Source organism: Taudactylus pleione, unplaced genomic scaffold (assembly GCF_031769625.1).
Source record: "Taudactylus pleione unplaced genomic scaffold, aTauple2 ptg001719l, whole genome shotgun sequence".
NCBI lineage: Eukaryota > Metazoa > Chordata > Amphibia > Anura > Myobatrachidae > Taudactylus > Taudactylus pleione.
This window is the reverse complement of record NW_028286116.1, coordinates 37,238-167,815: the sequence shown is the minus strand read 5'-3', so window position 1 is coordinate 167,815 and position 130,578 is coordinate 37,238. Positions and strand designations below refer to the sequence as shown.

The 130,578-nt window shown below is 44.8% G+C and overlaps 1 long non-coding RNA gene across 1 annotated transcript; it reads right to left on the bottom strand.

Annotated features, from left to right (window-relative positions):
- Positions 1-27,416: 27,416 nt before the first annotated feature.
- LOC148439543 (uncharacterized) lies at positions 27,417-109,482 on the bottom strand. The gene is made up of 3 exons (XR_015876201.1): positions 109,444-109,482; positions 27,612-27,714; positions 27,417-27,509 (listed from the first exon to the last, which is right to left on the bottom strand). It is a non-coding gene; the product is annotated as an uncharacterized LOC148439543 (long non-coding RNA).
- Positions 109,483-130,578: the final 21,096 nt, after the last annotated feature.

Genomic DNA, 130,578 nt, shown 5'->3' with positions numbered 1-130,578 from the left:
TCCCTCCCTCCTCTCTCACTCCTCCTTCACTCCTCCACTCCTCCCTCTCTCACTCCTCCTTCACTCCTCCCTCCTCCTTCACTCCTCCCTCTCTCCTCCTTCACTCCTCCCTCCCTCCCTCCTCACTCACTCCTTCACTCCTCCCTCCCTCCTCCTTCACTTCTCCCTCCTCTCTCACTCCTCCCTCCCTCCTCCTCCTTCCCTCCTCCACTCCTCCCTCACTCCCTCCTCTCTCTCATCCTTCACTCCTCAACTCCTCCCTCACTCCTCCCTCCCTCCTCCCTCCTTCACTCCTCCCTCACTCCTCCCTCCTCTCTCACTCCTCCTTCACTCCTCCCTCACTCTTCCCTCCCCTCTCAGTCCTCCCTCACTCCTCCCTCACTCCTCCCTCCTTCACTCCTCCCCCACTCCTCTCTCTCCTAGCTCCTTCCTCCCTCCTCTCACTCCTCCCTCCCTCCTCCTTCACTTTTCCCTCCTCTCTCACTCCTCCCTCCCTCCTCCTTCTTCCCTCCTCTCTCACTCATCCTTCACTCCTCAACTCCTCCCTCACTCCTCCCTCCCTCACTCCTCCCTCCCTCCTCCTTCACTCCTCCCTCCCTCCTCCCTCACTCCTTCACTCCTCCCCCCTCCTCCCTCCTCTCTCACTCCTCCCTCACTCACTCTTCCCTCCCTCCTTTCTCACTCCTCCACTCCTCCCTCTCTCCTCCTTCACTTCTCCCTCCTCTCTCACTCCTCCCTCCCTCCTCCTCCTTCCCTCCTCTCTCTCCTCCACTCCTCCCTCACTCCCCCCTCTCTCACTCATCCTTCACTCCTCAAATCCTCCCTCACTCCTCCCTCCTCCCTCACTCCTCCCTCCTCCTTCACTCCTCCCTCCCTCACTCCTCCCTCACTCCTCCCTCACTCCTCCCTCACTCCTCCCTCTCTCACTCCTCCTTCACTCCTCCCTCCTCCTTCACTCCTCCCTCTCTCCTCCTTCACTCCTCCCTCCCTCCCTCCTCACTCACTCCTTCACTCCTCCCTCCCTCCGTGCTCCTCTCCCTCCTCTCTCACTCCTCCCTCCCCTCACTCCTCACTCCTTCACTCCCTCCTCTGTCACTCCTCCTTCCCTCCCTCCTCTGTCACTCCTACCTTCCTCTCTCACTCCTCCTTCACTCCTCCACTCCTCCCTCACTCCTCCCTCACTCCTCCCTCTCTCACTCCTCCTTCACTCCTCCCTCCCTCCTCCTTCACTCCTCCCTCCCCCTTCACTCCTTCACTCCTCCCTCCCTCCTCAATCCTACCTCCTTCACTCCTCCCTTCCCTCACTCCTCCCTCCCTCCCTCACTCCTCCCTCCTCCCTCCTTCACTCCTCCCTCCCCTCACTCCTCACTCCTTCACTCCCTCCTCTGTCACTCCTCCTTCCCTCCCTCCTCTGTCACTCCTACCTCCCTCTCTCACTCCTCCTTCACTCCTCCACTCCTCCCTCACTCCTCCCTCACTCCTCCCTCTCTCACTCCTCCTTCACTCCTCCCTCCCTCCTCCTTCACTCCTCCCTCCCCCTTCACTCCTTCACTCCTCCCTCCCTCCTCAATCCTACCTCCTTCACTCCTCCCTTCCCTCACTCCTCCCTCCCTCCTCCCTCCCTCACTCCTCCCTCCTCCCTCCTTCACTCCTCCCTCCCCTCACTCCTCACTCCTTCACTCCCTCCTCTGTCACTCCTCCTTCCCTCCCTCCCTCCTCTGTCACTCCTACCTCCCTCTCTCACTTCTCTCTCACTCCTCTTGCCTTAGCTGTGATCTCTTCCAATCTCCATCATGAGCAGGGCCCTCCCTACTGTTTTTTGTATGTCTGCATTTATTTAGTCTACCTCATATGTCCCTGTTTTATGTTCTTTATGTCCTGTCCTCCTCACTGTCTGGTGGTGCAGAATTTTGACAGCACCCATATAATATTTCCATCACATGTGATACAGAAGCACTAAGACGTAACAATGTAACTGATCTGGGGCTTATTCTGGCGCAGATAGATAGACCTCTTTGTATGTTGCGGTACAATGGATTTACACTGAGCACTAAATAAGCCCCTTAGTGTAAAAGAATCTGTCCATAGTACTCCATGAATGGGAGAGGATGTAGGATTATTACCAGTATCTGAGATGAGTCTTCATCAGTGGTCAGAGTGAGTCCCAGCGACATATTATTATTATCCTCATCCTCAGATCCTGCAATACAAACACATATAAGATACACACATACACGGGTACACACATGTGATATTATGTCATGTGAGAACAAAACATGTGATGGTATCCGGTCACATGGTTGACAGTTGTACCATGTCAACAGCCTCAGAATGCTGCCAGTCAGGGTTGGGGTTCTCCAGGAGGATTAGGGAAAGGCGGTAGGGGGAGGTTAGGGTTCGACTGCATTGGGGAGGGGAAGGGGGGGTTAGGCATCAGGGGGAGGGTTAGGGGTAGAGGTAGGGATTAGTAATACGGGGAGAATACTCAACCGGAATACCACTTGTCAGAAATACGCACTGGAACTACACATTACATGACTGTCAGGACCCGGAAGATGACACTGAATACGTTACTGCTGCGCCGCCAGGGATGTTATGTTGACAATCTATCATGTCCCACATACACATCCACACTGGCCCCCACAGAATGCAATATATTATACATTGGCCCCTACCTGTCCATCACAGAGAAAGGAGCTCCCTTAGCCGCGGAAGTGGGTGCAGTCACAGTAAGCACTGCGTGGGCAAGACGGTGATGCGATGTGCGTGACGTATTATGTCACACGCCACATCTCTATTGGTCATGGCCCAGGTAGCAGCTGAGCCGCCCATTGAACCCAGAGCTTACCCGTCCCGGGAGTTAGGAGCTTCACTGCAGGCATCTCTGGTAGCACACCGGTTGAAACACCAGTTGAAAATTGCTGAATTGTAGCTGATGATAAGCATGTCAACATCAGAACTTTCAATCTAACATACCACACTCCATTTGTACAACACCCCATTTGAATATAAATGTATACACAAATATCTGTGGTGATAGATACTGCTGCTTCTAGAGACTGCTGCTAAACAAAGAGACACTGCTGAAGCCCACTGTACTGCCACCCAGAGAAGCGTTCTCCCTCCATGCTGAGGGCCACTGTACTGTGTGATAGAAGCACTGGAGAAGTCGGGGATGGCATATATGTGTGTCCCAGATTCCTATCATATGTGTTTTAAAAACCCCAGGAAACGTCTTTTATGCCAAACAGACCACAAGTGTCGGCTTTTGGTAAAAGCCGGATAATGGGTCCTAGGGGTGTGGATGTGAGAAGAGAAGGGAGGGCTCCATCCACAGGCCATTCCAGGTGTTGGGCCTTTCAGTTTGAGAGCAGGCTGATTAGTAGTTGCACCTGGAAGTGGCTCAGATAAGCTACGTTAGGTTTTGGTTGAGAGTCTCACATACCCTGGGGAGAACAGACACTGAGGTTTGTTCAGAGACACTGTGACATTTGAAAGTGCTGTGTTTGTGTTTGTGGTAAGGCAGTAGGCCCTGCCACTTATAGATAGGGAATAACCTATCTAGTTAGTGCCCAGATGGGCTAGGACTTATTTTTATGTTTTGTTTATTATGTTGTTTATATTGCACAATAAAAGTGGTTCCAACTAGCTCGCATGGAAATCCTGGACTGGTGTGCTGTTTCCTGGCTGCTGTGTGTAAGGAGGTGTCCACCTACCCCAGGAGAGGGAACCCCAACCCCGAATATATCACAACTGCCACTCAGAGAAGCATTCTCCCACCATACTGAGGTCCGCTGTACCACCACACTGAGAAGCACTCTCCCTCCATGCTAAGGGCCGCTGAACCACAACACATTGAAGCACTCTCCCTCCATGCTGAGGGCCACTATACTGCCAAACAGAGAAGCACTCTCTCTCCATGCTGAGGGCTGCTGTACCACCTCACTGAGAAGCACTTACCTCCGTGCCAAGGGAAGCTGTACCAGCACACTGAGAATCACTCTCCCGCCATGCTGAGAGCCACTGTACCACCACATTGAGAAGCACTCTCCCTCCATGCTGAGGGCTTCATACTACCACACTGAGAAGCACTCTCCCTCTATGCTGAGGGCCACTGTACCACCACACTGAGACGCTCTCTCCCTCCATGCTGAGGGCTTCATACTACCACACTGAGAAGCGCTCTCCCTCTATGCTGAGGGCCACTGTACCACCACATTGAGAAGCACTCTCCCTCCATGCTGAGGGCTTCATACTACCACACTGAGAAGCACTCTCCCTCTATGCTGAGGGCCACTGTAACACCACATTGAGAAGCACTCTCCCTCCATGCTGAGGGCTTCATACTACCACACTGAGAAGCACTCTCCCTCTATGCTGAGGGCCACTGTACCACCACACTGAGACGCTCTCTCCCTCCATGCTGAGGGCTTCATACTACCACACTGAGAAGCACTCTCCCTCTATGCTGAGGGCCACTGTACCACCACACTGAGACGCTCTCTCCCTCCATGCTGAGGGCTTCATACTACCACACTGAGAAGCGCTCTCCCTCTATGCTGAGGGCAACTGTACCACCACATTGAGAAGCACTCTCCCTCCATGCTGAGGGCTTCATACTACCACACTGAGAAGCGCTCTCCCTCTATGCTGAGGGCCACTGTACCACCACACTGAGAAGCACTCTCCCTCCATGCTGAGGGCCACTGTACCACCACATTGAGAAGCACTCTCCCTCCATGCTGAGGGCTTCATACTACCCCACTGAGAAGCGCTCTCCCTCCATGCTGAATGCTGCTGTACCACCACACTGAAAAGCACTCTCCCTCCATGCTGAGGGCCACTGTACCACCACACTGAGAAGCGCTCTCCCTCCATGCTGAGGGCCACTGTACCACCACACTGAGAAGTGCTCTCCCTCCATGCTGAGGCCACTGTACCACCACACTGAGAAGCGCTCTCCCTCCATGCTGAGGTTGATCAGGTGCAGTCACACATGTAGATATGTCAGTGTTAGTTCCATCATACTGTGGATGGCTTGAAGTGGCATTTGGCACATTGCATGTACAATCTTATTGTGCTTTGTAACGCACCATTACTAATGTACTGAGTGGCTGTGAATCACATGTGACTTTTGATGCTATTATTAAGTCAATACAACATTGTTCTACACACAGGACTTATCTGATGAACTGAATGAACCTCTATCACCAGGATAATCCCGGACTAAGGTTGGTACATACGTAAAGATTTTCTGTCCAACCATCCAACTAGTTGATTGGTTGGAATGAAAATCAGGTAACGTATGGGAGTAACTGATGATCAGCAATTTGCTCCTAAATGCCAGAAAACAGAAGAAAATGGCGTCAGATAAGTTTGTTAAATGTTTGATCTAAACAATTTGTTCAAACAGTTTTTGTCCATTTTCCTGCGTTTGGTAGCAAATTGCTGATTGTCATTTGCTTCCATACGTTACCAGATTTTCATTCCAACCAATCAACTAGTTGGATGGTTCCACAGAAAGTCTTTATGTGTGTATCCAGATTTAGGGTTACCTTCCAGGCATAGAGCACCTACAGTATGGTCTTATTTCCATTTGGAATGATATGGGCCTCTACTAACAAGTTTTATCACCAAAATGAGTGATACATGTCACTGTGTATGATAAATGGTGCTCCAGCCAATCAGCTCCCAACTGTCACTGTGTATGATAAATGGTGCTCCAGCCAATCAGCTCCCAACTGTCACTGTGTATGATAAATGGTGCTCCAGCCAATCAGCTCCCAACTGTCACTGTGTATGATAAATGGTGCTCTAGCCAATCAGCTCCCAACTGTCACTGCGTATGATAAATGGTGCTCTAGCCAATCAGCTCCCAACTGTCACTGCGTATGATAAATGGTGCTCCAGCCAATCAGCTCCTAACTGTCACTGCGTATGATAAATGGTGCTCTAGCCAATCAGCTCCCAACTGTCACTGCGTATGATAAATGGTGCTCCAGCCAATCAGCTCCTAACTGTCACTGCGTATGATAATGGTGCTCCAGCCAATCAGCTGCCAACTGTCACTGCGTATGATAAATGGTGCTCCAGCCAATCAGCTCCCAACTGTCACTGTGTATGATAAATGGTGCTCCAGCCAATCAGCTCCCAACTGTCACTGTGTATGATAAATGGTGCTCCAGCCAATCAGCTCCCAACTGTCACTGTGTATGATAAATGGTGCTCCAGCCAATCAGCTCCCAACTGTCACTGTGTATGATAAATGGTGCTCCAGCCAATCAGCTCCCAACTGTCACTGTGTATGATACATGGTGCTCCAGCCAATCAGCTCCCAACTGTCACTGTGTATGATAAATGGTGCTCCAGCCAATCAGCTCCCAACTGTCACTGTGTATGATAAATGGTGCTCCAGCCAATCAATTAGCCATTAACCACAGCTGCTCTTTCCAAACCTTCCTCACCTGTGTCACCCTCTAAGTCAGAAGATCTGTTATCATCATCCTTACTGACCAGAGGACTCGCCTCCGTGTTTGTGTCATTATTACCCCCATCCTGTGTTGCAAACCTTCCTAAAATAAACTTCCTTTCTGTGCACATTAGTAACATTATTTAACTGTATATAATCACACTGAGCATTACTATTAATAACTAACTGTATATAACCACACTGAGCATTACTATTAATAACTGTATATAACCACACTGAGCATTACTATTAATAACTGTATATAACCACACTGAGCATTACTATTAATAACTGTATATAACCACACTGAGCATTACTATTAATAACTGTATATAACCACACGGAGCATTACTATTAATAACTGTATATAATCACACTGAGCATTACTATTAATAACTAACTGTATATAATCACACTGAGCATTACTATTAATAACTGTATATAACCACACTGAGCATTAATATTAATAACTGTATATAACCACACTGAGCATTACTATTAATAACTGTATATAACCACACTGAGCATTACTATTAATAACTGTATATAACCACACTGAGCATTACTATTAATAACTGTATATAACCACACTGTGCATTACTATTAATAACTGTATATAACCACACTGAGCATTACTATTAATAACTGTATATAACCACACTGAGCATTACTATTAATAACTGTATATAACCACACGGAGCATTACTATTAATAACTGTATATAATCACACTGAGCATTACTATTAATAACTAACTGTATATAATCACACTGAGCATTACTATTAATAACTGTATATAACCACACTGAGCATTACTATTAATAACTGTATATAACCACACTGAGCATTACTATTAATAACTGTATATAACCACACTGAGCATTACTATTAATAACTGTATATAACCACACTGAGCATTACTATTAATAACTGTATATAACCACACTGAGCATTACTATTAATAACTGTATATAACCACACTGTGCATTACTATTAATAACTGTATATAACCACACGGAGCATTACTATTAATAACTGTATATAATCACACTGAGCATTACTATTAATAACTGTATATAACCACACTGAGCATTACTATTAATAACTGTATATAACCACACTGAGCATTACTATTAATAACTGTATATAACCACACTGAGCATTACTATTAATAACTGTATATAACCACACTGTGCATTACTATTAATAACTGTATATAACCACACGGAGCATTACTATTAATAACTGTATATAATCACACTGAGCATTACTATTAATAACTGTATATAACCACACTGAGCATTACTATTAATAACTGTATATAACCACACTGAGCATTACTATTAATAACTGTATATAACCACACTGAGCATGACTATTAATAACTGTATATAACCACACTGAGCATTACTATTAATAACTGTATATAACCACACTGAGCATTACTATTAATAACTAACTGTATATAATAACACTGAGCACTATTAATAACTAACTGCATATAACCACACTGAGCATTACTATTTATAACTAACTGTATATAACCACGCTGAGCATTACTATTAATAACTAACTGTATATAACCACACTGAGCATTACTATTAATAACTGTATATAACCACACTGAGCATTACTATTAATAACTAACTGTATATAACCACACTGAGCATTACTATTAATAACTAACTGTATATTACCACACTGAGCTTTGCTATCATTATCTAACTGTATATAACCACACTGTGCATTGCCACCATTAGGTCACTGTATATAACCACACTGAGCATTGTCACCATTAGGAAACTGTATATAACCACACTGAGCATTGCCACCATTAGCTAACTCTATATAACCACACTGAGCATTGCCACCATTAGGTAACTGTATATAACCACACTGAGCATTGTCACCATTAGGAAACTCTATATAACCACACTGAGCATTGCCACCATTAGTTAACTGTATATCACCACACAGAGCATTGCCACCATTAGGTCACTGTATACAACCACACTGAGCATTGCCACCATTAGGAAACTGTATATAACCACTCTGAGCATTGCTACCATTATCTTACTGTATATAACCACACTGAGCATTGCCACAATCGGTAACTGTATATAACTACACTGAACATTGCTACCATTAGGTAACTGTATATAAAAACACTGAGCATTGCCACCATTAGGTAACTGTATATAACCACACTGAGCATTGCCACCATTAGGTAACTGTATATAACCACACTGAGCATTGCCACCATTAGGTAACTGTATATAACCACACTGAGCATTGCCACCATTAGGTAACTGTATATAACCACACTGAGCATTGCCACCATTAGGTAACTGTATATAACCACACTGAGCATTGCCACCATTAGGTAACTGTATATAACCACACTGAGCATTGCCACCATTAGGTAACTGTATATAACCACACTGAGCATTTCCACCATCAGGTAACTGTATATAAAAACACTGATCATTGCCACCATTAGGTAACTGTATATAACCACTTTGAGCATTGCTACCATTATCTTACTGTATATAACCACACTGAGCAATGCCACCATTAGGTAACTGTATATAACCACACTGAGCAATGCCACCACTAGGTAACTGTATATAACCACACTGAGCAATGCCACCATTAGGTAACTGTATATAACCACACTGAGCATTGCCACTATTAGGTAACTGTATATAGTCACACTGTGCATTGCCACCTTTAGGTAACTGTATATAATCACACTGAGCATTGCCACCATTAGGTAACTGTATATAGTCACACTGTGCATTGCCACCTTTAGGTAACTGTATATAATCACACTGTGCATTGCCACCTTTAGGTAACTGTATATAATCACACTGAGCATTGCTACCATTAGGTAACTGTATATATTAGAGATGAGCGGGTCTGGTTCTCTGAGAATTAGACCCTCCCGAATTTCAGGGATCCGCGGCGATCCGAGCGCAACTCGGATCTCCCTGCCTGACCCATATCACTGACCTGAGGCAAAACCTCGCGACCCCTCTGTCGAGTTGCGAGGTTTTGTTTTGAACGGGCTTAATGCTGATTGGCTGAGAGTGCCGTCTGTCACGGCTCTCAGCCAAACAGCGTTAAGCCCAGTGAAAACATTACAAAGGAAGAAAAAATGATGGCGCACGCCATCCCCCAGTGTCTGACACCGCCGGCATCCCCCGCTTCTGACACCGCCGGCATCCCCACTGGCAGCACCCCCCACTGCCGACACCACCGCTGCCGACACTCCTGCACTGCTGCCCACCATTAGGTAACTGTATACAACCACACAGAGCATTGCCACCATTATCTTACTGTATATAACGACACTGAGCATTGCCAACATTAGGTAGCACTACGGTATATAAGAGCATTGCCAACATTAGGTAAATGTATATAACCACACTGAGCATTGCCACCATTATATAACTGTATATATCCACACTGAGCATTGCCAACATTATATAACTGTATATATCCACACTGAGCATTGCCAACATTAGTTAACTGTATATAGCCACACTGAGCATTGCCACCATTAGGTAACTGTATTTAACCACACTGAGCATTGCCAAATTTATCTTACTCTATATAACCACACTGTGCATTGCTACAATTATCTTACTGTATATAACCACACTGAGCATTGCCACCATTAACTTACTGTATATAACCACACTGAGCATTGCCAACATTAGGTAAGTGTTTATAACAACACTGAGCATTGCCACCATTAGGTAACTGTATATAACCACACTGAGCAATGCTACCATTATCTTCCTGTATATAACCACACTGAGCATTGCCACCATTAGGTAACTGTATATAACCACACTGAGCATTGCTACTCTTATCTCACTGTAAATAACCACACTTAGCATTGCCACCATTAGGTAACTGTATATAACCACACTGAAAATTGCCACCTTTAGGTAACTGTATATAACCACATTGAGCATTGCAACCATTAGGTAACTGTATATAACCACACTGAGCACTGCCACCATTAGGTAACTGTACTTAACCACACTGAGCATTGCCACCACTATCTTACTGTATATAACCATACTAAGCATTCCCACCAATAGGTAACTGTATATAACAATGCTGAGAATTGCCACCATTAGGTAACTGTGTTTAACCACTCTGAGCATTGCCACTATTAGGCAACTTTATTTAATCACACTGAGCATTGCTACAATTAGGTAATTGTATATTACCACACTGAGCATTGCCACAATTAGGTATCTGTATATAACCACACTGAGCATTGCCACAATTAAGTAACTGTATATAACCACACTGAGCATTGCCACCATTAGGTAACTGTTTATAACCAAACTGAGCATTGTTAGCATTATCTTACTGTATATAACCACACTGAGCATTAGCAACATTAGGTAACTGTATATTACCACACTGAGCATTGCCACCATTAGGTAATTGTGTATAACCACACTGAGCATTGCCACCACTAGGTACAGTAACTGTATATACCCACACTGAGCATTGCTGCCATTATATGACTGTATATAACCACATTGAGCATTGCCACCTTTAGGTAACTGTATATAACCACACTGAGCATTGCTTCCATTATCTAACTGCATATAACCACACTGAGCATTACAACCATTAGTTAACTGTATATAATCAAACTGAGCATTGCCACCATTAGGTAACTGTATATAACCACCCTGAGTATTGCCACCATTATCTTACTGTATATAACCACACTGATCATTGCCACCATTAGGTAACTGTATATAACCACACTGAGCATAGTCACCGTTAGGTAACTGTATATAACCACACTGAGCTTTGCCACCATTAGGTAACTGTATATAGCCACACTTAGCATTACTGTCACTAGGTAACTGTATATAACTACACTGAGCATTGCCAACGTTAGGTAACTGTAAATAACCACACTGAGCATTGCTACCCTTATCTTACTGTATATAACCACATTGAGCATAGCCACCATTAGGTAACTGTATATAACCACATTGAGCTTTGCCACAATTTAAGTGTATATAACCACATTGAGTATTGCCACCATTAGGTAACTGTATATAACCACACTGAGCATTGCCACCATTATCTAACTGTATATAACCACACTGAGCATTGCCAACATTAGTTAACTGTATATAACCACATTGAGCATTGCCACCATTAGTTAACTGTATATAACCACACTGTGCATTGCCACCATTAGGTAACTGTATATAACCACAATGAGCATTGCCACCATTAGGTAACTGTATATTTTGCCACACTAAGCATTGTCACCACTATCTTACTGTATATAACCACACTGAGCATTGCCACCATTATCTAACTGTATATAACCACACTGAGCATTGCCAACATTAGTTAACTGTATATAACCACATTGAGCATTGCTACCATAAGGTAACTGTATATAACCACGCTGAGCATTGCCACCATTAAGTAACTGTATATAACCACACTGAGCATTGCCACCATTAGGTAACTGTATGTAACCACACTGAGCATTGCTACCATTATCTTACTGTATATAAGCATTGCCAACATTGGTTAACTGTATATAACCACACTGAGCATTGCCACCATTAGGTAACTGTATATAACCACACTGAGCATTGCTATCATTATCTTACAGTATATAACCACACTGAGCATTGAAACCATTGGGTAACTGTATATAACCACACTGAGCATTGCCACCATTACGTAACTGTATATAACCACACTGAGCATTGCCACCATTAGGTAACTGTATATAACCACACTGAGCATTGCCACCATTAGGTAACTGTATATAACCACACTGATCATTGCCACCATTAGGAATCTGTATATAACCACACTGAGCATTGCCACCATTAGGTAACTGTATATTACCACACTGAGCAATGCTACCATTATCTTACTGTATATAACCACACTGATCATTGCCACCATTAGGTAACTGTATATAACCACACTGAGCATAGTCACCGTTAGGTAACTGTATATAACCACACTGAGCATTGCCACCATTAGGTAACTGTATATAGCCACACTTAGCATTACTGTCACTAGGTAACTGTATATAACTACACTGAGCATTGCTACCCTTATCTTACTGTATATAACCACACTGAGCATTGCCACCATTAGGTAACTGTATATAACCACATTGAGCTTTGCCACAATTTAAGTGTATATAACCACATTGAGCATTGCCACCATTAGGTAACTGTATGTAACCACATTGAGCATTGCCACCATTAGGTAACTGTATATAACCACACTGAGCACTGCCACCATTATGTAACTGTATAAAACCACATTGAGCATTGCCACCATTGGTTAACTGTATATAACCACACTGAGCATTGCCACAATTAAGTAACTTAATATAACCACACTGAGCATTGCCACCATTAGGTAACTGTATATTACCACACTGAGCATTGCCACCATTAGTTAACTGTATATAGCCACACTTAGCATTACTGTCACTAGGTAACTGTATATAACTACACTGAGCATTGCTACCATTATCTAACTGCATATAACCACACTGAGCATTACAACCATTAGTTAACTGTATATAATCAAACTGAGCATTGCCACAATTAGGTAACTGTATATAACCACCCTGAGTATTGCCACCATTATCTTACTGTATATAACCACACTGATCATTGCCACCATTAGGTAACTGTATATAACTACACTGAGCATTGCCAACGTTAGGTAACTGTAAATAACCACACTGAGCATTGCTACACTTATCTTTCTGTATATAACCACACTGAGCATTGCCACCATTAGGTAACTGTATATAACCACATTGAGCTTTGCCACAATTTAAGTGTATATAACCACATTGAGCATTGCCACCATTAGGTAACTGTATGTAACCACATTGAGCATTGCAACCATTAGGTAACTGTATATAACCACACTGAGCACTGCCACCATTAGGTAACTGTACTTAACCACACTGAGCATTGCCACCACTATCTTACTGTATATAACCATACTAAGCATTCCCACCAATAGGTAACTGTATATAACAATGCTGAGAATTGCCACCATTAGGTAACTGTGTTTAACCACTCTGAGCATTGCCACTATTAGGCAACTTTATTTAATCACACTGAGCATTGCTACAATTAGGTAATTGTATATTACCACACTGAGCATTGCCACAATTAGGTATCTGTATATAACCACACTGAGCATTGCCACAATTAAGTAACTGTATATAACCACACTGAGCATTGCCACCATTAGGTAACTGTTTATAACCAAACTGAGCATTGTTAGCATTATCTTACTGTATATAACCACACTGAGCATTAGCACCATTAGGTAACTGTATATTACCACACTGAGCATTGCCACCATTAGGTAATTGTGTATAACCACACTGAGCATTGCCACCACTAGGTACAGTAACTGTATATACCCACACTGAGCATTGCTGCCATTATATGACTGTATATAACCACATTGAGCATTGCCACCTTTAGGTAACTGTATATAACCACACTGAGCATTGCTTCCATTATCTAACTGCATATAACCACACTGAGCATTACAACCATTAGTTAACTGTATATAATCAAACTGAGCATTGCCACCATTAGGTAACTGTATATAACCACCCTGAGTATTGCCACCATTATCTTACTGTATATAACCACACTGATCATTGCCACCATTAGGTAACTGTATATAACCACACTGAGCATAGTCACCGTTAGGTAACTGTATATAACCACACTGAGCTTTGCCACCATTAGGTAACTGTATATAGCCACACTTAGCATTACTGTCACTAGGTAACTGTATATAACTACACTGAGCATTGCCAACGTTAGGTAACTGTAAATAACCACACTGAGCATTGCTATCCTTATCTTACTGTATATAACCACATTGAGCATAGCCACCATTAGGTAACTGTATATAACCACATTGAGCTTTGCCACAATTTAAGTGTATATAACCACATTGAGTATTGCCACCATTAGGTAACTGTATATAACCACACTGAGCATTGCCACCATTATCTAACTGTATATAACCACACTGAGCATTGCCAACATTAGTTAACTGTATATAACCACATTGAGCATTGCCACCATTAGTTAACTGTATATAACCACACTGTGCATTGCCACCATTAGGTAACTGTATATAACCACACTGAGCATTGCCACCATTAGGTAACTGTATATAACCACACTGAGCATTGCTATCATTATCTTACTGTATATAACCACACTGAGCATTGAAACCATTCGATAACTGTATATAACCACACTGAGCATTGCCACCATTACGTAACTGTATATAACCACACTGAGCATTGCCACCATTAGGTAACTGTATATAACCACACTGAGCATTGCCACCATTAGGTAACTGTATAAAACCACACTGATCATTGCCACCATTAGGAATCTGTATATAACCACACTGAGCATTGCCCCATTAGTTAACTGTATATCACCACACTGAGCATTGCCTCCAATAGGTAACTGTATATAACAATGCTGAGCATTGCTACCATAAGGTAACTGTATATAACCACACTGAGCATTGCCACCATTAAGTAACTGTATATAACCACACTGAGTATTGCCACTATTAGGTAACTGTATATAACCACACTGAGCATTGCCACCATTAGGTAACTGTATATAACCACACTGAGCATTGCCACAATTACGTAACTGTATATAACCGCACTGAGAATTGCCACCATTATATAATTGTATATAGCTACATTGGTCATTGCCACCATTATCTTACTGTATATAACCACACTGAGGATTGCCACCATTAGGTAACTGTATATAACCACACTGAGCATTGCCAACATGGGGTAACTGTATATAACCACACTGAGCATTGCTATCATTATCTTACTGTATATAACCACACTGAGCATTGAAACCATTGGGTAACTGTATATAACTACTCTGAGCATTGCCACCATTAGGTAACTGTATATAACCACACTGAGCATTGCCACCATTAGTTAACTGTATATAACCACACTGAGCATTGCCACCATTAGGTAACTGTATATAACCACACTGAGCATTGCTACCATTATCTTACTGTATATAAGCATTGCCAAAATTGGGTAACTGTATATAACCACACTGAGCATTGCCAACATGGGGTAACTGTATATAACCACACTGAGCATTGCTATCATTATCTTATTGTATATTACCACACTGAGCATTGCTACCATTATCTTACTGTATATAACCACACTGAGCATTGCCACCATTAGTTAACTGTATATAACCACACTGAGCATTGCCACCATTAGGTAACTGTATATAACCACACTGAGCATTGCTACCATTATCTTACTGTATATAAGCATTGCCAAAATTGGGTAACTGTATATAACCACACTGAGCATTGCCAACATGGGGTAACTGTATATAACCACACTGAGCATTGCTATCATTATCTTACTGTATATTACCACACTGAGCATTGCTACCATTATCTTACTGTATATAACCACACTGAGCATTGCCACCATTAGGTACCTGTATATAACCAAACTGAGCATTGCCACTATTAGGTAACTGTATATAACCACACTGAGCATTGCCACCATTATCTAACTGTATATAACCACACTGAGCATTGCCAACATTAGTTAACTGTATATAACCACATTGAGCATTGCCACCATTAGTTAACTGTATATAACCACACTGTGCATTGCCACCATTAGGTAACTGTATATAACCACAATGAGCATTGCCACCATTAGGTAACTGTATATTTTGCCACACTAAGCATTGTCACCACTATCTTACTGTATATAACCACACTGAGCATTGCCACCATTATCTAACTGTATATAACCACACTGAGCATTGCCAACATTAGTTAACTGTATATAACCACATTGAGCATTGCTACCATAAGGTAACTGTATATAACCACGCTGAGCATTGCCACCATTAAGTAACTGTATATAACCACACTGAGCATTGCCACCATTAGGTAACTGTATGTAACCACACTGAGCATTGCTACCATTATCTTACTGTATATAAGCATTGCCAACATTGGTTAACTGTATATAACCACACTGAGCATTGCCACCATTAGGTAACTGTATATAACCACACTGAGCATTGCTATCATTATCTTACAGTATATAACCACACTGAGCATTGAAACCATTGGGTAACTGTATATAACCACACTGAGCATTGCCACCATTACGTAACTGTATATAACCACACTGAGCATTGCCACCATTAGGTAACTGTATATAACCACACTGAGCATTGCCACCATTAGGTAACTGTATATAACCACACTGATCATTGCCACCATTAGGAATCTGTATATAACCACACTGAGCATTGCCACCATTAGTTAACTGTATATCACCACACTGAGCATTGCCTCCAATAGGTAACTGTATATAACAATGCTGAGCATTGCTACCATAAGGTAACTGTATATAACCACACTGAGCATTGCCACCATTAAGTAACTGTATATAACCACACTGAGTATTGCCACTATTAGGTAACTGTATATAACCACACTGAGCATTGCCACCAATAGGTAACTGTATATAACCACACTGAGCATTGCCACAATTACGTAACTGTATATAACCGCACTGAGAATTGCCACCATTATATAATTGTATATAGCTACATTGGTCATTGCCACCATTATCTTACTGTATATAACCACACTGAGGATTGCCACCATTAGGTAACTGTATATAACCACACTGAGCATTGCCAACATGGGGTAACTGTATATAACCACACTGAGCATTGCTATCATTATCTTACTGTATATAACCACACTGAGCATTGAAACCATTGGGTAACTGTATATAACTACTCTGAGCATTGCCACCATTAGGTAACTGTATATAACCACACTGAGCATTGCCACCATTAGTTAACTGTATATAACCACACTGAGCATTGCCACCATTAGGTAACTGTATATAACCACACTGAGCATTGCTACCATTATCTTACTGTATATAAGCATTGCCAAAATTGGGTAACTGTATATAACCACACTGAGCATTGCCAACATGGGGTAACTGTATATAACCACACTGAGCATTGCTATCATTATCTTACTGTATATTACCACACTGAGCATTGCTACCATTATCTTACTGTATATAACCACACTGAGCATTGCCACCATTAGTTAACTGTATATAACCACACTGAGCATTGCCACCATTAGGTAACTGTATATAACCACACTGAGCATTGCTACCATTATCTTACTGTATATAAGCATTGCCAAAATTGGGTAACTGTATATAACCACACTGAGCATTGCCAACATGGGGTAACTGTATATAACCACACTGAGCATTGCTATCATTATCTTACTGTATATTACCACACTGAGCATTGCTACCATTATCTTACTGTATATAACCACACTGAGCATTGCCACCATTAGGTAACTGTATATAACCAAACTGAGCATTGCCACTATTAGGTAACTGTATATAACCACACTGAGCATTGCCACCATTATCTAACTGTATATAACCACACTGAGCATTGCCAACATTAGTTAACTGTATATAACCACATTGAGCATTGCCACCATTAGTTAACTGTATATAACCACACTGTGCATTGCCACCATTAGGTAACTGTATATAACCACAATGAGCATTGCCACCATTAGGTAACTGTATATTTTGCCACACTAAGCATTGTCACCACTATCTTACTGTATATAACCACACTGAGCATTGCCACCATTATCTAACTGTATATAACCACACTGAGCATTGCCAACATTAGTTAACTGTATATAACCACATTGAGCATTGCTACCATAAGGTAACTGTATATAACCACGCTGAGCATTGCCACCATTAAGTAACTGTATATAACCACACTGAGCATTGCCACCATTAGGTAACTGTATGTAAACACACTGAGCATTGCTACCATTATCTTACTGTATATAAGCATTGCCAACATTGGTTAACTGTATATAACCACACTGAGCATTGCCACCATTAGGTAACTGTATATAACCACACTGAGCATTGCTATCATTATCTTACTGTATATAACCACACTGAGCATTGAAACCATTGGGTAACTGTATATAACCACACTGAGCATTGCCACCATTGGGTAACTGTATATAACCACACTGAGCATTGCCACCATTAGGTAACTGTATATAACCACACTGAGCATTGCCACCATTAGGTAACTGTATATAACCACACTGATCATTGCCACCATTAGGAATCTGTATATAACCACACTGAGCATTGCCACCATTAGTTAACTGTATATCACCACACTGAGCATTGCCTCCAATAGGTAACTGTATATAACAATGCTGAGCATTGCTACCATAAGGTAACTATATATAACCACACTGAGCATTGCCACCATTAAGTAACTGTATATAACCACACTGAGTATTGCCACTATTAGGTAACTGTATATAACCACACTGAGCATTGCCACCATAAGTTAACTGTATATAACCACACTGAGCATTGCCACAATTACGTAACTGTATATAACCGCACTGAGAATTGCCACCATTATATAATTGTATATAGCTACATTGGTCATTGCCACCATTATCTTACTGTATATAACCACACTGAGGATTGCCACCATTAGGTAACTGTATATAACCACACTGAGCATTGCCAACATGGGGTAACTGTATATAACCACACTGAGCATTGCTATTATTATCTTACTGTATATAACCACACTGAGCATTGAAACCATTGGCTAACTGTATATAACTACTCTGAGCATTGCCACCATTAGGTAACTGTATATAACCACACTGAGCATTGCCACCATTAGTTAACTGTATATAACCACACTGAGCATTGCCACCATTAGGTAACTGTATATAACCACACTGAGCATTGCTACCATTATCTTACTGTATATAAGCATTGCCAAAATTGGGTAACTGTATATAACCACACTGAGCATTGCCAACATGGGGTAACTGTATATAACCACACTGAGCATTGCTATCATTATCTTACTGTATATTACCACACTGAGCATTGCTACCATTATCTTACTGTATATAACCACACTGAGGATTGCCACCATTATCTTACTGTATATAACCACACTGAGCATTGCTACCATTATCTTACTGTATATAACCACACTGAGCATTGTCACCATTAGGTAACTGTATATAACCACACTGAGCATTGCCACCATTAGGTAACTGTATATAACCACACTGAGCATTGCCACAATTACGTAACTGTATATAACCGCACTGAGAATTGCCACCATTATATAATTGTATATAACCACACTGAGCATTGCCACCATTAGGTAACTGTATATAACCACACTGAGCATTGCTACCATTAGTTAACTGTATATAACCACACTGGGCATTGCTATCATTGTCTTACTGTATATAACCACATTGAGCATTGCCACCATTAGGTAACTGTATATAACCACACTGAGCATTGCCACCATTATCTTACTGTATATAACCACACTGAGCATTGCCACCATTATCTTACTGTATATAACCACACTGAGCATTGCCAAGTTGTTCACATTGGGGATGGGCAGGAATGTTGGCTCCTGCTGGCTTCGCCCCTGGACTGGTGCCATCCGTCCCTGCATTGCGGGCCCTATATCAGCGCTTCTTGTGCCTCTGGTCATTAAAGCTTTTGTATTTTTGAATGGGCCACTTCTTGATTGCAGCCATTCGTGGGTGAGTCCTGCTGGCCCCTGTACCTTAGGACAGATTGGTGTATGAGAATGCCCGCAATGGTTGATGGTATCTTCTTCTGGGGGGCATATTGGGGGTAGCGGGCAAAGATTGCTCTGCAAACTATTTATGATGTCCTCTTCCTGTATGCCCTCCATGTGCCAGCCCCCGTTGCATACTTCCGGGTTGCTGAGCGAGGCTTTTATAGTATTGCATGCCACAATAAAAACCCATGGTCCCTCCGGTTCTTGCTTGGAGTACAAGGAGCGTCTTGTAGGCCCATTTGCTTTGGTCTTCCTGCCATGCCCCTTTAGATGTGTGCCCTTGAGCCTGTTAGTAATATGTCTTTGGGCTGAATGCCCTGGATGTCGAAGAGAGATAAGAGGGCTTTCACTCCTCTGGCTGCCCCTCCTAACCCCTGATACCTACCCCCATCCTGAACCCAGCCCGCTGCTTTTCACTGGCCAGCCAGACTAGTAAGGTGTGAAGAGGGGGGCAGGTTTACCTGCTCGTCCTGCCCAAATTTGCAGCAATGGCCAATGGGCTTCCTGGTGCCTTCCTTGTACGGCCATTCCCTGGCACCTTCGCCCAAAGACAGAGCCGTAACTAGATTTATCGGTGCCCTGTGCCAGAGAGATCACTGCATGTTTTCCAGGTCTCCTCACAGAATCGCAAGTTAAATAATTAGCTCCACCTGTGGATCTTTTCAAATGTGTTAGTGAGTAATGATTACACCTATGTACCTGCTGGGTGACCTGGGAAATGTGTTAGTGAGTAATGAGTACACCTGTGCTCCTGCTGGGTGACCTGGGAAATGTGTTAGTGAGTAATGAGTACACCTGTGCACCTGCAGGGTGACCTGGGAAATGTGTCATTGAGTAATGAGTACACCTGTGCACCTGCTGGGTGACCTGGGAAATGTGTCAGTGAGTAATGAATACACCTGTGCACCTGCTGGGTGACCTGGGAAGTGTGTCAGTGAGTAATGATTACACCTATGTACCTGCTGGGTAACCTGGGAAATGTGTCAGTGAGTAATGACTACACCTGTGCACCTGCTGGGTGACCAGGGAAATGTGTTAGTGAGTAATGAATACACCTGTGCACCTGCTGGGTGATCTGGGAAATGTGTCAGTGAGTAATGACTACACCTGTGCACCTGCTGGGTGATCTGGGAAATGTGTCAGTGAGTAATGACTACATCTGTGCACCTGCTGGGTGATCTGGGAAATGTGTCAGTGAGTAATGATTACACCTGTGCACCTGCTGGGTGACCTGGGAAATGTGTCAGTGAGTAATGAATACACCTGTGCACCTGCTGGGTGACCTGGGAAATGTGTCAGTGAGTAATGATTACACCTGTGTACCTGCTGGGTAACCTGGGAAATGTGTCAGTGAGTAATGACTACCCCTGTGCACCTGCTGGGTGACCTGGGAAATGTGTCAGTGAGTAATGATTACACCTGTGCACCTGCTGGGTGACCTGGGAAATGTGTCAGTGAGTAATGAATACACCTGTGCACCTGCTGGGTGACCTGGGAAATGTGTCAGTGAGTAATGAGTACACCTGTGCACCTGCTGGGTGACCTGGGAAATGTGTCAGTGAGTAATGATTACACCTGCTGGGTGACCTGGGAAATGTGTCAGTGAGTAATGAATACACCTGTGCACCTGCTGGGTGACCTGGGAAATGTGTCAGTGAGTAATGACTACACCTGTGCACCTGCTGGGTAACCTGGGAAATGTGTCAGTGAGTAATGACTACACCTGTGCACCTGCTGGGTGATCTGGGAAATGTGTCAGTGAGTAATGACTACATCTGTGCACCTGCTGGGTGATCTGGGAAATGTGTCAGTGAGTAATGAATACACCTGTGCACCTGCTGGGTGACCTGGGAAATGTGTCAGTGAGTAATGAGTACACATGTGCACCTGCTGGGTGACCTGGGAAATGTGTCAGTGAGTAATGATTACACCTGTGCACCTGCTGGGTGACCTGGGAAATGTGTCAGTGAGTAATGAATACACCTGTGCACCTGCTGGGTGACCTGGGAAATGTGTCAGTGAGTAATGATTACACCTATGTACCTGCTGGGTAACCTGGGAAATGTGTCAGTGAGTAATGACTACACCTGTGCACCTGCTGGGTGACCTGGGAAATGTGTTAGTGAGTAATGATTACACCTGTGCACCTGCTGGGTGACCTGGGAAATGTGTCAGTGAGTAATGAATACACCTGTGCACCTGCTGGGTGACCTGGGAAATGTGTCAGTGAGTAATGAGTACACCTGTGCACCTGCTGGGTGACTTGGGAAATGTGTCAGTGAGTAATGACTACACCTGTGCACCTGCTGGGTGATCTGGGAAATGTGTCAGTGAGTAATGACTACATCTGTGCACCTGCTGGGTGATCTGGGAAATGTGTCAGTGAGTAATTATTACACCTGTGCACCTGCTGGGTGACCTGGGAAATGTGTCAGTGAGTAATTATTACACCTGTGCACCTGCTGGGTGACCTGGGAAATGTGTCAGTGAGTAATGATTACACCTGTGTACCTGCTGGGTAACCTGGGAAATGTGTCAGTGAGTAATGACTACCCCTGTGCACCTGCTGGGTGACCTGGGAAATGTGTCAGTGAGTAATGATTACACCTGTGCACCTGCTGGGTGACCTGGGAAATGTGTCAGTGAGTAATGAATACACCTGTGCACCTGCTGGGTGACCTGGGAAATGTGTCAGTGAGTAATGAGTACACCTGTGCACCTGCTGGGTGACCTGGGAAATGTGTCAGTGAGTAATGATTACACCTGCTGGGTGACCTGGGAAATGTGTCAGTGAGTAATGAATACACCTGTGCACCTGCTGGGTGACCTGGGAAATGTGTCAGTGAGTAATGACTACACCTGTGCACCTGCTGGGTGACCTGGGAAATGTGTTAGTGAGTAATGATTACACCTGTGCACCTGCTGGGTGACCTGGGAAATGTGTCAGTGAGTAATGAATACACCTGTGCACCTGCTGGGTGACCTGGGAAATGTGTCAGTGAGTAATGAGTACACCTGTGCACCTGCTGGGTGACTTGGGAAATGTGTCAGTGAGTAATGACTACACCTGTGCACCTGCTGGGTGATCTGGGAAATGTGTCAGTGAGTAATGACTACATCTGTGCACCTGCTGGGTGATCTGGGAAATGTGTCAGTGAGTAATTATTACACCTGTGCACCTGCTGGGTGACCTGGGAAATGTGTCAGTGAGTAATTATTACACCTGTGCACCTGCTGGGTGACCTGGGAAATGTGTCAGTGAGTAATGATTACACCTGTGTACCTGCTGGGTAACCTGGGAAATGTGTCAGTGAGTAATGACTACCCCTGTGCACCTGCTGGGTGACCTGGGAAATGTGTCAGTGAGTAATGATTACACCTGTGCACCTGCTGGGTGACCTGGGAAATGTGTCAGTGAGTAATGAATACACCTGTGCACCTGCTGGGTGACCTGGGAAATGTGTCAGTGAGTAATGAGTACACCTGTGCACCTGCTGGGTGACCTGGGAAATGTGTCAGTGAGTAATGATTACACCTGCTGGGTGACCTGGGAAATGTGTCAGTGAGTAATGAATACACCTGTGCACCTGCTGGGTGACCTGGGAAATGTGTCAGTGAGTAATGACTACACCTGTGCACCTGCTGGGTAACCTGGGAAATGTGTCAGTGAGTAATGACTACACCTGTGCACCTGCTGGGTGATCTGGGAAATGTGTCAGTGAGTAATGACTACATCTGTGCACCTGCTGGGTGATCTGGGAAATGTGTCAGTGAGTAATGAATACACCTGTGCACCTGCTGGGTGACCTGGGAAATGTGTCAGTGAGTAATGAGTACACATGTGCACCTGCTGGGTGACCTGGGAAATGTGTCAGTGAGTAATGATTACACCTGTGCACCTGCTGGGTGACCTGGGAAATGTGTCAGTGAGTAATGAATACACCTGTGCACCTGCTGGGTGACCTGGGAAATGTGTCAGTGAGTAATGATTACACCTATGTACCTGCTGGGTAACCTGGGAAATGTGTCAGTGAGTAATGACTACACCTGTGCACCTGCTGGGTGACCTGGGAAATGTGTTAGTGAGTAATGATTACACCTGTGCACCTGCTGGGTGACCTGGGAAATGTGTCAGTGAGTAATGAATACACCTGTGCACCTGCTGGGTGACCTGGGAAATGTGTCAGTGAGTAATGAGTACACCTGTGCACCTGCTGGGTGACTTGGGAAATGTGTCAGTGAGTAATGACTACACCTGTGCACCTGCTGGGTGATCTGGGAAATGTGTCAGTGAGTAATGACTACATCTGTGCACCTGCTGGGTGATCTGGGAAATGTGTCAGTGAGTAATTATTACACCTGTGCACCTGCTGGGTGACCTGGGAAATGTGTCAGTGAGTAATTATTACACCTGTGCACCTGCTGGGTGACCTGGGAAATGTGTCAGTGAGTAATGAGTACACCTGTGCACCTGCTGGGTGACCTGGGAATTGTGTCTATGAGTAATGAATACACATGTGCACCTGCTGGGTGACCTGGGAAATGTGTAAGTGAGTAATGAGTACACCTGTGCACCTGCTGGGTGACCTGGGAAATGTGTAAGTGAGTAATGAGTACACCTGTGCTCCTGCTGGGTGACCTGGAAAACGTGAACTGGGTGTGGGTCCTGAGGACCGAATTTGAGAACCACTGATCTTATAAATATATTTACTACAGTGCGGGTTTTTAGACAGTGTAGTTGTTGCCCATAGCAACCAATCAGATTCTACTTAACCTTTATCTAGCACCCTTTAGAAGATAATAGCTGGAATCTAATTGGTTGCTATGGGCAATATCTCCACTTCTAAAAACTGGACATTAGTAAATATGGGGTCTATTTACTAAGCCTTGGGTGGAGATAAAGTAGATGGATATAAAGTACCAGCCAATCAGCTCCTAACTGTCATTTTCCAAACACAGCCTGTGACATGGCAGATAGCAGCTGATTGGCTGGTACTTTATCTCCATTCAAGGCTTAGTAAATAGACCCCTATATCCCTCTTCCCTGAGCTATGCCTTCCCAAAAATACCTCAAAAAAGCTCAAAACTGACACTTGTGTCACAAAGGAAGTGGAGGAAAAACACTGACATTTCAGCTTTAGATTATCCCAAATGTCTCCATTGTTGTTGTTGTTGTTGCCCTGAGATCTGGCATGCAGCACCGGGCGGCGGTTTTACGTGTCCACGCCACATTTCTGCTCAGTACTTCCAATAACTTTTGACGTATAGTCCCTCAAACACCATTACCCCCCCTCACAAAATGATGATGACAAAATGCTATTTATTTGATTCAGCCTTAACCAGAGCCGTATTAAAAGAGGAGGGGGCCCGTGTTCACTCCCCGTCCAGGGCCCCCTCCTCTTTCCCTGGGTGAAGTCAGAAAACTGTGCCTGGAGTGCGCAGTTCACCGGGAAAAAGGTGCGGCAGCCATTATCCCCGTGATTACCTACTGCGCATGTGCAAATCACCGCAAAATTGCCACGGCGGCTTTTTTCAAGGCATTTTCTGTAGCGCTACTCCTTGGGACATCGGAGAGGTAAGTAAGAGGAAAAAAAGCATGGGTGCAGGGTGTGCAGTGCGCCCTCACCTGGACCCAGGGCCCGTGTGCATTGCCCACCCTGCACCCATTATTAATACGCCCCTGGCCTTAACATATGGGCACAGCTTTGCCCTTATAACAAGATGGTGCCAAATATATACTAAGCCCTGAGAGAGGGAGGGGGCGAGATCAGCCGGAGGACCAGTATAGCCCAGGCCGTTCACTCTCATCCCTCTCCATCCTAAGAGGGGTATTCAATTTGAAACGTAAACTTCACCGTCTATGCGTGTCGAAGTTTTCGCCGCACATTGGAGCTTTTGCCGGTGAAAAAGAATCGCGTGTGCCCCCGCTTATACCCGTATTAAATTTGAAATCGCCCCCAAAATGATAGTGCTTTTTTTGGGGTCTTCAGTGGTATTTTTTTACATTTTTTTGACACAGTTTACATTTGGGGGACTGTCTGAAGGTTGCAGGGTGGTTTCCGAAATGTTGCACCCCAAAACCCCAATTCTGCACTTTTTTTCAACACCCATTCCTTGGTGATACTTTTTTGCAGGGTCGAATGCAATATACTTTTCGCACCGGCGAAAAGTTTTCAAATTGAATACGGTATAAAAGTAAAAGCGGCGAAAATGACATCATCCGAGCGAAAACATCGCAGAAACGGAGTTTTCGCTCCATATTGAATACCCCTATAAATGTGCACAATGGAGATTATTATCCTCGCTGTGGAGAAACGGAGCTGATCTCCTGAAACTTCGCTGGGAGGCATTTTATTTTTGGGATCCCCACTTTCCAAGGATTGCCAGCCCTGGGATGACCAGTTGGGGGCTGGAGAATGCTTTGGCAGGGAGACCCCACACTGTGACTCTCCCTCCTGTGCTATTATCACCCCGGCTGGCTCAGCCTGGTGCTGGTTATAGGAAAATAATGGGATCCACATATTAATTTTCCTAACCAGAACCGGTTCAGAGGTCCAGGACTGGTTGTGCTCTTTTTAGGAAGGTGGGGTGGGGGGTTGGAACCCCACATCATTTTCTTTCTGATTTTTTAACACTGTTTTTTACCTATAACACAGATCGCACTGACCTGTGCAGTGATTCTGCTGAACACGCTACTGAGGAGATGGTCTATTTAAAACTTCCCCAGTTTTCTCCATGTATGATCGTGTTGGTAAATCCCTGTGTTCTATTCCTGTCTATAGAAAGTACTTGCAAGGTAATTAGTGTAGTGATTTTAGTAAATCTCCATGTTTGAAAATCAGGGGAAACTCTCACAGGAATGCAATCTTTGGCAGACATGATTCTTAGTAAATACACCCATAAAAGATGATCCAATCACATTTACACCATTGTACAATGAGTGGAAAAGAGTTTGCTGCCACCTAGTGGTCTCAGAGCTAACAGCAGAATATATGAATAAATGGAGGACGATAACCTTATATACTGTATAGTCTGATGGTTTACAAGGATCTGAATGGTTCAAAAAAATACCACAAGAAAACATGTAGATTATTACCGGTGATTGTGATTGGAGTACAGTCATTGGTCCCAGGATCACAGCGATATAACTGTCCTGTTTTATTAGTCGCCACTTGATGGAGGGGAGCGCTGACAATCACCCTGTAATGAAACACAAATACTAGAGGTCTGCGTCTTAGTGCTGAGGACATTCAGCATGCATAATCCACCCTATAGGAGAGGGGAACGGTCATAACCTCTCACCATTTATCCAGCTGTGCAACCTGGTATCCAAAGCTACGATCACTGTTCTGGAAGATGATCGGCTTCTCAGTGTCCACAAAGAAGGCGCCAGCATAGGACAGGACTGTAACAAAGAAACCAAATCCAGATTACTATTCAAAGTGTCTACCCTGACCTCACTCATACTCAGCCAGTCATCCCCTGTGCTCATCTATTGTCCTTCTAATGTATCATATCATCATCCCATATGTTACCTCAGATCTTCTCCCCAGCTTACACTCTCTCTAATGTAATGTTCTCTAACCCTGCTGTATCTGTGACCTCACTCATACTCAGCCAGTCATCCCCTGTGCTCCTCTATTGTCCTTCTAATGTATCATATCATCATCCCATATGTTACCTCAGATCTTCTCCCCAGCTTACACTCTCTCTAATGTAATGTCCTCTAACCCTCCTGTATCTGTGACCTCACTCATACTCAGCCAGTCTTCCCCTGTGCTCCTCTATTCTCCTCTAATGTATCATATCATCCCATATGTTACCTCAGATCTTTTACCCAACTTACACTCTCTCTAATGTAATGTCCTCTAACCCTCCTGTATCTTTGACCTCACTCATACTCAGCCAGTCATCTCCTGTGCTCCTCTATTGTCCTTCTAATGTATCATATCATCATCCCATATGTTACCTCAGACCTTCTCCCCAGCTTACACTCTCTCTAATGTAATGTCCTCTAACCCTCCTGTATCTGTGACCTCACTCATACTCAGCCAGTCATCCCCTGTGCTCCTATATTGTCCTTCTAATGTATCATATCATCATCCCATATGTTACCTCAGATCTTCTCCCCAGCTTACACTCTCTAATGTAATGTCCTCTAACCCTCCTATATCTGTGACCTCACTCATACTCAGACAGTCATCTCCTGTGCTCCTCTATTGTCCTCTAATGTATCATATCATCATCCCATATGTTACCTCAGATCTTCTCCCCAGCTTACACTCTCTCTAATGTAATGTCCTCTAACCCTCCTGTATCTGTGACCTCACTCATACTCTGCCAGTCATCCCCTGTGCTTCTGTCCTCCTGTCCTTCTAATGTATCATATCATCATCTCATGTTCCCTCAGATCTTCTCCCCAGCTTACACTCTCTCTAATGTAATGTCCTCTAACCCTCCTGTACCTGTGACCTCACTCATACTCAGACATTCATACCCTGTGCTCCTCTATTGTCCTTCTAATGTATCCTATCATCATCCCATATGTTACCTCAGATCTTCTCCCCAGCTTACACTCTCTCTAATGTAATGTCCTCTAACCCTCCTGTATCTGTGACCTCACTCACACTCAGCCAGTCATCCCCTGTGCTCCTCTATTGTCCTTCTAATGTATCCTATCATCATCCCATATGTTATCTCAGATCTTCTCCCCAGCTTACACTCTCTCTAATGTAATGTCCTCTAACCCTCCTGTATCTGTGACCTCACTCACACTCAGCCAGTCATCCCCTGTGCTCCTCTATTGTCCTTCTAATGTATCATATCATCATCCCATATGTTACCTCAGATCTTCTCCCCAGCTTACACTCTCTAATGTAATGTACTCTAACCCTCCTGTATCTGTGACCTCACTCATACTCAGCCATCTTACCCTGTGCTCCTCTATTGTCCTTCTAATGTATCATATCCTCATCCCATATGTTACCTCAGATTTCTCCCCAGCTTACACTCTCTCTAATGTAATGTCCTCTAACCCTCCTGTATCTGTGACCTCACTCATACTCAGCCAGTCATCCCCTGTGCTCATCTACTGTCCTTCTAATGTATCATATCATCAACTCATGTTACCTCAGATCTTCTCCCCAGCTTACACTCTCTCTAATGTAATGTCCTCTAACCCTCCTGTATTTGTGACCTCACTCATGCTCAGCCAGTCATCCCCTGTGCTCCTCTATTGTCCTTCTAATGTATCCTATCATCATCCCATATGTTACCTCAGATCTTCTACCCAGCTTACACTCTCTAATGTAATGTCCTCTAACCCTCCTGTATCTGTGACCTCACTCATACTCAGCCAGACATCCCCTGTGCTCCTCTATTGTCCTCTAATGTATCATATCATCATCCCATATGTTACCTCAGATCTTCTCCCCAGCTTACACTCTCTCTAATGTAATGTCCTCTAACCCTCCTGTATCTGTGACCTCACTCATACTCAGCCAGTCATCCCCTGTGCTCCTCTATTGTCCTTCTAATGTATCATATCATCATCCCTTATGTTACCTCAGATCTTCTCCCCAGCTTACACTGTCTAATGTAATGTCCTCTAACCCTCCTGTATCTGTGACCTCACTCATACTCAGGCAGTCATCTCCTGTGCTCCTCTATTGTCCTTCTAATGTATCATATCATCATCCCATATGTTACCACAGATCTTCTCCCCAGCTTACACTCTCTCTAATGTAATGTCCTCTAACCCTCCTGTATCTGTGACCTCACTCATACTCAGCAAGTCATCCCCTGTGCTCACCTATTGTCCTCTAATGTATCCTATCATCATCCCATATGTTACCTCAGATCTTCTCCCCAGCTTACTCTCTCTCTAATGTAATGTCCTCTAACCCTCCTGTACCTGTGACCTCACTCATACTCAGACAGTCATCCCCTGTGCTCCTCCATTGTCCTTCTAATGTATCATATCATCATCCCATATGTTACCTCAGATCTTCTCCCCAGCTTACACTCTCTCTAATGTAATGTCCTCTAACCCTCCTGTATCTGTGACCTCACTCATACTCAGCCAGTCATCCCCTGTGCTCCTCTACTGTCCTTCTAATGTATCATATCATCATCCCATACGTTACCTCAGAGCTTCTCCTCAGCTTACACTCTCTCTAATGTAATGTCCTCTAACCCTCCTGTATCTGTGACCTCACTCATACTCAGCCATCTTTCCCTGTGCTCCTCTATTGTCCTTCTAATGTATCATATCCTCATCCCATATGTTACCTCAGATCTTCTCCCCAGCTTACACTCTCTCTAATGTAATGTCCTCTAACCCTCCTGTATCTGTGACCTCACTCATACTCAGCCAATCATCCCCTGTGCTCATCTACTGTCCTTCTAATGTATCATATCATCAACTCATGTTACCTCAGATCTTCTCACCAGCTTACACTCTCGCTAATGTAATGTCCTCTAACCCTCCTGTATCTGTGACCTCACTCATACTCAACCAGTCATCTCCTGTGCTCCTCTATTGTCCTTCCAATGTATCATATCATCATCCCATATGTTACCTCAGATCTTCTCCCCAGCTTACACTATCTCTAATGTAATGTCCTCTAACCCTCCTGTATCTGTGACCTGACTCCTACTCAGCCAGTCATCCCCTGTCCTCATCTACTGTCCTTCTAATGTATCATATCATCCCATATGTTACCTCAGATCTTCTCCCCAGCTTACACTCTCTCTAATGTATTGTCCTCTAACCATCCTGTATCTGTGACCTCACTCATACTCAGCCAGACATCCCCTGTGCTCCTTTACTGTCCTTCTAATGTATCATATCATCATCCAATATGTTACCTCAGAGCTTCTCCCCAGCTTACACTCTCTCTAATGTAATGTCCTCTAACCCTCCTGTATCTGTGACCTCACTCATACTCAGCCATCTTCCCCTGTGCTCCTCTATTGTCCTTCTAATGTATCATATCCTCATCCCATATGTTACCTCAGATCTTCTCCCCAGCTTACACTCTCTCTAATGTAATGTCCTCTAACCCTCCTGTATCTGTGACCTCACTCATACTCAGCCAGTCATCCCCTGTGCTCATCTACTGTCCTTCTAATGTATCATATCATCATCTCATGTTACCTCAGATCTTCTCCCCAGCTTACACTCTCTCTAATGTAATGTCCTCTAACCCTCCTGTATCTGTGACCTCACTCATACTCAGCCAGTCATCCCCTGTGCTCCTCTATTGTCCTTCTAATGTATCATATCATCATCCCATATGTTACCTCAGATCTTCTCCCCAGCTTACACTCTCTCTAATGTAATGTCCTCTAACCCTCCATTATCTGTGACCTCACTCATACTCAGCCAGTCATCCCCTGTGCTCCTCTATTCTCCTCTAATGTATCATATCATCCCATATGTTACCTCAGATCTTCTCCCCAACTTACACTCTCTCTAATGTAATGTCCTCTAACCCTCCTGTATCTGTGACCTCACTCATACTCAGCCAGTCATCTCCTGTGCTCCTCTATTGTCCTTCTAATGTATCATATCATCATCCCATGTGTTACCTCAGATCTTCTCCCCAGCTTACACTCTCTCTAATGTAATGTCCTCTAACCCTCCTGTATCTGTGACCTCACTCATACTCAGCCAGTCTTCCCCTGTGCTCCTCTATTGTCATTCTAATGTATCATATCATCATCCCATATGTTACCTCAGATCTTCTCCCCAGCTTACACTCTCTAATGTAATGTCCTCTAACCCTCCTGTATCTGTGACCTCACTCATACTCAGACAGTCATCTCCTGTGCTCCTCTATTGTCCTCTAATGTATCAGATCATCATCCCATAAGTTACCTCAGATCTTCTCCCCAGCTTACACTCTCTCTAATGTAATGTCCTCTAACCCTCCTGTATCTGTGACCTCACTCATACTCAGCCAGTCATCCCCTGTGCTCCTCTACTGTCCTTCTAATGTATCGTATCATCATCTCATGTTCCCTCAGATCTTCTCCCCAGCTTACACTCTCTCTAATGTAATGTCCTCTAACCCTCCTGTACCTGTGACCTCACTCATACTCAGCCATTCATACCCTGTGCTCCTCTATTGTCCTTCTAATGTATCCTATCATCATCCCATATGTTACTTCAGATCTTCTCCCCAGCTTACACTCTCTCTAATGTAATGTCCTCTAACCCTCCTGTATCTGTGACCTCACTCACACTCAGCCAGTCATCCCCTGTGCTCCTCTATTGTCCTTCTAATGTATCCTATCATCATCCCATATTTTACCTCAGATCTTCTCTACAGCTTACACTCTCGCTAATGTAATGTCCTCTAACCCTCCTGTATCTGTGACCTCATTCATACTCAGCCAGTTATCCCCTGTGCTCCTCTATTGTCCTTCTAATGTATCATATCATCCTCCCATATGTTACCTCAGATCTTCTCCTCAGCTTACACTCTCTCTAATGTAATGTCCTCTAACCCTCCTGTGTCTGTGACCTCACTCATTCTCATCCATCTTCCCCTGTGCTCCTCTATTGTCCTTCTAATGTATCATATCCTCATCCCATATGTTACCTCAGATCTTCTCCCCAGCTTACACTCTCTCTAATGTAATGTCCTCTAACCCTCCTGTATCTGTGACCTCACTCATACTCAGCCAATCATCCCCTGTGCTCATCTGCTGTCCTTCTAATGTATCATGTCATCATCTCATGTTACCTCAGATCTTCTCCCCAGCTTACACTCTCTCTAATGTAATGTCCTCTAACCCTCCTGTATCTGTGACCTCACTCATACTCAGCCAGTCATCTCCTGTGCTCCTCTATTGTCCTTCTAATGTATCCTATCATCATCCCATATGTTACCTCAGATCTTCTTCCCAGCTTACACTCTCTAATGTAATGTCCTCTAACCCTCCTGTATCTTTGACCTCACTCATACTCAGCCAGTCATCTCCTCTGCTCCTCTATTGTCCTTCTAATGTATCCTATCATCATCCCATATGTTACCTCAGATCTTCTCCCCAGCTTACACTCTCTCTAATGTAATGTCCTCTAACCCTCCTGTATCTGTGACCTCACTCATACTCAGCCAGTCATCCCCTGTGCTCCTCTATTGTCCTTCTAATGTATCATATCCTCATCCCATATGTTACCTCAAATCTTCTACCCAGCTTACACTCTCTCTAATGTAATGTCCTCTAATCCTCCTGTGTCTGTGACCTCACTCATACTCAGCCAGTCATCCCCTGTGCTCCTCTATTGTCCTTCTAATGTATCCTATCATCATCCCATATGTTACCTCAGATCTTCTCCCCAGCTTACGCTATCTCTAATGTAATGTCCTCTAACCCTCCTGTTCCTGTGACCTCACTCATACTCAGCCATCTTCCCCAGTGCTCCTCTATTGTCCTTCTAATGTATCATATCCTCATCCCATATGTTACCTCAGATCTTCTACCCAGCTTACACTCTCTAATGTAGTGTCGTCTAACCCTACTGTATCTGTGACCTCACTCATACTCAGCCATTCATACCCTGTGCTCCTCTATTGTCCTTCTAATGTATCATATCATCATCCCATATGTTACCTCAGATCTTCTCCCCAGCTTACACTATCTCTAATGTAATGTCCTCTAACCCTCCTGTATCTCTGACCTCACTCCTACTCAGCCAGTCATCCCCTGTGCTCATCTACTGTCCTTCTAATATATCATATCATCCCATATGTTACCTCAGATCTTCTCCCCAGCTTACTCTCTCTCTAATGTATTGTCCTCTAACCATCCTGTATCTGTGACCTCACTCATACTCAGCCAGACATCCCCTGTGCTCCTCTACTGTCCTTCTAATGTATCATATCATCATCCCATATGTTACCTCAGAGCTTCTCCCCAGCTTACACTCTCTGTAATGTAATGTCCTCTAACCCTCCTGTATCTGTGACCTCACTCATACTCAGCCATCTTCCCCTGTGCTCCTCTATTGTCCTTCTAATGTATCATGTCCTCATCCCATATGTTACCTCAGATCTTCTCCCCAGCTTACACTCTCTCTAATGTAATGTCCTCTAACCCTCCTGTATATGTGACCTCACTCATACTCAGCCAGTCATCCCCTGTGCTCATTTACTGTCCTTCTAATGTATCATATCATCATCTCATGTAACCTCAGATCTTCTCCCCAGCTTACACTCTCTCTAATGTAATGTCCTCTAACCCTCCTGTATCTGTGACCTCACTCATACTCAGCCAGTCATCCCCTGTGCTCCTCTATTGTCCTTCTAATGTATCATATCATCATCCCATATGTTACCTCAGATCTTCTCCCCAGCTTACACTCTCTCTAATGTAATGTCCTCTAACCCTCCAGTATCTGTGACCTCACTCATACTCAGTCAGTCATCCCCTGTGCTCCTCTATTGTCCTTCTAATGTATCCTATCATCATCCCATATTTTACCTCAGATCTTCTCTACAGCTTACACTCTCGCTAATGTAATGTCCTCTAACCCTCCTGTATCTGTGACCTCATTCATACTCAGCCAGTTATCCCCTGTGCTCCTCTAATGTCCTTCTAATGTATCATATCATCCTCCCATATGTTACCTCAAATCTTCTCCCCAGCTTACACTCTCTCTAATGTAATGTCCTCTAACCCTCCTGTGTCTGTGACCTCACTCATTCTCAGCCATCTTCCCCTGTGCTCCTCTATTGTCCTTCTAATGTATCATATCCTCATCCCATATGTTACCTCAGATCTTCTCCCCAGCTTACACTCTCTCTAATGTAATGTCCTCTAACCCTACTGTATCTGTGACCTCACTCATACTCAGCCAATCATCCCCTGTGCTCATCTGCTGTCCTTCTAATGTATCATGTCATCATCTCATGTTACCTCAGATCTTCTCCCCAGCTTACACTCTCTCTAATGTAATGTCCTCTAACCCTCCTGTATCTGTGACCTCACTCATACTCAGCCAGTCATCTCCTGTGCTCCTCTATTGTCCTTCTAATGTATCCTATCATCATCCCATATGTTACCTCAGATCTTCTTCCCAGCTTACACTCTCTAATGTAATGTCCTCTAACCCTCCTGTATCTTTGACCTCACTCATACTCAGCCTATCATCTCCTGTGCTCCTCTATTGTCCTTCTAATGTATCCTATCATCATCCCATATGTTACCTCAGATCTTCTCCCCAGCTTACACTCTCTCTAATGTAATGTCCTCTAACCCTCCTGTATCTGTGACCTCACTCATACTCAGCCAATCATCCCCTGTGCTCCTCTATTGTCCTTCTAATGTATCATATCCTCATCCCATATGTTACCTCAGATCTTCTACCCAGCTTACACTCTCTCTAATGTAATGTCCTCTAATCCTCCTGTATCTGTGACCTCACTCATACTCAGCCAGTCATCCCCTGTGCTCCTCTATTGTCCTTCTAATGTATCATATCCTCATCCCATATGTTACCTCATATCTTCTACCCAGCTTACACTCTCTCTAATGTAATGTCCTCTAACCCTCCTGTTCCTGTGACCTCACTCATACTCAGCCATCTTCCCCAGTGCTCCTCTATTGTCCTTCTAATGTATCATATCCTCATCCCATATGTTACCTCAGATCTTCTACCCAGCTTACACTCTCTAATGTAGTGTCGTCTAACCCTACTGTATCTGTGACCTCACTCATACTCAGCCATTCATACCCTGTGCTCCTCTATTGTCCTTCTAATGTATCATATCATCATCCCATATGTTACCTCAGATCTTCTCCCCAGCTTACACTATCTCTAATGTAATGTCCTCTAACCCTCCTGTATCTCTGACCTCACTCCTACTCAGTCAGTCATCCCCTGTGCTCATCTACTGTCCTTCTAATATATCATATCATCCCATATGTTACCTCAGATCTTCTCCCCAGCTTACTCTCTCTCTAATGTATTGTCCTCTAACCATCCTGTATCTGTGACCTCACTCATACTCAGCCATCTTCCCCTGTGCTCCTCTATTGTCCTTCTAATGTATCATATCCTCATCCCATATGTTACCTCAGATCTTCTCCCCAGCTTACACTCTCTCTAATGTAATGTCCTCTAACCCTCCTGTATATGTGACCTCACTCATACTCAGCCAGTCATCCCCTGTGCTCATCTACTGTCCTTCTAATGTATCATATCATCATCTCATGTTACCTCAGATCTTCTCCCCAGCTTACACTCTCTCTATTGTAATGTCCTCTAACCCTCCTGTATCTGTGACCTCACTCATACTCAGCCAGTCATCCCCTGTGCTCCTCTATTGTAATTCTAATGTATCATATCATCATCCCATATGTTACCTCAGATCTTCTCCCCAGCTTACACTCTCTCTAATGTAATGTCCTCTAACCCTCCAGTATCTGTGACCTCACTCATACTCAGCCAGTCATCCCCTGTGCTCCTCTATTGTCCTTCTAATGTATCCTATCATCATCCCATATTTTACCTCAGATCTTCTCCACAGCTTACACTCTCGCTAATGTAATGTCCTCTAACCCTCCTGTATCTGTGACCTCATTCATACTCAGCCAGTCATCCACTGTGCTCCTCTATTGTCATTCTAATGTATCATATCATCCTCCCATATGTTACCTCAGATCTTCTCCCCAGCTTACACTCTCTCCAATGTAATGTCCTCTAACCCTCCTGTGTCTGTGACCTCACTCATTCTCAGCCATCTTCCCCTGTGCTCCTCTATTGTCCTTCTAATGTATCATATCCTCATCCCATATGTTACCTCAGATCTTCTCCCCAGCTTACACTCTCTCTAATGTAATGTCCTCTAACCCTACTGTATCTGTGACCTCACTCATACTCAGCCAATCATCCCCTGTGCTCATCTGCTGTCCTTCTAATGTATCATGTCATCATCTCATGTTACCTCAGATCTTCTCCCCAGCTTACACTCTCTCTAATGTAATGTCCTCTAACCCTCCTGTATCTGTGACCTCACTCATACTCAGCCAGTCATCTCCTGTGCTCCTCTATTGTCCTTCTAATGTATCCTATCATCATCCCATATGTTACCTCAGATCTTCTTCCCAGCTTACACTCTCTAATGTAATGTCCTCTAACCCTCCTGTATCTTTGACCTCACTCATACTCAGCCTATCATCTCCTGTGCTCCTCTATTGTCCTTCTAATGTATCCTATCATCATCCCATATGTTACCTCAGATCTTCTCCCCAGCTTACACTCTCTCTAATGTAATGTCCTCTAACCCTCCTGTATCTGTGACCTCACTCATACTCAGCCAGTCATCCCCTGTGCTCCTCTATTGTCCTTCTAATGTATCATATCCTCATCCCATATGTTACCTCAGATCTTCTACCCAGCTTACACTCTCTCTAATGTAATGTCCTCTAATCCTCCTGTATCTGTGACCTCACTCATACTCAGCCAGTCATCCCCTGTGCTCATCTACTGTCCTTCTAATATATCATATCATCCCATATGTTACCTCAGATCTTCTCCCCAGCTTACTCTCTCTCTAATGTATTGTCCTCTAACCATCCTGTATCTGTGACCTCACTCATACTCAGCCAGACATCCCCTGTGCTCCTCTACTGTCCTTCTAATGTATCATATCATCATCCCATATGTTACCTCAGAGCTTCTCCCCAGCTTACACTCTCTCTAATGTAATGTCCTCTAACCCTCCTGTATCTGTGACCTCATTCATACTCAGCCATCTTCCCCTGTGCTCCTCTATTGTCCTTCTAATGTATCATATCCTCATCCCATATGTTACCTCAGATCTTCTCCCCAGCTTACACTCTCTCTAATGTAATGTCCTCTAACCCTCCTGTATATGTGACCTCACTCATACTCAGCCAGTCATCCTCTGTGCTCATCTACTGTCCTTCTAATGTATCATATCATCATCTCATGTTACCTCAGATCTTCTCCCCAGCTTACACTCTCTCTAATGCAATGTCCTCTAACCCTCCTGTATCTGTGACCTCACTCATACTCAGCCAGTCATCCCCTGTGCTCCTCTATTGTAATTCTAATGTATCATATCATCATCCCATATGTTACCTCAGATCTTCTCCCTTAGCTTACACTCTCTCTAATGTAATGTCCTCTAACCCTCCAGTATCTGTGACCTCACTCATACTCAGCCAGTCATCCCCTGTGCTCCTCTATTGTCCTTCTAATGTATCCTATCATCATCCCATATTTTACCTCAGATCTTCTCCACAGCTTACACTCTCGCTAATGTAATGTCCTCTAACCCTCCTGTATCTGTGACCTCATTCATACTCAGCCAGTCATCCACTGTGCTCCTCTATTGTCCTTCTAATGTATCATATCATCCTCCCATATGTTACCTCAGATCTTCTCCCCAGCTTACACTCTCTCTAATGTAATGTCCTCTAACCCTCCTGTGTCTGTGACCTCATTCATTCTCAGCCATCTTCCCCTGTGCTCCTCTATTGTCCTTCTAATGTATCATATCCTCATCCCATATGTTACCTCAGATCTTCTCCCCAGCTTACACTCTCTCTAATGTAATGTCCTCTAACCCTACTGTATCTGTGACCTCACTCATACTCAGCCAATCATCCCCTGTGCTCATCTGCTGTCCTTCTAATGTATCATGTCATCATCTCATGTTACCTCAGATCTTCTCCCCAGCTTACACTCTCTCTAATGTAATGTCCTCTAACCCTCCTGTATCTGTGACCTCACTCATACTCAGCCAGTCATCTCCTGTGCTCCTCTATTGTCCTTCTAATGTATCCTATCATCATCCCATATGTTACCTCAGATCTTCTTCCCAGCTTACACTCTCTAATGTAATGTCCTCTAACCCTCCTGTATCTTTGACCTCACTCATACTCAGCCTATCATCTCCTGTGCTCCTCTATTGTCCTTCTAATGTATCCTATCATCATCCCATATGTTACCTCAGATCTTCTCCCCAGCTTACACTCTCTCTAATGTAATGTCCTCTAACCCTCCTGTATCTGTGACCTCACTCATACTCAGCCAGTCATCCCCTGTGCTCCTCTATTGTCCTTCTAATGTATCATATCCTCATCCCATATGTTACCTCAGATCTTCTACCCAGCTTACACTCTCTCTAATGTAATGTCCTCTAATCCTCCTGTATCTGTGACCTCACTCATACTCAGCCAGTCATCCCCTGTGCTCATCTACTGTCCTTCTAATATATCATATCATCCCATATGTTACCTCAGATCTTCTCCCCAGCTTACTCTCTCTCTAATGTATTGTCCTCTAACCATCCTGTATCTGTGACCTCACTCATACTCAGCCAGACATCCCCTGTGCTCCTCTACTGTCCTTCTAATGTATCATATCATCATCCCATATGTTACCTCAGAGCTTCTCCCCAGCTTACACTCTCTCTAATGTAATGTCCTCTAACCCTCCTGTATCTGTGACCTCACTCATACTCAGCCATCTTCCCCTGTGCTCCTCTATTGTCCTTCTAATGTATCATATCCTCATCCCATATGTTACCTCAGATCTTCTCCCCAGCTTACACTCTCTCTAATGTAATGTCCTCTAACCCTCCTGTATATGTGACCTCACTCATACTCAGCCAGTCATCCCCTGTGCTCATCTACTGTCCTTCTAATGTATCATATCATCATCTCATGTTACCTCAGATCTTCTCCCCAGCTTACACTCTCTCTAATGTAATGTCCTCTAACCCTCCTGTATCTGTGACCTCACTCATACTCAGCCAGTCATCCCCTGTGCTCCTCTATTGTAATTCTAATGTATCATATCATCATCCCATATGTTACCTCAGAGCTTCTCCCCAGCTTACACTCTCTCTAATGTAATGTCCTCTAACCCTCCAGTATCTGTGACCTCACTCATACTCAGCCAGTCATCCCCTGTGCTCCTCTATTGTCCTTCTAATGTATCCTATCATCATCCCATATTTTACCTCAGATCTTCTCCACAGCTTACACTCTCGCTAATGTAATGTCCTCTAATCCTCCTGTATCTGTGACCTCATTCATACTCAGCCAGTCATCCACTGTGCTCCTCTATTGTCCTTCTAATGTATCATATCATCCTCCCATATGTTACCTCAGATCTTCTCCCCAGCTTACACTCTCTCTAATGTAATGTCCTCTAACCCTCCTGTATCTGTGACCTCACTCATTCTCAGCCATCTTCCCCTGTGCTCCTCTACTGTCCTTCAAATGTATCATATCCTCATCTCATGTTACCTCAGATCTTCTCCCCAGCTTACACTCTCTCTAATGTAATGTCCTCTAACCCTCCTGTATCTGTGACATCACTCATACTCAGCCAGTCATCTCCTGTGCTCCTCTATTGTCCTTCTAATGTATCCTATCATCATCCCATATGTTACCTCAGATCTTCTCCCCAGCTTACACTCTCTAATGTAATGTCCTCTAACCCCCCTGTATCTTTGACCTCACTCATACTCAGCCAGTCATCTCCTGTGCTCCTCTATTGTCCTTCTAATGTATCCTATCATCATCCCATATGTTACTGCAGATCTTCACCCCAACTTACACTCTCTAATGTAATGTCCTCTAACCCTCCTGTATCTGTGACCTCACTCATAATCAGCCAGTCATCCCCTGTGCTCCTCTATTGTACTTCTAATGTACCTTATCCTCATCCCATATGTTACCTCTGATCTTCTCCCCAGCTTACACTCTCTAATGTAATGTCCTCTAACCCTCCTATATCTGTGACCTCACTCATACTCAGACAGTCATCTCCTGTGCTCGTTTATTGTCCTCTAATGTATCATATCATCATCCCATATGTTACCTCAGATCTTCTCCCCAGCTTACACTCTCTCTAATGTAATGTCCTCTAACCCTACTGTATCTGTGACCTCACTCATACTCAGCCAGTCATCCCCTGTGCTCCTCTACTGTCCTTCTAATGTATCGTATCATCATCTCATGTTCCCTCAGATCTTCTCCCCAGCTTACACTCTCTCTAATGTAATGTCCTCTAACCCTCCTGTACCTGTGACCTCACTCATACTCAGCCATTCATACCCTGTGCTCCTCTATTGTCCTTCTAATGTATCCTATCATCATCCCATATGTTACCTCAGATCTTCTCCCCAGCTTACACTCTCTCTAATGTAATGTCCTCTAACCCTCCTGTATCTGTGACCTCACTCACACTCAGCCAGTCATCCCCTGTGCTCCTCTATTGTCCTTCTAATGTATCCTATCATCATCCCATATTTTACCTCAGATCTTCTCCACAGCTTACACTCTCGCTAATGTAATGTCCTCTATCCCTCCTGTATCTGTGACCTCATTCATACTCAGCCAGTCATCCCCTGTGCTCCTCTATTGTCCTTCTAATGTATCATATCATCATCCCATATGTTACCTCAGATCTTCTCCCCAGCTTACACTCTCTAATGTAATGTCCTCTAACCCTCCTGTACCTGTGACCTCTCTCATACTCAGCCATCTTCCCCTGTGCTCCTCTATTGTCCTTCTAATGTATCATATCCTCCTCCCATATGTTACCTCAGATCTTCTCCCCAGCTTACACTCTCTCTAATGTAATGTCCTCTAACCCTCCTGTATCTGTGACCTCACTCAGACTCAGCCAGTCATCCCCTGTGCTCCTCTATTGTCCTTCTAATGTATCCTATCATCATCCCATATGTTACCTCAGATCTTCTACCCAACTTACACTCTCTAATGTAATGTCCTCTAACCCTCCTGTATCTGTGACCTCACTCATACTCAGCCAGACATCATCTGTGCTCCTCTATTGTCCTTCTAATGTATCATATCATCATCCCATATGTTACCTCAGATCTTCTCCCCAGCTTACACTCTCTCTAATGTAATGTCCTCTCACCCTCCTGTATCTGTGACCTCACTCATACTCAGCCAATCATCCCCTGTGCTCATCTGCTGTCCTTCTAATGTATCATGTCATCATCTCATGTTACCTCAGATCTTCTCCCCAGCTTACACTCTCTCTAATGTAATGTCCTCTAACCCTCCTGTATCTGTGACCTCACTCATACTCAGCCAGTCATCTCCTGTGCTCCTCTATTGTCCTTCTAATGTATCCTATCATCATCCCATATGTTACCTCAGATCTTCTTCCCAGCTTACACTCTCTAATGTAATGTCCTCTAACCCTCCTGTATCTTTGACCTCACTCATACTCAGCCTATCATCTCCTGTGCTCCTCTATTGTCCTTCTAATGTATCCTATCATCATCCCATATGTTACCTCAGATCTTCTCCCCAGCTTACACTCTCTCTAATGTAATGTCCTCTCACCCTCCTGTATCTGTGACCTCACTCATACTCAGCCAGTCATCCCCTGTGCTCCTCTATTGTCCTTCTAATGTATCATATCCTCATCCCATATGTTACCTCAGATCTTCTACCCAGCTTACACTCTCTCTAATGTAATGTCCTCTAATCCTCCTGTATCTGTGACCTCACTCATACTCAGCCAGTCATCCCCTGTGCTCATCTACTGTCCTTCTAATGTATCATATCATCATCCCATATGTTACCTCAGAGCTTCTCCCCAGCTTACACTCTCTCTAATGTAATGTCCTCTAACCCTCCTGTATCTGTGACCTCACTCATACTCAGCCATCTTCCCCTGTGCTCCTCTATTGTCCTTCTAATGTATCATATCCTCATCCCATATGTTACCTCAGATCTTCTCCCCAGCTTACACTCTCTCTAATGTAATGTCCTCTAACCCTCCTGTATATGTGACCTCACTCATACTCAGCCAGTCATCCCCTGTGCTCATCTACTGTCCTTCTAATGTATCATATCATCATCTCATGTTACCTCAGATCTTCTCCCCAGCTTACACTCTCTCTAATGTAATGTCCTCTAACCCTCCTGTATCTGTGACCTCACTCATACTCAGCCAGTCATCCCCTGTGCTCCTCTATTGTAATTCTAATGTATCATATCATCATCCCATATGTTACCTCAGATCTTCTCCCCAGCTTACACTCTCTCTAATGTAATGTCCTCTAACCCTCCAGTATCTGTGACCTCACTCATACTCAGCCAGTCATCCCCTGTGCTCCTCTATTGTCCTTCTAATGTATCCTATCATCATCCCATATTTTACCTCAGATCTTCTCCACAGCTTACACTCTCGCTAATGTAATGTCCTCTAATCCTCCTGTATCTGTGACCTCATTCATACTCAGCCAGTCATCCACTGTGCTCCTCTATTGTCCTTCTAATGTATCATATCATCCTCCCATATGTTACCTCAGATCTTCTCCCCAGCTTACACTCTCTCTAATGTAATGTCCTCTAACCCTCCTGTATCTGTGACCTCACTCATTCTCAGCCATCTTCCCCTGTGCTCCTCTACTGTCCTTCAAATGTATCATATCCTCATCTCATGTTACCTCAGATCTTCTCCCCAGCTTACACTCTCTCTAATGTAATGTCCTCTAACCCTCCTGTATCTGTGACATCACTCATACTCAGCCAGTCATCTCCTGTGCTCCTCTATTGTCCTTCTAATGTATCCTATCATCATCCCATATGTTACCTCAGATCTTCTCCCCAGCTTACACTCTCTAATGTAATGTCCTCTAACCCCCCTGTATCTTTGACCTCACTCATACTCAGCCAGTCATCTCCTGTGCTCCTCTATTGTCCTTCTAATGTATCCTATCATCATCCCATATGTTACTGCAGATCTTCACCCCAACTTACACTCTCTAATGTAATGTCCTCTAACCCTCCTGTATCTGTGACCTCACTCATACTCAGCCAGTCATCCCCTGTGCTCCTCTATTGTACTTCTAATGTACCTTATCCTCATCCCATATGTTACCTCTGATCTTCTCCCCAGCTTACACTCTCTAATGTAATGTCCTCTAACCCTCCTGTATCTGTGACCTCACTCATACTCAGACAGTCATCTCCTGTGCTCGTTTATTGTCCTCTAATGTATCATATCATCATCCCATATGTTACCTCAGATCTTCTCCCCAGCTTACACTCTCTCTAATGTAATGTCCTCTAACCCTACTGTATCTGTGACCTCACTCATACTCAGCCAGTCATCCCCTGTGCTCCTCTACTGTCCTTCTAATGTATCGTATCATCATCTCATGTTCCCTCAGATCTTCTCCCCAGCTTACACTCTCTCTAATGTAATGTCCTCTAACCCTCCTGTACCTGTGACCTCACTCATACTCAGCCATTCATACCCTGTGCTCCTCTATTGTCCTTCTAATGTATCCTATCATCATCCCATATGTTACCTCAGATCTTCTCCCCAGCTTACACTCTCTCTAATGTAATGTCCTCTAACCCTCCTGTATCTGTGACCTCACTCACACTCAGCCAGTCATCCCCTGTGCTCCTCTATTGTCCTTCTAATGTATCCTATCATCATCCCATATTTTACCTCAGATCTTCTCCACAGCTTACACTCTCGCTAATGTAATGTCCTCTATCCCTCCTGTATCTGTGACCTCATTCATACTCAGCCAGTCATCCCCTGTGCTCCTCTATTGTCCTTCTAATGTATCATATCATCATCCCATATGTTACCTCAGATCTTCTCCCCAGCTTACACTCTCTAATGTAATGTCCTCTAACCCTCCTGTACCTGTGACCTCTCTCATACTCAGCCATCTTCCCCTGTGCTCCTCTATTGTCCTTCTAATGTATCATATCCTCCTCCCATATGTTACCTCAGATCTTCTCCCCAGCTTACACTCTCTCTAATGTAATGTCCTCTAACCCTCCTGTATCTGTGACCTCACTCAGACTCAGCCAGTCATCCCCTGTGCTCCTCTATTGTCCTTCTAATGTATCCTATCATCATCCCATATGTTACCTCAGATCTTCTACCCAACTTACACTCTCTAATGTAATGTCCTCTAACCCTCCTGTATCTGTGACCTCACTCATACTCAGCCAGACATCATCTGTGCTCCTCTATTGTCCTTCTAATGTATCATATCATCATCCCATATGTTACCTCAGATCTTCTCCCCAGCTTACACTCTCTCTAATGTAATGTCCTCTCACCCTCCTGTATCTGTGACCTCACTCATACTCAGCCAGTCATCCCCTGTGCTCCTCTATTGTCCTTCTAATGTATCATATCATCATCCCTTATGTTACCTCAGATCTTCTCCCCAGCTTACACTCTCTATAATGTAATGTCCTCTAACCCTCCTGTATCTGTGACCTCACTCATACTCAGCCAGTCATCTCCTGTGCTCCTCTATTGTCCTTCTAATGTATCATATCATCATCCCATATGTTACCCCAGATCTTCTCCCCAGCTTACACTCTCTCTAATGTAATGTCCTCTAACCCTCCTGTATCTGTGACCTCACTCATACACAGCCAGTCATCCCCTGTGCTCACCTATTGTCCTCTAATGTATCCTATCATCATCCCAAATATTACCTCAGATCTTCTCCCCAGCTCACTCTCTGTCTAATGTAATGTCCTCTAACCCTCCTGTAACTGTGACCTCACTCATACTCAGCCAGTCATCCCCTGTGCTCCTCTATTATCCTTCTAATGTATATTATCATCCTCCCATATGTTACCTCAGATCTCCCCAGCTTACTCTCTCTCTAATGTAATGTCCTCTAACACTCCTGTATCTGTGACCTCACTCATACTCAGTCATCATCCCCTGTGCTCCTCCATTGTCCTTCTAATGTAACATATCATCATCCCATATGTTACCTCAGATCTTCTCCCCAGCTTACACTCTCTCTAATGTAATGTCCTCTAACCCTCCTGTATCTGTGACCTCACTCATACTCAGCCAGTCATCCCCTGTGCTCCACTATTGTCCTTCTAATGTATCATATCCTCATCCCATATGTTACCTCAGATCTTCTCCCCAGCTTACACTCTCTCTAATGTAATGTCCTCTAACCCTCCTGTATCTGTGACCTCACTCATACTCAGCAAGTCATCCCCTGTGCTCCTCTACTGTCCATCTAATGTATCATATCATCATCCCATACGTTACCTCAGAGCTTCTCACCAGCTTACACTCTCTCTAATGTAATGTCCTCTAACCCTCCTGTATCTGTGACCTCACTCATACTCAGCCATCTTCCCCTGTGCTCCTCTATTGTCCTTCTAATGTATCATATCATCATCTCATGTTACCTCAGATCTTCTCCCCAGCTTACACTCTCTCTAATGTAATGTCCTCTAACCCTCCTGTATCTGTGACCTCACTCATACTCAGCCAGTCATCTCCTGTGCTCCTCTATTGTCCTTCTAATGTTTCCTATCATCATCCCATATGTTACCTCAGATCTTCTCCTCAGCTTACACTCTCTAATGTAATGTCCTCTAACCCTCCTGTATCTGTGACCTCACTCATACTCATCCAGTCATCTCCTGTGCTCCTCTATTGTCCTTCTAATGTATCCTATCATCATCCCATATGTTACCTCGGATCTTCTCCCCAGCTTACACTCTCTAATGTAATGTCCTCTAACCCTCCTGTATCTGTGACCTCACTCATACTCAGCCAATCATCCCCTGTGCTCATCTGCTGTCCTTCTAATGTATCATGTCATCATCTCATGTTACCTCAGATCTTCTCCCCAGCTTACACTCTCTCTAATGTAATGTCCTCTAACCCTCCTGTATCTGTGACCTCACTCATACTCAGCCAGTCATCTCCTGTGCTCCTCTATTGTCCTTCTAATGTATCCTATCATCATCCCATATGTTACCTCAGATCTTCTTCCCAGCTTACACTCTCTAATGTAATGTCCTCTAACCCTCCTGTATCTTTGACCTCACTCATACTCAGCCTATCATCTCCTGTGCTCCTCTATTGTCCTTCTAATGTATCCTATCATCATCCCATATGTTACCTCAGATCTTCTCCCCAGCTTACACTCTCTCTAATGTAATGTCCTCTAACCCTCCTGTATCTGTGACCTCACTCATACTCAGCCAGTCATCCCCTGTGCTCCTCTATTGTCCTTCTAATGTATCATATCCTCATCCCATATATTACCTCAGATCTTCTACCCAGCTTACACTCTCTCTAATGTAATGTCCTCTAATCCTCCTGTATCTGTGACCTCACTCATACTCAGCCAGTCATCCCCTGTGCTCCTCTATTGTCCTTCTAATGTATCATATCCTCATCCCATATGTTACCTCATATCTTCTACCCAGCTTACACTCTCTCTAATGTAATGTCCTCTAACCCTCCTGTTCCTGTGACCTCACTCATACTCAGCCATCTTCCCCAGTGCTCCTCTATTGTCCTTCTAATGTATCATATCCTCATCCCATATGTTACCTCAGATCTTCTACCCAGCTTACACTCTCTAATGTAGTGTCGTCTAACCCTACTGTATCTGTGACCTCACTCATACTCAGCCATTCATACCCTGTGCTCCTCTATTGTCCTTCTAATGTATCATATCATCATCCCATATGTTACCTCAGATCTTCTCCCCAGCTTACACTATCTCTAATGTAATGTCCTCTAACCCTCCTGTATCTCTGACCTCACTCCTACTCAGCCAGTCATCCCCTGTGCTCATCTACTGTCCTTCTAATATATCATATCATCCCATATGTTACCTCAGATCTTCTCCCCAGCTTACTCTCTCTCTAATGTATTGTCCTCTAACCATCCTGTATCTGTGACCTCACTCATACTCAGCCAGACATCCCCTGTGCTCCTCTACTGTCCTTCTAATGTATGATATCATCATCCCATATGTTACCTCAGAGCTTCTCCCCAGCTTACACTCTCTCTAATGTAATGTCCTCTAACCCTCCTGTATCTGTGACCTCACTCATACTCAGCCATCTTCCCCTGTGCTCCTCTATTGTACTTCTAATGTATCATATCCTCATCCCATATGTTACCTCAGATCTTCTTCCCAGCTTACACTCTCTCTAATGTAATGTCCTCTAACCCTCCTGTATATGTGACCTCACTCATACTCAGCCAGTCATCCCCTGTGCTCATCTACTGTCCTTCTAATGTATCATATCATCATCTCATGTTACCTCAGATCTTCTCCCCAGCTTACACTCTCTCTAATGTAATGTCCTCTAACCCTCCTGTATCTGTGACCTCACTCATACTCAGCCAGTCATCCCCTGTGCTCCTCTATTGTAATTCTAATGTATCATATCATCATCCCATATGTTACCTCAGAGCTTCTCCCCAGCTTACACTCTCTCTAATGTAATGTCCTCTAACACTCCAGTATCTGTGACCTCACTCATACTCAGCCAGTCATCCCCTGTGCTCCTCTATTGTCCTTCTAATGTATCCTATCATCATCCCATATTTTACCTCAGATCTTCTCCACAGCTTACACTCTCGCTAATGTAATGTCCTCTAACCCTCCTGTATCTGTGACCTCATTCATACTCAGCCAGTCATCCCCTGTGATCCTCTATTGTCCTTCTAATGTATCATATCATCCTCCCATATGTTACCTCAGATCTTCTCCCCAGCTTACACTCTCTCTAATGTAATGTCCTCTAACCCTCCTGTATCTGTGACCTCACTCATTCTCAGCCATCTTCCCCTGTGCTCCTCTACTGTCCTTCTAATGTATCATATCCTCATCCCATATGTTACCTCAGATCTTCTCCCCAGGTTACACTCTCTCTAATGTAATGTCCTCTAACCCTCCTGTATCTGTGACCTCAATCATACTCAGCCAATCATCCCCTGTGCTCATCTACTGTCCTTCAAATGTATCATATCCTCATCTCATGTTACCTCAGATCTTCTCCCCAGCTTACACTCTCTCTAATGTAATGTCCTCTAACCCTCCTGTATCTGTGACATCACTCATACTCAGCCAGTCATCTCCTGTGCTCCTCTATTGTCCTTCTAATGTATCCTATCATCATCCCATATGTTACCTCAGATCTTCTCCCCAGCTTACACTCTCTAATGTAATGTCCTCTAACCCCCCTGTATCTTTGACCTCACTCATACTCAGCCAGTCATCTCCTGTGCTCCTCTATTGTCCTTCTAATGTATCCTATCATCATCCCATATGTTACTGCAGATCTTCACCCCAACTTACACTCTCTAATGTAATGTCCTCTAACCCTCCTGTATCTGTGACCTCACTCATACTCAGCCAGTCATCCCCTGTGCTCCTCTATTGTCCTTCTAATGTACCTTATCCTCATCCCATATGTTACCTCAGATCTTCTCCCCAGCTTACACTTTCTACTGTAATGTCCTCTAACCCTCCTGTATCTGTGACCTCACTCATACTCAGACAGTCATCTCCTGTGCTCGTTTATTGTCCTCTAATGTATCATATCATCATCCCATATGTTACCTCAGATCTTCTCCCCAGCTTACACTCTCTCTAATGTAATGTCCTCTAACCCTACTGTATCTGTGACCTCACTCATACTCAGCCTGTCATCCCCTGTGCTCCTCTACTGTCCTTCTAATGTATCGTATCATCATCTCATGTTCCCTCAGATCTTCTCCCCAGCTTACACTCTCTCTAATGTAATGTCCTCTAACCCTCCTGTACCTGTGACCTCACTCATACTCAGCCATTCATACCCTGTGCTCCTCTATTGTCCTTCTAATGTATCCTATCATCATCCCATATGTTACCTCAGATCTTCTCCCCAGCTTACACTCTCTCTAATGTAATGTCTTCTAACCCTCCTGTATCTGTGACCTCACTCACACTCAGCCAGTCATCCCCTGTGCTCCTCTATTGTCCTTCTAATGTATCCTATCATCATCCCATATTTTACCTCAGATCTTCTCCACAGCTTACACTCTCGCTAATGTAATGTCCTCTATCCCTCCTGTATCTGTGACCTCATTCATACTCAGCCAGTCATCCCCTGTGCTCCTCTATTGTCCTTCTAATGTATCATATCATCATCCCATATGTTACCTCAGATCTTCTCCCCAGCTTACACTCTCTCTAATGTAAGGTCCTCTAACCCTCCTGTATCTGTGACCTCACTCATACTCAGCCAGTCATCCCCTGTGCTCCTCTATTGTCCTTCTAATGTATCCTATCATCATCCCATATGTTACCTCAGATCTTCTACCCAACTTACACTCTCTAATGTAATGTCCTCTAACCCTCCTGTATCTGTGACCTCACTCATACTCAGCCAGACATCATCTGTGCTCCTCTATTGTCCTTCTAATGTATCATATCATCATCCCATATGTTACCTCAGATCTTCTCCCCAGCCTACACTCTCTCTAATGTAATGTCCTCTAACCCTCCTGTATCTGTGACCTCACTCATACTCAGCCAGTCATCCCCTGTGCTCCTCTATTGTCCTTCTAATGTATCATATCATCATCCCTTATGTTACCTCAGATCTTCTCCCCAGCTTACACTCTCTATAATGTAATGTCCTCTAACCCTCCTGTATCTGTGACCTCACTCATACTCAGCCAGTCATCTCCTGTGCTCCTCTATTGTCCTTCTAATGTATCATATCATCATCCCATATGTTACCCCAGATCTTCTCCCCAGCTTACACTCTCTCTAATGTAATGTCCTCTAACCCTCCTGTATCTGTGACCTCACTCATACACAGCCAGTCATCCCCTGTGCTCACCTATTGTCCTCTAATGTATCCTATCATCATCCCAAATATTACCTCAGATCTTCTCCCCAGCTCACTCTCTGTCTAATGTAATGTCCTCTAACCCTCCTGTAACTGTGACCTCACTCATACTCAGCCAGTCATCCCCTGTGCTCCTCTATTATCCTTCTAATGTATATTATCATCCTCCCATATGTTACCTCAGATCTCCCCAGCTTACTCTCTCTCTAATGTAATGTCCTCTAACACTCCTGTATCTGTGACCTCACTCATACTCAGTCATCATCCCCTGTGCTCCTCCATTGTCCTTCTAATGTAACATATCATCATCCCATATGTTACCTCAGATCTTCTCCCCAGCTTACACTCTCTCTAATGTAATGTCCTCTAACCCTCCTGTATCTGTGACCTCACTCATACTCAGCCAGTCATCCCCTGTGCTCCACTATTGTCCTTCTAATGTATCATATCCTCATCCCATATGTTACCTCAGATCTTCTCCCCAGCTTACACTCTCTCTAATGTAATGTCCTCTAACCCTCCTGTATCTGTGACCTCACTCATACTCAGCAAGTCATCCCCTGTGCTCCTCTACTGTCCATCTAATGTATCATATCATCATCCCATACGTTACCTCAGAGCTTCTCACCAGCTTACACTCTCTCTAATGTAATGTCCTCTAACCCTCCTGTATCTGTGACCTCACAGATACTCAGCCATCTTCCCCTGTGCTCCTCTATTGTCCTTCTAATGTATCATATCATCATCTCATGTTACCTCAGATCTTCTCCCCAGCTTAAACCCTCTCTAATGTAATGTCCTCTAACCCTCCTGTATCTGTGACCTCACTCATACTCAGCCAGTCATCTCCTGTGCTCCTCTATTGTCCTTCTAATGTTTCCTATCATCATCCCATATGTTACCTCAGATCTTCTCCTCAGCTTACACTCTCTAATGTAATGTCCTCTAACCCTCCTGTATCTGTGACCTCACTCATACTCATCCAGTCATCTCCTGTGCTCCTCTATTGTCCTTCTAATGTATCCTATCATCATCCCATATGTTACCTCCGATCTTCTCCCCAGCTTACACTCTCTAATGTAATGTCCTCTAACCCTCCTGTATCTGTGACCTCACTCATACTCAGCCAGTCATCCCCTGTGCTCCTCTATTGTCCTTCTAATGTATCATATCCTCATCTCATATGTTACCTCAGATCTTCTACCCAGCTTACACTCTCTCTAATGTAATGTCCTCTAACCCTCCTGTATCTGTGAGCTCACTCATACTCAGCCAGTCATCTCCTGTGCTCCTCTATTGTCCTTCTAATGTATCCTATCATCATCCCATATGTTACCTCTGATCTTCTCCCCAGCTTACACTATCTCTATTGTAATGTCCTCTAACCCTCCTGTACCTGTGACCTCACTCATACTCAGCCATCTTCCCCAGTGCTCCTCTATTGTCCTTCTAATGTATCATATCCTCATCCCATATGTTACCTCAGATCTTCTACCCAGCTTACACTCTCTAATGTAGTGTCGTCTAACCCTACTGTATCTGTGACCTCACTCATACTCAGCCATTCATACCCTGTGCTCCTCTATTGTCCTTCTAATGTATCATATCATCATCCCATATGTTACCTCAGATCTTCTCCCCAGCTTACACTATCTCTAATGTAATGTCCTCTAACCCTCCTGTATCTGTGACCTCACTCCTACTCAGCCAGTCATCCCCTGTGCTCATCTACTGTCCTTCTAATGTATCATATCATCCCATATGTTACCTCAGATCTTCTCCCCAGCTTACACTCTCTCTAATGTATTGTCCTCTAACCATCCTGTATCTGTGACCTCACTCATACTCAGCCAGTCATCCCCTGTGCTCACCTATTGTCCTCTAATGTATCCTATCATCATCCCATATATTACCTCAGATCTTCTCCCCAGCTCACTCTCTGTCTAATGTAATGTCCTCTAACCCTCCTGTACCTGTGACCTCACTCATACTCAGCCAGTCATCCCCTGTGCTCCTCTATTATCCATCTAATGTATATTATCATCCTCCCATATGTTACCTCAGATCTCCCCAGCTTACTCTCTCTCTAATGTAATGTCCTCTAACCCTCCTGTATCTGTGACCTCACTCATACTCAGTCATCATCCCCTGTGCTCCTCCATTGTCCTTCTAATGTAACATATCATCATCCCATATGTTACCTCAGATCTTCTCCCCAGCTTACACTCTCTCTAATGTAATGTCCTCTAACCCTCCTGTATCTGTGACCTCACTCATACTCAGCCAGTCATCCCCTGTGCTCCACTATTGTCCTTCTAATGTATCATATCCTCATCCCATATGTTACCTCAGATCTTCTCCCCAGCTTACACTCTATCTAATGTAATGTCCTCTAACCCTCCTGTATCTGTGACCTCACTCTTACTCAGCAAGTCATCCCCTGTGCTCCTCTACTGTCCTTCTAATGTATCATATCATCATCTCATACGTTACCTCAGAGCTTCTCCCCAGCTTACACTCTCTCTAAGGTAATGTCCTCTAACCCTCCTGTATTTGTGACCTCACTCATACTCAGCCATCTTCCCCTGTGCTCCTCTATTGTCCTTCTAATGTATCATATCCTCATCCCATATGTTACCTCAGATATTCTCCCCAGCTTACACTCTCTCTAATGTAATGTCCTCTAACCCTCCTGTATCTGTGACCTCACTCATACTCAGCCAATCATCCCCTGTGCTCATCTACTGTCCTTCTAATGTATCATATCATCATCTCATGTTACCTCAGATCTTCTCCCCAGCTTACACTCTCTCTAATGTAATTTCCTCTAACCCTCCTGTATCTGTGACCTCACTCATACTCAGCCAGTCATCTCCTGTGCTCCTCTATTGTCCTTCTTATGTTTACTATCATCATCCCATATGTTACCTCAGATCTTCTCCTCAGCTTACACTCTCTAATGTAATGTCCTCTAACCCTCCTGTATCTGTGACCTCACTCATACTCAGCCAGTCATCCCCTGTGCTCCTCTATTGTCCTTCTAATGTATCATATCCTCATCCCATATGTTACCTCAGATCTTCTACCCAGCTTACACTCTCTCTAATGTAATGTCCTCTAACCCTCCTGTATCTGTGAGCTCACTCATACTCAGCCAGTCATCTCCTGTGCTCCTCTATTGTCCTTCTAATGTATCCTATCATCATCCCATATGTTACCTCAGATCTTCTCCCCAGCTTACACTATCTCTATTGTAATGTCCTCTAACCCTCCTGTACCTGTGACCTCACTCATACTCAGCCATCTTCCCCAGTGCTCCTCTATTGTCCTTCTAATGTATCATATCCTCATCCTTTATGTTACCTCAGATCTTCTCCACAGCTTACACTCTCTAATGTAGTGTCGTCTAACCCTACTGTATCTGTGACCTCACTCATACTCAGCCATTCATACCCTGTGCTCCTCTATTGTCCTTCTAATGTATCATATCATCATCCCATATCTTACCTCAGATCTTCTCCCCAGCTTACACTCTCTAATGTAATGTCCTCTAACCCTCCTGTATCTGTGACCTCACTCATACTCAGCCAGTCATCCCCTGTGCTCCTCTATTGTCCTTCTAATGTATCATATCCTCATCCCATATGTTACCTCAGATCTTCTACCCAGCTTACACTCTCTCTAATGTAATGTCCTCTAACCCTCCTGTATCTGTGAGCTCACTCATACTCAGCCAATCATCTCCTGTGCTCCTCTATTGTCCTTCTAAGGTATCCTATCATCATCCCATATGTTACCTCAGATCTTCTCCCCAGCTTACACTCTCTCCAATGTAATGTCCTCTAACCCTCCTGCATCTGTGACCTCACTCGTACTCAGCCAGTCATCCCCTGTGCTCCTCTACTGTCCTTCTAATGTATCATATCATCATCCCATATGTTACCTCAGAGCTTCTCCCCAGCTTACACTCTCTCTAATGTAATGTCCTCTAACCCTCCTGTATCTGTGACCTCACTCATACTCAGCCATCTTCCCCTGTGCTCCTCTATTGTCCTTCTAATGTATCATATCCTCATCCCATATGTTACCTCAGATCTTCTCCCCAGCTTACACTCTCTCTAATGTAATGTCCTCTAACCCTCCTGTTTCTGTGACCTCACTCATACTCAGCCAATCATCCCCTGTGCTCATCTACTGTCCTTCTAATGTATCCTATCATCATCTCATATGTTACCTCAGATCTTCTACCCAGCTTACACTCTCTCCAATGTAATGTCCTCTAACCCTCCTGCATCTGTGACCTCACTCATACTCAGCCAGTCATCCCCTGTGCTCCTCTACTGTCCTTCTAATGTATCATATCATCATCTCATGTTACCTCAGATCTTCTCCCCAGCTTACACTCTCTCTAATGTAATGTCCTCTAACCCTCCTGTATCTGTGACCTCACTCATACTCAACCAGTCATCTCCTGTGCTCCTCTATTGTCCTTCTAATGTATCCTATCATCCTCCCATATGTTACCTCCGATCTTCTCCCCAGCTTACACTCTCTAATGTAATGTCCTCTAACCCTCCTGTATCTGTGACCTCACTCATACTCAGCCAGTCATCCCCTGTGCTCCTCTATTGTCCTTCTAATGTATCATATCCATATCCCATATGTTACCTCAGATCTTCTACCCAGCTTACACTCTCTCTAATATAATGTCCTCTAACGCTCCTGTATCTGTGAGCTCAATCATACTCAGCCAATCATCTCCTGTGCTCCTCTATTGTACTTCTAATGTATCCTATCATCATCCCATATGTTACCTCAGATCTTCTCCCCAGCTTACACTATCTCTATTGTAATGTCCTCTAACCCTCCTGTACCTGTGACCTCACTCATACTCAGCCATCTTCCCCAGTGCTCCTCTATTGTCCTTCTAATGTATCATATCCTCATCCAATATGTTACCTCAGATCTTCTACCCAGCTTACACTCTCTCTAATGTATTGTCCTCTAACCATCCTGTATCTGTGACCTCACTCATACTCAGCCAGACATCCCCTGTCCTCCTCTATTGTCCTTCTAATGTATCCTATTATCATCTCATATGTTACCTCTGATCTTCTACCCAGCTTACACTCTCTCCAATGTAATGTCCTCTAACCCTCCTGCATCTGTTATCTCACTCATACTCAGCCAGTCATCCCCTGTGCTCCTCTACTGTCCTTCTAATATATCATATCATCATCCCATATGTTACCTCAGAGCTTCTCCCCAGCTTACACTCTCTCTAATGTAATGTCCTCTAACCCTCCTGTATCTGTGACCTTACTCATACTCAGCCGTCTTCCCCTGTGCTCCTCTATTGTCCTTCTAATGTATCATATAATCATCCCATATGTTACCTCAGATCTTCTCCCCAGCTTACACTATCTCTAATGTAATGTCCTCTAACCCTCCTGTATCTGTGACCTCACTCCTACTCAGCCAGTCATCCCCTGTGCTCATCTACTGTCCTTCTAATGTATCATATCATCCCATATGTTACCTCAGATCTTCTCCACAGCTTACACTCTCTCTAATGTATTGTCCTCTAACCATCCTGTATCTGTGACCTCACTCATACTCAGCCAGACATCCCCTGTGCTCCTCTATTGTCCTTCTAATGTAACCTATCATCATCTCATATGTTACCTCAGATCTTCTACCCAGCTTACACTCTCTCCAATGTAATGTCCTCTAACCCTCCTGCATCTGTGACCTCACTCATACTCAGCCAGTCATCCCCTGTGCTCCTCTACTGTCCTTCTAATGTATCATATCATCATCCCATATGTTACCCCAGATCTTCTCCCCAGCTTACACTCTCTCTAATGTAATGTCCTCTAACCCTCCTGTATCTGTGACCTCACTCATACTCAGCCAGTCATCCCCTGTGCTCACCTATTGTCCTCTAATGTATCCTATCATCATCCCATATATTACCTCAGATCTTCTCCCCAGCTCACTCTCTGTCTAATGTAATGTCCTCTAACCCTCCTGTACCTGTGACCTCACTCATACTCAGCCAGTCATCCCCTGTGCTCCTCTATTATCCTTCTAATGTATATTATCATCCTCCCATATGTTACCTCAGATCTCCCCAGCTTACTCTCTCTCTAATGTAATGTCCTCTAACCCTCCTGTATCTGTGACCTCACTCATACTCAGTCATCATCCCCTGTGCTCCTCCATTGTCCTTCTAATGTAACATATCATCATCCCATATGTTACCTCAGATCTTCTCCCCAGCTTACACTCTCTCTAATGTAATGTCCTCTAACCCTCCTGTATCTGTGACCTCACTCATACTCAGCCAGTCATCCCCTGTGCTCCACTATTGTCCTTCTAATGTATCATATCCTCATCCCATATGTTACCTCAGATCTTCTCCCCAGCTTACACTCTCTCTAATGTAATGTCCTCTAACCCTCCTGTATCTGTGACCTCACTCATACTCAGCAAGTCATCCCCTGTGCTCCTCTACTGTCCTTCTAATGTATCATATCATCATCCCATACGTTACCTCAGAGCTTCTCCCCAGCTTACACTCTCTCTAATGTAATGTCCTCTAACCCTCCTGTATTTGTGACCTCACTCATACTCAGCCATCTTCCCCTGTGCTCCTCTATTGTCCTTCTAATGTATCATATCCTCATCCCATATGTTACCTGAGATATTCTCCCCAGCTTACACTCTCTCTAATGTAATGTCCTCTAACCCTCCTGTATCTGTGACCTCACTCATACTCAGCCAATCATCCCCTGTACTCATCTATTGTCCTTCTAATGTATCATATCATCTCATGTTACCTCAGATCTTCTCCCCAGCTTACACTCTCTCTAATGTAATGTCCTCTAACCCTCCTGTATCTGTGACCTCACTCATACTCAGCCAGTCATCTCCTGTGCTCCTCTATTGTCCTTCTTATGTTTCCTATCATCATCCCATATGTTACCTCAGATCTTCTCCTCAGCTTACACTCTCTAATGTAATGTCCTCTAACCCTCCTGTATCTGTGACCTCACTCATACTCAGCCAGTCATCCCCTGTGCTCCTCTATTGTCCTTCTAATGTATCATATCCTCATCCCATATGTTACCTCAGATCTTCTACCCAGCTTACACTCTCTCTAATGTAATGTCCTCTAACCCTCCTGTATCTGTGAGCTCACTCATACTCAGCCAGTCATCTCCAGTGCTCCTCTATTGTCCTTCTAATGTATCCTATCATCATCCCATATGTTACCTCAGATCTTCTCCCCAGCTTACACTATCTCTATTGTAATGTCCTCTAACCCTCCTGTACCTGTGACCTCACTCATACTCAGCCATCTTCCCCAGTGCTCCTCTATTGTCCTTCTAATGTATCATATCCTCATCCCATATGTTACCTCAGATCTTCTCCACAGCTTACACTCTCTAATGTAGTGTCGTCTAACCCTACTGTATCTGTGACCTCACTCATACTCAGCCATTCATACCCTGTGCTCCTCTATTGTCCTTCTAATGTATCATATCATCATCCCATATCTTACCTCAGATCTTCTCCCCAGCTTACACTCTCTAATGTAATGTCCTCTAACCCTCCTGTATCTGTGACCTCACTCATACTCAGCCAGTCATCCCCTGTGCTCCTCTATTGTCCTTCTAATGTATCATATCCTCATCCCATATGTTACCTCAGATTTTCTACCCAGCTTAAACTCTCTCTAATATAATGTCCTCTAACCCTCCTGTATCTGTGAGCTCACTCATACTCAGCCAATCATCTCCTGTGCTCCTCTATTGTCCTTCTAATGTATCCTATCATCATCCCATATGTTACCTCAGATCTTCTCCCCAGCTTACACTCTCTCCAATGTAATGTCCTCTAACCCTCCTGCATCTGTGACCTCACTCGTACTCAGCCAGTCATCCCCTGTGCTCCTCTACTGTCCTTCTATTGTATCATATCATCATCCCATATGTTACCTCAGAGCTTCTCCCCAGCTTACACTCTCTCTAATGTAATGTCCTCTAACCCTCCTGTATCTGTGACCTCACTCATACTCAGCCATCTTCCCCTGTGCTCCTCTATTGTCCTTCTAATGTATCATATCCTCATCCCATATGTTACCTCAGATCTTCTCCCCAGCTTACACTCTCTCTAATGTAATGTCCTCTAACCCTCCTGTATCTGTGACCTCACTCATACTCAGCCAGTCATCCACTGTGCTCATCTACTGTCCTTCTAATGTATCATATCATCATCTCATGTTACCTCAGATCTTCTCCCCAGCTTACACTCTCTCTAATGTAAAGTCCTCTAACCCTCCTGTATCTGTGACCTCACTCATACTCAACCAGTCATCTCCTGTGCTCCTCTATTGTCCTTCTAATGTATCCTATCATCATCCCATATGTTACCTCCGATCTTCTCCCCAGCTAACACTCTCTAATGTAATGTCCTCTAACCCTCCTGTATCTGTAACCTCACTCATACTCAGACAGACATCCCCTGTGTTCCTCTATTGTCCTTCTAATGTATCCTTTCATCATCTCATATGTTACCTCAGATCTTCTACCCAGCTTACACTCTCTCCAATGTAATGTCCTCTAACCCTCCTGCATCTGTGACCTCACTCATACTCAGCCAGTCATCCCCTGTGCTCCTCTACTGTCCTTCTAATGTATCATATCATCATCTCATGTTACCTCAGATCTTCTCCCCAGCTTACACTCTCTCTAATGTAATGTCTTCTAACCCTCCTGTATCTGTGACCTCACTCATACTCAACCAGTCATCTCCTGTGCTCCTCTATTGTCCTTCTAATGTATCCTATCATCATCCCATATGTTACCTCCGATCTTCTCCCCAGCTTACACTCTCTAATGTAATGTCCTCTAACCCTCCTGTATCTGTGACCTCACTCATACTCAGCCAGTCATCCCCTGTGCTCCTCTATTGTCCTTCTAATGTATCATATCCTCATCCCATATGTTACCTCAGATCTTCTACCCAGCTTACACTCTCTCTAATATAATGTCCTCTAACCCTCCTGTATCTGTGAGCTCACTCATACTCAGCCAATCATCTCCTGTGCTCCTCTATTGTCCTTCTAATGTATCCTATCATCATCCCATATGTTACCTCAGATCTTCTCCCCAGCTTACACTATCTCTATTGTAATGTCCTCTAACCCTCCTGTACCTGTGACCTCACTCATACTCAGCCATCTTCCAAAGTGATTCTCTATTGTCCTTCTAATGTATCATATCCTCATCCCATATGTTACCTCAGATCTTCTACCCAGCTTACACTCTCTAATGTAGTGTCGTCTAACCCTACTGTATCTGTGACCTCACTCATACTCAGCCATTCATACCCTGTGCTCCTCTATTGTCCTTCTAATGTATCATATCATCATCCCATATCTTACCTCAGATCTTCTCCCCAGCTTACACTATCTCTAATGTAATGTCCTCTAACCCTCCTGTATCTGTGACCTCACTCCTTCTCAGCCAGTCATCCCCTGTGCTCATCTACTGTCCTTCTAATGTATCATATCATCCCATATGTTACCTCAGATCTTCTCCCCAGCTTACACTCTCTCTAATGTATTGTCCTCTAACCATCCTGTATCTGTGACCTCACTCATACTCAGCCAGACATCCCCTGTGCTCCTCTATTGTCCTTCTAATGTATCCTATTATCATCTCATATGTTACCTCAAATCTTCTACCCAGCTTACACTCTCTCCAATGTAATGTCCTCTAACCCTCCTGCATCTGTTACCTCACTCATACTCAGCCAGTCATCCCCTGTGCTCCTCTACTGTCCTTCTAATGTATCATATCATCATCCCATATGTTACCTCAGAGCTTCTCCCCAGCTTACACTCTCTCTAATGTAATGTCCTCTAACCCTCCTGTATCTGTGACCTTACTCATACTCAGCCGTCTTCCCCTGTGCTCCTCTATTGTCCTTCTAATGTATCATATAATCATCCCATATGTTACCTCAGATCTTCTCCCCAGCTTACACTATCTCTAATGTAATGTCCTCTAACCCTCCTGTATCTGTGACCTCACTCCTACTCAGCCAGTCATCCCCTGTGCTCATCTACTGTCCTTCTAATGTATCATATCATCCCATATGTTACCTCAGATCTTCTCCACAGCTTACACTCTCTCTAATGTATTGTCCTCTAACCATCCTGTATCTGTGACCTCACTCATACTCAGCCAGACATCCCCTGTGCTCCTCTATTGTCCTTCTAATGTAACCTATCATCATCTCATATGTTACCTCAGATCTTCTACCCAGCTTACACTCTCTCCAATGTAATGTCCTCTAACCCTCCTGCATCTGTGACCTCACTCATACTCAGCCAGTCATCCCCTGTGCTCCTCTACTGTCCTTCTAATGTATCATATCATCATCCCATATGTTACCCCAGATCTTCTCCCCAGCTTACACTCTCTCTAATGTAATGTCCTCTAACCCTCCTGTATCTGTGACCTCACTCATACTCAGCCAGTCATCCCCTGTGCTCACCTATTGTCCTCTAATGTATCCTATCATCATCCCATATATTACCTCAGATCTTCTCCCCAGCTCACTCTCTGTCTAATGTAATGTCCTCTAACCCTCCTGTACCTGTGACCTCACTCATACTCAGCCAGTCATCCCCTGTGCTCCTCTATTATCCTTCTAATGTATATTATCATCCTCCCATATGTTACCTCAGATCTCCCCAGCTTACTCTCTCTCTAATGTAATGTCCTCTAACCCTCCTGTATCTGTGACCTCACTCATACTCAGTCATCATCCCCTGTGCTCCTCCATTGTCCTTCTAATGTAACATATCATCATCCCATATGTTACCTCAGATCTTCTCCCCAGCTTACACTCTCTCTAATGTAATGTCCTCTAACCCTCCTGTATCTGTGACCTCACTCATACTCAGCCAGTCATCCCCTGTGCTCCACTATTGTCCTTCTAATGTATCATATCCTCATCCCATATGTTACCTCAGATCTTCTCCCCAGCTTACACTCTCTCTAATGTAATGTCCTCTAACCCTCCTGTATCTGTGACCTCACTCATACTCAGCAAGTCATCCCCTGTGCTCCTCTACTGTCCTTCTAATGTATCATATCATCATCCCATACGTTACCTCAGAGCTTCTCCCCAGCTTACACTCTCTCTAATGTAATGTCCTCTAACCCTCCTGTATTTGTGACCTCACTCATACTCAGCCATCTTCCCCTGTGCTCCTCTATTGTCCTTCTAATGTATCATATCCTCATCCCATATGTTACCTGAGATATTCTCCCCAGCTTACACTCTCTCTAATGTAATGTCCTCTAACCCTCCTGTATCTGTGACCTCACTCATACTCAGCCAATCATCCCCTGTACTCATCTATTGTCCTTCTAATGTATCATATCATCATCTCATGTTACCTCAGATCTTCTCCCCAGCTTACACTCTCTCTAATGTAATGTCCTCTAACCCTCCTGTATCTGTGACCTCACTCATACTCAGCCAGTCATCTCCTGTGCTCCTCTATTGTCCTTCTTATGTTTCCTATCATCATCCCATATGTTACCTCAGATCTTCTCCTCAGCTTACACTCTCTAATGTAATGTCCTCTAACCCTCCTGTATCTGTGACCTCACTCATACTCAGCCAGTCATCCCCTGTGCTCCTCTATTGTCCTTCTAATGTATCATATCCTCATCCCATATGTTACCTCAGATCTTCTACCCAGCTTACACTCTCTCTAATGTAATGTCCTCTAACCCTCCTGTATCTGTGAGCTCACTCATACTCAGCCAGTCATCTCCAGTGCTCCTCTATTGTCCTTCTAATGTATCCTATCATCATCCCATATGTTACCTCAGATCTTCTCCCCAGCTTACACTATCTCTATTGTAATGTCCTCTAACCCTCCTGTACCTGTGACCTCACTCATACTCAGCCATCTTCCCCAGTGCTCCTCTATTGTCCTTCTAATGTATCATATCCTCATCCCATATGTTACCTCAGATCTTCTCCACAGCTTACACTCTCTAATGTAGTGTCGTCTAACCCTACTGTATCTGTGACCTCACTCATACTCAGCCATTCATACCCTGTGCTCCTCTATTGTCCTTCTAATGTATCATATCATCATCCCATATCTTACCTCAGATCTTCTCCCCAGCTTACACTCTCTAATGTAATGTCCTCTAACCCTCCTGTATCTGTGACCTCACTCATACTCAGCCAGTCATCCCCTGTGCTCCTCTATTGTCCTTCTAATGTATCATATCCTCATCCCATATGTTACCTCAGATTTTCTACCCAGCTTAAACTCTCTCTAATATAATGTCCTCTAACCCTCCTGTATCTGTGAGCTCACTCATACTCAGCCAATCATCTCCTGTGCTCCTCTATTGTCCTTCTAATGTATCCTATCATCATCCCATATGTTACCTCAGATCTTCTCCCCAGCTTACACTCTCTCCAATGTAATGTCCTCTAACCCTCCTGCATCTGTGACCTCACTCGTACTCAGCCAGTCATCCCCTGTGCTCCTCTACTGTCCTTCTATTGTATCATATCATCATCCCATATGTTACCTCAGAGCTTCTCCCCAGCTTACACTCTCTCTAATGTAATGTCCTCTAACCCTCCTGTATCTGTGACCTCACTCATACTCAGCCATCTTCCCCTGTGCTCCTCTATTGTCCTTCTAATGTATCATATCCTCATCCCATATGTTACCTCAGATCTTCTCCCCAGCTTACACTCTCTCTAATGTAATGTCCTCTAACCCTCCTGTATCTGTGACCTCACTCATACTCAGCCAGTCATCCACTGTGCTCATCTACTGTCCTTCTAATGTATCATATCATCATCTCATGTTACCTCAGATCTTCTCCCCAGCTTACACTCTCTCTAATGTAAAGTCCTCTAACCCTCCTGTATCTGTGACCTCACTCATACTCAACCAGTCATCTCCTGTGCTCCTCTATTGTCCTTCTAATGTATCCTATCATCATCCCATATGTTACCTCCGATCTTCTCCCCAGCTAACACTCTCTAATGTAATGTCCTCTAACCCTCCTGTATCTGTAACCTCACTCATACTCAGACAGACATCCCCTGTGTTCCTCTATTGTCCTTCTAATGTATCCTTTCATCATCTCATATGTTACCTCAGATCTTCTACCCAGCTTACACTCTCTCCAATGTAATGTCCTCTAACCCTCCTGCATCTGTGACCTCACTCATACTCAGCCAGTCATCCCCTGTGCTCCTCTACTGTCCTTCTAATGTATCATATCATCATCTCATGTTACCTCAGATCTTCTCCCCAGCTTACACTCTCTCTAATGTAATGTCTTCTAACCCTCCTGTATCTGTGACCTCACTCATACTCAACCAGTCATCTCCTGTGCTCCTCTATTGTCCTTCTAATGTATCCTATCATCATCCCATATGTTACCTCCGATCTTCTCCCCAGCTTACACTCTCTAATGTAATGTCCTCTAACCCTCCTGTATCTGTGACCTCACTCATACTCAGCCAGTCATCCCCTGTGCTCCTCTATTGTCCTTCTAATGTATCATATCCTCATCCCATATGTTACCTCAGATCTTCTACCCAGCTTACACTCTCTCTAATATAATGTCCTCTAACCCTCCTGTATCTGTGAGCTCACTCATACTCAGCCAATCATCTCCTGTGCTCCTCTATTGTCCTTCTAATGTATCCTATCATCATCCCATATGTTACCTCAGATCTTCTCCCCAGCTTACACTATCTCTATTGTAATGTCCTCTAACCCTCCTTTACCTGTGACCTCACTCATACTCAGCCATCTTCCAAAGTGATTCTCTATTGTCCTTCTAATGTATCATATCCTCATCCCATATGTTACCTCAGATCTTCTACCCAGCTTACACTCTCTAATGTAGTGTCGTCTAACCCTACTGTATCTGTGACCTCACTCATACTCAGCCATTCATACCCTGTGCTCCTCTATTGTCCTTCTAATGTATCATATCATCATCCCATATCTTACCTCAGATCTTCTCCCCAGCTTACACTATCTCTAATGTAATGTCCTCTAACCCTCCTGTATCTGTGACCTCACTCCTTCTCAGCCAGTCATCCCCTGTGCTCATCTACTGTCCTTCTAATGTATCATATCATCCCATATGTTACCTCAGATCTTCTCCCCAGCTTACACTCTCTCTAATGTAAAGTCCTCTAACCATCCTGTATCTGTGACCTCACTCATACTCAGCCAGACATCCCCTGTGCTCCTCTATTGTCCTTCTAATGTATCCTATTATCATCTCATATGTTACCTCAGATCTTCTACCCAGCTTACACTCTCTCCAATGTAATGTCCTCTAACCCTCCTGCATCTGTTACCTCACTCATACTCAGCCAGTCATCCCCTGTGCTCCTCTACTGTCCTTCTAATGTATCATATCATCATCCCATATGTTACCTCAGAGCTTCTCCCCAGCTTACACTCTCTCTAATGTAATGTCCTCTAACCCTCCTGTATCTGTGACCTCACTCATACTCAGCCATCTTCCCCTGTGCTCCTCTATTGTCCTTCTAATGTATCATATCATCATCCCATATGTTACCTCAGATCTTCTCCCCAGCTTACACTATCTCTAATGTAATGTCCTCTAACCCTCCTGTATCTGTGACCTCACTCCTACTCAGCCAGTCATCCCCTGTGCTCATCTACTGTCCTTCTAATGTATCATATCATCCCATATGTTACCTCAGATCTTCTCCCCAGCTTACACTCTCTCTAATGTAATGTCCTCTAACCCTCCTGTATCTGTGACCTCACTCATACTCAGCCAGTCATCCCCTGTGCTCCACTATTGTCCTTCTAATGTATCATATCCTCATCCCATATGTTACCTCAGATCTTCTCCCCAGCTTACACGCTCTCTAATGTAATGTCCTCTAACCCTCCTGTATCTGTGACCTCACTCATACTCAGCAAGTCATCCCCTGTGCTCCTCTACTGTCCTTCTAATGTATCATATCATCATCCCATACGTTACCTCAGAGCTTCTCCCCAGCTTACACTCTCTCTAATGTAATGTCCTCTAACCCTCCTGTATTTGTGACCTCACTCATACTCAGCCAATCATCCCCTGTACTCATCTATTGTCCTTCTAATGTATCATATCATCATCTCATGTTACCTCAGATCTTCTCCCCAGCTTACACTCTCTCTAATGTAATGTCCTCTAACCCTCCTGTATCTGTGACCTCACTCATACTCAGCCAGTCATCTCCTGTGCTCCTCTATTGTCCTTCTTATGTTTCCTATCATCATCCCATATGTTACCTCAGATCTTCTCCTCAGCTTACACTCTCTAATGTAATGTCCTCTAACCCTCCTGTATCTGTGACCTCACTCATACTCAGCCAGTCATCCCCTGTGCTCCTCTATTGTCCTTCTAATGTATCATATCCTCATCCCATATGTTACCTCAGATCTTCTACCCAGCTTACACTCTCTCTAATGTAATGTCCTCTAAACCTCCTGTATCTGTGAGCTCACTCATAATCAGCCAGTCATCTCCTGTGCTCCTCTATTGTCCTTCTAATGTATCCTATCATCATCCCATATGTTACCTCAGATCTTTTCCCCAGCTTACACTATCTCTATTGTAATGTCCTCTAACCCTCCTGTACCTTTGACCTCACTCATACTCAGCCATCTTCCCCAGTGCTCCTCTATTGTCCTTCTAATGTATCATATCCTCATCCCATATGTTACCTCAGATCTTCTCCACAGCTTACACTCTCTAATGTAGTGTCGTCTAACCCTACTGTATCTGTGACCTCACTCATACTCAGCCATTCATACCCTGTGCTCCTCTATTGTCCTTCTAATGTATCATATCATCATCCCATATCTTACCTCAGATCTTCTCCCCAGCTTACACTCTCTAATGTAATGTCCTCTAACCCTCCTGTATCTGTGACCTCACTCATACTCAGCCAGACATCCCCTGTGCTCCTCTATTGTCCTTCTAATGTATCCTATTATCATCTCATATGTTACCTCAGATCTTCTACCCAGCTTACACTCTCTCCAATGTAATGTCCTCTAACCCTCCTGCATCTGTTATCTCACTCATACTCAGCCAGTCATCCCCTGTGCTCCTCTACTGTCCTTCTAATGTATCATATCATCATCCCATATGTTACCTCAGAGCTTCTCCCCAGCTTACACTCTCTCTAATGTAATGTCCTCTAACCCTCCTGTATCTGTGACCTTACTCATACTCAGCCGTCTTCCCCTGTGCTCCTCTATTGTCCTTCTAATGTATCATATAATCATCCCATATGTTACCTCAGATCTTCTCCCCAGCTTACACTATCTCTAATGTAATGTCCTCTAACCCTCCTGTATCTGTGACCTCACTCCTACTCAGCCAGTCATCCCCTGTGCTCATCTACTGTCCTTCTAATGTATCATATCATCCCATATGTTACCTCAGATCTTCTCCACAGCTTACACTCTCTCTAATGTATTGTCCTCTAACCATCCTGTATCTGTGACCTCACTCATACTCAGCCAGACATCCCCTGTGCTCCTCTATTGTCCTTCTAATGTAACCTATCATCATCTCATATGTTACCTCAGATCTTCTACCCAGCTTACACTCTCTCCAATGTAATGTCCTCTAACCCTCCTGCATCTGTGACCTCACTCATACTCAGCCAGTCATCCCCTGTGCTCCTCTACTGTCCTTCTAATGTATCATATCATCATCCCATATGTTACCCCAGATCTTCTCCCCAGCTTACACTCTCTCTAATGTAATGTCCTCTAACCCTCCTGTATCTGTGACCTCACTCATACTCAGCCAGTCATCCCCTGTGCTCACCTATTGTCCTCTAATGTATCCTATCATCATCCCATATATTACCTCAGATCTTCTCCCCAGCTCACTCTCTGTCTAATGTAATGTCCTCTAACCCTCCTGTACCTGTGACCTCACTCATACTCAGCCAGTCATCCCCTGTGCTCCTCTATTATCCTTCTAATGTATATTATCATCCTCCCATATGTTACCTCAGATCTCCCCAGCTTACTCTCTCTCTAATGTAATGTCCTCTAACCCTCCTGTATCTGTGACCTCACTCATACTCAGTCATCATCCCCTGTGCTCCTCCATTGTCCTTCTAATGTAACATATCATCATCCCATATGTTACCTCAGATCTTCTCCCCAGCTTACACTCTCTCTAATGTAATGTCCTCTAACCCTCCTGTATCTGTGACCTCACTCATACTCAGCCAGTCATCCCCTGTGCTCCACTATTGTCCTTCTAATGTATCATATCCTCATCCCATATGTTACCTCAGATCTTCTCCCCAGCTTACACTCTCTCTAATGTAATGTCCTCTAACCCTCCTGTATCTGTGACCTCACTCATACTCAGCAAGTCATCCCCTGTGCTCCTCTACTGTCCTTCTAATGTATCATATCATCATCCCATACGTTACCTCAGAGCTTCTCCCCAGCTTACACTCTCTCTAATGTAATGTCCTCTAACCCTCCTGTATTTGTGACCTCACTCATACTCAGCCATCTTCCCCTGTGCTCCTCTATTGTCCTTCTAATGTATCATATCCTCATCCCATATGTTACCTGAGATATTCTCCCCAGCTTACACTCTCTCTAATGTAATGTCCTCTAACCCTCCTGTATCTGTGACCTCACTCATACTCAGCCAATCATCCCCTGTACTCATCTATTGTCCTTCTAATGTATCATATCATCTCATGTTACCTCAGATCTTCTCCCCAGCTTACACTCTCTCTAATGTAATGTCCTCTAACCCTCCTGTATCTGTGACCTCACTCATACTCAGCCAGTCATCTCCTGTGCTCCTCTATTGTCCTTCTTATGTTTCCTATCATCATCCCATATGTTACCTCAGATCTTCTCCTCAGCTTACACTCTCTAATGTAATGTCCTCTAACCCTCCTGTATCTGTGACCTCACTCATACTCAGCCAGTCATCCCCTGTGCTCCTCTATTGTCCTTCTAATGTATCATATCCTCATCCCATATGTTACCTCAGATCTTCTACCCAGCTTACACTCTCTCTAATGTAATGTCCTCTAACCCTCCTGTATCTGTGAGCTCACTCATACTCAGCCAGTCATCTCCAGTGCTCCTCTATTGTCCTTCTAATGTATCCTATCATCATCCCATATGTTACCTCAGATCTTCTCCCCAGCTTACACTATCTCTATTGTAATGTCCTCTAACCCTCCTGTACCTGTGACCTCACTCATACTCAGCCATCTTCCCCAGTGCTCCTCTATTGTCCTTCTAATGTATCATATCCTCATCCCATATGTTACCTCAGATCTTCTCCACAGCTTACACTCTCTAATGTAGTGTCGTCTAACCCTACTGTATCTGTGACCTCACTCATACTCAGCCATTCATACCCTGTGCTCCTCTATTGTCCTTCTAATGTATCATATCATCATCCCATATCTTACCTCAGATCTTCTCCCCAGCTTACACTCTCTAATGTAATGTCCTCTAACCCTCCTGTATCTGTGACCTCACTCATACTCAGCCAGTCATCCCCTGTGCTCCTCTATTGTCCTTCTAATGTATCATATCCTCATCCCATATGTTACCTCAGATTTTCTACCCAGCTTAAACTCTCTCTAATATAATGTCCTCTAACCCTCCTGTATCTGTGAGCTCACTCATACTCAGCCAATCATCTCCTGTGCTCCTCTATTGTCCTTCTAATGTATCCTATCATCATCCCATATGTTACCTCAGATCTTCTCCCCAGCTTACACTCTCTCCAATGTAATGTCCTCTAACCCTCCTGCATCTGTGACCTCACTCGTACTCAGCCAGTCATCCCCTGTGCTCCTCTACTGTCCTTCTATTGTATCATATCATCAGCCCATATGTTACCTCAGAGCTTCTCCCCAGCTTACACTCTCTCTAATGTAATGTCCTCTAACCCTCCTGTATCTGTGACCTCACTCATACTCAGCCATCTTCCCCTGTGCTCCTCTATTGTCCTTCTAATGTATCATATCCTCATCCCATATGTTACCTCAGATCTTCTCCCCAGCTTACACTCTCTCTAATGTAATGTCCTCTAACCCTCCTGTATCTGTGACCTCACTCATACTCAGCCAGTCATCCACTGTGCTCATCTACTGTCCTTCTAATGTATCATATCATCATCTCATGTTACCTCAGATCTTCTCCCCAGCTTACACTCTCTCTAATGTAAAGTCCTCTAACCCTCCTGTATCTGTGACCTCACTCATACTCAACCAGTCATCTCCTGTGCTCCTCTATTGTCCTTCTAATGTATCCTATCATCATCCCATATGTTACCTCCGATCTTCTCCCCAGCTAACACTCTCTAATGTAATGTCCTCTAACCCTCCTGTATCTGTAACCTCACTCATACTCAGACAGACATCCCCTGTGTTCCTCTATTGTCCTTCTAATGTATCCTTTCATCATCTCATATGTTACCTCAGATCTTCTACCCAGCTTACACTCTCTCCAATGTAATGTCCTCTAACCCTCCTGCATCTGTGACCTCACTCATACTCAGCCAGTCATCCCCTGTGCTCCTCTACTGTCCTTCTAATGTATCATATCATCATCTCATGTTACCTCAGATCTTCTCTCCAGCTTACACTCTCTCTAATGTAATGTCTTCTAACCCTCCTGTATCTGTGACCTCACTCATACTCAACCAGTCATCTCCTGTGCTCCTCTATTGTCCTTCTAATGTATCCTATCATCATCCCATATGTTACCTCCGATCTTCTCCCCAGCTTACACTCTCTAATGTAATGTCCTCTAACCCTCCTGTATCTGTGACCTCACTCATACTCAGCCAGTCATCCCCTGTGCTCCTCTATTGTCCTTCTAATGTATCATATCCTCATCCCATATGTTACCTCAGATCTTCTACCCAGCTTACACTCTCTCTAATATAATGTCCTCTAACCCTCCTGTATCTGTGAGCTCACTCATACTCAGCCAATCATCTCCTGTGCTCCTCTATTGTCCTTCTAATGTATCCTATCATCATCCCATATGTTACCTCAGATCTTCTCCCCAGCTTACACTATCTCTATTGTAATGTCCTCTAACCCTCCTGTACCTGTGACCTCACTCATACTCAGCCATCTTCCAAAGTGATTCTCTATTGTCCTTCTAATGTATCATATCCTCATCCCATATGTTACCTCAGATCTTCTACCCAGCTTACACTCTCTAATGTAGTGTCGTCTAACCCTACTGTATCTGTGACCTCACTCATACTCAGCCATTCATACCCTGTGCTCCTCTATTGTCCTTCTAATGTATCATATCATCATCCCATATCTTACCTCAGATCTTCTCCCCAGCTTACACTATCTCTAATGTAATGTCCTCTAACCCTCCTGTATCTGTGACCTCACTCCTTCTCAGCCAGTCATCCCCTGTGCTCATCTACTGTCCTTCTAATGTATCATATCATCCCATATGTTACCTCAGATCTTCTCCCCAGCTTACACTCTCTCTAATGTATTGTCCTCTAACCATCCTGTATCTGTGACCTCACTCATACTCAGCCAGACATCCCCTGTGCTCCTCTATTGTCCTTCTAATGTATCCTATTATCATCTCATATGTTACCTCAAATCTTCTACCCAGCTTACACTCTCTCCAATGTAATGTCCTCTAACCCTCCTGCATCTGTTACCTCACTCATACTCAGCCAGTCATCCCCTGTGCTCCTCTACTGTCCTTCTAATGTATCATATCATCATCCCATATGTTACCTCAGAGCTTCTCCCCAGCTTACACTCTCTCTAATGTAATGTCCTCTAACCCTCCTGTATCTGTGACCTTACTCATACTCAGCCGTCTTCCCCTGTGCTCCTCTATTGTCCTTCTAATGTATCATATAATCATCCCATATGTTACCTCAGATCTTCTCCCCAGCTTACACTATCTCTAATGTAATGTCCTCTAACCCTCCTGTATCTGTGACCTCACTCCTACTCAGCCAGTCATCCCCTGTGCTCATCTACTGTCCTTCTAATGTATCATATCATCCCATATGTTACCTCAAATCTTCTCCACAGCTTACACTCTCTCTAATGTATTGTCCTCTAACCATCCTGTATCTGTGACCTCACTCATACTCAGCCAGACATCCCCTGTGCTCCTCTATTGTCCTTCTAATGTAACCTATCATCATCTCATATGTTACCTCAGATCTTCTACCCAGCTTACACTCTCTCCAATGTAATGTCCTCTAACCCTCCTGCATCTGTGACCTCACTCATACTCAGCCAGTCATCCCCTGTGCTCCTCTACTGTCCTTCTAATGTATCATATCATCATCCCATATGTTACCCCAGATCTTCTCCCCAGCTTACACTCTCTCTAATGTAATGTCCTCTAACCCTCCTGTATCTGTGACCTCACTCATACTCAGCCAGTCATCCCCTGTGCTCACCTATTGTCCTCTAATGTATCCTATCATCATCCCATATATTACCTCAGATCTTCTCCCCAGCTCACTCTCTGTCTAATGTAATGTCCTCTAACCCTCCTGTACCTGTGACCTCACTCATACTCAGCCAGTCATCCCCTGTGCTCCTCTATTATCCTTCTAATGTATATTATCATCCTCCCATATGTTACCTCAGATCTCCCCAGCTTACTCTCTCTCTAATGTAATGTCCTCTAACCCTCCTGTATCTGTGACCTCACTCATACTCAGTCATCATCCCCTGTGCTCCTCCATTGTCCTTCTAATGTAACATATCATCATCCCATATGTTACCTCAGATCTTCTCCCCAGCTTACACTCTCTCTAATGTAATGTCCTCTAACCCTCCTGTATCTGTGACCTCACTCATACTCAGCCAGTCATCCCCTGTGCTCCACTATTGTCCTTCTAATGTATCATATCCTCATCCCATATGTTACCTCAGATCTTCTCCCCAGCTTACACTCTCTCTAATGTAATGTCCTCTAACCCTCCTGTATCTGTGACCTCACTCATACTCAGCAAGTCATCCCCTGTGCTCCTCTACTGTCCTTCTAATGTATCATATCATCATCCCATACGTTACCTCAGAGCTTCTCCCCAGCTTACACTCTCTCTAATGTAATGTCCTCTAACCCTCCTGTATTTGTGACCTCACTCATACTCAGCCATCTTCCCCTGTGCTCCTCTATTGTCCTTCTAATGTATCATATCCTCATCCCATATGTTACCTGAGATATTCTCCCCAGCTTACACTCTCTCTAATGTAATGTCCTCTAACCCTCCTGTATCTGTGACCTCACTCATACTCAGCCAATCATCCCCTGTACTCATCTATTGTCCTTCTAATGTATCATATCATCATCTCATGTTACCTCAGATCTTCTCCCCAGCTTACACTCTCTCTAATGTAATGTCCTCTAACCCTCCTGTATCTGTGACCTCACTCATACTCAGCCAGTCATCTCCTGTGCTCCTCTATTGTCCTTCTTATGTTTCCTATCATCATCCCATATGTTACCTCAGATCTTCTCCTCAGCTTACACTCTCTAATGTAATGTCCTCTAACCCTCCTGTATCTGTGACCTCACTCATACTCAGCCAGTCATCCCCTGTGCTCCTCTATTGTCCTTCTAATGTATCATATCCTCATCCCATATGTTACCTCAGATCTTCTACCCAGCTTACACTCTCTCTAATGTAATGTCCTCTAACCCTCCTGTATCTGTGAGCTCACTCATACTCAGCCAGTCATCTCCAGTGCTCCTCTATTGTCCTTCTAATGTATCCTATCATCATCCCATATGTTACCTCAGATCTTCTCCCCAGCTTACACTATCTCTATTGTAATGTCCTCTAACCCTCCTGTACCTGTGACCTCACTCATACTCAGCCATCTTCCCCAGTGCTCCTCTATTGTCCTTCTAATGTATCATATCCTCATCCCATATGTTACCTCAGATCTTCTCCACAGCTTACACTCTCTAATGTAGTGTCGTCTAACCCTACTGTATCTGTGACCTCACTCATACTCAGCCATTCATACCCTGTGCTCCTCTATTGTCCTTCTAATGTATCATATCATCATCCCATATCTTACCTCAGATCTTCTCCCCAGCTTACACTCTCTAATGTAATGTCCTCTAACCCTCCTGTATCTGTGACCTCACTCATACTCAGCCAGTCATCCCCTGTGCTCCTCTATTGTCCTTCTAATGTATCATATCCTCATCCCATATGTTACCTCAGATTTTCTACCCAGCTTAAACTCTCTCTAATATAATGTCCTCTAACCCTCCTGTATCTGTGAGCTCACTCATACTCAGCCAATCATCTCCTGTGCTCCTCTATTGTCCTTCTAATGTATCCTATCATCATCCCATATGTTACCTCAGATCTTCTCCCCAGCTTACACTCTCTCCAATGTAATGTCCTCTAACCCTCCTGCATCTGTGACCTCACTCGTACTCAGCCAGTCATCCCCTGTGCTCCTCTACTGTCCTTCTATTGTATCATATCATCATCCCATATGTTACCTCAGAGCTTCTCCCCAGCTTACACTCTCTCTAATGTAATGTCCTCTAACCCTCCTGTATCTGTGACCTCACTCATACTCAGCCATCTTCCCCTGTGCTCCTCTATTGTCCTTCTAATGTATCATATCCTCATCCCATATGTTACCTCAGATCTTCTCCCCAGCTTACACTCTCTCTAATGTAATGTCCTCTAACCCTCCTGTATCTGTGACCTCACTCATACTCAGCCAGTCATCCACTGTGCTCATCTACTGTCCTTCTAATGTATCATATCATCATCTCATGTTACCTCAGATCTTCTCCCCAGCTTACACTCTCTCTAATGTAAAGTCCTCTAACCCTCCTGTATCTGTGACCTCACTCATACTCAACCAGTCATCTCCTGTGCTCCTCTATTGTCCTTCTAATGTATCCTATCATCATCCCATATGTTACCTCCGATCTTCTCCCCAGCTAACACTCTCTAATGTAATGTCCTCTAACCCTCCTGTATCTGTAACCTCACTCATACTCAGACAGACATCCCCTGTGTTCCTCTATTGTCCTTCTAATGTATCCTTTCATCATCTCATATGTTACCTCAGATCTTCTACCCAGCTTACACTCTCTCCAATGTAATGTCCTCTAACCCTCCTGCATCTGTGACCTCACTCATACTCAGCCAGTCATCCCCTGTGCTCCTCTACTGTCCTTCTAATGTATCATATCATCATCTCATGTTACCTCAGATCTTCTCCCCAGCTTACACTCTCTCTAATGTAATGTCTTCTAACCCTCCTGTATCTGTGACCTCACTCATACTCAACCAGTCATCTCCTGTGCTCCTCTATTGTCCTTCTAATGTATCCTATCATCATCCCATATGTTACCTCCGATCTTCTCCCCAGCTTACACTCTCTAATGTAATGTCCTCTAACCCTCCTGTATCTGTGACCTCACTCATACTCAGCCAGTCATCCCCTGTGCTCCTCTATTGTCCTTCTAATGTATCATATCCTCATCCCATATGTTACCTCAGATCTTCTACCCAGCTTACACTCTCTCTAATATAATGTCCTCTAACCCTCCTGTATCTGTGAGCTCACTCATACTCAGCCAATCATCTCCTGTGCTCCTCTATTGTCCTTCTAATGTATCCTATCATCATCCCATATGTTACCTCAGATCTTCTCCCCAGCTTACACTATCTCTATTGTAATGTCCTCTAACCCTCCTGTACCTGTGACCTCACTCATACTCAGCCATCTTCCAAAGTGATTCTCTATTGTCCTTCTAATGTATCATATCCTCATCCCATATGTTACCTCAGATCTTCTACCCAGCTTACACTCTCTAATGTAGTGTCGTCTAACCCTACTGTATCTGTGACCTCACTCATACTCAGCCATTCATACCCTGTGCTCCTCTATTGTCCTTCTAATGTATCATATCATCATCCCATATCTTACCTCAGATCTTCTCCCCAGCTTACAGTATCTCTAATGTAATGTCCTCTAACCCTCCTGTATCTGTGACCTCACTCCTTCTCAGCCAGTCATCCCCTGTGCTCATCTACTGTCCTTCTAATGTATCATATCATCCCATATGTTACCTCAGATCTTCTCCCCAGCTTACACTCTCTCTAATGTAAAGTCCTCTAACCATCCTGTATCTGTGACCTCACTCATACTCAGCCAGACATCCCCTGTGCTCCTCTATTGTCCTTCTAATGTATCCTATTATCATCTCATATGTTACCTCAGATCTTCTACCCAGCTTACACTCTCTCCAATGTAATGTCCTCTAACCCTCCTGCATCTGTTACCTCACTCATACTCAGCCAGTCATCCCCTGTGCTCCTCTACTGTCCTTCTAATGTATCATATCATCATCCCATATGTTACCTCAGAGCTTCTCCCCAGCTTACACTCTCTCTAATGTAATGTCCTCTAACCCTCCTGTATCTGTGACCTCACTCATACTCAGCCATCTTCCCCTGTGCTCCTCTATTGTCCTTCTAATGTATCATATCATCATCCCATATGTTACCTCAGATCTTCTCCCCAGCTTACACTATCTCTAATGTAATGTCCTCTAACCCTCCTGTATCTGTGACCTCACTCCTACTCAGCCAGTCATCCCCTGTGCTCATCTACTGTCCTTCTAATGTATCATATCATCCCATATGTTACCTCAGATCTTCTCCCCAGCTTACACTCTCTCTAATGTAATGTCCTCTAACCCTCCTGTATCTGTGACCTCACTCATACTCAGCCAGTCATCCCCTGTGCTCCACTATTGTCCTTCTAATGTATCATATCCTCATCCCATATGTTACCTCAGATCTTCTCCCCAGCTTACACGCTCTCTAATGTAATGTCCTCTAACCCTCCTGTATCTGTGACCTCACTCATACTCAGCAAGTCATCCCCTGTGCTCCTCTACTGTCCTTCTAATGTATCATATCATCATCCCATACGTTACCTCAGAGCTTCTCCCCAGCTTACACTCTCTCTAATGTAATGTCCTCTAACCCTCCTGTATTTGTGACCTCACTCATACTCAGCCATCTTCCCCTGTGCTCCTCTATTGTCCTTCTAATGTATCATATCCTCATCCCATATGTTACCTCAGATATTCTCCCCAGCTTACACTCTCTCTAATGTAATGTCCTCTAACCCTCCTGTATCTGTGACCTCACTCATACTCAGCCAATCATCCCCTGTACTCATCTATTGTCCTTCTAATGTATCATATCATCATCTCATGTTACCTCAGATCTTCTCCCCAGCTTACACTCTCTCTAATGTAATGTCCTCTAACCCTCCTGTATCTGTGACCTCACTCATACTCAGCCAGTCATCTCCTGTGCTCCTCTATTGTCCTTCTTATGTTTCCTATCATCATCCCATATGTTACCTCAGATCTTCTCCTCAGCTTACACTCTCTAATGTAATGTCCTCTAACCCTCCTGTATCTGTGACCTCACTCATACTCAGCCAGTCATCCCCTGTGCTCCTCTATTGTCCTTCTAATGTATCATATCCTCATCCCATATGTTACCTCAGATCTTCTACCCAGCTTACACTCTCTCTAATGTAATGTCCTCTAAACCTCCTGTATCTGTGAGCTCACTCATAATCAGCCAGTCATCTCCTGTGCTCCTCTATTGTCCTTCTAATGTATCCTATCATCATCCCATATGTTACCTCAGATCTTTTCCCCAGCTTACACTATCTCTATTGTAATGTCCTCTAACCCTCCTGTACCTTTGACCTCACTCATACTCAGCCATCTTCCCCAGTGCTCCTCTATTGTCCTTCTAATGTATCATATCCTCATCCCATATGTTACCTCAGATCTTCTCCACAGCTTACACTCTCTAATGTAGTGTCGTCTAACCCTACTGTATCTGTGACCTCACTCATACTCAGCCATTCATACCCTGTGCTCCTCTATTGTCCTTCTAATGTATCATATCATCATCCCATATCTTACCTCAGATCTTCTCCCCAGCTTACACTCTCTAATGTAATGTCCTCTAACCCTCCTGTATCTGTGACCTCACTCATACTCAGCCAGTCATCCCCTGTGCTCCTCTATTGTCCTTCTAATGTATCATATCCTCATCCCATATGTTACCTCAGATCTTCTACCCAGCTTACACTCTCTCTAATATAATGTCCTCTAACCCTCCTGTATCTGTGAGCTCACTCATACTCAGCCAATCATCTCCTGTGCTCCTCTATTGTCCTTCTAATGTATCCTATCATCATCCCATATGTTACCTCAGATCTTCTCCCCAGCTTACACTCTCTCCAATGTAATGTCCTCTAACCCTCCTGCATCTGTGACCTCACTCGTACTCAGCCAGTCATCCCCTGTGCTCCTCTACTGTCCTTCTAATGTATCATATCATCATCCCATATGTTACCTCAGAGCTTCTCCCCAGCTTACACTCTCTCTAATGTAATGTCCTCTAACCCTCCTGTATCTGTGACCTCACTCATTCTCAGCCATCTTCCCCTGTGCTCCTCTATTGTCCTTCTAATGTATCATATCCTCATCCCATATGTTACCTCAGATCTTCTCCCCAGCTTACACTCTCTCTAATGTAATGTCCTCTAACCCTCCTGTATCTGTGACCTCACTCATACTCAGCCAGTCATCCCCTGTGCTCATCTACTGTCCTTCTAATGTATCATATCATCATCTCATGTTACCTCAGATCTTCTCCCCAGCATACACTCTCTCTAATGTAAAGTCCTCTAACCCTCCTGTATCTGTGACCTCACTCATACTCAGACAGACATCCCCTGTGCTCCTCTATTGTCCTTCTAATGTATCCTATCACCATCTCATATGTTACCTCAGATCTTCTACCCAGCTTACACTCTCTCCAATGTAATGTCCTCTAACCCTCCTGCATCTGTGACCTCACTCATACTCAGCCAGTCATCCCCTGTGCTCCTCTACTGTCCTTCTAATGTATCATATCATCATCTCATGTTACCTCAGATCTTCTCCCCAGCTTACACTCTCTCTAATGTAATGTCCTCTAACCCTCCTGTATCTGTGACCTCACTCATACTCAACCAGTCATCTCCTGTGCTCCTCTATTGTCCTTCTAATGTATCCTATCATCATCCCATATGTTACCTCCGATCTTCTCCCCAGCTTACACTCTCTAATGTAATGTCCTCTAACCCTCCTGTATCTGTGACCTCACTCATACTCAGCCAGTCATCCCCTGTGCTCCTCTATTGTCCTTCTAATGTATCATATCCTCATCCCATATGTTACCTCAGATCTTCTACCCAGCTTACACTCTCTCTAATATAATGTCCTCTAACCCTCCTGTATCTGTGAGCTCACTCATACTCAGCCAATCATCTCCTGTGCTCCTCTATTGTCCTTCTAATGTATCCTATCATCATCCCATATGTTACCTCAGATCTTCTCCCCAGCTTACACTATCTCTATTGTAATGTCCTCTAACCCTCCTGTACCTGTGACCTCACTCATACTCAGCCATCTTCCCCAGTGATCCTCTATTGTCCTTCTAATGTATCATATCCTCATCCCATATGTTACCTCAGATCTTCTACCCAGCTTACACTCTCTAATGTAGTGTCGTCTAACCCTACTGTATCTGTGACCTCAATCATACTCAGCCATTCATACCCTGTGCTCCTCTATTGTCCTTCTAATGTATCATATCATCATCCCATATCTTACCTCAGATCTTCTCCCCAGCTTACACTATCTCTAATGTAATGTCCTCTAACCCTCCTGTATCTGTGACCTCACTCCTTCTCAGCCAGTCATCCCCTGTGCTCATCTACTGTCCTTCTAATGTATCATATCATCCCATATGTTACCTCAGATCTTCTCCCCAGCTTACACTCTCTCTAATGTATTGTCCTCTAACCATCCTGTATCTGTGACCTCACTCATACTCAGCCAGACATCCCCTGTGCTCCTCTATTGTCCTTCTAATGTATCCTATTATCATCTCATATGTTACCTCAGATCTTCTACCCAGCTTACACTCTCTCCAATGTAATGTCCTCTAACCCTCCTGCATCTGTTACCTCACTCATACTCAGCCAGTCATCCCCTGTGCTCCTCTACTGTCCTTCTAGTGTATCATATCATCATCCCATATGTTACCTCAGAGCTTCTCCCCAGCTTACACTCTCTCTAATGTAATGTCCTCTAACCCTCCTGTATCTGTGACCTCACTCATACTCAGCCATCTTCCCCTGTGCTCCTCTATTGTCCTTCTAATGTATCATATCATCATCCCATATGTTACCTCAGATCTTCTCCCCAGCTTACACTATCTCTAATGTAATGTCCTCTAACCCTCCTGTATCTGTGACCTCACTACTACTCAGCCAGTCATCCCCTGTGCTCATCTACTGTCCTTCTAATGTATCATATCATCCCATATGTTACCTCAGATCTTCTCCCCAGCTTACACTCTCTCTAATGTAATGTCCTCTAACCCTCCTGTATCTGTGACCTCACTCATACTCAGCCAGTCATCCCCTGTGCTCCACTATTGTCCTTCTAATGTATCATATCCTCATCCCATATGTTACCTCAGATCTTCTCCCCAGCTTACACTCTCTCTAATGTAATGTCCTCTAACCCTCCTGTATCTGTGACCTCACTCATACTCAGCCAGTCATCCCCTGTGCTCCTCTATTATCCTTCTAATGTATATTATCATCCTCCCATATGTTACCTCCGATCTCCCCAGCTTATTCTCTCTCTAATGTAATGTCCTCTAACCCTCCTGTACCTGTGACCTCACTCATACTCAGTCATCATCCCCTGTGCTCCTCCATTGTCCTTCTAATGTAACATATCATCATCCCATATGTTACCTCAGATCTTCTCCCCAGCTTACACTCTCTCTAATGTAATGTCCTCTAACCCTCCTGTATCTGTGACCTCACTCATACTCAGCCAGTCATCCCCTGTGCTCCACTATTGTCCTTCTAATGTATCATATCCTCATCCCATATGTTACCTCAGATCTTCTCCCCAGCTTACACGCTCTCTAATGTAATGTCCTCTAACCCTCCTGTATCTGTGACCTCACTCATACTCAGCAAGTCATCCCCTGTGCTCCTCTACTGTCCTTCTAATGTATCATATCATCATCCCATACGTTACCTCAGAGCTTCTCCCCAGCTTACACTCTCTCTAATGTAATGTCCTCTAACCCTCCTGTATTTGTGACCTCACTCATACTCAGCCATCTTCCCCTGTGCTCCTCTATTGTCCTTCTAATGTATCATATCCTCATCCCATATGTTACCTCAGATATTCTCCCCAGCTTACACTCTCTCTAATGTAATGTCCTCTAACCCTCCTGTATCTGTGACCTCACTCATACTCAGCCAATCATCCCCTGTACTCATCTATTGTCCTTCTAATGTATCATATCATCATCTCATGTTACCTCAGATCTTCTCCCCAGCTTACACTCTCTCTAATGTAATGTCCTCTAACCCTCCTGTATCTGTGACCTCACTCATACTCAGCCAGTCATCTCCTGTGCTCCTCTATTGTCCTTCTTATGTTTCCTATCATCATCCCATATGTTACCTCAGATCTTCTCCTCAGCTTACACTCTCTAATGTAATGTCCTCTAACCCTCCTGTATCTGTGACCTCACTCATACTCAGCCAGTCATCCCCTGTGCTCCTCTATTGTCCTTCTAATGTATCATATCCTCATTCCATATGTTACCTCAGATCTTCTACCCAGCTAACACTCTCTCTAATGTAATGTCCTCTAACCCTCCTGTATCTGTGAGCTCACTCATACTCAGCCAGTCATCTCCTGTGCTCCTCTATTGTCCTTCTAATGTATCCTATCATCATCCCATATGTTACCTCAGATCTTCTCCCCAGCTTACACTATCTCTATTGTAATGTCCTCTAACCCTCCTGTACCTGTGACCTCACTCATACTCAGCCATCTTCCCCAGTGCTCCTCTATTGTCCTTCTAATGTATCATATCCTCATCCCATATGTTACCTCAGATCTTCTCCACAGCTTACACTCTCTAATGTAGTGTCGTCTAACCCTACTGTATCTGTGACCTCACTCATACTCAGCCATTCATACCCTGTGCTCCTCTATTGTCCTTCTAATGTATCATATCATCATCCCATATCTTACCTCAGATCTTCTCCCCAGCTTACACTCTCTAATGTAATGTCCTCTAACCCTCCTGTATCTGTGACCTCACTCATACTCAGCCAGTCATCCCCTGTGCTCCTCTATTGTCCTTCTAATGTATCATATCCTCATCCCATATGTTACCTCAGATCTTCTACCCAGCTTACACTCTCTCTAATATAATGTCCTCTAACCCTCCTGTATCTGTGAGCTCACTCATACTCAGCCAATCATCTCCTGTGCTCCTCTATTGTCCTTCTAATGTATCCTATCATCATCCCATATGTTATCTCAGATCTTCTCCCCAGCTTACACTCTCTCCAATGTAATGTCCTCTAACCCTCCTGCATCTGTGACCTCACTCGTACTCAGCCAGTCATCCCCTGTGCTCCTCTACTGTCCTTCTAATGTATCATATCATCATCCCATATGTTACCTCAGAGCTTCTCCCCAGCTTACACTCTCTCTAATGTAATGTCCTCTAACCCTCCTGTATCTGTGACCTCACTCATACTCAGCCATCTTCCCCTGTGCTCCTCTATTGTCCTTCTAATGTATCATATCCTCATCGCATATGTTACCTCAGATCTTCTCCCCAGCTTACACTCTCTCTAATGTAATGTCCTCTAACCCTCCTGTATCTGTGACCTCACTCATACTCAGCCAGTCATCCCCTGTGCTCATCTACTGTCCTTCTAATGTATCATATCATCATCTCATGTTACCTCAGATCTTCTCCCCAGCTTACACTCTCTCTAATGTATAGTCCTCTAACCCTCATGTATCTGTGACCTCACTCATACTCAACCAGTCATCTCCTGTGCTCCTCTATTGTCCTTCTAATGTATCCTATCATCATCCCATATGTTACCTCCGATCTTCTCCCCAGCTAACACTCTCTAATGTAATGTCCTCTAACCCTCCTGTATCTGTGACCTCACTCATACTCAGACAGACATCCCCTGTGCTCCTCTATTGTCCTTCTAATGTATCCTATCATCATCTCATATGTTACCTCAGATCTTCTACCCAGCTTACACTCTCTCCAATGTAATGTCCTCTAACCCTCCTGCATCTGTGACCTCACTCATACTCAGCCAGTCATCCCCTGTGCTCCTCTACTGTCCTTCTAATGTATCATATCATCATCTCATGTTACCTCAGATCTTCTCCCCAGCTTACACTCTCTCTAATGTAATGTCCTCTAACCCTCCTGTATCTGTGACCTCACTCATACTCAACCAGTCATCTCCTGTGCTCCTCTATTGTCCTTCTAATGTATCCTATCATCATCCCATATGTTACCTCCGATCTCCCCAGCTTACACTCTCTAATGTAATGTCCTCTAACCCTCCTGTATCTGTGACCTCACTCATAATCAGCCAGTCATCCCCTGTGCTCCTCTATTGTCCTTCTAATGTATCATATCCTCATCCCATATGTTACCTCAGATCTTCTACCCAGCTTACACTCTCTCTAATATAATGTCCTCTAACCCTCCTGTATCTGTGAGCTCACTCATACTCAGCCAATCATCTCCTGTGCTCCTCTATTGTCCTTCTAATGTATCCTATCATCATCCCATATGTTACCTCAGATCTTCTCCCCAGCTTACACTATCTCTATTGTAATGTCCTCTAACCCTCCTGTACCTGTGACCTCACTCATACTCAGCCATCTTCCCCAGTGATCCTCTATTGTCCTTCTAATGTATCATATCCTCATCCCATATGTTACCTCAGATCTTCTACCCAGCTTACACTCTCTAATGTAGTGTCGTCTAACCCTACTGTATCTGTGACCTCACTCATACTCAGCCATTCATACCCTGTGCTCCTCTATTGTCCTTCTAATGTATCATATCATCATCCCATATCTTACCTCAGATCTTCTCCCCAGCTTACACTATCTCTAATGTAATGTCCTCTAACCCTCCTGTATCTGTGACCTCACTCCTTCTCAGCCAGTCATCCCCTGTGCTCATCTACTGTCCTTCTAATGTATCATATCATCCCATATGTTACCTCAGATCTTCTCCCCAGCTTACACTCTCTCTAATGTATTGTCCTCTAACCATCCTGTATCTGTGACCTCACTCATACTCAGCCAGACATCCCCTGTGCTCCTCTATTGTCCTTCTAATGTATCCTATTATCATCTCATATGTTACCTCAGATCTTCTACCCAGCTTACACTCTCTCCAATGTAATGTCCTCTAACCCTCCTGCATCTGTTACCTCACTCATACTCAGCCAGTCATCCCCTGTGCTCCTCTACTGTCCTTCTAATGTATCATATCGTCATCCCATATGTTACCTCAGAGCTTCTCCCCAGCTTACACTCTCTCTAATGTAATGTCCTCTAACCCTCCTGTATCTGTGACCTCACTCCTACTCAGCCAGTCATCCCCTGTGCTCATCTACTGTCCTTCTAATGTATCATATCATCCCATATGTTACCTCAGATCTTCTCCCCAGCTTACACTCTCTCTAATGTAATGTCCTCTAACCCTCCTGTATCTGTGACCTCACTCATACTCAGCCAGTCATCCCCTGTGCTCCACTATTGTCCTTCTAATGTATCATATCCTCATCCCATATGTTACCTCAGATCTTCTCCCCAGCTTACACTCTCTCTAATGTAATGTCCTCTAACCCTCCTGTATCTGTGACCTCACTCAGACTCAGCAAGTCATCCCCTGTGCTCCTCTACTGTCCTTCTAATGTATCATATCATCATCCCATACGTTACCTCAGAGCTTCTCCCCAGCTTACACTCTCTCTAATGTAATGTCCTCTAACCCTCCTGTATTTGTGACCTCACTCATACTCAGCCATCTTCCCCTGTGCTCATCTACTGTCCTTCTAATGTATCATATCATCATCTCATGTTACCTCAGATCTTCTCCCCAGCTTACACTCTCTCTAATGTAATGTCCTCTAACCCTCCTGTATCTGTGACCTCACTCATACTCAACCAGTCATCTCCTGTGCTCCTCTATTGTCCTTCTAATGTATCCTATCATCATCCCATATGTTACCTCCGATCTTCTCCCCAGCTTACACTCTCTAATGTAATGTCCTCTAACCCTCCTGTATCTGTGACCTCACTCATACTCAGCCAGTCATCCCCTGTGCTCCTCTATTGTCCTTCTAATGTATCATATCCTCATCCCATATGTTACCTCAGATCTTCTACCCAGCTTACACTCTCTCTAATATAATGTCCTCTAACCCTCCTGTATCTGTGAGCTCACTCATACTCAGCCAGTCATCTCCTGTGCTCCTCTATTGTCCTTCTAATGTATCCTATCATCATCCCATATGTTAACTCAGATCTTCTCCCCAGCTTACACTATCTCTATTGTAATGTCCTCTAACCCTCCTGTACCTGTGACCTCACTCATACTCAGCCATCTTCCCCAGTGCTCCTCTATTGTCCTTCTAATGTATCATATCCTCATCCCATATGTTACCTCAGATCTTCTACCCAGCTTACACTCTCTAATGTAGTGTCGTCTAACCCTACTACATCTGTGACCTCATTCATACTCAGCCATTCATACCCTGTGCTCCTCTATTGTCCTTCTAATGTATCATATCATCATCCCATATCTTACCTCAGATCTTCTCCCCAGCTTACACTATCTCTAATGTAATGTCCTCTAACCCTCCTGTATCTGTGACCTCACTCCTTCTCAGCCAGTCATCCCCTGTGCTCATCTACTGTCCTTCTAATGTATCATATCATCCCATATGTTACCTCAGATCTTCTCCCCAGCTTACACTCTCTCTAATGTATTGTCCGCTAACCATCCTGTATCTGTGACCTCACTCATACTCAGCCAGACATCCCCTGTGCTCCTCTATTGTCCTTCTAATGTATCCTATTATCATCTCATATGTTACCTCAGATCTTCTACCCAGCTTACACTCTCTCCAATGTAATGTCCTCTAACCCTCCTGCATCTGTTACCTCACTCATACTCAGCCAGTCATCCCCTGTGCTCCTCTACTGTCCTTCTAATGTATCATATCATCATCCCATATGTTACCTCAGAGCTTCTCCCCAGCTTACACTCTCTCTAATGTAATGTCCTCTAACCCTCCTGTATCTGTGACCTCACTCATACTCAGCCATCTTCCCCTGTGCTCCTCTATTGTCCTTCTAATGTATCATATCCTCATCCCATATGTTACCTCAGATCTTCTCCCCAGCTTACACTCTCTCTAATGTAATGTCCTCTAACCCTCCTGTATCTGTGACCTCACTCATACTCAGCCAGTCATCCCCTGTGCTCATCTACTGTCCTTCTAATGTATCAAATCATCATCTCATGTTACCTCAGATCTTCTCCCCAGCTTACACTCTCTCTAATGTAATCTCCGCTAACCCTACTGTATCTGTGACCTCACTCATACTCAACCAGTCATCTCCTGTGCTCCTCTATTGTCCTTCTAATGTATCATATCATCATCCCATATGTTACCTCAGATCTTCTCCCCAGCTTACACTTTCTCTAATGTAATATCCTCTAACCCTCCTGTATCTGTGACCTCACTCATACTCAGCCAGTCATCCCCTGTGCTCCTCTACTGTCCTTCTAATGTATCATATAATCCCATATGTTACCTCAGATCTTCTCCCCAGCTTACACTCTCTCTAATGTAATGTCCTCTAACCATCCTGCATCTGTGACCTCACTCATACTCAGCCAGTCATCCCCTGTGCTCCTCAATTATCCTTCTTATGTATCATATCATCATCCCATATGTTACCTCAGATCTTCTCCCCAGCTTACACTCTCTCTAATGTGATGTCCTCTAACCCTCCTGTATATGTGACCTCACTTGTACTCAGCCAGTCATCCCCTGTGCTCCTCTATTGTCCTTCTAATGTATCATATCATCATCCCATATGTTACCTCATATCTTCTACCCAGCTTACTCTCTCTCTAATGTAATGTCCTCTAACCCTCCTGTATCTGTGACCTCACTCACAGTCAGCCAGTCACCCCCTGTTCTCCTCTATTGTCCTTCTAATGTATCATATCATCATCCCATATGTTACCTCAGAGCTTCTCCCCAGCTTACACTCTCTCTAATGTAATGTCCTCTAACCCTCCTGTATCTGTGACCTCACTCATACTCAACCATCATCCCCTGTGCTCCTCTATTGTCCTTCTAATGTATCATATCATCATCTCATATGTTACCTCAGATCTTCTCCCCAGCTTACACTCTCTAATGTAATGTCCTCTAACCCTCCTGTACCTGTGACCTCACTCATACTCAGCTAGTCATCCCCTGTGCTCCTCTTTTGTCCTTCTAATGTATTTTATCATCATCCCATATGTTACCTCAGATCTTCTCCCCAGCTTACTCTCTCTCTAATGTAATGTCCTCTAACCCTCCTGTATTTGTGACCTCACTCATACTCAGCCATCTTCCCCTGTGCTCCTCTATTGTCCTTCTAATGTATCATATCCTCATCCCATATGTTACCTCAGATATTCTCCCCAGCTTACACTCTCTCTAATGTAATGTCCTCTAACCCTCCTGTATCTGTGACCTCACTCATACTCAGCCAATCATCCCCTGTACTCATCTATTGTCCTTCTAATGTATCATATCATCATCTCATGTTACCTCAGATCTTCTCCCCAGCTTACACTCTCTCTAATGTAATGTCCTCTAACCCTCCTGTATCTGTGACCTCACTCATACTCAGCCAGTCATCTCCTGTGCTCCTCTATTGTCCTTCTTATGTTTCCTATCATCATCCCATATGTTACCTCAGATCTTCTCCTCAGCTTACACTCTCTAATGTAATGTCCTCTAACCCTCCTGTATCTGTGACCTCACTCATACTCAGCCAGTCATCCCCTGTGCTCCTCTATTGTCCTTCTAATGTATCATATCCTCATCCCATATGTTACCTCAGATCTTCTACCCAGCTTACACTCTCTCTAATGTAATGTCCTCTAACCCTCCTGTATCTGTGAGCTCACTCATACTCAGCCAGTCATCTCCTGTGCTCCTCTATTGTCCTTCTAATGTATCCTATCATCATCCCATATGTTACCTCAGATCTTCTCCCCAGCTTACACTATCTCTATTGTAATGTCCTCTAACCCTCCTGTACCTGTGACCTCACTCATACTCAGCCATCTTCCCCAGTGCTCCTCTATTGTCCTTCTAATGTATCATATCCTCATCCCATATGTTACCTCAGATCTTCTCCACAGCTTACACTCTCTAATGTAGTGTCGTCTAACCCTACTGTATCTGTGACGTCACTCATACTCAGCCATTCATACCCTGTGCTCCTCTATTGTCCTTCTAATGTATCATATCATCATCCCATATCTTACCTCAGATCTTCTCCCCAGCTTACACTCTCTAATGTAATGTCCTCTAACCCTCCTGTATCTGTGACCTCACTCATACTCAGCCAGTCATCCCCTGTGCTCCTCTATTGTCCTTCTAATGTATCATATCCTCATCCCATATGTTACCTCAGATCTTCTACCCAGCTTACACTCTCTCTAATATAATGTCCTCTAACCCTCCTGTATCTGTGAGCTCACTCATACTCAGCCAATCATCTCCTGTGCTCCTCTATTGTCCTTCTAATGTATCCTATCATCATCCCATATGTTATCTCAGATCTTCTCCCCAGCTTACACTCTCTCCAATGTAATGTCCTCTAACCCTCCTACATCTGTGACCTCACTCGTACTCAGCCAGTCATCCCCTGTGCTCCTCTACTGTCCTTCTAATGTATCATATCATCATCCCATATGTTACCTCAGAGCTTCTCCCCAGCTTACACTCTCTCTAATGTAATGTCCTCTAACCCTCCTGTATCTGTGACCTCACTCATACTCAGCCATCTTCCCCTGTGCTCCTCTATTGTCCTTCTAATGTATCATATCCTCATCCCATATGTTACCTCAGATCTTCTCCCCAGCTTACACTCTCTCTAATGTAATGTCCTCTAACCCTCCTGTATCTGTGACCTCACTCATACTCAGCCAGTCATCCCCTGTGCTCATCTACTGTCCTTCTAATGTATCATATCATCATCTCATGTTACCTCAGATCTTCTCCCCAGCTTACACTCTCTCTAATGTAAAGTCCTCTAACCCTCATGTATCTGTGACCTCACTCATACTCAACCAGTCATCTCCTGTGCTCCTCTATTGTCCTTCTAATGTATCCTATCATCATCCCATATGTTACCTCCGATCTTCTCCCCAGCTAACACTCTCTAATGTAATGTCCTCTAACCCTCCTGTATCTGTGACCTCACTCATACTCAGACAGACATCCCCTGTGCTCCTCTATTGTCCTTCTAATGTATCCTATCATCATCTCATATGTTACCTCAGATCTTCTACCCAGCTTACACTCTCTCCAATGTAATGTCCTCTAACCCTCCTGCATCTGTGACCTCACTCATACTCAGCCAGTCATCCCCTGTGCTCCTCTACTGTCCTTCTAATGTATCATATCATCATCTCATGTTACCTCAGATCTTCTCCCCAGCTTACACTCTCTCTAATGTAATGTCCTCTAACCCTCCTGTATCTGTGACCTCACTCATACTCAACCAGTCATCTCCTGTGCTCCTCTATTGTCCTTCTAATGTATCCTATCAGCATCCCATATGTTACCTCCGATCTTCTCCCCAGCTTACACTCTCTAATGTAATGTCCTCTAACCCTCCTGTATCTGTGACCTCACTCATACTCAGCCAGTCATCCCCTGTGCTCCTCTATTGTCCTTCTAATGTATCATATCCTCATCCCATATGTTACCTCAGATCTTCTACCCAGCTTACACTCTCTCTAATATAATGTCCTCTAACCCTCCTGTATCTGTGAGCTCACTCATACTCAGCCAATCATCTCCTGTGCTCCTCTATTGTCCTTCTAATGTATCCTATCATCATCCCATATGTTACCTCAGATCTTCTCCCCAGCTTACACTATCTCTATTGTAATGTCCTCTAACCCTCCTGTACCTGTGACCTCACTCATACTCAGCCATCTTCCCCAGTGATCCTCTATTGTCCTTCTAATGTATCATATCCTCATCCCATATGTTACCTCAGATCTTCTACCCAGCTTACACTCTCTAATGTAGTGTCGTCTAACCCTACTGTATCTGTGACCTCACTCATACTCAGCCATTCATACCCTGTGCTCCTCTATTGTCCTTCTAATGTATCATATCATCATCCCATATCTTACCTCAGATCTTCTCCCCAGCTTACACTATCTCTAATGTAATGTCCTCTAACCCTCCTGTATCTGTGACCTCACTCCTTCTCAGCCAGTCATCCCCTGTGCTCATCTACTGTCCTTCTAATGTATCATATCATCCCATATGTTACCTCAGATCTTCTCCCCAGCTTACACTCTCTCTAATGTATTGTCCTCTAACCATCCTGTATCTGTGACCTCACTCATACTCAGCCAGACATCCCCTGTGCTCCTCTATTGTCCTTCTAATGTATCCTATTATCATCTCATATGTTACCTCAGATCTTCTACCCAGCTTACACTCTCTCCAATGTAATGTCCTCTAACCCTCCTGCATCTGTTACCTCACTCATACTCAGCCAGTCATCCCCTGTGCTCCTCTACTGTCCTTCTAATGTATCATATCGTCATCCCATATGTTACCTCAGAGCTTCTCCCCAGCTTACACTCTCTCTAATGTAATGTCCTCTAACCCTCCTGTATCTGTGACCTCACTCATACTCAGCCATCTTCCCCTGTGCTCCTCTATTGTCCTTCTAATGTATCATATCATCATCCCATATGTTACCTCAGATCTTCTCCCCAGCTTACACTATCTCTAATGTAATGTCCTCTAACCCTCCTGTATCTGTGACCTCACTCCTCCTCAGCCAGTCATCCCCTGTGCTCATCTACTGTCCTTCTAATGTATCATATCATCCCATATGTTACCTCAGATCTTCTCCCCAGCTTACACTCTCTCTAATGTTAGTCCTCTAACCCTCCTGTATCTGTGACCTCACTCATACTCAGCCAGTCATCCCCTGTGCTCCACTATTGTCCTTCTAATGTATCATATCCTCATCCCATATGTTACCTCAGATCTTCTCCCCAGCTTACACTCTCTCTAATGTAATGTCCTCTAACCCTCCTGTATCTGTGACCTCACTCATACTCAGCAAGTCATCCCCTGTGTTCCTCTACTGTCCTTCTAATGTATCATATCATCATCCCATACGTTACCTCAGAGCTTCTCCCCAGCTTACACTCTCTCTAATGTAATGTCCTCTAACCCTCCTGTATTTGTGACCTCACTCATACTCAGCCATCTTCCCCTGTGCTCATCTACTGTCCTTCTAATGTATCATATCATCATCTCATGTTACCTCAGATCTTCTCCCCAGCTTACACTCTCTCTAATGTAATGTCCTCTAACCCTCCTGTATCTGTGACCTCACTCATACTCAACCAGTCATCTCCTGTGCTCCTCTATTGTCCTTCTAATGTATCCTATCATCATCCCATATGTTACCTCCGATCTTCTCCCCAGCTTACACTCTCTAATGTAATGTCCTCTAACCCTCCTGTATCTGTGACCTCACTCATACTCAGCCAGTCATCCCCTGTGCTCCTCTATTGTCCTTCTAATGTATCATATCCTCATCCCATATGTTACCTCAGATCTTCTACCCAGCTTACACTCTCTCTAATATAATGTCCTCTAACCCTCCTGTATCTGTGAGCTCACTCATACTCAGCCAGTCATCTCCTGTGCTCCTCTATTGTCCTTCTAATGTATCCTATCATCATCCCATATGTTAACTCAGATCTTCTCCCCAGCTTACACTATCTCTATTGTAATGTCCTCTAACCCTCCTGTACCTGTGACCTCACTCATACTCAGCCATCTTCCCCAGTGCTCCTCTATTGTCCTTCTAATGTATCATATCCTCATCCCATATGTTACCTCAGATCTTCTACCCAGCTTACACTCTCTAATGTAGTGTCGTCTAACCCTACTGTATCTGTGACCTCATTCATACTCAGCCATTCATACCCTGTGCTCCTCTATTGTCCTTCTAATGTATCATATCATCATCCCATATCTTACCTCAGATCTTCTCCCCAGCTTACACTATCTCTAATGTAATGTCCTCTAACCCTCCTGTATCTGTGACCTCACTCCTTCTCAGCCAGTCATCCCCTGTGCTCATCTACTGTCCTTCTAATGTATCATATCATCCCATATGTTACCTCAGATCTTCTCCCCAGCTTACACTCTCTCTAATGTATTGTCCGCTAACCATCCTGTATCTGTGACCTCACTCATACTCAGCCAGACATCCCCTGTGCTCCTCTATTGTCCTTCTAATGTATCCTATTATCATCTCATATGTTACCTCAGATCTTCTACCCAGCTTACACTCTCTCCAATGTAATGTCCTCTAACCCTCCTGCATCTGTTACCTCACTCATACTCAGCCAGTCATCCCCTGTGCTCCTCTACTGTCCTTCTAATGTATCATATCATCATCCCATATGTTACCTCAGAGCTTCTCCCCAGCTTACACTCTCTCTAATGTAATGTCCTCTAACCCTCCTGTATCTGTGACCTCACTCATACTCAGCCATCTTCCCCTGTGCTCCTCTATTGTCCTTCTAATGTATCATATCCTCATCCCATATGTTACCTCAGATCTTCTCCCCAGCTTACACTCTCTCTAATGTAATGTCCTCTAACCCTCCTGTATCTGTGACCTCACTCATACTCAGCCAGTCATCCCCTGTGCTCATCTACTGTCCTTCTAATGTATCAAATCATCATCTCATGTTACCTCAGATCTTCTCCCCAGCTTACACTCTCTCTAATGTAATCTCCTCTAACCCTACTGTATCTGTGACCTCACTCATACTCAACCAGTCATCTCCTGTGCTCCTCTATTGTCCTTCTAATGTATCATATCATCATCCCATATGTTACCTCAGATCTTCTCCCCAGCTTACACTTTCTCTAATGTAATATCCTCTAACCCTCCTGTATCTGTGACCTCACTCATACTCAGCCAGTCATCCCCTGTGCTCCTCTACTGTCCTTCTAATGTATCATATAATCCCATATGTTACCTCAGATCTTCTCCCCAGCTTACACTCTCTCTAATGTAATGTCCTCTAACCATCCTGCATCTGTGACCTCACTCATACTCAGCCAGTCATCCCCTGTGCTCCTCAATTATCCTTCTTATGTATCATATCATCATCCCATATGTTACCTCAGATCTTCTCCCCAGCTTACACTCTCTCTAATGTGATGTCCTCTAACCCTCCTGTATATGTGACCTCACTTGTACTCAGCCAGTCATCCCCTGTGCTCCTCTATTGTCCTTCTAATGTATCATATCATCATCCCATATGTTACCTCATATCTTCTACCTAGCTTACTCTCTCTCTAATGTAATGTCCTCTAACCCTCCTGTATCTGTGACCTCACTCACAGTCAGCCAGTCACCCCCTGTTCTCCTCTATTGTCCTTCTAATGTATCATATCATCATCCCATATGTTACCTCAGAGCTTCTCCCCAGCTTACACTCTCTCTAATGTAATGTCCTCTAACCCTCCTGTATCTGTGACCTCACTCATACTCAACCATCATCCCCTGTGCTCCTCTATTGTCCTTCTAATGTATCATATCATCATCTCATATGTTACCTCAGATCTTCTCCCCAGCTTACACTCTCTAATGTAATGTCCTCTAACCCTCCTGTACCTGTGACCTCACTCATACTCAGCTAGTCATCCCCTGTGCTCCTCTTTTGTCCTTCTAATGTATTTTATCATCATCCCATATGTTACCTCAGATCTTCTCCCCAGCTTACTCTCTCTCTAATGTAATGTCCTCTAACCCTCCTGTATCTGTGACCTCACTCACAGTCAGCCAGTCACCCCCTGTGCTCCTCTATTGTCCTTCTAATGTATCATATCATCATCCCATATGTTACCTCAGAGCTTCTCCCCAGCTTACACTCTTTCTAATGTAATGTCCTCTAACCCTCCTGTATCTGTGACCTCACTCATACTCAGCCATCATCCCCTGTGCTCCTCTATTGTCCTTCTAATGTATCATATCATCATCTCATATGTTACCTCAGATCTTCTCCCCAGCTTACACTCTCTAATGTAATGTCCTCTAACCCTCCTGTACCTGTGACCTCACTCATACTCAGCTAGTCATCCCCTGTGCTCCTCTGTTGTCCTTCTAATGTATTTTATCATCCTCCCATATGTTACCTCAGATCTTCTCCCCAGCTTACACTCTCTCTAATGTAATGTCCTCTAACCCTCCTGTATCTGTGACCTCACTCATACTCAGCCTGTCATTCCTTGTTCTCCTCTATTGTCCTTCTAATGTATCTTATCCTCATACCATATGTTACCTCAGATCTTCTCCCCAGCTTACACTATCTCTAATGTAATGTCCTCTAACCCTCCTGTATCTGTGACCTCACTCATACTCAGCCAGTCATTCCTTGTTCCTTGATGGAAATAAGTGGAAATAAATGTTATTGAGGTTAATTATACTGTAGGAACAAAAACAGGCCAATTTTATGTGATTTTAGCTGTTATTATGATTTTTTAAAGGAAAAATCCAGATCCAAAAAACAAAACACGGAGGTGAGGTTTTGGCAAAATCAATCCAGATCCAAAACACGGGTGTCGGCGCACATGTCTAGTTCTACTGGCTCTACTTTTGTTTTGCACTGATTTTCTGGTGCCACCTCTTCTACACTCTGAGTGAGATGGGCTTCCATCGTCATGTGAGACAGAAGAAGATGCCTCACAGACAGCAGTTGTAGAACTACCACTCATAAATAAAGGTCAAGGCTTTTAGCTTTTCCTTGCCCATGCGTGGGGTGAATGACATGTTGGCAATTTTATATTTTTGTGCACTAAACTTTCTCATTATTAGAGGTGTTTTTTTCTTTACCACTGTAACATATTGGTTTTTGGATTTCAGATGTCCTGCCACTTTAGTAGATGACATGGAAGGACTAGTATCGGGTTCGTCATGATGACTGGTGGCAGCAGCTGCAGCGCTAGCATTTACTTGCTGCTTCTGCTCTTCTCACAAATTATCATTATCCATTTTATTGAGTTATCAAATAATACATAGACCTAGTACAACTACAAACAACAAAAGAAGACACATATTTAATTTCCACCTTTTTAAATGTGCCGAACAGTTGATACTGCATTCACAGCAATTATATATACATGAACAAAACACACTGGGGGACAGCGCACACAAACAACAATTTATTTTTAAATGTATTCATTTTTTTAAACATTTCCCGCAAATGACAACCTGCAAAATCACACTTATATCGCAGTGGTGTATGGACTGCGGAGTCACACTGCTTATATCGCAGTGGTGTATGGACTGCGGAGTCACACTGCTTATATCGCAGTTGTGTATGGACTGCGGAGTCACACTGCTTATATCGCAGTGGGGTATGGACTGCGGAGATACACTGCTTATATCGCAGTGGTGTATGGATTGCGGAGTCACAGTGCTTATACTGCAGTGGTGTATGGACTGCGGAGTCACACTGCTTATATCGCAGTGGTGTATGGACTGCGGAGTCACACTGCTTATGACGGAGTGGGGTATGGACTGTGGAGTCACACTGCTTAAGTCGCAGTGGTGTATGGACTGCGGAGTCACAGTGCTTATATCGCAGTGGTGTATGGACTGCGGAGTCACAGTGCTTATATCGCAGTGGTGTATGGACTGCGGAGTCACACTGCTTATATCGCAGTGGTGTATGGACTGCGGAGTCACAGTGCTTATATCGCAGTGGTGTATGGACTGCGGAGTCACACTGCTTCTATCGCAGTGGGGTATGGACTGCAAGGTCGCACTGCTTATATCGCAGTGGTGTATGGACTGCGGAGTCACAATGCTTATATCGCAGTGGGGTGTGGACTGCAAGGTCACACTGCTTATATCGCAGTGGGGTGTGGACTGTGGAGTCACAGTGCTTATATTGCAGTGGTGTATGGACTGTGGAGTCACACTGCTTATATCGCAGAGGTGTATGGACTGCGGAGTCACACTGCTTATATCGCAGTGGTGTATGGACTGCGGAGTCACACTGCTTATATCACAGTGGGGTATGGACTGCGGGGTCACACTGCTTATATCGCAGTGGTGTATGGACTGCGGAGTCACAGTGCTTATATCGCAGTGGGGTATGGACTGCGGAGTGACAGTGCTTATATCACAGTGGGGTATGGATTGGGGAGTCACACTGCTTATATCGCAGTGGGGTATGCACTGCGGAGTCACACTGCTTATATAGCAGTGGGGTATGGACTGCGGAGTCACACTGCTTATATAGCAGTGGGGTATGGACTGCGGAGTCACACTGCTTATAACGCAGTGGGGTATGGACTGCGGAGTCATACTGCTCATGTCGCAGTGGTGTATGGACTGCGGAGTCACAGTGCTTATATCGCAGTGGTGTATGGACTGCGGAGTCACACTGCTTATATCGCAGTGGTGTATGGACTGCGGAGTCACAGTGCTTATATCGCAGTGGTGTATACACTGCGGAGTCACACTTCTTATATCGCAGTGGTGTATGGACTGCAGAGTCACAATGCTTATATCGCAGTGGTGTATGGACTGCGGAGTCACAATGCTTATATCACAGTGGTGTATGGACTGCGTAGTCACAGTACTTATATCGCAGTGGTGTATGGACTGCGGAGTCACAGTGCTTATATCGCAGTGGGGTATGGACTGCGGAGTCACAGTGCTTATATCGCAGTGGTGTATGGACTGTGGAGTCACACTGCTTATATCACAGTGGGGTATGGACTGCGGAGTTACAGTGCTGATATCGCAGTGGTGTATGGACTGCGGAGTGACACTGCTTATATCGCAATGGGGTATGGCCTGCGTAGTCACACTGCTTATATCGCAGTGGTGTATGGACTGCGGAGTCAGAGTACTTATATCGCAGTGGTGTATGGACTGCGGAGTCACAGTGCTAATATCGCAGTGGTGTATGGACTGCGGAGTCACACTGCTTATATCGCAGTGGTGTATGGACTGCGGAGTCACACTGCTTATATTGCAGTGGTGTATGGACTGCGGAGTCACACTGCTTATATCGCATCGCAGTGGTGTATGGACTGCGGAGCCACAGTGCTTATACTGCAGTGGTGTATGGACTGCGGAGTCACAGTGCTTATATCGCCGTGGTCTATGGAGTGTGGAGTCACAGTGCTTAGACTGCAGTGGGGTGTGGACTGCGGAGTCACAGTGCTTATATCGCAGTGGGGTGTGGACTGCGGAGTCACAGTGCTTATATCGCAGTGTGGTGTGGACTGCGGAGTCACAGTGCTTATATCGCAATGGTGTATGGACTGCGGAGTCACAGTGCTTATATCGCAGTGGTGTATGGACTGCGGAGTCACAGTACTTATATCGCAGTGGGGTGTGGACTGCGGAGTCACAGTGCTTATATCGCAGTGGGGTGTGGACTGCGGAGTCACTGTGTTTATATCGCAGTGGGGTGTGGACTGCGGAGTCACAGTGCTTATATCACAGTGGTGTATGGACTGCGGAGTCACAGTGCTTATATCGCAGTGGTTTATGGACTGCGGAGTCACAGTGCTTATATCGCAGTGGTGTATGGACTGCGGAGTCACACTGCTTATATCGCAGTGGTTTATGGACTGTGGAGTCACAGTGCTTATATCGCAGTGGTGTATGGACTGCGGAGTCACAGTGCTTATATCGCAGTGGGGTATGGACTGCGGAGTCACAGTGCTTATATCGCAGTGGGGTATGGACTATGGAGTCACAGTGCTTATATCGCAGTGGGGTATGGACTGCGGAGTCACAGTGCTTATATCGCAGTGGTGTATGGACTGCGGAGTCACAGTGCTTATATCGCAGTGGTGTATGGATTGCGGAGTCACAGTGCTTATATCGCAGTGGTGTATGGACTGCGGAGTCACAGTGCTTATATCGCAGTGGTGTATGGACTGCGGAGTCACAGTGCTTATATCGCAGTGGGGTATGGACTGCGGAGTCACAGTGCTTATATCGCAGTGGGGTATGGACTGCGGAGTCACAGTGCTTATATCGCAGTGGGGTATGGACTGCGGAGTCACAGTGCTTATATCGCAGTGGGGTATGGACTATGGAGTCACAGTGCTTATATCGCAGTGGGGTATGGACTGCGGAGTCACAGTGCTTATATCGCAGTGGTGTATGGACTGCGGAGTCACAGTGCTTATATCGCAGTGGTGTATGGACTGCGGAGTCACACTGCTTATATCGCAGTGGGGTATGGACTGCGGGGTCACACTGCTTATATCGCAGTGGTGTATGGACTGCGGAGTCACAGTTATTATATCGCAGTGGGGTATGGACTGCGGAGTGACAGTGCTTATATCACAGTGGGGTATGGATTGCGGAGTCACACTGCTTATATCGCAGTGGTGTATGGACTACGGAGTCAGAGTACTTATATCGCAGTGGTGTATGGACTGCGGAGTCACAGTGCTAATATCGCAGTGGTGTATGGACTGCGGAGTCACACTGCTTATATCGCAGTGGTGTATGGACTGCGGAGTCACACTGCTTATATTGCAGTGGTGTATGGACTGCGGAGTCACACTGCTTATATCGCATCGCAGTGGTGTATGGACTGCGGAGCCACAGTGCTTATACTGCAGTGGTGTATGGACTGCGGAGTCACAGTGCTTATATCGCCGTGGTCTATGGACTGCGGAGTCACACTGCTTATATCGCATCGCAGTGGTGTATGGACTGCGGAGTCACAGTGCTTATATCGCAGTGGGGTGTGGACTGCGGAGTCACAGTGCTTATATCGCAGTGTGGTGTGGACTGCGGAGTCACAGTGCTTATATCGCAGTGGTGTATGGACTGCGGAGTCACAGTGCTTATATCGCAGTGGTGTATGGACTGCGGAGTCACAGTGCTTATATCGCAGTGGTGTATGGACTGCGGAGTCACAGTGCTAATATCGCAGTGGTGTATGGACTGCGGAGTCACACTGCTTATATCGCAGTGGTGTATGGACTGCGGAGTCACACTGCTTATATTGCAGTGGTGTATGGACTGCGGAGTCACACTGCTTATATCGCATCGCAGTGGTGTATGGACTGTGGAGCCACAGTGCTTATACTGCAGTGGTGTATGGACTGCGGAGTCACAGTGCTTATATCGCCGTGGTCTATGGACTGCGGAGTCACACTGCTTATATCGCATCGCAGTGGTGTATGGACTGCGGAGTCACAGTGCTTATATCGCAGTGGGGTGTGGACTGCGGAGTCACAGTGCTTATATCGCAGTGTGGTGTGGACTGCGGAGTCACAGTGCTTATATCGCAGTGGTGTATGGACTGCGGAGTCACAGTGCTTATATCGCAGTGGTGTATGGACTGCGGAGTCACAGTGCTTATATCGCAGTGGTGTATGGACTGCGGAGTCACAGTGCTTATATCGCAGTGGGGTGTGGACTGCGGAGTCACAGTGCTTATATCGCAGTGTGGTGTGGACTGCGGAGTCACAGTGCTTATATCGCAGTGGTGTATGGACTGCGGAGTCACAGTGCTTATATCGCAGTGGTGTATGGACTGCGGAGTCACAGTGCTTATATCGCAGTGGTGTATGGACTGCGGAGTCACAGTGCTAATATCACAGTGGTGTATGGACTGCGGAGTCACACTGCTTATATCGCAGTGGTGTATGGACTGCGGAGTCACACTGCTTATATTGCAGTGGTGTATGGACTGCGGAGTCACACTGCTTATATCGCATCGCAGTGGTGTATGGACTGCGGAGCCACAGTGCTTATACTGCAGTGGTGTATGGACTGCGGAGTCACAGTGCTTATATCGCCGTGGTCTATGGACTGCGGAGTCACACTGCTTATATCGCATCGCAGTGGTGTATGGACTGCGGAGTCACAGTGCTTATATCGCAGTGGGGTGTGGACTGCGGAGTCACAGTGCTTATATCGCAGTGTGGTGTGGACTGCGGAGTCACAGTGCTTATATCGCAGTGGTGTATGGACTGCGGAGTCACAGTGCTTATATCGCAGTGGTGTATGGACTGCGGAGTCACAGTGCTTATATCGCAGTGGTGTATGGACTGCGGAGTCACAGTGCTTATATCGCAGTGGGGTATGGACTGCGGAGTCACAGTGCAGCACCACTGCATGACAGCTATAATAATTCCTGCACTATAAAAATAATAAACAATGATTTGTTATCTGCCTATACTGGAAACCTAGCTTGGCCAATATTATTATTAATAGTGTTTAACATTAATGGTTCTAGACTGGACACCGCACAGGAGGACCCACTGGGCACAGAGACAGGACTGGACTCAGCACCTGTGAGAATCCGACTCCAGGATGATGATGTTTTGCCTCGATTTGGAATCCAAGCAATGGGGTGGAACCCCCTAGCCGCTGCTCAGATTCACTCAGGGAAGTTCAGGTGGGCTTGGTTTTCAGAAAATCTAGTCCGCACATCTGATATCCCATTCACACTAGAGCAAAAACCTGTGTTTTTTTACTGAGTCTACCCGAGTCGCAGCTCAGTGTAAAAGGGTCCCTGAAAAATAACCCGGGTCAAGTGACCTGGCAATCCAACCAAGGTAGCTACCAGGGTCGGACCCAGGAATGACCTTGGTAATGATGCAGTGTAAATGGTGCAACCAGGATTATCCGACCTGGGTCATGCCTAAAATGAGCTGATTGTTGGCTGCTGAGCAGTCAGCTCCCACTGTTTATGACCTCACAAGTTTAGCAGGGCAGACCCAAGTTCAGTGGGAACCGGGCTGACCTGAGAATAACCCTATATAGATGGTGCTGTGGCCCTGATTCAGAGCCGGACGCTCTGACCAGAGCGCTCGCTCTGAATCAGGGCCCACCTCCATTAATATGGAGCGTCCTCCTGGACGCTCGTATAGCTGTGGGTCACCACCCACAGCATATACGAGCGTGCAGGATGATGGACGCGATGGTCTTGACCATCGCGACCATCGAAACTGCGAGCAGAAGCCTGAGGTTGAGTTTTTCAACCGCAAGGCCAGGAGTGATTTTGGCTCTATCAGAGCCAAAATCACTCCCACTGACATCACTAGTGATGTCAGTGGGGCCGGCTTCAGACGGTAGGCGTTCCCTTGGGGCGTGCTGTCAGTCAACATCGACAGCACGTCCCCTTTGACGAGACACTCCGAGCGAAGGAAAGTCCTTCGCTCGTCGGGTCTCGCGCATGCGCACGACGGAGCTCCCTCCGTCGTGCGCATGCGCAGTTCGGACCATCGACCCACTTGCGAGCGGACAGCCGCTCGCGAGTGGGTCTGAATGAGGGCCTGTGTTAACGGTGTCTGACCTGGGTTGGAACCATGTCTGAAAACCAAGGTTGGACCCAGGTTTTTGGTGGAAAAGAGGTATAACAAAAATAGCTCATTGGGTGGTCTCCATAGTTTGTCCAAGTCCGAGCATCTCAGCTGCATCTCCATTTGCGTCAGAATGTGCAACACATTTAGGCTAAGGAGCATGTGTAATAATCTGCACGGTACAGGGGGAAATCCATCCTTTTCATACATGGCGTAACTGTACATTATGTGGCTGTGGGGCCTTAAAATGTTTAGTTAAGCCCCTGCCCAGCATAGATATATACCTATAATACCTCTCACACACTTTGGGGACAATTCAGTGCGATGATGAATAGCCGCGGGAGGGAGCTCCTGAAGCTATTCCATACACCACACTGTTTGGGCGGACTAAGGATTTCTTCTCGCACCCCACTGGGGATGCGAGTAGAAATCCGACCAAAGTCTCGGGCGCGCAGCTGTTGTTTCGGCATAGCGTGGTGCTAGCAGCCGCGTGCCCGGCACTTTGGTCAGAGAATGCCGGTTACCGCGCCTTAACACCCTTGTTAAGGAGCAAGAACTGGCATTTTCCGACCACACAGCGCACTGAATTGAATAGCTCTGGGAGCTCACTCCTGGCACTATTCAATTCATGTTGAATTAAATTGCCCCCTTTGTGTACATTCAGAGTCACAGTCCATATAGGAGGGAAGTACAAGTGGCAGGATCACAATGGTTAATACAGGGTTAAATTCTAATATAATTTGTAGTACTGACATAAGCAGTACCAGGGCGATTATTGTGTAATGTTGTAGATCTGTGAGGTAGCAGAGAGCCCTGCAGTCCTGGGCAGTGGGATAGGAATGATGGCAGTAATACCATATGGAGCACTGTATGATCGCAGCTCAGCAAGAGAATGATGACCCACTCAGCAAGGACATGATTCATAGATGGGTGCAATGGCGACTACGCACGCAATAGAGCGATCGTTTCCCATCACGCATGCATAAAAGCCGCACTGCACGTCCACAGTGATCGCACTGTGATTACGGATGCACAGAGGAATCCATTGCAAAGTGAGTGACAGGCTGTCAGCGTTTGGCGGGTGGCGATGAGGGGTGTCTGACTGTTAGAACGCTGTTACAGGGTTGTGCGTAAATTTGCCACTGCGATGCATGTCTAAAGAGCTCACAAGGTTGTGGCAGGTGAGACCTACCATAAGGTCAAGATGGCCACCGATGTGCGTCGATGTTACCGATATTTATGCAGGTATGTGTTGTTGCATGCAGGTAAGAAGGCAGCAGTGGGCGTCCTTGAGCATATTTTCTAAGGTGCGTTGCATTCAAAATCGCAGCTGCGATCGCATTAATGTCCATCTCTGAATCAGGCCCCTTGTTCAACAAACAATTCAAAACAATTCCAACGTGTTTCATAGGAAGATTTGTTATACAATTTATATCACTACATAATATACTAAGTGTCAGCTGCAATTATATCCTCCACCTTCCTGAGACATCGACGCTGTACATGACCCCGGGTAACTTATTAGTGCTGGGACTGAAAGACAATGATCGGTAAAGTATAAAATCTGAGTCATAATTTTGTAAGATGACCTCCAGTTATTCTGTATCCCAGTTATTCTATACTCCAGTTATTCTATACTCCAGTTATTCTGTATCCCAGTTATTCTTTACTCCAGTTATTCTATACTCCAGTTATTCTTTACTCCAGTTATTCTATACTCCAGTTATTCTGTACCCCAGTTATTCTATACCCCAGTTATTCTGTACCCCAGTTATTCTGTACTCAGTTATTCTATACTCCAGTTATTCTATACTCCAGTTATTCTGTACCCCAGTTATTCTATACTCCAGTTATTCTGTATCCCAGTTATTCTTTACTCCAGTTATTCTATACTCCAGTTATTCTTTACTCCAGTTATTCTATACTCCAGTTATTCTATACTCCAGTTATTCTGTACCCCAGTTATTCTATACCCCAGTTATTCTGTACTCCAGTTATTCTGTACCCCAGTTATTCTATACTCCAGTTATTCTGTACCCCAGTTATTCTGTACCCCAGTTATTCTGTACTCCAGTTATTCTATACTCCAGTTATTCTGTACCCCAGTTATTCTTTACTCCAGTTATTCTATACTCCAGTTATTCTGTACTCCAGTTATTCTATACCCCAGTTATTCTGTGCTCCAGTTATTCTGTACCCCAGTTATTCTATACCCCAGTTATTCTATACCCCAGTTATTCTTTACTCCAGTTATTCTATACCCCAGTTATTCTGTACCCCAGTTATTCTATACTCCAGTTATTCTATACTCCAGTTATTCTGTACCCCAGTTATTCTATACTCCAGTTATTCTATACTCCAGTTATTCTGTACCCCAGTTATTCTATACCCCAGTTATTCTGTACTCCAGTTATTCTGTACCCCAGTTATTCTATACTCCAGTTATTCTTTACTCCAGTTATTCTATACTCCAGTTATTCTGTAGCCAAGTTATTCTATACTCCAGTTATTCTGTACCCCAGTTAATCTATACTCCAGTTATTCTGTACCCCAGTTATTCTATAATCCAGTTATTCTGTACCCCAGTTATTCTTTACTCCAGTTATTCTATACTCCAGTTATTCTATACTCCAGTTATTCTGTACCCCAGTTATTCTATACTCCAGTTATTCTTACCCCAGTTATTCTACACTCCAGTTATTCTGTACCCCAGTTATTCTGTACCCCAGTTATTCTAAACTCCAGTTATTCTATACTCCAGTTATTCTATACCCCAGTTATTCTGTACCCCAGTTATTCTGTACCCCAGTTATTCTATACTCCAGTTATTCTGTAGCCCAGTTATTCTGTAACCCAGTTATTCTGTACCCCAGTTATTCTGTACCCCAGTTATTCTTTACTACAATTCCTACATTTCTTTATTGTATCATTAAATAAATTCATTACCATCTTCTCCCACTATCTCTTATGTACGTTCATTCTTTAGAATGTAAGTGCTCACAAGCAGGACCCTCTTCCCTCATGTGCTTCGCCTTATACTTTCCTCTGCTCCTTACTCCCCATAAGGGCACCTAACAATTGATTGCTGACTCCCTGCTGCTTATTTTGAGTGTTATGATCGCTAATGTAGTATATTCTTGTCCTGTATTGTTCTGTAAGTCACTGGCTGCTTCTTCACTTATTTGTTTTAGGGGTGTGCACCGGCCACTTTTCGTGTTTTGGATCTGGATCTTTCTTCGTGTTTTGATTCTGTATTGGTTTTGCCAAAACAACCCTTCCGTGTTTTGGGTTCTGGGTTTTGTGTTTTGGATCTGTATTTTTTTTAAAAAAAGCATAAAAATAGCTAAAATCACAGAATTTGTGGGTTTTTCTGCTCCTATGCTATTATTAACCTCAATAACCTTAATTTCCACTCATTTCCAGTCTATTCTGAACACCTCACACCTCACAATATTGTTTTTAGGCCAAAAGGTCGCACCGAGGTAGCTGGATGACTATGCTAAGCGACACGAGTGGGCGGCACACAGGGCACAGGGAAGCGTACCCCTACACCACACAGGGCACCCCCTGTAACAATTATTTGTATGAGCGTACCCCTACACCACACAGGGCAGCCCCTGTAACAATTATTTGTATGAGCGTACCCCTACACCACACAGGGCAACCCCTGTAACAATTATTTATATGAGTGTACCCCTACAGCAGACAGGACAGCCCCTGTAACAATTATCTGTATGAGCGTACCCCTATAGCAGACAGGGAAGCCCCTGTAATAAATATTTTTATGAGTGTAGCCCTACAGCAGACAGGGCATCCCCTGTAACAAATATTTGTATGAGTGTACCCCTACAGCAGACAGGACAGCCCCTGTAACAATTATTTGTATGAGCGTACCCCTACAGCAGAAAGGACAGCCCCTGTAACAATTATTTGTATGAGCGTACCCCTACAGCAGACAGGACACCCCCTGTAACAATTATTTGTATGAGCGTACCCCTACAGCAGACAGGACAGCTCCTGTAACAATTTTTTGTATGAGCGTACCCCTACACCAGAAAGGACAGCCCCTGTAACAATTATTTGTATGAGCGTACCCCTACACCACACAGGGCAGCCCCTGTAACAATTATTTGTATGAGCGTACCCCTACACCACACAGGGCAACCCCTGTAACAATTATTTATATGAGTGTACCCCTACAGCAGACAGGACAGCCCCTGTAACAATTATCTGTATGAGCGTACCCCTATAGCAGACAGGGAAGCCCCTGTAATAAATATTTTTATGAGTGTAGCCCTACAGCAGACAGGGCATCCCCTGTAACAAATATTTGTATGAGTGTACCCCTACAGCAGACAGGACAGCCCCTGTAACAATTATTTGTATGAGCGTACCCCTACAGCAGAAAGGACAGCCCCTGTAACAATTATTTGTATGAGCGTACCCCTACAGCAGACAGGACACCCCCTGTAACAATTATTTGTATGAGCGTACCCCTACAGCAGACAGCGCACCCCCTGTACCAATTATTTGTATGAGCGTACCCCTACACCACACAGGGCAGCCCCTGTAAAAATTATTTGTATGAGCGTACCCCTACAGCAGACAGGACACCCCCTGTAACAATTATCTATATGAGCGTACCCCTATAGCAGACAGGGCAGCCCCAGTAACAATTATTTGTATGAGCATACCCCTACAGCAGACAGGGCAGCCCCTGTAACAATTATTTGTATGAGTGTACCCCTACAGCAGACAGGGCACCCCCTGTAACAATTATTTGTATGAGCGTACCCCTACAGCAGACAGGACACCCCCTGTAACAATTTGTATGAGCGTACCCCTACAGCAGACAGGACAGCCCCTGTAACAATTATTTGTATGAGCGTACCCCTATAGCAGACAGGGCAGCCCCTGTAACAATTATTTGTAAGCGTACCCCTACAGCAGACAGGACACCCCCTGTAACAATTATGTGTATGAGTGTACCCCTATAGCAGACAGGGCAGCCCCAGTAAAAAATATTTGTATGAGCATACCCCTTCAGCAGACTGGGGAGCCCCTGTAACAATTATTTGTATGAGCGTACCCCTACAGCAGACAGGGAAGCCCCTGTAACAATTATTTTTATGAGTGTAGCCCTACAGCAGACAGGGCAGCCCCTGTAACAATTATTTGTATGAGTGTACCCCAACAGCAGACAGGGAAGCCCCTGTAACAAATATTTTTATGAGTGTAGCCCTACAGCAGACAGGGCAGCCCCTGTAACAATTATTTGTATGAGTGTACCCCTACAGCAGACAGGGCAGCCCCTGTAACAATTATTTGTATGAGCGTACCCCTACAGCACACAGTGCAGCCCCTGTAAAAACTATTTGTATGAGCGTACCCCTATAGCAGACAGAACACCCCCTGTAACAATTATTTGTATGAGCGTACCCCTACAGCAGACAGGGCAGCCCCTGTAACAATTATTTGTTTGAGTGTACCCCTACAGCAGACAGGGCAGCCCCTGTAACAATTATTTGTATGAGCGTACCCCTACAGCACACAGTGCAGCCCCTGTAAAAACTATTTGTATGAGCGTACCCCTATAGCAGACAGAACACCCCCTGTAACAATTATTTGTATGAGCGTACCCCTACAGCAGACAGGGCAGCCCCTGTAACAATTATTTGTATGAGTGTACCCCTACAGCAGACAGGGCAGCCCCTGTAACAATTATTTGTATGAGCGTACCCCTACAGCACACAGTGCAGCCCCTGTAAAAACTATTTGTATGAGCGTACCCCTATAGCAGACAGAACACCCCCTGTAACAATTATTTGTATGAGTGTACCCCTACAGCAGACAGGACAGCCCCTGTAACAATTATTTGTATGAGTGTACCCCTACAGCAGACAGGGCAGCCCCTGTAACAATTATTTGTATGAGCGTACCCCTACAGCACACAGTGCAGCCCCTGTAAAAACTATTTGTATGAGCGTACCCCTATAGCAGACAGAACACCCCCTGTAACAATTATTTGTATGAGCGTACCCCTACAGCAGACAGGACAGCCCCTGTAATAATTATTTGTATGAGCGTACCCCTATAGCAGACAGAACACCCCCTGTAACAATTATTTGTATGAGTGTACCCCTACAGCAGACAGGACAGCCCCTGTAACAATTATTTGTATGAGTGTACCCCTACAGCAGACAGGGCAGCCCCTGTAACAATTATTTGTATGAGCGTACCCCTACAGCACACAGTGCAGCCCCTGTAAAAACTATTTGTATGAGCGTACCCCTATTGCAGACAGATCACCCCCTGTAACAATTATTTGTATGAGCGTACCCCTACAGCAGACAGGACAGCCCCTGTAATAATTATTTGTATGAGCGTACCCCTATAGCAGACAGGGCACCCCCTGTAACAATTATTTGTATGAGCGTACCCCTACAGCAGACAGGGCATCCACTGTAATAATTATTTGTATGAGTGCACTCCTACAGCAGACAGGACACCCCCTGTAACAATTATCTGTATGAGTGTACCCCTATAGCAGACAGGGCAGCCCCTGTAACAATTATTTGTATGAGTGTACCCCTATAGCAGACAGGACACCCCCTGTAACAATTATGTGTATGAGCGTACCCCTATAGCAGACAGGGAAGCCCCAGTAAAAATTATTTGTATGAGCATACCCCTACAGCAGACTGGGGAGCCCCTGTACCAATTATTTGTATGAGTGTACCCCTACAGCAGAAAGGGAAGCCCCTGTAACAATTATTTTTATGAGTGTAGCCCTACAGCAGACAGGGCAGCCCCTGTAACAATTATTTTTATGAGTGTACCCCTACAGCAGACAGCGCACCCCCTGTAACAATTATTTGTATGTGTATCACTACTGCAACCAGGGCACCCCCTGTAATAATTATTTCTATGAGCGTACCCCTATAGCAGACAGGGCAGCCCATGTAAAAACTATTTGTATGAGCGTACCCCTACAGCAGACTGGGGAGCCCCTGTAAAAATAATTTGTATGAGCGTACCCCTATACCAGACAGGGCAGCCCCTGTAAAAATTATTAATATGAGCATACCCCTACAGCAGACAGGGCACCCCCTGGACAACACAGCACTACAGCCAGCCAGCCCCTATGGTCAGCATCAGCATCAGCTCCCAGCTCCCTCCCTCCCTCTTCACAGTAGCCAGCCAGCAGTACTTTATTATATTTTAGTTTTATAACTAACAGTCTAACACACAACACTGAGCTCCCAGCTCCCAAACTCTGCACACTCCACAGCCAGAATGAAAAATAGCGGCGATTACGGGACCTGTATAGAATCCAAAACCCGCGAGAATCTGACAGCGGGATGATGACGTTTTGCTTCGATTTCAGATCTGAGCTAGGCAGGAAAACCCGAGCCTGACTCGGTTCGGGGGCGCTCGGGGGGGTTTGAATTTCGGAAATCCGAACCCGCTCATCCCTAATTTGTTTATGTACTTTGTGAGGTGCTGTGTAACCCTTGTGGCACCATATAAATAAAGGATATTATTAACATAATAGTAATAATAATAATAATAATAATAATAATAATAATAATAATAATTCATTGTAGATACATAAGATCAGTGCACTCACCCACACAGAGGAGGATCACAGCCATCAGACCAGTTCTGGACACAATGTTTTATCTACAGGGACAGTTACAAAATAAATCTTCTTCTAAGTGTCCTTTCAGAGTCATCCTCCCACCCCTTTGAGATGATCACCACAACTTCATTCACCCAACTTCCTCAATGTACATTAAAGTGACAGTTTCCTGTAGTGGTTATTATTGTACGGAGAATTAACTATGAGATATTTGATAGCAGAATAACATACCAGCTGAGCAATGGGATACACAGCCATGAATTGCCTGGCGGCATTGCTGCTGACTAAACTAGAATTTCCTATGTCTGACTGTCGACACCAGTGTCCTCCAGGGTGATCACTGCATTTCCTGTTGAGGTTCTAATTCCTGTGTTAAGGGGAAGATTGAGATCCTAACGTGGCCCTGGAAAAAATCTGAAAGTGGCCTCATGTGGGTCAAACCAACTGTATGTGGGGCTGATGTAAATGTAGGCAGGATTAGTACATCATTAACTCAGGAGACACTGGAGGTAGGTAAGGCTAACACAAGATGCAATGGTACAGTATGCCATATCACATCAACACAGGGTGGAGCATTCCACAGTAGGCAGTTCTAAAAATGCTTTAAAGCACCAAAAGTATGTAATGCAATGTGCCCCCAGTTCATGTTGTTAGCCACACTGTATCCATTTAATATTATAAGCATACGGTGCCAACAGTTTGCATTGTAAGCCTCACTGTGCCTCTAGTTCATCTTGTATGTCTCACCGTACCTCTAGTTCATCTTGTATGTCTCACTGTACCTCTAGTTCATCTTGTATGTCTCACTGTACCTCTAGTTCACCTTGTATGTCTCCCCGCACCTCTAGTTCATCTTGTATGTCTCACCGTGCCTCTAGTTCATCTTGTATGTCTCACCGTGCCTCTAGTTCATCTTGTATGTCTCACCGCACCTCTAGTTCAACTTGTATGTCTCACCGTGCCTCTAGTTCATCTTGTATGTCTCACCGCACCTCTAGTTCATCTTGTATGTCTCACAGTGCCTCTAGTTCATCTTGTATCTCTCACCGTGCCTCTAGTTCATCTTGTATGTCTCACCGTGCCCCTAGTTCATCTTGTATGTCTCACCGTACCTCTTGTGCATCTTGTATGTCTCACCATACCTCTAGTTCATCTTGTATGTCTCACCGCACCTCTAGTTCATCTTGTATGTCTCACCGTGCCTCTAGTTCATCTTGTATGTCTCACCGTGCCCCTAGTTCATCTTGTATGTCTCACCGCACCTCTAGTTCATCTTGTATGTCTCACCGCGCCTCTAGTTCATCTTGTATGTCTCACCGCGCCTCTAGTTCATCTTGTATGTCTCACCATGCCCCTAGTTCATCTTGTATGTCTCACCGTACCTCTTGTGCATCTTGTATGTCTCACCGTACCTCTAGTTCATCTTGTATGTCTCACCGTACCTCTAGTTCATCTTGTATGTCTCACCGTGCCTCTAGTTCATCTTGTATGTCTCACCGTGCCCCTAGTTCATCTTGTATGTCTCACCGTGCCCCTAGTTCATCTTGTATGTCTCACCGTGCCCCTAGTTCATCTTGTATGTCTCACCGCACCTCTAGTTCATCTTGTATGTCTCACCGTGCCTCTAGTTCATCTTGTATGTCTCAACGTGCCTCTAGTTCATCTTGTATGCCTCACTGTGCCTCTAATTCATCTTGTATGTCTCACCGTGCCTCTAGTTTATCTTGTATGTCTCACCGTACCTCTAGTTCATCTTGTATGTCTCACCGTTCCTCTAGTTCATCTTGTATGTCTCACCGTGCCTCTAGTTCATCTTGTATGTCTCACTGTGCCTCTAGTTCATCTTGTATGTCTCACCGTGCCTCTAGTTTATCTTGTATGTCTCACTGTACCTCTAGTTCATCTTGTATGTCTCACCGTTCCTCTAGTTAATCTTTTATGTCTCACCGTGCCTCTAGTTCATCTTGTATGCCTCACTGTGCCTCTAATTCATCTTTTATGCCTCACCGTACCTCCAGATCATATTACATGCCACAATGTGCTCCTAGTTCACATTGTATGATACACTGTGCCCCCAGTTCACATGGGCCTGATTCAGAATGGCACACTACGCCAATGTTCATGTAAACATACGATGTATCTTCTTCTGCACATGCCTCCCAATATTGTCCATACATAGTTGCAGAACAAATTTAGACGCATGGTAGACGCACTAAGCCGTATCTCTCCATCTATGGACATCTCAGTCCTGGCACATTCAAACACATGGCTGTACACCAGGGAAGAGCTTTGTAGCAGCATCAGCATAAAGATGCAGGTGCAAGTGCTGCAAACGACGCAGCCATGGGCGCTTCTGTATCCAACTCAGAATCGGCCCCTATATGCCACAATGTGCCCCCAGTTCACATCACATCATTCTCACTCTTCTCCATTCTCATTCTTCCTGACATATCTGTGGCCTTTGACACTGTCAATCACTCATTTGTACTTCAATACTCCATTCTACTGGTTACCATGAACCTGCCGGCTCATGTTTCACCTCTTACCTCACTGATCATTCTACACCATCTTCCACCACCCTCCCACTGAACGCTACCTGTTGGTGTCCCTAAGGCTCTGTCCTTGGGCCCCTCCTCTTTTCTCTGTTCGCCTTCTCTCTTGGGAAACTCATTGTTTCCTTTGGGCTCCAGTGCCACCTTTATGCTGATGATACACAAATATACCTCTCCTCCCCTGACCTCTTTCCCTCTTTCCTCACCCAGGTCTCTTCCTGCCTCTGAGCTATCTCATCCTGGATGTCCCAGCATTTTGTCAAGCTAAAAATGGACAAATCGAATCGATTTCAGAGATATAGTGTGTCACTGTTTCTACTTGTGTGGAGCCTGTTAGTAGGGTGTAGGTGACTCCTTCAGGGACTACCTTCTGTGCATACCTGGTCCAGTTGGCCTGTGACATACGTACCCTCATAATGGCTACTCTGTAGCTCCTGGATCTTATTCCGGCCACATGATCATCAGTGGTGTAAGATCAGTGGGGAGAACTGTCTGACAAATGAGGAGGATATGAGGCATATAAAGGGTCATGAGGAGGTGCTGAGGCATATAAGGGGGCATGACAAGGCATGTAGAGTAGATGACATATCAAGGAACACAAGGGGCCCTGAAATATGTAAATAAAATGGTTGTAACCCTACTATAGTTTTGACAATCCCTGTTGTCCATGAATCTAAAAAGAATAAATGGCAGTACCCCTACAGTAGGTAATGGTCCAATGTTGATCATTCAGGTGAGTATAGGTCAGAGTAAGATAGAACTGTAAGTGATTGGCCGCAGATATACAGAACATAATGACCAAATTTCCCGCACTGTCTGGGAGACTCCTGATTTTTTGGGGAGTCCCAAACTTTTCTGGAGGAGTTAGGTACCCTCCCACATCCCACCCACTTACTAGATAAAGGGTGGGGGCAGGGCAGGAGATGGGCATGATGGTGCGATTCTCTGAGGCTATAGTCATCATAGTCATAGACCTGTACTTGCTGCTGTGATTTGCATCATTGTGTTATGTGGGTGGTTTCCAATGATGCAATTTGCCAGCCCCCATTCCCAGAGCCTACGCATTTGCTGCAGTTATCAGGTAAATGACCATTATTCATCCCAGTCACTGCATCATCTTCTAGTTCTTTTTCTCCAGCCTTTGTGGGGTCTATGTATTAAGCTCATTCTGTACTAATACCATGAAGAAACAATTGTTTAAGGCAGAATTATGTTTTACACTGACTTATTAGAGCTTCAAAGCAGAAGGTATCATAGATATCATCTCTAAGTGAGCAACAGCATTCCTAGCAGCCATCTATATTGTTTTATATGGTGGCAGCAACGTAACAAGATTACTAACTGTAGGGAACACCATGTGCAGGTGGCATTAGCCCGATCACTCCCTATAAAGGAAGCTCGCCCTCTCAGATGGGTTAGACACAGTGGGCCTGATTCAGAGCCGGTTGCTCTGACAGAGCGCTCGCTCTGAATCAGGGCCGGTCTTTTTTTTTAAGAAAGGCCTCCTGGCCGCTCGCATAGCTGTGGCTGACCACCCACAGCTATAGCGGGTGGCCATGATGATGCTTGCAATGGTCAAGACCATCGGGCTTGCGACGAGACCCTTGGGGTAGGGTCTAGTTGCCGCAAGCCCAAGAGAGATTTCGGCTCTAACAGAGCCGAAATCTCTCCCACTGACATCACTTGTGATGTCAGTGGGGCCACCCCCAGACAGTAGGCGTTCTCATGGGAACGCCTCAGTCTGGGCAGCCACCCCCCCGGCCGCCCACCAAGGGGGCGTGCTGTCACTCAACATCGACAGCACGCCCCCTTTGGTGCGAGACCCGGAGCGACGGATTGCCCGTCGCTATCCGGGTCATGCGCATGCGCTCTGGGCCACCATCGACCTGGTTGCGAGCGCTCAGCGCTTGCGACCGGGTCTGAATCAGGCCCTGTGACCACAATGCCCATTGCACCTTTTCCTCTCTGACCTCAGAAGATGAGCGATAACTTAGGCAATCACATTACTCCTTATGGATTGCCATTATGGGCTCTTATCGGAACCAGTGTCTCTGCGACTTCACATTACTAAACAATATGCAGCAATAGGGAATGCTAATGTTGAAGGCATATCAGAATATTTTATAAATATTACCCTATATCTCTACAAACCTGTGACGCCAGGGTCCTTGGTGCTATGCTTATCACCCTCCCCCCCCTCCTCATTACCACCTCCCTGTTTCCCTAATGCTGCACCATATCCTGGAAAACCCCTCCTCATGATTAACAAATGACCTACAATGGCCTGAAGACACTTTTCTTTGTGGTGGGATAGGGAAGGCGTGCAATAGATCCTGATATGAGCTTACTATATAGACAGCTGTGGACACGCACCCGTCTGGTAAGCAGAATACAGATGGGAGTAGTTTGGGACAAATCCATGGATCTGGGACCATGGTGGATACAGCAAATGCAAAAACACCTATTTTTTATCTTTCATTTTAGATTACGGACCTTTCCTCAATATTATGTATTTCATTCTGGGAGGTTTTTTGCTTTTTAATAAAAAACACACATAAAAACATCATCTAATGGTGCATACACACGGGACGATCGACAACGATAACAACATCGTTGTATGATCTCCCGGGTGTGCTGGCTGATCGATATCGATCATCCTGCACGCCATCAACTCACCAACGACTATAGCTATCCGCGATCAACGAACACGGGTCGCTATAGTAACCTGGTCGATATCAACCATGCAGCACAGTCGATGAACGATATCAATATCGTCCATACGTGCCCGTGTATCGTAGGTCAATGGGCACTGAAAAATGCACAATATGAATGATAACAATATGATCGACATCGTTATTGTTCATATCGTCCATTTTAATCGTCCCGTGTATACGCACCATTAGATCAGGCCTGACCAACCTGTGGCTCTCCAGCTGTGAAACTAGGAATCTCAGCATATCCTCCCACTAATCAGCTGGTAAAGCATGCTGGGGCTTGTAGTTTCACAACAGCTGGAGAGCCGCTGGTTGGTCAGGCCAGCCCTAGATTCACCTGTTCAGGCTTTCTGAGGTTAGACAGGTGTAGAGGCTGTTATAGCATCTGTTATAGCTGCTTATAAGAGAGATGTACGCCGACCCCCTTGTTTTGGTTTTGGATCTGGATCTCCCCTGGTTTTGGATCTGGATCTCCCTTGGTTTTGGATCCGGATCTCCCCTGGTTTTGGATCTGGATCTCCCCTGGTTTTGGATCTGGATCTCCCCTGGTTTTGGATCTGGATCTCCCCTGGTTTTGGATCTGGATCTCCCTTGGTTTTGGATCTGGATCTCCCCTGGTTTTGGATCTGGATTGGTTTTGCAGAAACCTCACCTCCGTTTTTTGGTTTGGATCTGGATTTTTTCCTAAAAGATTATAAAAACCTCTAAAATCAGATAATTTGGGCCTGTTTTTGTTCCTACAGTATTATTGACCTCAATAACATTTATTTCCAATCGTTTCCAGTCAATTTTGACCACCTCACAGATCACAATATTGATTTTTTTATCTAGTTAAGGGCCGGAAGTTTTGAGCCAGCTAGCTGGATGCAACCTGAGTGATAAATGAAGTTGAGGACTGTGCAAATATGATGGTTGGGGTACCCCTTGAGGATTGAAGAATTGATAGTTGATAATTAATACAATCACTGACTGAAGGAGGAATTGATAGTTGATAATTGGCGCATCCACTGGCTGAAGAATTGATAGTTGATAGTTACTTGTTGATGCAGCCTCCGGGCTGAGTAGTAGTGGAATACAGAGCTATGATTTGGAAGGAACCAGTCTTGCAACAGCCTTGAGGGCTGGAACTCTTGGCAAGTTGCGGCCGTTACAGCCTTGAGGGCTGGTGAGGAGAGACGACAGGTGGCCTTTGGGCCGTGAAGCAGGATGCGGCCTTTGGGCCTTTTCCTCAAAGCAGCCAGGACCACCCCTAAGGATGAGCCCTCCCACCCCTCTATCCACTTTCAGTCATTTTGCAGTAACTCCATGAACCTAAATCCTTTCTCTTGGCGCAGACGCCCTCACACTAACAACATGCCCTCTAACAGCCAGGCGACAATGCCTGCTCCTATAGAAATGACTGTATTGTTCAGACCTTTGCTCGGTACTTACGCTACGGATACCTGCTGTGTGTTGTACAGTGATGCCAACACTTTGTGCCACCTTATAAATAAAATATGATAATCATCTGCAAATGGAATACCCCACTACGTGAGATATTATGTCTGACACTCTGTATTGCGCTACACTGCATGTCACACTACACAGGAAGACCACAATTCCCAGCAGCCTCTGCAGCTGCGCAAGAGGTCAGGAGCAGGTCACATGACCCGTGTCACTTATTTATTACCAGTTATGTATATAGCGCACACATATTCCGCAGCGCTTTTACAGAGAATATTTGGCCATTCACATCAGTCCCTGCCCCAGTGGAGCTTACACTCTATATTCCCTATCACATGTACACACACACACACACACTAGGGTTAATTTGTGTTAGAAGACAATTAACCTACCAGTATATGTTTTGGAGTGTGGGAGGAAAGCGGAGTACCCGGAGGACACCCACGCAGGCACAGGGAGAATATACAAACTCCACACAGTTAGGGTCATGGTGGGAATTGAACCCATGACTTCAGTGCTGTGAGGCAGTAATGCTAACCATTACACCATCTGTGCTGCCCACTTGGAAGAGGAAGGGAACTTAGTACATCACTGGACTTATGGAGACCAGGTCACTTCATACTAACTGCAGTATAAAACTGTTTAGTATAGTTTAAAGTCTATGAACTTGTAAAGTTGCTGTCACTTGGTAGTGAGCGGCAGTTGGTTGGCGCTGTCTGAGGTAACAAAATAAGGAGCAGGATACAGGCGCTGGAAATAAGGGCTCCATGACCCTTATGGCAGTACCACAACTTCTATTTGCTGATTGTTGCTGAGGTAAAGCTGACACCCTGTTACCCCTCAGCAGGGATACTAGTGACATTAGCAGAAGAGAAAGAGCTGCCAGATTACTGTAACTGACTAAACAGCCCCTGAATTTGTACAGACAGGATAAGTTACACCCCAGCACTAATGTCTGCCATAACCCAATGGAGGGATCAGTGACCTCTCCTCTGCTGATGTATGTGCATGGTTAGAAGTTGTGTGAGCAGTTTATAATGGCAGCAGAGAGTAGATGTGAGGACATGATGTGTTCTTGCTGGCTTATCACATGGAGGATAACATTTAGAGAGTGATACATTGCGAGTCACTAGCTCCTTGCCCAGACCTGATAACTTGAAGGCAAATCGCAACTAATTCTTCATGACAAACAGTTTGTTACAGTCACAAGGAGTCAAATAGGGATTCTCTATTATAGAACATCTCAGTATTATCCTGATGCACAATTGCAATTAAAAACTCTTTCCATCATTATTAGAGCTGTTGTCAGCCCTGTGTGCAGTCCTCGGTGCATCAGTAATCTCCTGCATACACTGCTGAGGAGAGGAAGGAGACTTAGTACATCACTGGACTTATGGAGACCAGAGGTCACTTCATACTAACTGCAGTATAAAACTGTTTAGTAGAGTTTAAAGTCTATGAACTTGTAAAGTTGCAGTGTGTCTAGCAAATGTATTTGGAGAAGACTGTCAATGTTAGTGTTATAATGTGGTGAAACTAGTTTATTGTACTATATATATAGATTTTCAGTATATATTATACAGAAAATCAATATGGGGCAACATCTACTACTACTTTATGTCAGAAGGCCGACTTTTGGATCGACCCTCATGTTTGTGTAATTATATATATATATAGTTGAATTTCAATGTCACAAATACAACGAAGTGGAAATACTGTATGTGCATTGAATGAAAAGATCTTCTTACTTGGGGAGAGTATGGCCCAGTGGAGTCCATTGTGGAAATGTTCCTGCTAACTAAGTTTTACAGTGTTTGATAGAATTTCAATAAAAAAAAAAGTTGTTTAAGGTTTAATTGGGGAACTTGCCTCTCTGAGATGGTAGTTGGAGAGAACTGTACACCCACAACCTGAGGGTAACGTACCTTGTAAGCCACTAGAGTCTTAGCAGGCAGAGGGTGCTTGGGCAATCACACAAAACTTCCACTTTGGCGTAAACCTAGGCATACCTATGCAGTGACAGCCCTGAGGTTGGTGACACCCAGTGCAGCAAGTAAACCCCATGTGTGCACCAAAGGCACTCGCTGTCATAGAGGGAAGTGTCCTCGCTGGCTGGGAGCGTGGTATTGTGGCACTACCCCCAGTTTTATCACTCTGGGGCATGTACAGCTCTCCCAGAAATACCTGGCTGACCCCAAAGACTCTCCCTGAACTGCTGGTTCCTCCTCAGGTGACCAGTAGCCGGACCCCCTTGTTACTTAGGTGGAGCAGTATTTTGGTGTCACTAATTCGTAGGGTGACAGCTGGTATGGTCTGCACCCCCATAGTGATACCACTGTACCTGGGCACACCGAGGCAGGCGGCAACTCCAATGAGGTGACACTTTGTGAATGAGGCCAGTTGTTTATAGATAAATCTCATATAAACCCTCTAAATCTGCACCAGTACCAGACATACCTAAAGGGGGTACATTTACTTTTCTTTCCCTGGTAACTACCCAAGCTACAGAGATTTGGTCTGGGCATCTCTAGGTGTGAGGACCCTGCTTGGGCACCCCTAGAGTAACCACAGCTTAGCTGGAACAGGATGGGATTTAGGGGTATTACATCACTGTTACTAATTTGAATTTCAAACTACAAACCGCAAGATAATAGATCAAGGAGTTTTGAGAACAAAAAAGCCAGCGACGTGCTCCAGTCAGCCCGAAACATGACCTTTGATAAATGTACCTTATACGTCTTTAGTTCCACTTTAGCAGATCTTAAGAAGTGATTTCTCTGGAATTATTTAGCAAGTTAAGAGGAAGTATTTCTGTCATTTCTGTCTTCTGAGCTTCCGTCATGGCTAATCTACAAGGAAACTTTGTATTTCTCTGTGTATCAGGGTAAAAATAGGATAAAACTGACAGAGTGACTGAAGGGAAAGTGATACAGTACTGGTTATCCAGGAATCATATGGAGGGAGAAAAACCACAGGGAGAGGGGGCAAGGGGGAGAGAGAGAGGGGGAGGGAGAGAGAGAGAGAGAGAGGGGGCGAGAGAGGACCAGAGGGAGAGAGGGCGAAAGAGGGGGAGGGAGATAGAGAGGGCGAGAGAGAGAGAGAAAGTGATACAGTACTGGTTATCCAGGAATCATATGGAGGGAGAAAAACCACAGGGAGAGGGGGCAAGGGGGAGAGAGAGAGGGGGAGGGAGAGAGAGAGAGGGGGCGAGAGAGGACCAGAGGGAGAGAGGGCGAAAGAGGGGGAGGGAGATAGAGAGGGCGAGAGAGAGAGGGAAAGTGATACAGTACTGGTTATCCAGGAATCATATGGAGGGAGAAAAACCACAGGGAGAGGGGGCAAGGGGGAGAGAGAGAGGGGGAGGGAGAGAGAGAGAGGGGGCGAGAGAGGACCAGAGGGAGAGAGGGTGAAAGAGGGGGAGGGAGATAGAGAGGGCGAGAGAGAGAGGGAAAGTGATACAGTACTGGTTATCCAGGAATCAAATGGAGGGAGAAAAACCACTCATAGAGAGAGGGCGAGAGAGGGAGGGCGAGAGGACCAGAGGGAGAGAGGGCAAGAGGGAGAAAAACCACAGGGAGAGGGAGAGGGGTAAGAGAGGGGGAGGGAGAGAGGGAAAGTGAAACAGTACTGGTTATCCAGGAATCATATGGAGGGAGAAAAACCACAGGGAGAGGGAGAGGGGAGGAGAGGGGGAGAGAGGGCGAGAGAGGGAGGGCGAGAGAGGGAGGGCGAGAGAGGGAGGGCGAGAGAGGGAGGGCGGGAGAGGGAGGGCGGGAGAGAGAGAGAGAGAGAGAGAGAGAGAGAGAGAGAGTGGGGGAGGGAGAGAGAGAGGGGGAGGGAGAGAGGGAAAGTGATACAGTACTGGTTATCCAGGAATCATATGGAGGGAGAAAAACCACAGGGAGAGGGAGAGGGAGAGAGAGGGAGAGTGAGAGGGGCAGAAAGAGGGCGAGAGAGAGAGGGCGAGAGAGAATGGGCGAGAGAGAGAGGGTCGAGAGAGAGAGGGAGAGGGGCAGAGGGAGAGAGGGGGTGAGAGAGGGCGAGGGAGAGAGGGGGCGAGAGAGGGCAAGGGAGAGAGGGCGAGAGAGAGAGGGCGAGAGAGAGAGGGTGAGAGAGAGAGGGCGAGAGAGGGAGAGAGAGGGAGAGGGGGAGAGGGGGCGAGAGGGGGTGAGAGGGGGCGAGAGAGGGCGAGGGAGAGAGAGAGGGCGAGAGAGAGAGAGCGAGAGAGAGAGGACGAGAGAGAGAGAGGGCGAGAGAGAGAGAGGGCGAGAGAGAGAGAGAGAGAGAGAGAGCTAAAAGCAGCCATTCAGCCTGTAAGTGTCATGTCGTAGACGGTGCTGGATAAGTGACAGTAGGACCAGATTGGTTCCTTTAGGCATCTTCTCCACTTTCTCTCTCTCTATAAAGCTGGATATATCTCCCCCACTATATTCATTACTTCATAATAATAACAATGTATGAATAATATTATTAAAATACATAATTTATCATAATTCTAAGGCTGATTTATAAAAGATGATGATATTTTGGATATTACTGGACATCCTCCCATCAGCAGACACTACACTGCAGGAGATGACCCCCCCATACACTGTGGGAGATGAACCCCCCCATACACTGTGGGAGATGAACCCCCCCATACACTGCGGGAGATGTATCCCCCCATACACTGCGGGAGATGTATCCCCCCCATACACTGCGGGAGATGTATCCCCCCCATACACTGCGGGAGATGTATCCCCCCCATACACTGCGGGAGATGTATCCCCCCATACACTGCGGGAGATGAACCCCCCCATACACTGCGGGAGATGAACCCCCCCATACACTGCGGGAGATGTATCCCCCCCATACACTGCGGGAGATGAATCCCCCCCCATACATTGCGGGAGATGTATCCCCCCCCATACACTGCGGGAGATGAATCTCCCCCCTTACACTGCGGGAGATGAATCCCCCCATACACTGCGGGAGATGAATCCCCCCCATACACTGCGGGAGATGAATCCCCCCCATACACTGCGGGAGATGAATCCCCCCCTTACACTGCGGGAGATGAATCCCCCCATACACTGCAGGAGATGAATCCCCCCCATACACTGCAGGAGATGAATCCCCCCCATACACTGCAGGAGATGAATCCCCCCCATACACTGCAGGAGATGAATCCCCCCCATACACTGCAGAAGATTAATCCCCCCCAATACACTGCAGAAGATGAATCCCCCCATACACTGCAGAAGATGAATCCCCCCAATACACTGCAGAAGATGGATCCCCCCATACACTGCAGGAGATGACCCCCCCCATATACTGCAGAAGACAGATCCCCCAATACACTGCAGAAGATGAATCCCCCATACACTGCAGAAGATGAATCCCCCCCAATACACTGCAGAAGATGAATCCCCCCATACACTGCAGGAGATGACCCCCCCATAAACTGCAGGAGATGACCCCCCCATATACTGCAGAAGACAGATCCCCCCCATACACTGCAGAAGATGAATCCCTCCCATACACTGCAGGAGATGAATCCCCCCATACACTGCAGGAGATGAATCCCCCCATACACTGCGGGAGATGAACTCCCCCATACACTGCAGGAGATGAACCCCCCCATACACTGCAGAAGATGAATCCCCCCTGTAACCAGACGCCTTTCGCCTAGGCCATCACTGGTCACGGGTTAGCGCTTTTGGACTCCCACTCACCTTCAGTGACCGCCTGACACTGACTCTGCCCACTGCGCCGTGGGCGTTTAACGATGCTGCCACCACCAAACTCTACCATCGGCGTTTGGAACCGCTTTTTACGTACAATCAGGCTCCTACATCGGCACCTGGTACCACTTCTGCTGCATATGCATTTGACTAACTGCGGACACACCTCCTGTTTGGTGTCGGCTGTTCCCACCTGATCCCTCACAATGGACCAGGTCTGCACGGTAGCTTGGCAGAGGGCTTGAACTTGGAGACACGGAGCTCTTACCCAGCACAGCAGGAGAACGGAATAGCATTTTGGCGCAATTCTGTTGGTCGCAGGATTGAGTCAATTGAAGTAAAGGCAAATGGTGTTTATTTGCTCAATGTATTAAAGAAGACCTTCCCTTCCGTCTGAAGGGGAATATCACACAGAAATCAAACAGCAGTTCTCCACAAAGGATTTTCAAAGATGTACCACATACAGGAATCTTATCAGCAGCTCCTCTCCTCATAGAAGTTACAGGGTTGTACACATACAGGGCTCACAGTCCCTCTTTTTATGTCATTCTTACACACAACATCACAGGGGGCAAATCCACCCTGTGTTCCTTCTAGCCAATCAGGCTATCTCAGAAAACATAAATTAACAACATATTACATTTCAAAGGAGTCACTCAAAATCCTCCTTCCTAATCCACCAACACAAACTGATTTATCATACATTATACTGTCTCCTAAAATGTTGATATAACATTTCACAGGAAATGGTAAATGACATTCATCCTCATCAATCAGTTTGGCATTTCCAACCTTAACACATTCAGTGATATCCAAAAGGTTCTTAAAAACAAATTGTCTTTTCAAAGGAAGTTCTGTACATGAAGGGTTTGGATATATGACACCATTCACACCTTTACACAGAGAACTTCCAGTCACCCTATTCATCACACCTCCTGCTAAGGGAATGACAATTAGCATCTTGTTTCTGCAACAATCATGAAACAACAAACTTTTCCCCCAGAAATGCACACAGACAGGAGATAGTCTCAGGCCTTTTGACTTAAATGTTACAGCCTTCTAAAACAAAACAACTTATACATTCCTTATAAGTGCATATTCTCTAAAAAATATACATTTAAACCATATAGTGCATAGCCTATTAAATATACGTTGCTTCATGCACTAATGCATTGCAGATCAGCTGCAGTGCATTACAGCAATACATATATACTTTAATACAGTTTATTATAAACCATGTGCAGTGTGCTTTTACACTGTCCTTTTAAAAATGGCACAATGGCATGAGGGTTAATCCCCTCAATGCCTTGGCAGCCATTTTAATCACGTGTGGTTGGCCTCCGGCCACACCCCCATACACTGCAGAAGATGAATCCCCCCATACACTGCAGAAGATGAATCCCCCCCATACACTGCAGAAGATGAATCCCCCCATACACTGCAGAAGATGAATCCCCCCCATCCATGCAGAGCTTTGCAAAATTTCCTGTTTCAGAAAAATATTGAGGGATGTGACCAAAGTTTTGGGATGTTTAGTTTCCGGTCCTGCTCTAAACTCTATATACTATCAGCTAGAGATGAGCGGGTTAGGTTCCCTGAGAACCGGACCCACCCGAACTTCTGGGATCCGAGGCAGATACGAGTCGGCTTGGGTATTCCTACCTGACTCGGATCTGAAAATGAGGCAAAACATCATCATCATGCTGTCGGATTCTCGTGGGTTTTGGATTCTATAAAAAGGTCCAGCGATCGACATTTTTCATTCCAGCTGTGGAGCGTGCACAGGGAGGGAGCTGGCAGCTGTTGCTGATGCTGACATTAGGGTCTGGCTGGCTACTGTTGTCCATATAGGGGATGGCTGGCTACTGTTGTCCATATAAGGGCTGGCTGGCTACTGTTGTCCATATAGGGGCTGTCCATATAGGGGCTGGCTGGCTACTGTTGTCCTTATTGGGGCTGGCTACTGTGGTCCATATAGGGGCTTGCTGACTACTGTTGTCCATATAGGGACTGGCTGGCTACTGTTGTCCATATAGGGGCTGGCTGTCTACTGTTATCCATATAGGGGCTGGCTGGCTACTGTTGTCCATATAGGGGCTGGCTGGCTACTGTTGTCCATATAGGGGCTGGCTGGCTACTGTTGTCCATATAGGGGCTGGCTGGCTACTGTTGTCCATATAGGGGCTGGCTGGCTACTGTTGTCCATATAGGGACTGGCTGGCTACTGTTGTCCATATAGGGGCTGGCTGGTTACTGTTGTCCATATAGGGGCTGGCTACTGTTGCCCATATAGGGGCTGGCTAGCTACTGTTGTCCATATAGGGGCTGGCTGGCTACTGTTGTCCATATAGGGGCTGGCTGGCTACTGTTGTCCATATAGGGTCTGGCTGGCTACTGTTGTTGTCCAAATAGGGGCTGGCTGGCTACTGTTGTTGTCCATATAGGGGCTGGCTGGCTACTGTTGTCCATATAGGGGCTGGCTGGCTACTGTTGTTGTCCATATAGGGGCTGGCTGGCTACTGTTGTCGTCCATATAGGGGCTGGCTGGCTACTGTTGTCCATATAGGGGTTGGCTGGCTGGCTACTGTTGTCCATTTAGGGGTTGGCTGACTACTGTTGTTGTCCATATAGGGGTTGGCTGACTACTGTTGTTGTCCATATAGGGGCTGGCTGGCTACTGTTGTTGTCCATATAGGGGCTGGCTGGCTACTGTTATCCATATAGGGGCTGGCTGGCTACTGTTGTTGTCCATATAGGGGCTGGCTGGTGTCGAAGCTGGTTTAGTGGCTGAGACAGAATAAGTGTAAAATTGGCTTGGAGCGATGCCATCTTGCGAATAGCAACCAGACTCCATCTTAAAAATCAGAATCTGCACAATGCCAGAATGCAATGTTTTTGATAATCCTTTTAGAAGCCATAACAGGCCCATTCTGGGGACAACTTTGCATAAGAAATATACCAAAACAAACACAGTATCAGTTAGCAACTAGAAAAACAGCTTCCTGAGAAAAGTAATTAGACAAGACAATACACCAGGAACTGTGGGTGTTTTAGAAATGTAAATGGAGAGACCCCACATGTGGACAGGTGTAGCTGTGGCAATTGTAATATGGCCCAGACACCTGAATTTGACTGAATGAAAAAATGGTATTTAAACTAGGGATGTGCAGGCTCGGTTCTACTCGGTTCCGTTCGGTTCTTTTTACCGAATCTTATTGGCTATCCAAAACTCGTGACAGCTGAAACCCAATAAGATCCGGTAAAAAGAACCGAACGGAACCGAGTAGAACCGAGCCTGCACATCCCTAATTTAAACTCACTATCAGACAGGCCGGCACCAGCAATGGGCTGGGGGTCTCCACCCTGTTTGAGAGTGAATCTCATTACTAATAACACATTTGCATTGCAGTTTAAGAATGTTAGTAAGGAATTATATATATATGTATTATATATATTAAATCCATCATAAATAGAATCACATGCATAAACACCGCACATTACACGCAGTTGCGCTGTTAACATGACGCACATTAGCGAATGCACAATATCCTGCATGCAAACGCTGTTTATTAGCCGCATGCGTGCACATCTGCCCCAAATCAGATAAACCTAACTAGCGTCTTTTCCCAAACCCCTAATACTTACACAATGCACACCCACATAAAAAGGTTCCATAGCTTTAAAGTATAAGATTCAAGTTTTATTCATTTATTACAAATACTGTGAAATAAAGGCTATTTGGTATCTAAGGTTTAATACATGATAAGTAAGCCGTGTTTGGTGTTATACTGATCTGCACTTTCTCAACAGCTTTCCGTTATCATCGGTGTGAAGATCGCAACATGCATTCTCAACTTATGGACCGTAGAGATATAAAGCACCAAAATTTATTTTGTGAAACCAACAGCCTAGATTTGCATGCAGGGGGAATAGAGGAGACAATAGGCTGTCAGAGGCTGACCTGTGTCCATTTGAATCAACCTGTTAAATATCCTGTAACAGATGCACCCGCACTGGGAACCAATGAAACCATGCCAAACTTTTCTATTGTATAGTCTATTTCTGTAAGGGTATATATATGTGGGTTCTGACCCCAATCTGGAGTCTTCATGCTGATGCTGTTGATGGAGGTTTCTTATGGATGCGGGTAACTGGTCCCAGTGCGCTTGCTTATGTATAACTGTACTTGGGTCTGTATAATTTCTTTGCGCTAAATTGTACTTAGATCACAGCGTGTAACTATCTGTACTTTACTTGAATAATACTTTGTGCTTTGGAAACACATGTTCAAGGTCTGAAGGCATTTATTTACCGTATGACTGCGTACGCAAATAGCGTCAATTTTAAAGGTTTATAGGCAGGTTATAGAATGTATAGGTAGGAGCGTATAGAGGTTCAAATTCAGTATCATTACTGGCTACTGTTGTTGTCCATATAGGGGCTGGCTGTAGTGCTGTGTTGTCCAGGGGGTGCTCTGTCCTTCAGGGGTGCTCTTCACCCACCCCCAGTGTGAAAATAAAAATGAGTGTTAGACACACTTGTCATCAGTGCAGGGGTGCTGTGCTGCTGTCTGTTAAGGGGCTGCTGCCTCTTTTCAGTGTTTCACCCCAGTGTTATAAAGAAAACAACAACTTTTTTGTGTGTGCGGGTTAGCCACACCTGGCTGTCACAGTCATCGGCATACCTGCACAGGGGTGCTGTGCTGGGGCTGCTGCCCAAAAATAAGTAATGTTATTCTAACAGCTTATAAAGTCATACGCTCTAAAAAACTAAAGCCTATATTTATTTACAAACCTATATAGAGTAGACATCCTGAATTCTAAAACTGTTCTATTCAAAAACATAAACAAAAGCAAAGATTATAAGTCTAGTGTGTTATAATGATGTTAGAATGTAGAAGGCCAAAAATTGGGTGGACCACATATGGCTGATTGATCAACCATGGCGACTGGATTAGTGTCATAGGGAAGAGGAGGCTGCAAACTGGGTGTCATGTTATGAGTTGGCCATATGGGGTATGTTGCTGTTAAGGGATCAGGCTGGTTATCAGTGGACACATTATATTATAGTTGTTGTTATTTTGGGTTGCCATCTCCTGAAAGGTGTTTAAAAACAGACAGACACTACCTATCAGCTCAGGCATAGACACTTCCTGAGGAACAGAGCTCTGGGCCTAATTCAGACCCGCTCACGAGTGCTGAGCGCTTGCAAGTGGGTTGATGTTGCCCAAATGCGCATGCGCACGATGGAAGCGCCTCCGTCATGCGCATGCGCGAGACCCGAATAACGACGGGGAAGCCGTCATTATGGGTCTCGCACCAAAGGGGGCGTGCTGTCGATGGTGAGTGACAGCACGCCCCCTTTGGTGGGCATGCCAGGGGCGTGGCTGCCCAGACAGAGGCGTTCCCATGGGAATGCCTACCGTCTGGGTCCGGCCCCACTGACATCAATAGTGATGTCAGTGGGAGTGATTTTGGCTCTGATAGAGCCAAAAGCACTCCAGGGCTTGCGGCCATGAGACCCTACCGCAAGGGTCTCGTCGCAAGCCTGATGGTCGCGATGGTCTTGACCATCGCGACCATCTTTCTGGCCGCTCGCATAAGCTGTGGGTGGTCACCCACAGCTATGCAAGCGGCCAGGAGGCCGCTCCAATTTTAGATAGGACAACCCTGATTCAGAGCGAGCGCTCTTGTCAGAGCGTACGGCTCTGAATCAGGCCCTCTGTTCTCTGGAGGGAAGCCAAATAGGTGGGAGCCCCTGTTCCAACATCTGAAGCTCTTCTCTCTCCACATCATCTATTATAGATGAAAAAAAATGTAATCAGGGACATCTAGCTCCTCTTTCTGTACCCTGCTCACCCTTTTTGAACAGGAAGTCCAGGATGGATGGTTTGGAAGAAGGCGGCCTAGCAACAGATGGGAATAGTCATTATCAAGACCTGGTCTCCCCAGTGGGTGTAGTCTTGGAGGTATTGGTTGGCATGCAGGCAGCGGAATAACAAAAGGACTCCATGTTGTCTGTGCTCACTATTCCATATTTCAGTTTGCGATTCAGGTTGGAATAACGGGCCTGATTCAGACCCACTCACGAGTGCTATGCGCTCGCAAGCGGGTCGATGGTGGCCCAGTACGCATGCGCATGACGGAGCCAGCTCCGTCGTGCGCATGCACGAGACCCGGGTCTCGCTCCAAAGGGGGCGTGCTGTCGATGTTGGGTGACAGCACGCCCCCTTTGGTGGGCGGGCTGGGGGAGTGGCTGCCCAAATGGAGGCGTTCCCATGTGAACGCCTCCGTTTGGGGGCGGCCCCACTGACATCACGAGTGTTAGAGCCGAAATCTCTCTGGTGCTTGAGGCCATGAGACCCAACCACAAGGGTCTCGTCGCAAGCCCGATGGTCGCGATGGTCTTGACCAAAACGGGGCGTTTAATGGGAGTGCATAATTAAGAAAGCAGCGTCATTGACCACGTCACTTGGTTGTCTTTTAGCCTGAACTGCTCGCATGATTGCGGTAGGAAAAACCAACCACAAGAATAGTGAGCAGTTCATACGCCATTCGATGTACTCGATTAATCTAATAAATAGCGGACATGACGTATGATGCGAGCGGCCAGGGGGCGTTTTTTACAAAAAAAGTCTGCATGTTTTGTTCGCTCGTTCAGACCTAGAGGCGTCAACAGACCGCAAAGAGCGTACGGTTAATTTAAATAGCCACCCCCTTTTTCAGAACGTCCGTCCGCAAATAGCGTACGTCTCTGAATCAGACCCACAGTGACAGAATCACTGGATGTCTTAGTGCATTCAGGCCAACTACACTCCATGAATTCCCAGACAGATTCCGGACAGATGAATCCTTTGCTTGTAATTATCTTTGGTAATTCCTGGCATAGGTGGGTGTTATAGCTAGACACTTTGAAGGCTGTAACTTTAAACTGCTTTATAGAAAATATGTGAATGAAACCTTTCCACACTGCAGAACATGATGGAGAAATCTCTTGAAGTTCAGCACCTAGAGCATCTTTTTTCATGTTTTTTTGAGGGTTCTCCTGACTGTGAAGAAAGATTCTCCACGCTGTAGTCTTCCATTGTGACTTTTAATGGTGATTTCAATGTTGTCCACTGGCTGAGATCCATCTAATCTGAGGGTAGGGTTTTCACCATGCAAATGAGACAATTCACATCCAGAAGGTGACTCTTATGTTTAACTATGGTGTCAGCTCTTTTTGAAGAATTTGCACAATCTTGGGGGCAGCATGATGAATCAGACAGTTCCTCCAGGGTAAACATCTGATCTGGTGTTGTATCTATTTCTATTAAACCTGTGTGTGTGAGTTTAGTCATCTGCCGCTTGTGGTGGAGCTATTTTTCTGCTTTCTAAATTATCTCCAGCCACAACGTAAAACATAAACCTTAAACTGACTTGTTGCATTTAATGCTCTGTTCCACTTGTTCACATATCTAAGTAATATGTTTAAGTGGACAGTAGGAACAACAGCAATTTGAAGGCCACTAACTAACTCTGTTTTTTTTAATGTCCCTGTACAGGTCGGGAAATTCCTTTACAGAACAGAAGGTTTGCAAAGGATTATTTAAGGCAATTGTTTATTTATTTTTGGAAAGCATGCTTCCTGTTCCTGGTCCCCTTCTGGGATGAAAAAAATCCACTCCCAGCAAGCAGGCATGGGGCTCAAGAAAGAATTCCCCAAAAAGATACAACGTAAGATTTAAACCTTAAATCTGAAATGTTGCATTTAATGTTCTGTTCCGCTTGTTCACATATCTGATATGGTTAAGTAGACAGAGGGAACAACAGCAGTTTGAAGGCCAATAACTACTATAACTATGTTTTTTTTTTTATGTCCCTGTACAGGTTGGGAAATGCCTTTATAGAAGGTTTGCAAAGGATTATTTAAGTCAATTGTTTATTTGTTTTTGGAAAGCACTCTTCCTGGTCCATTCTGGGATGAGAAAATCAACTCCCAGCAGCAGCAGATATGCTCAAGGATTCTTCTTTGGCAAGGACTGATGTGAATATATCACATTTTTTTTGTAAATGCAAATGCCTCCTTCCCTCCCCTTCTCACTCATAAATTTTCTTTGGAATCAAAAAATGAAATTCAATTTACTACCAGTCAACCCTTCCTGTCCCTGCCCTGCCTTCAACTACATATATACTCCAACTCCCTCAGGCCTCTCTTGAATAATAAAAGTGTTTCCTGACGTGCCATGTTTGAAGTTGAACTGCCATGTGTTTGTGCCTCCTACTGCTGCATAAAAATTAAATTCAATTTACTACCAGTCAACCCTTCCTGTCCCTGCCCTGCCTTCAACTACATACATACTCCAACTCCCTCAGGCCTCTCTTGAATAATAAAAGTGTTTCCTGATGTGCCATGTTTGAAGTTGAACTGCCATGTGTTTATGCCTCCCACTGCTGCAGCTTAGCCAAGTCAGCTAGCTATCTTGGTGGAAATTTTGGGCCTAAACTAGAGGAAAAAAAATCTATATTGTGGGCTGTGAGGTGGTCAAAATTGACTGGAAAAGAGTGGAAATAAATGTTATTGCGGTTAATAATACTGTAGAAACAAAAAAGGGCCCATTTTATGTGATTGTAGCTGTTTTTATGATATTTTAAGAAAAAATCCAGATCCAAAACATGGAGGTGAGGTTTTGGCAAAAACCAATCCAGATCC